Source organism: Cyprinus carpio, chromosome B23, assembly GCF_018340385.1.
Source record: "Cyprinus carpio isolate SPL01 chromosome B23, ASM1834038v1, whole genome shotgun sequence".
Lineage (NCBI taxonomy): Eukaryota > Metazoa > Chordata > Actinopteri > Cypriniformes > Cyprinidae > Cyprinus > Cyprinus carpio.
Genome location: NC_056619.1, coordinates 22,766,896 through 22,892,254, shown reverse-complemented (window position 1 = coordinate 22,892,254; position 125,359 = coordinate 22,766,896). Strand labels below are relative to the sequence as shown.

Below are 125,359 nucleotides of genomic sequence, written 5' to 3'. Positions count from 1 at the left end.
TATAAAATTATTAAAAAATTATTAATTTTTATTATACATAGGCCTACTACATTCATTGTTAATTATAAAAATGAATTACATTCACAAAATATTACCTCTGGGAGAAGTTGTAAATAAATATTGTATTTTATTATTTTTTTTAGTATTTTATAATAAAAAATTTTTTTTATATATATAAATATTTTTTTTTATATAGTAGTATTTTTTTTCTTTTTTTTTTATATTTTATATGTGTATATATATTTTTATGTGGTGTAATGTGATAAATGAAAATATATTTTTATTGTTTAGAATAGTGTATAATAAAAAATAGATATTTATTTAAACATAGACTTATATTTCAATTTTGTTTAAATATTATATATATATATATATATATATGTGTGTGTGTGTGTGTGTGTGTGTGTGTGTGTGTGTGTTTATATATATATAAACACAAAAGAGAAAGGATGTGTATAGAGGTTGTGGTTAAATAAGACCGTTTCTACTCAGAAAATGTACCATGGAAAATGTGACATGGTTTATTTATGAAGTTTTCGCCTTCTAATCCCAAATATTGGGCTACGCTTGAAATTCATTGAAGATTTCAAAGTTTATTTGACAAGCCTAACTTAGGCAGCAGTGAAAAGTTTCAATGTTTTCATGTTAAAATAAGGTTTATTTATCAATGTGTGCTTATCAGGGTTAATATCAGATAATGTGAGATCTACTTCCCTCAACCGTATCAGTGTGTTTAGAAACCAGCAACTCCGTTTCAGTCTTAAATCACAAGAGGCCTATTCCGGCTTACTGAAAGTCGAAATTCTCAAAAGTACCAGTTTACGTCAAATAAGCATGACTCGGTAAACCTAAGCAGGAAATGTTTCAAGAAAGTCTAATGTAGCACATTAACAGCTTCTCCCAGTGCCCAGATGAATAAGCTGCTGCATTCTGGGAAGACGAAGGATGCCAAAATAAACTGCACGGGGCTGTCGACTGAGCCTGCTTGGCTTAACTCTGTTGTAAAGTTTATCCCAGAAAATTCTGCGATATGATACACCGACTTGTTTAAACATTGGAATGAATGAAGTGCTGCTCTCACTGACTGTATCCCTCTGGAAAACATCTCCACACAGGCCTTCATTTGCAACTCAACGTGCATCACTTCATAATTGAATTCCATCCTTTTTATATCTATAGATCTCGCATAAACACTCCACTAGAGATTTTCACCGGTTGCATCAGTGATGTGATGTGCATAGGAAACTGTGAGCATCAGATGCTTTAAATTGACTCTTGGAGGTGTAAAGGAAGACGAATGCAGCCTGGAAGGAGTTTGCCAGAAAGCGACGTCTAGCAGATGTACATTCCTCCACTGTTACAGCACTCTTATGCAACACAAAATGTGAATGAGCAAATGAATACGGAAAAACGCATGCTTCCAGACGACAGGATCTGCAGTTCCATCTTTTGCTGACGAGACACACTTTTTCCAGGTTTCCATCACTGTGAAGCGGCGCTGTGCCGTCTGGGTTACAGCAGTGCATCCCACTTTTCCAACAGCAACAGTTGTTTTTAAGCCGTAGCTTTCATATGGAAATGGCACTTCATATCACGTCCCATGGAGAACTTTCGGCATGTTTCGGAAAAGGGAAAATCTTCAGGCCATGTGCTTGATCGCTTCCAAAACTTTCTCTGCTAAGCTGCCATTTTCCCCATTGTGCTGTGTTACCTCATACAGGGTCACCGAGAATAGCATACTATCCCTACTATTTCTGGAGTTTCTTTGAATATGCTATTCCAAATTCAGATTTATTTATCGGAATAAGGGGCACTGAATAATTTCTGCAAAATCTTTGTATATTAGTATGATTTTATGCCATTCCAAATTTAGTTGACCATTTATTTATTCATCTGTTTATTTGGAAAAGGTGCACTGATTTTGTGTTCTAATGTTTATCTGTTTCATTCTGATATTAATAATAATAAAAAGGTGCACTGATGAATCGTTCACTTTATTTTTTCTGTTTTCTGTGAATGTGTGAGACTTACGGCCGCTGTGGGGAAATAACAAAGTGCAGTAAAGAGTATAACTGTTTGCGCTACAAACCACTGTGTTCATAATTAAGATAATAATTAATAATAATATGGTAAGACACATCAGTTTGCAAAATCAAGCAGCAAAACAAGCTGTTTTGTACAACTAAAAATAGCTGGAAGCAGATACCAGACACATTTAATTTACAAATGGCCATGCCATGATAAAAAAAGATAAAAATTATGATTATGATAAAAATCTTTGCTTGTAATTGTATGTTTAGGATGAATTATTTGTGTTTTTGCATGTGTATCATAAACAATTCACAATTAATCCTGTGTAGCCTTTTCATAAAAATAAACATTCATAATTTCCGGGTTAACGTCCTTATTTGCATATTTTATGTGTCAGTGTCATTGATTGGACGAACGCAGCACGTGATCTGATTCCATAATGCAATTTGTCTTTTTTTTTTTTTTTTTTTTTTTACTTTTTGGATTAGAAATGTAAGAATTAAAAGCTTCATTCATGTTTACACCACATTTTCCATCACCACTGGAGATTTTTCCACTCAAACAAACAACCTGCAGTGTTTCCATGAAAGCAGTGACTATGACTGGCTGTCGGTTGCTAAGCAAACATGAGTAATGATGACCCCTTTAACATAGTGACTAAACAATACTATCAGATATTTCAAATGCAATATCTTATGACAAAAAAGCCAAGAAAACATTTTACTTTTAATACCGAAATAATGTTTAATATGTAGAATTTCAAAAAAAATATTTTAATATCGTAAAAAATATTGAATATAGATAAAAATAATTTTATTTACAACCACTAAAATGATATAAAAATTATATATATATATATATATATATATATATATATATATATGTCATGGGGAGATGTGTGTGTGTGTGTGTGTGTGTGTGTTTGACAAAATGAATAATATTATTTATATAAATTATTTATTAATATAAATGCAACAAATTATTTACATCCATAATAATTAAATAAATATTAAATAATATAAATATTTTTACAATAACCAGTGCCAACCAAGGCTGCATTTATTAAAAAAACATTGCAGTAAAAACATTAAAATTGTGAAATATTATTACAATTTAAAATAACTGTTATCTATTTGAATATATGGCAAAATGTAATTTATGGCTGTGATCAAAGCTGAATTTTCAGCATTATTCCTCCAGTCTTCAGTGTCACATGATCCTTCAGAAATCATTCTAATACAGTGATTTGCTGCTCAACAAACATTTCAGATTGGTATTCTTAATATCTTTCAGCATTTTTTGATAATTAGAAAGATAAAAAGAACAGCATTTATTTAAAATATTTTTGTAACAATGTACAAGTGTGGTCATCTTAGTTGATATAATAATTCTTGTTATTTGTTTGGCAAGTAGCTATAAGAGTGATAATGTACACAATGTATTCAGCACAATGAGTGTGTTTATTACTGTTGTTGCTAGAGCTGTGGTTATGATCAAAATCAGAAGTGAAATCTCTCTCAGCAGAGGTGAAGCTTTTAAAAGCCTGTGGTGTGTATAAATAGCTCTGCTGGGGTGTGAGAGCCGCTCATGCATCTCTTTAAGTGATTTATCATCGTCTAAATCCTCTTTTGATGTACACAATGGAATACAACAGAGCAAGTCTGGATCTGTGTCTCATGGGCCAAAGGTTTTCATGACAGTGCTGAGTGCTGACTACATGTTCAGTAGTCAATGCTACTGTAAAATACTGCTCTCGCACTTTTGACCCCTCAGCTACTACTAACAAACATTTTCCTTAATAGTAATAATAATAATAAATAATTCAAGATTATCGCTAATACAAAAAATAAATTAATTAAAAGAACATTAAAATAGTTGAAGACTATGGCGCAAAAAAATATATTTTATAAAAAAAAAAAAAAAAAAACAGTTTCATTAATATGGCTAATGCAGCTATATAATATATATATATATATATATAGATATATATATATATATATATATATATATATATATATAAAAATAACATTAAAATAGTTCAAGACTATGGCACAAAAAACATAAATAATAAATAAAAAATAAAATTAAAAGAAATAAATAATAGTTCAAGACTACGGCTAATGCAAAACAAACAAAAAATAGTTCAATACTATTGCAAATAAATATAATACATTTTATATATATATATATATATATATATTATATATATATATATATATATATATATATATATATATATATATATATATATATATATATATATACCCATTTTGTCTAGACATACATTTCTTTGTTAGATGCTAATAATTGCAAAAATTAAAATAAATAAAAAAATGTATTTAAATATAATACATACTAAGATATAACAACCATTTTGTACAGACATACACTTTTTTGTTAGATGTGTTACAAATTAATATCACAATAAAAAAAGGAAAGAAATACATAAAAAACATTAATTATCTTTATTGCAAAATTTTTAAAAAAGTATTAAAATATCATACTAAAGATTTAATTATAATAATAATAATAATAATAATAGATTTTGGGTTGAAATATAAATTTTACTCCCATATTTATTGTCCCATTGTATTACAGGTTTACATAAAATAACATATTCATTCACTTATATTCATAAATATTAATTTATTTTTATTTTGGGATGAAATACAACTTTGACATTTCTCCGACACATTTTCACTCTCATATTAAGGGTCCCATTTTCTGCATGTGTCCTTGCTTACATGCTCGTCTTCTTCCTCACTCTCACAGCAGCTCTTCCTCTGGGTCTGATCTGGCAGGGACACACAGGCGTCCCGTGTTGGATAATACAGACAATCTGGCTGAGCTGTGTGTCACGTGTGCACTGTAACGTCTGGCACACCGCAGAACGTGCCACATGAGAGACCAGTAATGATACGCTTCACCCAGAGACCTCATTCATCAGCACCATCAGGGAGCAACATGAAAAGCACCAAAATTACCATTCACATTTGAGCCAAAAGCACAGAGAAGGGTTCCTCGTCTTCAGCTTTTCAGTGAAAAGCTTGTAAAAAAAAAATTTAAAAAATCTGTTTGATTTATTACTGTAATGTATTTATTTATTAAATAGCTCGCAGTGATGAATGTAATTATTAAGACTCCCCCTTCTGGTGAAATGTGATAAATCTGTATAAAACACAGCGGATGTGTTCGGAATAGCATACTACTCTTTACAATTTCAGTATATTTGCTGTAAGTATATTAGTACATAAATAATGGTTGAAACATTTTATAATGTTGTGCTGTTTCACATACTATTAATAATAGTAAAAATTCTAGTATTGCAATCCGGATAGCTGTCATAAAATACAATAATGAAAATAAATAAATACATTACAAATACACATTACTGTTTAAACTTTGAGGTCAATAAAAATTAGTATTTTTATTTGTCATAAATATAATTAAAATGACAGTAAAACATTTATAATGTTATAAATATTTCCATTTCAAATGAATGTTCTTTTGAACTTTCTATTCATCAAAAATCATTTCCACAAAAATATGAAGCAGCACAAAGATTTGCATTGCATTACATTGATGACATATCAGAAATATCACGTGACACTTAAGACTGGAGTAATGATGCTGATTATTCAGCTTTGCGTCACAGGAATAAATTACACTTTAACGTGTATTCCAATAGAAATTAGTTAATTAAAATTGTAATATTATTTCACAATTTTACTGTTTTTACTGTATTTTTAATCAAATAAATGCAGCCTTGGTTAGCAGAAGATATTTCTTTCAAAAATATTTTAAAAATTTTTAAATATCTTACTTCTGAATGATAGTATATATATATATATATATATATATATATATATATATATATATATATATATATATACACACACACACACACCACACACACACACACACAACACACACACACACACACATATATATAGTTATGTATATTTTATATATATATATATATATATATATATATATAATATATATATATATATATATATATATATATATATATATATCTCCTATATATAATTATACCGTATTAAGAAACAGGCAAAGAGCTGGTTAAGAAAAGATTTTTATTTTAAACACCTCTTATCCTGAGACTCACTCGTCCCTTTTTTGTTCTGCAAGTATTAGAGTGCAAATTCCAACACAAATAAGAAAAATCAATAAATAAGAGAATTTTTTTTGTTATTATTTACAATTCTGCAGATTACATTACCAACCAAAAAAAAACAAAAAAAAAAAAACTTTCATATAAACATAAAAAACACAAGAAGGTAGTCAGGTGAAGATCAGGTCCACATCACAATCAGTACAAACTCTGATCCATGCAAGAGAAGTGTCAGTTGGACAGAATAACATGTCTGAAGGTGAAAGAGAGTATGGCACGGTTACAGAAAACACAGACACAATTTGAAGTGCACGTCACATTCAGCATCATTTACAGAGACAAACGGCGGCTTTTAAGGACACCTCGAGGAGAAGATTAGAAGGTTTGGTGCGGACTCATGGGGTTTGGCCCTGTAAACCGGTGATTGAGAGCAGTCTGAAGAAGTGTAGGTGTATGTACGGCTCGTAATGGTCAGACGGAGTTCAGAGCGTCAGAGGTCACCGCATGAGTGGACAAACACAGACGCGGGATGTGGAAATAGCTCTGGTTTTTTATGGCACTGTAGCATCCATTTATTCAAAAAACCTGCAGTGAGCAGCGGAGGTGGGTTAGTATGCGAATTAGTTAGTATGCATTGCTTCCAGTTAACTTCATAAATTCAGTGCCCAATCAATCACACACTTAAACTAGCACAAGAACAATCTGAACACCCTTTCCAACAATCACACACACACACATAATAATAATAATAATAATAATAATAATAATAATAATAATAATAATAATTCGGTAACACTTTACAATAAGCTTCCATTTGTTAACATTAGTTAAGTTCTTCAGTTAACACGAACTAATGATTAAAAATATTTCTTCTGCATTTGTTAATCTTAATGCTAATTTCAACATTTACTAATACTTATTACATTTAATTGTTATATTATTAAAATCAAATGATGTATCAAGTATAATTGGACCTGAGCTGACATGAACAAACAATGAACAGTTGTATTAAAAAAAAGTGTATTTAATATAATTTAAGCTCTATCTATCTATCTATCTATCTATCTATCTATCTATCTATCTATCTATCTATCTATCTATCTATCTATCTATCTATCTATCTAATCAAAATATGTATTTAATCTAGTTTAATCGATCAAACAATCGGTAATATATATGTTGTTTTTAATCTAGTTTGGTAGATTTTTTTGTGTGCCATCAGCGTGGGGGTGGGGGGGGTGGGTGTTTACAGTTTACTGTTTTTTACTGTTTACCTTAACTGTTTAGTTATTTTTTTGCTATTTAGTGGGTTTTTTATGCCATTAAAAAAAAAGAGAAAAACTACAGCACACTTTAATTAAAACTTCAGTACACTTCTGTATAGGGCTGGGCGATATGAGCAAAAATTCATATCTCTGTATTTTTTGGCTGATCTGCGGTATACGGTAGCCTATATATCTCGGTATTTTTGTATTTGGATTAAACAAATAAAGTGAATGTAAGCATGTAGGCATATAGCTATTATGTGCAAAAAACGGGTTAAAATCACATTACACTGTAACATTGCAATCTAAAAACACCAACAACAAAAAATTTAAGCAGAAGACTAATTGAGTAAAAAGGCTATTTGATTACCCCATTACACTTTACAGTTGCTATCATACAAATACACTTACTTATAGGTTTAAAATTCTACGTCATATTTAATGTCCAACTACAAATATTTCAGCAAATGTATATTTTAGTAAAGAGTTATTGCGCTCCTATTTCATTGAGCTCTGTCTGATTGGCGTGCATGCGCGCGCTGCGGCGCTCGTTCTAAATGAAGTCTGTGGAGATTTAGCGGAGAATCGCTAAAGCAGAAGCTTATGCACTTCTGACAGCAAAATTAGAAATATTTCCATTGGTTTTTAACATTTACAGATGCAGAATATACCTGTGAAATGCAAGTTATGCATGAAGGAAAACAGCACATCTCAAACACATTAAACAGCGCGTCTCTGTCACCCTCACACAGCCTTTCTGTCAGAGCATCTGACGTGGCGCGCGCGAACCCCTTTGTACGGAAACCATAAACTATAGGCTTCTAGGAGAGAAATAAAACTCAGGAATTATTTAAATGCAAACAAACAAAAGACGCTATGATTGGTTTAACTCTTCATCTTTTTCTGTTGCTTGTTTTGAATACTGCGCGTGGACAGAGGCGTAACTAGATTTTTGCGTAGTTTAGGGTGACAAATCGTACCAGCGTACTTTGAGGTCAAAATGCGTAGCCGCTACGCAAAATGCGTACAGGTTGGCAGGTCTGTATGTGTGTATGTGAATCTTTTATATTTATATACATTTCTTGTTTTCAGTAATATTAAAAGTATTAATAAATGTTTAAATTAACACAGTATTTATTAATCTTTGTTAATGTTACTCTTATATGTGTGTGTGTGTGTATATATATATATATATATATATATATATATATATATATATATATATATATATATATATATATATATATATATATATATAAAAAATTAAAAACAAGCTACAAAATTTAAGTATTGTTAACAAATAGTAATAATGTTGGTTATTGTCTGTTAATGCATTAACTATCATTAACTAATGGGGCCTTATTATAAAGTGTCACCAATTTTAGTATGTTTATTATCATTTTTGGTCGTAGAACAGATGCCTTCTGTTTTTAACCTGATCAAGTCACACGTATCAGCATATTCAGTAGTTTTGGAAAGAAATAAAAAGGTACCAAAAACACCATAAAATAAGTTAAACTCCAATTTCCCTTTTCCCCTTTGTGCAATTTTTTCCTTTTCACATTACAATATAAACGCACAACTAGAAATCGAGACGCGTAATAGCACTAGATTATTAAATCTCATGGAAAAACCTCCCTGTCGTCTGATGGACGATTCCCAGAGCTAAGCAGCGTGTTTAGTCTTCCTCAGGGAGAGTGATTCACAGAGAAATGACATGATTCAGAGCTCTCTGCGTCTGGACTTCACATCACACAAGCGTCCATTCTAACCAGACTGACAAACTAGCCAACTGACCAAAACAAATGCAACATCAGACGTGTTATTTTAGCATCGGGGTGAATCAAACCTGACGTTCCAGCAGTGCTAGGCTTGTTTGAGCGGATCGAGGAGGCAGTGAAGGGCTCAGGAGGTCAGTTTGGAGTAGCTGGGAGGCGAGAAGCGCCGGCGCAGGTATTTGAGGATGTAGAGCGGCAGACAGCTGACCAGAGTGATGGCCGTCACCTTCCACACAAACGACAGGGTGGCGATGAAATACACATCTGTCAGGGACACAAATCAAAATGCTGTTTAGTGTGCGGCTCCATCTGCTCATGTTGGACTTACTCACACATACTCTACACAAAACTGGCAAGAGTTTCTTGATCTGGCAAGCTCTAATCTGATTGGCTTGCTTCACACAGTTTCCGGGAATTAAGAGAGGAGATTTTGATTAGTCATGTTTAGAAGATTTGGAACAGTTTGGAGTATTTTGAAAAGTCTGAATAAGTTTGGAAGATTAGTGGCATCAAATCTTTTAAAGATATTATTATTTTAAAAACTAACTGACATTTTGTGACTGTATATCTCACAACTGTGACAATTTCTTATCCTTATCTCAACATATAATTTGTAAAATTGACATACATTTTCACCAATTTATTTATTTATTTGGAGTGAGCAAAAAAAAAAAAAAAAAAAAAGAATTATTGTGGTATCAAGTATTTCAGACCAGGGCTATCATAATGAACTTAAACTAAATCTATTTAACTTAACTAAACAAAAATTTTATTTGACTTATTTCAGCTAGTTGCTAAACCAACATTTCTTTCTTTCTTTCTTTCTTTCTTTCTTTCTTTCTTTCTTTCTTTTCTTTTTCCTTTTTCTTCCTTTTTTCTTTTCTTCTTTCATTTCTTTCTTTCTTTCTTTTCTTTTCTTTTAAACGCCATACCAGCTTCTAAGGCTATATTCATGGCGAGAATAAAGTGCAATCAATCAAAGGAAGACTAGAAAAGATGTTTAAAATTCATTTCCTCTAGAAATCTTAGGACCATGTTCGGATTCACTTGATTAAAATTTTTTCCAAAATATCAACGGAATAAAAAAGGGTTTCTCACAGGGGCAGATGTAATACAATCTAGAAGGATATGTTTAATGGACAATGAATTCTGACAAAATGAACATTTTGGAGGATTTTCTCCTAAGAGTAAAAATTTATGTGTAATTTTTGAATGTCCTATTCTGCATCGTGTATAGATGACTTGATTCCAACGATTCTCAAAACAGAGGTTAAGTTGTTTCTTCACGTCAGGATTTATTTCATGCAACTTATTATTTAGACATTGATTCCATTCTGATTGCCATTTATTTCTGATGTATTCATTTATCGTTTATTTTAAGTCTGTAAAAGGTAAGCAACATTTCTAATTTGTATGTAGTTCAAGTTGATAAAATTAATACAACTGAAACGAATAAAATAAATACAATTATATATATGTATATATATATATGTATATATATATATATATATATATATATATATATATATATATATAAAAACTATACAGACATATTAAAAATATTAATAATAATTAAAAACAAAATTACTAAGACTTAAAATATAAAATATACAATATTTCCCTTCCTACATGGAAGGGACATTTGACCATCAGAATAAAGATGTGCAAATAGCAACGCAATTTATACATTTAATTATACTTGTAGGTGTACAATTATTTTCAGTTATGTTCATCAAAGCTGCAAAGCTGCAATTATTTGATCAAAAATACAGTAAAACATAAAAGTGAAATATTATCACAATTTAAAAATGTTTTCTATGTGAATGTATTGTAAAATGTAATTTATTCCTGTGATGCGCTGCTGAATTTTCAGCATCATTACCCAAGTCTTCAGTGTCACATGATCCTTCAGAAATCATTTAAAACAAATCAAAAAACACGTATTGTTATAATCATTGACGATTTTGCCAGTGGCATTGGTGATATTGATAAAGTCTGGTCTGTTTCGTGTTTCATGTCTAAGTTGCGCACTCATATAATAGTTTCCCATCAAGGCTTTTGTTCTATTCTTGTACACGAAATGTAAAACCCTGCTGAATAAGCCTTTGGCTCTTTTTTCAACCTTTATTCCCAGAAATGTAGGGAACGACACCAAGCCAGCGCTTGTGAAACGCTCCCAGACCACAGTCAGGTCAGACTGGGATCAAGCGTGTTGTGCGATTGCTGGAAAGCCACACACACCGCTGGACGCCTCATCAACAGTACTGAAAGATCACTTGTTCTCGCGCTGTGAACGTGAGCCTGAGACGGACACAAGTCATCTCCACCATCATGGATACATCATCTTCTCTGCACCAGATCCAAGAACCAATTCTCCAAGTGACGTTGGTGGGCAAAAGGAAACCGACTGTGTTGACGGTGTTGGATGCATTACCAACGGAATTTACGCTTTTTTGATAAAAGCATCTACTAAATGACTCAATGCAGTGTCTCCACACCTTTCTTCCAATTCATTTCCATGATGCTTCTATTATTATTATTTTTTTTATTTATTTATTTGGATAAGGATTAGGCTGAATAAGGATTTTTTTTTAAGGATCTCATGTAAATATAGTAAAATATATTTAGAAAATTCTAAAATGAATACAAAAATATATTTTTAATCAAATTTTAAATTTTCATTTTATATAAAGTGCTGCCAAAAAAACATTTTTTTTCTAAAACAACTTACATTTTACAAACAAATACTACCAATAAAGCTAGAAAACTGTTAAAATATTTAAATAACCATTATTATATTATTTCGCAAAATTTTATTTTACATTTTATTTGCTATATTTTAATTTATATTTAAAAAGGTAAATTTTTATATGCATTATTTATAAAACAAAAGTGCTAAAGCAATTGATTAAATATTCAAATAAAGAGTTTATAATAAATAGTTTTCTAATAGTTTTCACATTTCTAATGTAATATTTATTATTTTATATATATATATATATTATATATATATATATATATATATATATATATATATATATATATATAAAAATTGCACTCTCAATAAACTTCTGGTACTAAATATGTGTGTAACAAAAACAAAAGTGTTTTTGAGTGTAACAAAAAACAAAAACCCCAAACAAAATTTTACTGCTGAAACAATTAAGCAGATCAATTTATATTCTATAATACAAACTAAATAAAATAAATAACCAATTATAATATTATTTTGCACACTGCTCTATTTTATTTATTTTAAAGTTATTTTAAAAAATACAATTTTATATTCACTATTTTATAAAAAGTGCTAAAAAACAATAATAGATCATTTTATGCTAAATACTACAAATTTAACTATATTAAAACAATTTAAATAACCAATTATTATAATATTATTCTGAATATCACTATTAAAACTAAGCCACAAGGTTATGTCTGCAGGGATGCATTAACTTTTTTTTTAACCAGTTCATTCAAAGGAATCATCCAAATGAACTGATTCAATTTACTGATTCATTTATTAACACCGTGCATGTTTGAGTATCACCTCAGTTTGTTCAGCTGTAAACAAATGTGACAAAAACAAGCAGCAGCTTGTTAGTAGAGAAGCTGTTCTATTATGAAAACTGCTGAAATAAAACTACACTAATGGAAATATGTGAATCCTCGATTGCTTTTCTTTGTAAGAAAGTGTGCACTATTAAAATGGAGAAGCGCTCTGATAAACACAGAGACCTTGGCCAGAGTAGCATCAGCGCAGCAGGAAATGAGAGCAGGCTTGTGGTATTTCCCTCTCAGCTGCAAACACAGCGGACGGGACAGAAGCGGCCACAGCCGCGCTGGAATGCTGACTCAGCGAGTCCCGCACGTTTTAGAGATTCACACCGATCTCTCTCTGAGGAACACAGGAATGGTTTTGTGGAATGTGGCCACATTCTTTACCTGCATGCCTGAAATTCTGACGTCAAGACCGTTCAATAACAACAGGATTTAATGACGATAATAGGATATAAAGCAGTAGCAAGAACCTTGAGCAGAAAGCATAGATGAAATGTATAATGCCACTAAAATGACAAGAAGAGGACATGAACAAGATAAAAAAAAATAATCACACCGCAAGACCATTTCAGTAATGTGTTAAAAGTGCACACAGCAGTGAACACACACACACCGTGAACACACACACACACACACACACCGTGAACACACACACAGCAGTGAACACACACACACACCATAAACACACACCTGGAGCAGTGAGCAGGTGCCCAGGGAGCAGTTGGGGGTTCGGTGTCTTGCTCAAGGACACCTCAGTCGTGGTATTGCCGGCCCGAGACTCGAACCCACAACCTTAGGGTTAGGAGTCATACTATCTAACCACTAGGCCATGACTTCTCCTAAGAAAAATCAGGGTAGAGCGCGAACGCAGTCCCCCACTTCCATAAATTATGCAGTCAAGATTCCCACATTTCGCATGGGTCAGCGCGGCCGGAGTGCAATGGACGAGCCTCGCCCTGGTGAACTGCCTTCTTGATCATGATGTCTCCCCTTCCAGGTAAGGTTATTACAAGTTTTCTGAATTATGTTTAAATGAAACATTATTTATATAATTTGCATACATGTCTAGAACAGAAATCTGAACAAAACCAGGTTATAAAAGTCCTGTTTTATTTTTTTTTTAGGTGAATGATATATGAACAAACCCTTCTGTAAAAAAAAAAAGAAAAAAAAGAAAAAGACGCTTCATAATAGAGAAAAAAAATTAACTTCTGGGATTAAATATTTGTATTTAGCATTACATTACTTTTTTTTAACATTTCTTACATTTTACAAACAATTACTACCAATAAAACTAGTAAACTGCTAAATTATTTAAATAATCATTATTATAATATTATTTTGCATATTGCTATATTTGATTTCAAATATATTTAAAAATGCACATTTTATTTTAAGACAAATCTTTTTCTAATTGTTTACATTTATCACATTTCACATTATCAAATAAAAGGGGGTGGGGGAGGGAGTTAATGAACAGCGCTCTCTTCCACCCTCAGTACCCTTGGCTGAAGTGCCCTTGAGCAAGGCACTGAACCCCCAGATGCTCCCCGGGCGCTGGATATCAGTGGTGGCTCGTTTTGAGGTGAAAATGGGAGGCGGACTATTTAATGTTCAATTTCATTTCAGTTCATATCTCAGAATGTGTATTTTTTGTTTGTAATTTCACAGTTGTAATACCATAAAATGTTAATGAAGTTGGAAAGCGCTGCATTTCTATCGCGAAAAAATTGCCAATCAGCAGCGAGTGTTCACTTTTAGCGCTGATGAAACCTCGTAGAGGAGGCAAACCTCCCTTCTGATATCAACCAATCATCATAGAGACGTAAATTACGCGATATTTGTTTGAACATCTCGCGCTGCACTGATAAGGCACTAAGTACTTATGATGAGCAGCGATATTGAATATTTGATCGCCAACAGATTTACCAAGCTGTCATTCAAACAGTTTATATACAAATTAAAAAAGGGAAAACACGTCAAAGCTGGATATAGAATACAGCAGTCGGCTTAATTAAACAGCACAACAGACAGCTCTCTATTAACAGACTTTTAAGACGGGATGGATGTTTGCTTCAGGTGATAGAACAGGTAAGTGATATTATATTATCTTGTTGTATGTGTGTCTTTTTCTTTATGTTTTCTGACTAAAAGCAACCAAAAAGCAATTTTAAAGCGGTTAAGCAAATAATAATAATAATAATAATAATCGGCAGGGATCCCAGACCAATACAATTAGTGTGCCTCCACTATTTTACAACCCACGAGCCGCCACTGCTGGATATAGCTGCCCACTGCTCCGGGTGTGTTCACGGTGTATTCACTTCTCACTGCTGTGAGGGTTAAATGCAGAACACCACTTCCGAGTATGGGTTACCATACTTGGCAAATGTCACGACTTTCACTTTTTTCACTTTCATTTTCCATTATACCATTCCTGCGGTATGCACTTTTTTCCATGTCTCCTCAAAGACTGAAAGAGTAGGAATCCCTTGGGCTGAGTGCAGTGTAGAGTAACACTGACCCCTCCTCCTCCTCACGTGTGTGAAGGATGGCCGAACTTATGGCCCGGGTACACTTCACATTCAACGTTCCTTTCCATCTCACACACAGCCGTGTCTGCACAGCTTTCAAAATTATACTCAACCTTAGATGAGCGCGGATGGATGAGCTCGACACATGCGCAGTACCACAGGGTGTGCGGCTGTCCACGAGTCCTCTTGATGATGAAAATAACGTAAAGCCGAAAGTGCGCAGACAGCCGAAATATGATTTGGGATTTATGTTATTAGTTGGCATTTATTTTTTTGCCTTATTGCAACTCTCTGTTCTGGACAAAATGTAATTTATGTGAAAATATAAAGTCTGTTAAAGAAATAAACAAATTCTACTATTTCTAATATTCTGTATCTTGATCAAAAACAAAATATATTGTGTCCAGCGGGAAAAAATGTATATATATATATATTTTTTTTTACCCAGTCATTTAAAAATAACACATTTAAGAGCTGTAACAACAATATTGTGATATTTTTGCTTAAGATTAACATACCGTCAAAATCTCATACCGGCCCATGCCTAGTCATAAGATATTTAAGAGCTGTAACCAGAAAATTTTGATATTTATGAATATGGTTTCCGTGTGTGTATAATGCAGACTCACCGATGAACTCGTGTAAGAAGACGAGGGATGCGATGTAGCAGGCCAGACTGAGGAGTTCAGCTACGATCATCAGCCAGTGCCACGTCTGCACGGTCAGCGCCACCATCAGCAGCTCCGTCAGGATCAGAGACGTGAACGAAATCGCCACGATGTGCACAAACTCTGACTCGAACAGCAGCAGAGCCCCGTACATGATGATGCTACCTGAAGAGACGTCACAACACACAGATATTAAAGATGATGAAGAGACCTGTAGCAGTGTGCTGTCATGCCATAAAACCTATTTCATTACTAGTGCTGTCAAACGATTAATCGCGATTAATCACATACAAAATACAAGTTTGTTTGAATAATATATGTGTGTTCTGTGTATATTTAATATGTATATATAAATACACACACATACAGTATATATTTAGAAAAAATATTTACATATGTTTACATGTGTTGTCTATATTTCTATTTCTATAAAAATATATTTAATATACAAAAATAATTTTTTTCTGAAATATATACATACATACATGTGTGTATTTATATCTACATAATAAATATACACAGTACACACACACATATATTATGTAATCAAAAACCTTTATTTTGGATGCGATTAATCACGATTAATTGTTTGATATCACTAACCATTACGTCAGACAATCATATTTGATAATCATAATTTTTCCCCCTCCCATTTTTTATGTATTACTTTATATATAAAAAAAGCTTTAATAAAGAAGAACTTCTGGGACTACATGTTTTTGAGATTAACATAAAAAAAAAAAAAACTAAACAAGTGGGCAGATCAATTTACACTAAACACTTAACTAAAACTAGAAATATTATTTTGTATAAAATTGTATTTTATTTTAAAAATAAAATTAATACAAAATATATTTTAATTATTTACAAATTAACATATTTTTATATTTATTCATTTATAAAAAGTACTCTCAAAAGGCATTCATGAGAGAAAACAAAAGAAACTTTGTTCTTACATTTTATTAATCCTTAGATGAAGAGCTATTACATTTGCAATAATATATGTAATATATAATAAAATATACTATAAAAATCAAAATTAGAATATATAGCTGCAAGCAGTGAGGGAGGGCCCAAGCCATCAGCGTAAACGCCACCCCGGTGGCATCAGGAGAACGGTGCAAAGCGGGCACATGCATTTACAGTAACCCTTTGGAAGGCTGGTTTTAAGGGTTACAGCAATGAAAGGGTTAATCAAAACCATTAAGACTGTGAAACACACACACAACAATATATAAAACTTTGGTAACACCTTACAATAAAGTTTCAAAGGGGTTTTAAAGGTCAAGTATCTCTTTCTCTCACCCAACCAAACACACACTCAGCAACTCAATTTTTCCAAAATTCCACATTCAAATCAAAATAGCCGACTTCCTGATGGTCATAGCTAATGACTTTAGATTAGAAAGTTGTCTGGCTCGATGAGATAAATATATGTTCTGATTATGGTCATAGCTAATGACTTTAGGTAGTTGGAAAAATGTGGGGCTATATAAGCGCTTCCTCCACTCCCCTGAGCTTTTGTCAGTTTGGTCAAAATGAATTCTAAGCATGGGCTATAATAGTAGCGATATCAATAATCCCTTCCCAGTTTTGCATCTGCCGTGTTTTGACAGTATTCTGAAATTTGAAGCAAATCAAGCAAAAACTGCTGCCAGTTGGAGGTGCTATAACTTTCATTCATAATAGTCACATCTATGTGATCGGCCTCATACAGCGAACAAACTGCTGACGTTTTTAGTAGAGCCCCTGTGGCACGTCTGGGTCTCAGCCTCTGCGGCGTCCTAATGAATGCAGATTCCAACATGTGTGCCAATTTTCAAGAGTTTTTGAGCATGTTAAGACCTCTAAAAAGTCCCGGATAGTCCAAAAAAAAAAAAAAAAAAAAAAAAAAAAATTCTTACGGGATCAATAGCGCCCTGCGCCTTAGTGGGTTGGGCCCTACTTATACATGATAAACTATATTACTAAAAATTTAAATATACATGTATCTATATCTATATGTACTGCTTAGACTACATACATAGACTAAATCCCTGGTCAACAAAAAATAAATATACATATTTGTGACCCTGGACCACAAAACCAGTCATAAGGGTAATTTTTTTTGTACTAAATACATAAGCTTTCCATTGATGTATGGTTTGTTAGTATAGGACAATATTTGACTGAGATACAACTGAGGGAGTGCCAAGAAATCAAAATATGGAGAAAATTGCCTTTAAAGTTGACCAAATTAAGTTCTTAGCAATGCATTTTACAAATCAAAAATTGAGTTTTGATATATTTACAGTAGGAAATTTGCAAAATATCTTCATGGAACATGATCTTTACTTAATATTCTAATGATTTTTGGCATAAAAGGAAAAAATAATAATTTTGACCCACACAATGTATTTTTGGCTATTGCTACAAATATACCCCAGCCACTTAAGACTGGTTTTGTGCTCCAGGGTTAAATTTACACATTTAATAAATATTAGTGCTATCAAACAATTAATCATGATTAATCACATCCAAAATAAAAGTTTTTGTTTACGTAATACATATTTGTTTACGGTGTATATTTATTATGTACATATAAATACACACATGCACGTATCAGTATACATGTATATTTAAGAGAAATATGTTGTTTATGTATTAAATATATTTATATATAATATAATATAATATAGACTGTATTTTTGTGTATTTATATATGCATCATAAATATAAAAAGCACACACACATATATTATGTAAACAAAAACTTTTACTTTGGATTCGATTAATCGTGATAAAGCATTTGACATGCATATTTAGAAGTACATATTTAGACACACAACAGGTACACTGAAATTAAAATATGCAATTTCTAAAATAATATGTACAATGGAGATGTACTATATACATCTTAGATTTATGTGTGCAGGTTATTATTGGAGTAAAGGATTGGGAAGTTGGTTCTTTCAAGTTAAATAAAGAACTTTTGTCTATTCATTTTTAGCTGCAGATATAGGACAAAGGTCAAGATGAAAGAAAACATTTGTCTCAGAATGGAGTATTCACTTCATGAGAGCACAGAAACTCCCTCAGATTGTCCTATCTGCCAGCTCAGGAAGAGGATGAACACTTCCATGGATTTAGCTGTTTTGGAGAGCTTCCTGTCCTGAAGTGTTATTGTGACCTTTGAGCTCGAAGGCAAACACCCTCGACACGTGATTGATGCATACATGAAATTCGCTCTATTTAAAGCACAAATGCAAACATGCTATAGACCTGGAACCGAACCCGAAACACAAAGAGCAGAATAAGCTGCGTTTGGGTGAAAGCAGCTCACGGACAGAGATGAGTAATGAAGGATACAGGACGTCTCTTCCGAAAAATACCCAGCGCAGTCTAATGCAAATACAATCACCTTTTAAAAGCAACGGTGCGACGTTGAGAGATTCACACACAAAGACAGCTCAAACAGCCAACGTGGAAAACCTCCTCATGTTATTGAGCTATTGTAGCCACAGACACAAATAAACTATTCAGCGCGGGCGAGCGAAAACACGTGCGTGGGTTTGTACAGTGCTGCTGTTTTCTTTACATCCTCTGAATGGACGCTACAATCACAATTTACGCTTTGTTCAGCACTAGACATAGATGCTCTCCTCAGTTTACACACTATTACTCGCTGAGTGAAGTTGGTAAAATATCCAGATCATTCGCTTACCTTGGTAGATACTGATCAAGACCCATATTAAGAAGGTTTTGAACGAGAGAGGCCGTCCCTGAAAACAATTAATTACGATTAATAACATTAAAAAAAATGTATTCATTAAATAGTTGAAGGTCATTAATTTGATAGAGTCTAAGATACCTTTAGAAGATCTTTGTAAAGTTCAGGATATAACATGGCCACCTCAGACTTGACATCTTTATCCAAAACCAGAGAGAAAACTGGGAACATGGTGTAGATAGTGGAGTATCTGTGAGGAACATCAGCAGAGAAACCATTATAATGTAATATACTATGATATGCTATTTATGCAGCATTGCTAAGGTTGCATTTATTTGATCAAAAATACAGTAAAAATACAAAAAAATGCTACAATTTAAAACAACATTAAAGTTCTGCAGTTATTTTATTAAATACAATTATAATAAAAAAAGTATAATAATGTTTTAAAATAATGTAAACATTCATTATTATCAATGTTGAAAACAGTTGTGTTGCTTCATGTTTGTGTGTATATACATACATATGTACTGTATATACATGTATATATATATATATATATGTGTGTGTGTGTGTGTATATATATATATATATATATATATGTATATTTCTATTCTTCTATGAATAGAAACTTTAAAAGAACATTATTTTAAAATATATATATATATATATATATACACACACACACACACACACATATATATATATATAAATATTATAGATGTCTAACTGTTACTTTTCATCAATTTAATGCACTCTTGCAGACACACAAAATTTTTCATGAAGAATGCATACAATTTTTTCAAAATATTTTTGCTTTCCAAACCATCAGACCAATGAGTTTGCAGAGTCTGCAGTTACGAAAATCAATTTCTAGCCAATTAAATATATTTTAAAGTAAAGGATAAAAAAAAAAATTATACCGCCTATGGAACTTTTCATGCTTTTCTGAGATTTTTCACAACTTTTCCAGCACAGGGAAACATCTTTAACTCTGACATTTATCAGTGAATAAAAGTAAAATGCACTAAATGTAGTCAAATTTTAGACATTTTGCTGGCTTGTACAAGTTACAAGCATGTATTTCCTATACAGAGCAAGTCAAAGTGACAGATCTAGATTGACATCTGCACTAGCGTGGGTGAAGTTTCATCTTGTTCCTCTCTCTGTCCTGGACAGTCTTGATGAAGAGTTTCATCATTTTCCCTGAATTAGACGAGACCTAAGCCTGTCCGCTTTAACCCCTTGTTCGTTTCAGACTTCACAAAGGCTCTTTTGATGTGCATCAGCTCTGATGCTCTTCTTCGAGCTCAGCGGCCGTGACTCCCGATGGAACAAAACCCTCAGCGATCCTCAAATGTCAGAGCTGTCTGAAACACATGGCTGAAATGCCAGAGGGATTTCAGCGAGTGCAAATGAGTCATCAGCTCTCGCACACTCACCCGATAATGAGGAAGCCTTGATAAAGTGGAACAGATGCAAAGTAGAAGACAGAGGAGAACACGGCCTGTGGAAACATCAGCACAAACATCAGACAGCAGGCAGCCAAAGCCATGCTATATTCATTCGTCCTGTCACTTCTCAGTAGTAAAATAAATACATTAGATGGCAATACTGTGGTACTTTGATATATATACCATAGTACCAAATTGTAACCATGTGCAGATGAAAGTGTATTGTACACGTTCAAAAAACTTTTTCATTACCATATTATCATGTCCAAAAACCTGTACATTTGCATCCAAAAAGTTTCACTTTATCATATTTTTTGAATGTGGTACACGATGTGATAAAATAAAACTAAAAAGTAAATAAAAATTTTTAAAATACCATGATACATGACCAAAAACATGACATTATTATGGTAAACATGTCCAAAAATACATAATATAATTATAATAATATAAATAGATATGTAATTATAAATGAATTAAAATAAAACAATAATGAAATTTCACAGCATTACCATAGTATCATGTCTTAAAATAATACTATTGTAATTGTGTACTATTGCGCGCACGCAAAAAATTGTGTTTTTTACAATGGAGTTATATATTTTTAAATTAATGTAATTATAATAATATAAATAAATGTTATATGCAATTAAAAAATACTAAATTATACATGCAATTTATAAATTAAAAATAAATTAATTAAGGTAAAATATCACAGTATTACCATAGTTTTCATGTCATGGAATTATCATTATACACACACACACAAAAAAAAAAAAAATTATGGTATTACGTTTGGGCCATATTTAAAAAAAATAAATTAAGAACTTATAATAATATAAATAAACATTAAATGTAAAATAAATAAATACATTTATTTAAATGAAATTAAAAAAATATCAGTATTGTCTAATTCAACAACATGGAATTACCATTGTACATACGCAAAAAATTATGGTAATACCATAGTTTTATGTCCAAAAATAAATAATATAATTATAATAATAAAAATAAATAAATAGTATACGCAATTTTAACCAAATAAAATAAAATATTACAGTATTACCATGGAACATGTCTAAAAAACTATGATCATACACTGGTATTGTGTACAAAAATCATGTCCATAGTTATACTATGGTATATGCTCTTAAAAAAATGTAGTATTACCATGGTAGTTTGTTTTATTTTACTAACATTAATGTGTGTTATACCAGGGTAAATATGGTAGAGTTCTGCCTAACACAAGTGTTTTTTTTTTTTTTTTTTAAAATGAATCAGTCCTCGATGCTGAGTGTTTTTTTTGTGCTGCTGTTGTTGTTGGTGTTTTTGAGGTGGATAATCTGCAGCAGACGCTACCTGCATGGTGCTGATGCAGAGACTCCGGTGGATGACAAACTGGCTGAGTGCGGCGGAGCGCTTGTAGCTGTTTCTGCCGTGGACCATGAGAAGTCTGCCCAAGTGCTTAAACTGAGTGATGGAGAAATCTGCAGCCAGAGACGCCTGCTTCCCTTCCTGCACACGCAGAGAAACAAACAAACAGCTCAGAGCGCTGACACACAGCTTCTGGACCAGGAGCAACAATGTTTTCTAGAAAAAGCTGGTCTATATTAAGCATGTTCGGATCACTGGGAAGTTCAGGAGTGAGTGAGCGAACCGAAACAACGGCCCACGTAACCACATCAAGTCAATCTAGGCTTAAGCCGTGTTAGTCATGAATGACTCAATATCAATTAACCATCCCATAACGTCTCATTTTGATGACCTGGAAATCTCGCTCGGCCCACCACAACTGGGTCAAGTTGGCTTTGTTATATTTTATGCACATTTAGACTCATAAAATGTCTGAAGTCTAAAATGTGTTTCTAAACTGGACGTCCACCTCAGGGTGGGATTCCTGCAATCAGACCATCCTGAAATAAACAATGTAGAGTCACTGAAGTTTCTTACTTATTTTGAAATCTTTGGTCAACACAGCTAGGTTTATGAAAAACTATTACATTCTTAACTGAACTATTTATAGTAAAATTACATGCTATATATATATATATATATATATATATATATATTGATTAATGAAAACAGCTCAGAATATGAAAAAAATATTAAGTATTATAAGATATAAAATAAAGCAATGAAACCAATGAAAAAAAAATATTTATAGGATGTTTGTGTATTTATTTATAACAGCTAGGTTATAAATTATAGGTGGAAATAAACTGCAGATGAATTAGTTAAACATATTAATATTTCTGATACCATTAGCTATTATCATTAAACAATCACTAAAAATAAAAATAAAACACCTAAAATATATATAAATATACATCTATATATATATAATTATTGGTTGATATAGCTAGGTTTATGAAAAAAAAAACAATACATCCCTAGCTGAACTATTTATATAAAAACAACATTAAATTAAATTATAAAATAAACATCTAAATTAATTAAAAAAATCTGTAGATAAACTAGTTGTAATTAATATAATATATCACAGTATTACAATAGTATTTTGTCTTACAAAACATGGAATTACCATTGTACACATGCAAAAAAATATGGTAATACCACAGTATTAAGAACAAAAATAAATAATAATATTATAAATAAGTATTATATGCAATTTTAAACAAATAAAATAAAATTTTATTACCATGGAACATGTCCAAAAAACTATAATAATACACTGGTATCGTGTACAAAAATCATACTAATGCTATGTTACATGTCCATTATTTAAATAATAACTAGAGTGTATTTTGACTTTATGTTGACTCGTGGGAAGCTGTAGCGTGTAAATGTTTGAAGTGATTTTACACGAGAACATCGCTGAGCTTTCAGTGTCATGTAATGTAAAATATGTGAGAATCTGTGTAACGCAAGTGTGTTTGACGCAGATGGATGGAAGCCTCCGGAAGCAGGCACCAGTGTGTTTGACAGGACTGCTGCTCTGGGAAGTGTTAGCTCTTACTTTGCCCTCTACTCCCACGCCGCAGTCTGCTTCCTGGATCATGCTGACATCATTTCCTCCATCCCCTGAGAAAGAGAAAACAGCGAGTGATGAGCCAGAGACAGCTGGTGCCGTGACCCAGATTGAGACCTTATGACAGATCAGTGTCATATTAGTATCACTGATATTTTTTATTTTCAATTAGATTTTTATTAGTTTAGTTTTTTTTTATTGTATATTGCATTATTTTTAATTTATTTGTTTTGGTTTATTTGGTTTTAATCATCTTATTACTACTTTTAACTTAATCTAAATGAAAATGAGACATGATGCCTTGGCAACTAGCTGAAATAAATGTAATTTTACTGTATTTCAGTTAACGTTCAAGTAACAAAAACTATTTTTTTTAATAGTTTTTTTTATTTTTTTTTTTAGAAGTAGTGTATTTGTTTTATTTAATGCCATGTCAACATTTTAGGCTATTTTAATGACAAAAACAATTAAAAAAAAATATATAAATAATAAAAGTATAACAAATACAATAAAAACCAGCAAACAAACAAGTTATATTACACAAATTTTTTTACAATAACATACGATAAAAATTCTAAAACCTTTTCTGACAAAATTATACTACAGTAAATAACTCTTTAAGTGAGTTCACTACATAAAGCGTTTTCTACATACATTAAAAGCGGGACAGTCTAAAAAAATATGTTTGACAGAAAGGGGAATCTTGCAGAACATGCATTGAGTAGGGTTAATTTTATGTTTAGTTAACCATAATCACCCCATGTTGATTATGTTATGTTGATGTTATGTCACATGTCAAGACTAATCATGCAATGGAAAGTTACATAACTTAAAAATACATTTTAATATATATTGATGACCATATCAGAATATCGGTATCTGAAAATATTTATGCTTTTTTTTATATATATCTGCAATAATCTGAATTGGATGATACTGAAAACTCTAAACCAGGGATCCTCAAATCTGGCTCGTGAGATCCACTTTCCTACAGATTTAGCTCTAACCCTAATCGAACACAACTGAGCAGGGCCGAGAGGAAGTTGCGTACTCACCCACGGCGCAGGTGAGTTTGCCGGTGCGTTCCTGCAGCAGTCGAACGATCTGGGCTTTCTGTGTGGGAGCGCAGCGGCAGCAGACAACAGCCGGAGACTGACATGCCAACTCCATAAACTCATACTCATAATACTTCAGACAAACCTGCAACAACAACAAACAGGACTGAGAACAGGCCATTCACTGAGACATCAGACAGACAAATCAATCAGACAGAATGACACAAAACTTCCGTAAATAAAACCCAAATCAAACTATTGATCAAACTGGTCATTTACTGAAAGTGCAAATATAATGATACACCTTAAATAAATAAATTAATTAATTAAAAAAAATAAAAAGACAACAAAAAAATCTGGATGGAGGTAATTTCACACAAATTACACACAATCAAGAAATATTATTCAAATTTTAATCCATTATAAAGCTTGAAAGAGCCAGGACATATTTTTTAATATAACTCCAATTCTATTTGTCTGAAAGAAGAAAGTCATATATACCTAGGATGGCTTCAGTGTGAGTAAATCATAGGGCAATTTTAATTTTTGGGTGAACTATCCCTTTAAATTGATCAAAAGTGACAGCACAGATGTTAAAATGTTACATAAGATTTCTATTTCAAATAAACACTGTTCTTTTAAATGTTCTATTATTCTACTAAAAACTTAGCAGTATAAGTGAATGATTTCTGACACTGAAGACTGTAGTAATCATAATGAAAATTCAGCTTTACATCACAGACATAAATTACATTTTACAATATATTCAAATATAAAAGTTTTTTTTTAATAGTAATATTTCACAATATTACTGTTTTTAATGTATTTTTGATCAAATAAAATTTTTACTGTTTTTAATGTATTTTTGATCAAATAAAAGGAGAGAGTTTTTGATATTAATGTTTCTATATGTTACTTTTTTTAGTGTATTTTTGTTAAATTATTGTCATTTGGTGCGGCTTGGGTCTGTAACAGTGTTAGGGGTTTGCTCGAATCTAATGCGTACATGCAGGCTCACATTACCTCCAGAGAGTCTCCTGATATCACCAGCGCGCAGTCGTGTTTCCTTCTGAAGGCGTTGAGCTCAAGGTGGGCTTCGCTTCGAGTGGTTACCTGCAACCCATGGAGGAGCTCAGCGTCAGGACTGTTTTTTCTAACACAAACACACTAGCAGCCACTCGGATAATAGTCTCAGAGACACCTGCGGTGAACCACAGCAAGATCCCCAGACTGAGATATTAACTTCAGCTGTCAGTTGTGTGGCAGACCGTGCCACATTCAACTAGCTATCTGCTTAACCGTCTAAACTGTGAGGTCTACTTCGCCTGCTGTCTGCTGTTTCACACAGGAAGTTCACTATAACTAACTGTTGTTTTTGTATTTACAGATGGCTTTGGGAAGATACAGCTTGCTCAAGATGTTAGATTAAAAGAAAAAAATTAGTAAAAAACCTCACTCTTATGTTGCATTCAAACCTATATGGCTTTCTTTCCACTGTGAACCACTACAAGAGATGTTAGTAAGAATGTTCACGCTGCTCTTTTCCATACGAGAAACACCATATACATTTGAAACAACAAGGTCAGTAAATGATTTTAAGGTGAACTATTTCTTCATAATTTTCCCAAAACCAATTATGGACACACATATTTCTTGAGCAGCAAATCAGCATATTAGAATGATTTCTAAAGTATCACTATACACTCAAGACAAGGGTTGGGAAACCGTAGAAATTTTCCAGTTCCAGTTCCACCTAACGGTTCCGGTTCCGATTCAGGTTCCATTAAAATCATTAAATAAATATAAAAAAATAGTGGTAAGGAGAAATGCACAATCCTCAACTTCTCAATGCTCAATAGTACTGCGGTTATTACAAATAGTCCCCTTGAAGGCTAATACAAAGGTTCATTTTGCTCCAATTAATTCAACATATATTACAGTTATACGGATAACCATGTATACACACAGTCCATAAAGGCCCTGTTTTTTAGAAATTAATAGATGCAGTCCATTTAGATGGTGTGGATTAGATGAGTGGTTTCCACTATTTTAACCTTTACTGAAATGCAGTGTTGCTGGACAGGTATTTCCATCATGTTGAGTAATGCACTCTGAAATCAGCATGTATTCAAAATAATCTAACCCCTTTTACACTATCAATAGCATTTTGCTATTCCATGTTAAGCTGGTCCAAGTTGAACCTTGTATGTAATTAATGAAATATTGGCCAAATATAATGTAATTTAACTGCGGCATACTGCCCGCTGCCGGTACATGTACAGTCATACAAAGCCCCTGCATTTTACAAAGGCGCCAGTAATTACAGTCATGAGAAACATGGTTTCAGTAGTTAAAGACGCGCACGTCTGTGGATTGTGTAATCATTGGAAAATGCCTCAGTAATTAAAGAGGCAGGGAGGCTGTTCACTTTGTTTGTGACATTCTTTACGGGGGAAACGCCTGAATCGTCAAACACCGGCGCAAGGCTGCTCACAGCACTTGGTCAATGTGTCCACAACATTTCGTTTTCGAAACCGAAAGTTGAAATTTCTTACGGTTCCGATTCTTTCAAATAACAGGACTGGTTCTGAATAAGAACCAGTTCGGCGGTTGCTGCCCCCTACTCATGACTGGGTAAAGGATACAGTGAGACAAATTCACGTTTGCATCACAACCACGTGCACAGTTATCAAAGGCGCGAAAAGATAATTAAAAAATTCATACGGGGCATGTTTTGCTCTCATTTTCTGGATTGTATTATACATATAAGTGTATTTTAAAAGGGTTTTTTTTTTACAATTAATTTTTTTTTTTGAAATAAAACCAATTTTGGACACATAAATCAATCCGAAACTCATCGCCAACGGAGAGGATGTTTTCTAATTGGTGGACGTTCACATAAGACCAATTCATCTGTCAATTTCAAACACACCAGACCTCAATCTGGATGCCATTTGTGTCCAGGAGGAAGTCAATCCAGATGCCGCTATGATCCGCAGGGAACGAGGTGCCTGTTTTCATGTTGTGCCAGCCATTGTCTTCTGTTTCCAGGAACCGCTGCAGCGAGGAAGATTCAACCTTCCTCAGAGTGGCCTATCTTTCTGTGGCAGCACGCCACATGGGAACTCCACAAGAGCTCATAGAGTCACGTTTCACAGAGAAAGGGCACAGGGAGGCTTCAGGAAGCTACTTTCCCTGTTTGGATCGATGAAGTCTACTAAACTCAATCAAGCTTTGGAACCCAATTGTGTTGGAGACATTTGGGTGTGAGACAAGATTTATTGAGCTACTACACTACTGTTCAAAAGTTGCTTTTTAGAGAAATAAATAGTTTTATTCATCAAGGACCCATTAAATGGATCAAAATCATCAGTAAAAATATTTATAATGTTTCAAAAGGTTTATTTTACAAATAAATGCTGTTCTTTGAACTTTCTATACATCAAAGAATTCTGAAAAAAACAAAACAGTGTAAGGCAGTTTCCACAACAATATTAAGCAGAACAACTGTTTTTAATATTGACAATAATGAGAAGTGATTCTTGAGCAGCAAATCAGCATATTAGAATGACTTCTGAAGGATCATGTGAGACTGAAGACTGGAGCAATGATGCTGAAAATTCAGCTTTGATCACAGAAATAAAATATATTTTAAAATGTATATAAATAGAACACATTTTAAAATGCAATATTTAAATATTTTTACTGTTTTTTCTATCAAATAAGTGCAACCTTGGTGAGCATAAACATTAAAAATCTTTTGAACAGTAGTGCATATGTCTGACAGATTGTGTCTCTATTTTGGTCAAGGAGGTATATAATTTCGGTTATTGTTTCCATTCATTTCAATGGCAACCACTTGATATCTTTGCACATAGGCTACTGTTTCCATATTGTTTTTATCTCCCGAAACAACATCCCGAAACACTTTTTGTCTAATGGCACCAAAATAACAAGCACACCCCAAACCCTTTACTAGAGGCCATCCAAAAAATACAAGTCTTTTCACATTAAGCGCCTTGAGAAAGAATATCTACTACAACACATTAATGAAAGATTTGCAACCCGAAAACAAGCATTGCTCATTTTTTCCTGCAGAGATCCTAGAGCCTGTTTCTACGGGTCAGGGAGAAAATAGGAAATATTTTCTGGTGCAAGAAACCTTATTACTTATCCTCGGGGAGAAATAAATCATTACAGAAGAATAAGATATGAAAAATAATGGTTGAAATATGTAGCCAAGAGAGGACTTACAGGCCTGAACACGTGGATGTCCTGATTGCGGGTCACTAGATGGGCGTTTTTGGCTGTGCAGGTTGCAGTCTCTAATTTGTCCCCCGTCAGCATCCAAACCTGGACAAAGAACAGGTTTAGTTAAATCAGGCTTGACATTGATGTACCTAAGCACTCGTGTTAACACGTCAACAAACAACTCATTTTAGAGGCGTACAGTGACGATATACTTCTTAGAAAAATCAGTGGTACAAAGCTAAAAAGTACATGTTTGTACCATATTTACCCCTAAATGGTACACATTAGTACCTTTAATTTACATATTATTACCTTTTGAAAGGGTAATGCAACACTAGAAATGCAACACTAGTGTCTTTTAGACATTTTAGTTTTCCAAATCAATCATGACATTATAATGCTTCAATAAATCCCATCTTTTTATTTCAATTTGAGTTTTTGTCCTAACCAGCTTCAACTGGCAAAAGCATTACATGTCAAGACATTTTGATAAACACTACTATTTTTGGCGCATTGTGCCGGGTAGCTCCGCCCACAGTGTAATCTCATTGTCTGTGCATGTTTGTGCGTGCCGACACTGACTTTGATGCCAGCGTTGCGCAGTATCTCCAGAGTGGGTCTGACATCGGCCTGTAGCTGGTCCTCGACTCCAGTAAGACACAAGAGCTCCATCTCCATCTCCAGACTCTCGATCACTGTGGCGACCTTCAGCGAACGATCGTGAACGCTCAACTTGGCCTGGACGTAGCGAGCCTGCCACACATGTGAATGATGTTAGACAGCATAAGTAATACAGCATAAGTAATAACATAATACACATTTATGTTATTTATTTTACATGACGTTTAAGGGAAGGTGACAGACTGTACATTAAAAGTTGGCAACAGTTGGCAAAGATGCAGGGATTTCTTATTTACTGTATTTGTAATTATTTCATACGAAATACAGAACAGGAATAATACTATATAAATTATGAAAATCTTCAATATTTGACATTTCTCATACATTTTGGTGATTACACTGCACACAGACCAAGTTTCCCATCAAGTAAATAAGGACTGTCGATAAATAAAAGAAATAATCAGATTTTTTATTTTTTTTTATGGAATTAATGTGATTATTTTTCAAAGTTTTTATGTGCAGAAACCTTTATATAAATATAATGGATATATTTAATATGTATTTAATGCATACAGTTTCTCTTTTAAGGAAATAAACAAATTTTGTGGGGGTCACTATTAAAATATGTTTAACGCCAAATTAGGTAAATAAGTTTGTTGCATTAAATAAATACATTAATTCTACATGTCAATAAAAATTTAATAATAATAATAATTATTGTTATTGTTTTAATAATAAGATAATAATAATAATAATTATTATCATTATTTCTATAATCATTGCTATTATTTAAAAATTATAATATATTCGTTATTAATTATAACAATAATTTTAAGTATAAAAATTATTATAATTATTATTGTTTAAATTAGTTATTAATTAATAAAATATAACGATAATTATAATAATAATAATAATAACTACTACTATTATGCATTAAAACAGTAAAGCATACTAGCACAGAATTATAATTTTAACACATTTTTGCAAACACATTTTGCATGGTAAATATATATTACATACGTGCACTATATTTAAAGATAAATCTTAGCACATAAAAAATGTGAGAATCACATTAAATATAAAAAACATTAAATTATTATTTTTTATTTATTAACAACATTTATTGGTCTACTGAATGAAACCGTAATTATTATCCCTGATTATTATTATTATTTGCAAACAAAAAAAATACCAGTACCCTACACTTATTTCCAGTTTAAACAACTTGGGGGTCAAGATTGGGGTCATAAAGCCCTGCTGATTTGGAAAATCCTCCCTGTTTTATAGTCATTTTCATTCTACATACATCTATGGATCTAACAGATGCAATGACACATCATCCATTACATTTGCTCAAGTTTTTTCCATCTGCTATATCTATGTATCACGTTGATTAGCTAAAATGCATCTAATGCTGATTTCCAAACTGCTCTGTTTTTTTTCTGAAACCAAAGGAAACCTATCAGACACGTCAAATGAGAAAGCTCAGACCGCTGATACTCCATCGGCAGTCAAATAATCACTGTCAGAATCACACACCCTTGCGTTGACCCCTCAGACCGACGTGCCAGCCTGTTGAGTGAAGCCAGAGCGCAGTTTTGAGGGCACGGCCCACAATCGCAGTGAGATAAAGAGCAAACAATGTGTGCAAGTCACACAGGAACACACTCTCCCTCGGTGACTCACACACTCGGTGAGTCACTACCGCCCACCCGCTCACACACAATTACACACTTCAGCTCAGAGAGTAGGAACATGGGCCTGGGAGAAGAAACAATTCTTTCTCTGTGTGTGTGTGTGGGCGGGGTAACTTTCGTTTTGGGGGTGTTCCCTGTGGAAAACATGTTACATTTCTATTCTGACAATTACTGTTGACGATGGATGGTTGCTAGGAAACCGCTTAATCCGGCTAAATATAGATCAGCACCTGGATATTGTTGTTATAAACATCCAAAGGTCACCGTCTATAGCAGCCGTACTCAGGACCCATGTTTCTCACACTGAACAAGCAGTACACAATATCACATTAATCTGTGTAGGAGAAAAATGCTAAATTATTCATCTGGCATAGGCTGCAAGGGAACATGGACAAATTAGCCAAATATTTGTTGTGCATAGTCATATTACCAAGCAACTGTAATATGAAATTGTACCTCAACTGGATTTATGGCCCGAGACCATCGAGAACAAAAGATATATGAAGTGTTTTCTCATTAATAACATAACACGGTTAGTTGCATGTTATTATTCAGTATTGTGTTTCATGCTGCCCATGACTTTTCCCATACTACATCAAAAGAAGAAAGAAACTCATGCAGGTTTGGAACAAACTGAGGGTGAGTAAATGATGACAGAATTTTAATTTTTGGGTAAACGATCCCATGAAGAACCACTGGTCTACGTCTTTAAAACAGACAAACAAACAAATCCACTTTTTCAAATCACTGATGCAAAAAATGAAGCCTGTCAGTTTATTGTTTTTAATTACAAAAAATGATCAAAATGATTGCAAGAGAAAGTCAACCTTGAATGTAGATCATTTGATCACATTTTTAATTGACTGACAGCTTTACAAAGGTGAATTATTCTGATGTGAGCTCGATTTATTTGTCATTTGACAGTCAAATAGCTGTCAGCCAGTTGTAACCGTCTGTGAAAGGCTTTGTGAAATGTATCACACAGTTGATGACGTGTAAATCAGATGTGTGTGTGTTTGTGTATAATATATATAAATATATAAAATTATTTTGATAATTGATTAACTGTTTATCTTTTGTAACAATATACACCACTGCTCAAAAGTTTAGGGACAGTAAATTTTTTCCTCTTTTTTGATAGAAATTAATTCTTTTATTAAGCAAGAATGTGTAAAACTGATGAGACTTACAATGCTCGAACATATTTATATTTTTAATACATTTGTTATTCATCAATGACCCTGAAAAAAGCATCAAAAGCTAAAAAAAAACAACAACTTAGCAGCACAGCAGTTTCCAACACTGATAATAAATTAGCATATTAGAATTATGGATCGTGTGACACTGAAGGCTGGAGAAATGGCTGATGAAAATTCCGATTTTAATTGCAGAAATAAATTATATTTTAAAGTATATTAAAACAGAAAACCATTATTTTAAATTGAAATAATATTTCACTATATTAAATTTTTTTCTGTATTTTGATCAAACAAATGCAGCTTTTCTTCAAAAAATATAAAAAAAATCTTACTCTTGCATGGCAGTGTGTATGTATATATATATCTATATATATATATATTTATATGTTACATCATAATTTGTATGTGTGCACAAGGTATATATTAATTATACTTTTATAATGTTACAAAAGATTTCTAATTCAAATAAATGCTATTCAACTTTCAAATTATCAAAGAAAAAAAAAATGAAAGATGGTTTCCACAAAAACATGAAGCAGAACGACTGTTTTCAACATTGATCATAATCAGAAATGTTTCTTGAGCAGCAAATCAGCATATTATTATGATTTCTGAAGATCATGTGACACTGAAGACTGGAGTAATGGTGCTGGAAATTCAACTTTGCATCACAGAAATAAATTACATTCTAAAATGTATTCAAATAGAAAACAGACATTTTGAATTGCAATAATAATTTACAATATTTCTCTTTTTTACCGCATTTTTATCCATGCAGCCATGGTGAGCATAGAGAGTTCTTTCAAAAACATCTAAAAGCCCGACCCCAAGCTTTTGAATGATAGTGTAAAATGATATAGCTGTCCACAATAACTGCTGCATGATGACTCTTCCACATCATTTTCTTTCCATGTTTTTTTGGGTCAAGTCTTTAAATTCTTCATATTAATACACCACTCTATCAGCAATTATTCACCCCAGGATTTTGTTCCACAGCAAACTTTCTAATGACTAAGCGTTGGAAACTCACCTCAAAATCTTGGTATTGTTCTTCTGTTAGGGACTTTTTGGCCACCACTAGCACCCTCAAGCCTTCCCTAGCCATATTCCCACACTGATAAAGAAAGCAGAAAACAAATTCCCTACATACAAGTCACAAAACCACTTGGCATAAGCATGACGTCGATTTAAAATCATAAAATCACCTCCTCCTCCAGCCAGTCGTTGTACTGAACGATACCGGCCATCATCACATCAGCACCCTTCATGTAAAACGTGATCTCTCCTGTGGATTCATCCTAGCAAACATGAGCAGAATATATTTTATTAGTAAACAATTTATCATTTACGCATAGACACACACGTTGTATCAGACATCAATGACACTCAGATGCATCAAGTGAAACAGGAAGAGTTTGCAGGTAAGCGGGACAGTCTGTGCTGTTTTTTCCAAGCATTCATTTTGGGTTTCCTTGATCGTCCTTGAAGGTGTTTTAAAAGGATTCTGCAGAGGAAACCTGGTTTCCTCAAACACTGATACAGGCTTCGATCCAGGCCAACAACAATAGCTGCGAGCTCGTACGGGGAGAGTTAGTCACCAAGCCCAGGGCAGGGTCACAACTTTCTCAGATAACACTCAGTCTAGTCACATCATTTTTGGACTGATCTTCCGATTATCACATTGTTTGAAAGGGTAAAGCACAAACTAGATTTTCACATTTTCTTTTTCTGGCGTAAATGCCTGTGCAAAACCCACCTTGAAGGAATAACATTCTGGGCATGATTTTCTAGTTTAAAATTTTCCAGGAATTAAAATTACGACAACAGACCACGTCTTTGGAACAAGCCACATGATTCGAGGCGTCATTGATGTCCGAAGCATAAATGATGCAAATACAAGCAAACAGAGGAAATGTGCCTGATGAAGACCTAATGGTCGAAACTCTGTACAAAGATTTCTTGGAGCAGTTACATCAGTGTGCAGTCTTTTTTTTTTTTTTTTGTATTTGTCCCATTTTTGTTCTGCACCAGAACCAAAAAATAAAAAATAAATAAAAAATAATAATAATAAAAAAATATACAGTCAAAACAAAAAATATTCAGACACCAGATAAGGAGGAGGATAGCAAAATAAAGTAAACTGAAACACATTATTCTTCATACAGTGGACTACCAGTAAAATTTATATAAATTTGGGACCAAAAATTATTCAGACACTTTGACCTGATCATGTTTTGCTTAAGTGTTTTTTCTTTCATTGCTAATGCGAACTTCTTACACAACAGTCTGAACAAAATTAAGCATCGCTTGGTAACTGGTTGAGCTAAATTGTTATTATCTAACTGTGTATTTAAATTGAACAGCTGACAGCTATTCAACATAATTCATTACATACCTTTCTATCAATGTTATCTGATATTATCAAGATGAATTTGTTCTGACACAGTTTAACTCTGAGTTCTTGTCACATTTAATTACCATTTTCTAAACTATAATGTTGAAGGAGTCTGAAATAAATTTTGGTTTGACAATGTTCATGTTTTTTTTTTTTCCTCCCTAAATTAAATTTTAACAAAATGTATGTTTGTTCAGAACTCTTCATCTAATGTAATTAAATTGAAATGTTCAGTTATGCTCACCTTTTGGGTAAAAAACAAACAAACAAACAAACAAAAAAAGTATTACATTTTAACCCAAAATTATGTTTACCCAAAATGTATGTTTGTTCATAGCACTTTAACTAATGTTTTAAAAACGTATTAGTACATGTAAAAAATGAACATGCAGCAAGATTAATGAATGCTGCAAAAGTATTTTTCACTGTTAGTTCATAATACCTGATACATAGACAAATGTAAACAAATTTACCATAAGTGACCTTTTCATTTATCCACCATTATTAATCAATAATTATTCTCTTGTGTGACAAATTATTTTTTTTTTAAGTACAAATGTGTAGTTTCTCAATTAATATGACATCAACCTGCAATTATACAAAAAAAAGTCAACTTCACTGTAAAAATGACTTTTCAATGTAAAAAAAAAAGATTATTGAAGTTTTTTACTAGAAAATACTAACTTAGTTTTTCTATTTTAAAAGTTCTGATTCAATTTGTTACTTGCCATTTCTTTGTAACTATTTGTTAAATTTACTAGCAATTTCTGTGAAAATTCAAAATAAATGCAAATCCTATACCATTTTTAGTATAGCCATTAAAAAAAAAAATCTATCATAATAAATGCAGTAGTGAAAATTCTTCTATTTTAATACACACTTTTTCATGTCATCTCAGATTTTGGTTCCCATCTACATGTCAGACAGGTAATTTTTTAAGCTAATGAAGTTTGGGACACTTGTGTTTCTGTGTCTGGATGTGACACTCACTCGCACTATGATGCCCATGCGCTTGCTCTCGTAGGTAAAGGGGAAAATCTGCAGGATGGTGAAGTTCAGTATTTGTCCACTAGGTGTCCTCAGCTGCATTGAAGACTGATCTCTACCGACCAGCGTCAGACCGACACTCTCCGTCCACTGAACCAGAGACACCTAGTGCATAAGAGAGAGACAGATCAAAGGAGCTATCACTATATATAAAACCGCTGTGCATTTGCAAACTCCTGAGTTTCATGAAACAAATGTCATAAACAAACAGGAAGCAATCAGTCTGGCTTCTTCTCAACGCTCTAAGCAAATTTATTAAACGTGTCATGCTGTTTTCTTAAACAAAAAACAAACTGCAAATCAAACACAGAACTATATCGTTTTACATCTCAAATTGTTTCCTGCAACTGTTTTTTGGATGTGTGGCGCAGAAAATGCAAGTATGCAATGGGCCACCAATTATAAGCGTGTTCTCTTCTGGGAACATGTGAAGATGAAGGAAAAGCAGATGCCATCCATTAGTGTGACGCTGAAGGGGGGTAATTTCTGGGAGGCAGAAGTTATTGCCCAATAACTTCCAGACCAAGGGTTACAGAGAGATCAAAAAACCCGATTTCATATGCCCTCCCTGACTAGCTGCTAATAACATATCTCACAGCATCCAGATGGGCGGACTGCTGCCCAAAAAACAGCCCTCGCTGTTACAAACCAACAAATGAGGCTTATCCAAACTCTGTGTAGAAAAAGTGATGCCACTTTAAAGCATTCTGAGGTTTTTTTGTGTGTCCAGACCTATTAATTTATTTTTATTTTTTTTTACTAAATTTGTATAAAATAATACTTATTTATTCATTCATTCATTTTTTAATAAATACTGAGTTAAATAATAAACCAGCAAAATATTATATATATATGTGAATACGTTTTATGTATTTTTAAATAATTTAATTAAATAACAGTACAGTACAAATTATTTTCTGTTTTACTGTTATATTATGAATGTTTTCCATTTCTGAATTAATTTTTTTATTTCTAATTAACAAAACCTAGTGTGTGTGTGTGTGTGTATATATATATATATGCATTAATTATTTAATGCCGAAAATTATTTTAACGCGCATTAATGCACTTTTGTTATTATTATTATTATTATTATTATTATTATTATTTTGAAAGTCCGTTGCTCACTGGCTCTGAATTCACATACAGATGCACCATGGGTCACAGGAGGGGTGGGATGTTGATCCATACTGGCTTGGGATGTGTATCATCACGCGTATCAACCAATGAGAGCATTTGGGATGGGTCTACAGCAGCACCTACCTCCTGTGACCCATGGTTTGTCTGTATGTGAATTCAGAGCCAGTGAGCAACGGACTTTCACAATAATAAAAAACTGTTAACGTGTGATAAAATAATTGTCGCCGTTAATTAATATGTTCACTTGCCCAGCCCTAACATATATATATATATATATATACACGCGCACACACACACACACACACACACACACACACGCACACACCACACACACACATACACTGCCCGTCCAAAAAAAAAAAAGTCACCACCTGAATTTAACTAAGCAAATATTTAAGATCCTTCCATTGGATAATTACTGCATGGATGATTATGTTATGTGCCCAAAGAATGAGGTCAGCTGACTACCTGAATATACTGAATGACCAGGTTATTCCATCAATTTATTTTTTTTTCCCTGATGGCACGGGCATATTCCAAGACAATGCCAGGATTCATCGGGCTCAAATTGTGAAAGAGTGGTTCAGTGAGCATGCAACATCATTTTCACACATGGATTGGCCACCACAGAGTCCAGAGTCAGACCTTTACCCCAATGAGAATCTTTGGGATGTGCTGGAGAAGACTTTGTGCAGCGGTCTGACTCTCCCAAGATCGCACTGGCGAAAAATTAATGCAACTCTGGACAGGAATAAATGTTGTGACATTGCAGAAGCTTATCGAAATGATGCCTCGGCGAATGCGTGCCATAATCAAAGCTAAAGGCAGTCCAATGAAGTATTAGTGTGTGTGACTTTTTTTTTTTTGGATGGGCAGTGTATACAAAAATTGCTAGCCCGACGTCCAATTGTGTTGTGTTTTCCAGTCAGGCTACCAAAATGTATCACCGCCCTGGCCGATGGGCTCTTAAAAAGTGATATAAAATTCCTAACTTGATTTGCGTTGAATTCAAGAGTTTTAAAACATTCACAAGCATTTGGAGCTAGCATGCTGGATTCTGTGCGCACAGAGAGCCGCGTTTCAGACAATGTGTGTACACAGAACTGATTCCTCTTTCATGTATCCTTGCTTCTGAATGAACACATACACAAAATGATCTCAACATAACTGTCTCTGCAAGTATTCTCGTAAACACAGTCCTTATGTCTTAAGTGAACAAAAACAGTGGAGAAAGATATCTCCTGTGCATTATTATATTGGATCCATGCATTCGGTCTTAAAGGGGCAGCAGCCTATAAATACCTGCTGCTCCATTAGTGCCACCTGCTGTCAGAGAGTGACATTTGCATTTCATTCACAAAGCTAAAATCAGATCATTCTGTTTATGCTTCAAATTTGAAATTATACAATCCAAATAACATGTATTTAGCATCTTTTTTGGATAGTAAATAAAATGCAGTGGTTGCCTCTGATTTTAAATAGAGCACAGGCAAAGCCTTTGTTTAAATGAAGAGATTTCTTTTAGTTGTATATATATATTTTTTTATTTGATTTGGGATTTGTTTTAAAATTTCAAGTTAGTTTTATTATTTAACATTTCAATTTCACAAAGGAATATGCAGCATTTTGTCTGAGAAATAATAAAAGGACATTTGATTAGCATTAACATACAAAGAAAACAATACAAATAATTTCAGAAATTAAATTCTGTGTAACAAAATGCAATGACACAGGGAAAAAGTATTGAAGAAAGGGAGGTGCAAAAAGGCATCTTGAAGCTGGCTTCAACAAAGGCTTTTGTACAAAGTATTAAATAAATTTCAGTAAGCGTGTTCAATACTTTTTCCCTGTGTCATTGCATTTTATTACACAGAACTTAATTTCTGAACTTATTTGTATTGTTTTCTTTGTATGTATGGATTACTTGGGTTGTTACCGATATCTGGAGAAAATTTCATGTCAACAGCACCTTTAGAAATATATTTACTGAGAAAAATAGTGTTCAATATTATTTTACTCACTGTATATATATACCCTTTAACATCAGTTTAAAAAGCATGGGTAGAGAAGCAACAATTCTCTGTTAAACAATACCAGATCAGTGCGTCATGTCTTTCCAACAAACGTGGAGGTTCTGCTACAGAACATGTATATGCGTGCAGTCAGCTTCTCTGTGAACACATTCAGTCAGTGCGGCGGCATGCAGTGGTTAAAACCAAACCAGTAATGATGCGATTGGTGCCTACGTAACCACAGCATGGGTCAATTGATCACTGCATGCGTCACTCGCTCCTGGCCCGACTGATCTGTGTTTGGTGCCCAGAAATGATCGAATATGAGACAGCACATCTGCAGAAGTGAATATGCCAAATGCTCGACTCATCATTCGGGAATAATCTAATACATGGCCAGGGGATGATGAAATATGTGGCTACTCACAAATGATTCATTTAAAGTGAAATTAAGGATAGCTTCAGTGACAGCACAAAAGTACAGGCCGTTCACACCCATTTCATTCAGCAATTTACTTAATGTTTTTGCAAATTTATGTCTGTTTAAGTCACTGGAATAGAATGTCACAAGACTCTTTTCAAATGATTTTTTCTTTAAATAAATTTTTCTAACCATGTTCTACTCATGAAATTTCTTTTACTCATCATTCAAATGTTCATGTATCTATCTCATTTAAATGCTTATGTTTTATGAACTTGTAAGTATTAAATTTTAAATATTTGTTCATGTATTTGTACATTTGTGTATTTGTAAATTCCCTGGTTTTATAAATGCTTTTTACTTTTTAAAAATGTACATTTGTTTTTTGTTTTTTTTTTAATAGATTTAAATATATTTATATTTGGTATCTGTATAAATCATTGGAAAAAACATGTAAATTGTCACAGAATTTTTCTCTTAAAATAAATGTCTACTTATGTTTTATAAATGTTATTTAAGGTTTTTTAATTATCCAAATATTCATCTACTTATTTAATTTAAATTCTCATGTTTTATGAGTATTAAGTATTTAAATTATCATTGTATTCATAAAAGTAATGCAATTAAAAATGTTTTATTTTTTTTTAAATCTATTTAAAATTATTTAAATTGCATTGAATTGATCAAAAGTGATAATAAAGACTTTAATAATGTTACAAATTATTTCTATTTCAAATAAATGCTGTCAATTTTTTCAGAATTTTAAAGAATGTTTTTTTTTACTTTCTGTTCTTTAAAAAATAAAAAAATACATGATTTAAATATTTTTATTTTAAAATGAATACATTGAATATATTTATTTAAATTAATATATTGGTTTAAAATATGTATTTGTTCTGAAACTAGCATTATTTATAAATAAATATATATATACATTGATTTTAGAATGAATGAGACTGTGGTACCTCATCTGGACTGGAGGCTTGGTAAACCCTGCATGTGTCTTCATAGTGCATCTCAGCCTCTGCCTGATCCGTCACACCGTTGGACTCGTACACTGGGGTCACGTTGTGCACCAGCGCGATGGCCTTCACTGCCTCGTGCACTCGACTGCTGATGGTCTTCCTCACTTTGGGAGCGCCTGGTCCACGAGAGGCCTGCAGGTCTTGAGGAGGCTGTGGAGATCAGATTCATGTATAAAAACATTTCTTCACACCTAAAAGTATTTTTGTGTAAAGACAATACATAGTGCACATATAAAAATGCATTCTCATTATTTTGACTCATAATGACCAGATCTGAAGCTAAATGAGCACTTTAGGTTGACAAAATGATCAAAATATCCATGTCTCTAATTGCTTATATCCTGAAAACGGACTCATAAACGCTCCCAGATGTGTTGTATATATATATGAACAATTACCTTCAGCACTGAGCTACTATTTATAGAGCGCACAATTCTGAGGGCTAATGACAGAGTTTGTAAGTTCATATATAAGCTATTGAGAGGCCGGAGTACTTGTAACCCTGGTTTCCTGCCTCGGTGACCTCTGGTGTCAAACGGACAAAACATATCAGTGAGAGGTGAAAGGGACTTATTTTACAAGGACTTCACTGTTTGCTGGACTAAAGCTCAACAATTGTGCTTTGTAAAGCCTTTTCTAAACAGGAAGGTTATACAGTGGTGGGTGGTATGACCAAAATCATATATCGCAGATAAATCTAATCTACGTCATTGATATGATTTATTTACGCATTTATGCCTTTTGCAGATGCTTTTATTCAAAGCAATTTACATTGCATTAAAATTACACATTTTATCAGTTCATACATTCCCTCGGAAACGAATCTATGTCCTTGGTGCTGTTAACGCCATGCACAACACAGTTATATTTAAGGTTCAAATTTTGGATTAAATTTCATTGTTTTTCATTAGACTTTCAAAAGATTTTATTTAATCTCAAACATTGAGATTATATATCAATATGACAAAAAAATAATAATAATAATAATACATAAATAATTAAAAATAAAATCTAGAAACATAAAAATAGAAATAATAATATTAATTATTTTATTATATAATATAGATAATATGTATATATGATATAGTATATATAGTACAGACCAAAAGTTTGGAAACATTACTATTTTTAATGTTTTTGAAAGAAGTCTCCTCTGCTCATCAAGCCTGCTTTATTTGATCAAAAATACAGAAAAAACAGTAATATTGTGAAATATTATTACAACTTAAATAGTTTTCTATTTGAATATACTTTAAAAAAATAATTTATTCCTGTGATGCAAAGCTGAATTTTCAGCATCATTACTCCAGCCTTCAGTGTCACATGTAACATCCAGTCTATCACATCATTCTAATATTCTGAAATCATTCTAATATTCTGATTTATTATGAGTGTTGGAAACAGTTTGCTGCTGTCTAATATATTTGATGAATAAAAGGTTAAAAAGAACTGCATTTATTCAAAATAAGAAAAAAAAAATTCTAATAATATATATTTCTAATAATATATTTTCTTTACTTTCACTTTTTATCAATTTAACACATCCTTGCTGAATAAAAGTATTGATTTTATTAAAAAAAAAAAAAAAGAAAAAAAAATTACTGACCCCAAATTACTGACCAGTAGTGTATATTGTTATTACAAAATATTTATATTTTAAAAACATAGCTTCTTTTTTTTTTCTTTTTATTCATCAAAGTATCCTAAAAAAGTATCACATGTTCTGAAAAAATATTAAGCAGCAGAACTGTTTCCAACTTTGATAATGTATCATCATATTAGAATGATTTCTAAAGGATCATGTGATAATGATCCTAAAAATTCAGCTTTGCATCACAGAAATAAATGATAATTAAAGTATAATAAATTTAAAAAACAATTATTTTAAATTGTAATAATATATCACAATATTACATTTTTTTCTGTATTTTTGATCAAATAAATGCAGGCTTGATGAGCAGAAGAAACTTCTTTCAAAAACATTAAAAATAGTAATGTTTCCAAACTTTTGGTCTGTACTATATATATATTTAAATACTACTGCAATATTTCATGTAAAGTAATAAAAATTGTACACATGAAAATAATAATAATTAAGAAAAATTACTTTATTTTACAGTACAAGTATAAAATTACAATAATATTTATGGATGCCTTATTTATTTTTAAATGTTAAACCATCATCTTCTCATTACAAATTTTAGAAAAGATGGTTGGAGCACGCTGCATCATTGTACCTTTGCATAAATTACATATGCATTGTTATACTTTGGCCAAAAACTGGGTGTACATGAATTATTTTCAAAAATTGGATGCAAGCGTGCTCAGTTTTCCATGCAGGGAATCCTGGGGAATACCTGAGTGTAAGCGCTGAACACATGACTCTGCACTTCATCCATGGAGTCCATCCCGTACGCCACGGTTCCAAGATGGAGTCGTCTGAACACCATCTCATTCTGAGTGAGAGTCCCTGTGAAAAGCATTACATTAGTGAAGGGTGAGCCATCCTGCCTAAACAAACAGATCTGCTTATATGATTATAAATACTGGTAGTTGTTTTTAGTACCATTTAGTGTTGTTTTTAACTGAATCTAAAATTATTAAACATTACTTTCAATATTTGAAAAACATAAAAACATATATATAAAAAAACTAAACAAAGATAAATTAGAAATGTATACAAAATAGGTTTGTTGAAATACTAACATTTCTAAATACCAGATAAAAAAAAGAAAGATAAAAAAAAACTAATAAAAATGACAAAAGCACAAAACAAAATTACTAAGACCTAAAATAAAATTAAAAAGAAAACTGAAAAATGTAAAAATAAAAAGTCATTTAAATTAATAAATTAAAGTATATACATAATACTAAAATAACACTGGTAACATTTAAAGGTACCTATCAAATAAAAGAAGATCAAATGTCTAGATCAAGGTCTTAAAAGCGTAATTGCAGTTAACTAAAACTAAAACCATAAAAAAAAAAAGAAAAAAAAAAAAAATTTCAGTTACTTACTGAAATAACAAACTATAAAAACAAACATCTAGTCAACATTTCTTATTTTAAACTTTCAGGAAACATTTCTTATTTTATTTTAGTTAAACTTATGTACTAAAATAACTAAAATGGACATAAAATTAAATAAAACTATTAAATTAAAAAAAAAATGCAAAAACTCCTAAAATGACAAAAACAACAAAATTAACCTTTAATTAAAATTTTAATGAAAATTAAAAATAAAAGAAAAACAGTTCAAAATATTAATATTATCTCAATTACACTAAAATAACACCGGGTTCCAATGGTTGTAGTTGGGTTCGAATGTACAATCTTTCAGTCTAGACCTTCTTACTAATACACCACAACATGTCTTGTCTGTAAAATCTAGTTACAGCAATTATCTTATCAACTATTTTTAATCAGTAGGCAGTATACAGTACATACTGTACAGTATGCAATACACTAGCATTCGAGTTCAAACATAGCCAATAAAATAGAAATATCTGTGAAAGGAACCGTCAGCCTCTAACAACCTCCCCTGATCGACATGCACTTCCTGTAGCCAAAAACCTCAAACTAAACAATATAAACACTAATGGCTTGTTAATGACAAAGAGCCTCAGGTTTGTTTCCTGACACCTCTCGTGTCGGCCGCTCTTAAACAGAGCCTCTCGGTAGTATTTCAGTCAGGCGTCGCTGGTCTGCCCCTTACATTACGATGACCTCTGACCTCCTTTATTCACTGGCTCGGTCAAGCTACATCAGCGTCCGTGTGGGAAACAGGCTGTAATTTTACAGGCGGTCGAATGCATAAATTTGAAGGGTAGCGCTGGCTGACTCTGTGCGGTAAGTGTGTGAGGATGAGAACCTTCAGCTCGTCTCTGATTTAAGACTGTAATAAGTGGCATGTCTGCACTCTCGGCACACAAGTTTAAGCCCCATGGCAAGAGCCTCAGCTACCTGTGAGCTACTGGGAGAAACTTTTAAAAACACTTCAACACTATCAACTCTCTAACGCACCGGCACAACGCTCTCATTTCTGCTTTGGTTCATTCAGAAAAGCCCTTTGCATTAAGAAGCGTAAATTTAACTGTCAAAGCAATAACTTCCAGGCTCTCATTTCTGCTTTGGTTCATTCATAAAATTAATTTGCATTTTGTATAGACGTAACTAGACTTTTTCTAAAGAAAATATATGAGTGGTGATTGGCTCTGTTGTGATGTGGTTGCTAAGATGTTTCGATGGTTGCTAGGGTGCTGCTAATAAACAATATATTAAACCAATAATTTCCACAATACAACCAAATATTTCCCACAGTATATTCTGCTTTACTCTAAAACGCACTACTGTTCAAATTTTTGGGCTCGGTAAGATTTTTGTTTTTGAAATGTTTTTATTTGATTCAATTTACTTGATGAAAAATACAGCAAAAAAAAAAAGTTCCAAAGGAACAGCATTTATTTGAAATAAGAACTTTTTTGTAACATTATAAATGTCTTTACTGTCACAATTTAATGCATCTTTGCTGAATGAAAACATAAATTAATTACAAAAAATAAACAAAAACTGAGCCCAAACTTTTGAATGGTAGCATACGTTGTAACAAGTTAAATATGTTAAAAATCCAACTAAAATCTGTCACCTTTTGTCACTTTGTTAGCAAAAACGCAGATTTTACACAAGCTTTTCATTTGAAATGAAATCATACCAGTTTTGTCTGTGAGCAGATAAGAGATCCGGCCCAGCTGTTCTGGGAAGGTACTGGCTCGGACTACGGTCCCGGGGATTTTAGAGTCTTTCTTGATCATCCAACTGAACACCATTTTTCCCATGTCCAAATTCACACGCAAACTGAAAATAAAGCATAATAAGTGCTAAACATTAAGGATGCACCAACACTAAATTTCTCTGCCAATACTGATTATTCAGAATAATCAATTATTCAGGATAACATCTGCCTATACCGATAATTTATCGGTATATTTACCGATATATATCTCTTCCTACTAATGCTTTAAGCTATATAGGGAGCCTTCTCATTTGGTACATTACAATAATATTAGAGGTTAAAATTACAACAGAGCACAAACTCTATATTTTACTGCTTTAACTGATTTATTTTCAGATATAATAATTACACTCAAATAAAACTGAATTTGTACACAACTCAACTGCACATAAGCTAGTTTTTATAATAACATAATTTGGATTGACAGCATATAATTGGCCCTAATCACTGACTGTTTTTAAACAACTGGCTGATGGCCGATAATGCAGCTGCTTTATATCAGCTGATACCAATTACTGGCCGATACACTGGAGCATCCCATTATTGGCTTTTCAGCCACTTTCAGGAGAGAGTACTAGAAATTATACAGGAATGGGATTAAAAAAATCTTGCAAGCATTTGAAACTCTTGCCCAATATGTATTACAATTTGTGCAATTTGGTAGTCATAAAAATGCCAAACGTCAGTTGATTGATCGTTTAAGCATTACTGGACATTCAGCATTAAACATATCAAAGTATGATCTTAAAATTATTGACAGCTGTAGACTTTACCGACATATAGAGGAGAATAACTTCTACCTGATGGGGACGATGTTGGAGAAGAGCAGAAGGAAGCGGAAGATCTGGAGATACCAGCGTCCAGCGAAGTGCTGCAGAGCCACCATGACCAGAGACACCACCACCAGAGCTCCAAACAGGATCTTAGTCAGACAGTTCACTTCCAGGTCAAACAGGCCGATCTGCAACAGCACATCACATGCAGTAGGAGTGTGACACAGATTTCAAAGTTTTGGACTTGGTCTAAATTTATGTTGACTGCTAATTGTACCTTGTGTCTTGGGTTGGAGGTGTTCATTACACTGCGCAGCTCTTTACCGGTGTAAATCACCACCCCAACCACTGTGCCTGGATTAGAGAACAAAACATTTATGAGGAATATCTAACAAGCTTTTCTCAGCTTAAAAAAAAAGGAATGGCTGAGAAGCACTAAGCCACTTTGTGTCTGACCAGGATTTTGCAGGACTATTTGTTTTTTATTTTTGCAGCCAAAAATGGTTGAATTTGCTTTTCTCAAAAATCACAGAAATATTTGCAGCATTTTTGGTTGTTGCTTCAGTGAAAACCAACCAATAATCATGACGTAGTTTATGTAATTAGCGTCAGTAAAGGTAATCGTAATCTCTGAAATTGTGGTTCTGGTGCCTCATGCACATGGTGATACTAGCAAAAAAATAAAAAAAATTCAATGTAATAAATGATTACTTCATGTTTTTCAATTTCAAAATTCTATCATCATTGCCTATTGCTTTTAATATCATTTTTGTTGTATTATCAGCGATTGCATTCACTCGAAATATTACAAAATTGCATGTCCAGTAAATTAATGCACTTACTGGAATCTAATCAACTGGTGAATATATTAGTATTCATTTAATCAGCTACATTCATTATTACATTTAGTAGTTTAATAGTATCATTAAACTAATCAAATAAGACTAACAATGCACAGTTCACTTGGAGTTCCATTAAAATCTCTGATTGATATATATTATTAATTATTAATATTTTTCTGTTTGTAAGACATTATTTTCCGCTGTTTACCAGAAGCAATGACAGTGCTCGCCCACAGAGTGTTCTCAATGCTCAGACTTTCATTAACTGGAGGGTCTCCATCTTCCTGTCAGATGCAAAACAAAAAGCACGGCACACAATGAGGGTTTTGTCAGTACTAAAATAACACATCTCCTCTGACGAACGATGAGATGTGCACTCACTCTAGTGAAGGTACCGATGAAGTTATGGATGTCAATGTTCGGTTCTTCAGCATAAACAAATGATCTGATCTGCAGTAGATCCTGAGGAAATGTAGAAATAACTTCTTTAAGCCATTTATGACAACATGAAATAGCATTCAAAACTAATTTAACATCCATGATTAACCTCCACAATAATACCAACAAAAAACTGTAATGATGAAAATTAAGGCTTTTAAGGATAATATTTATAGTCAACAATTCTTAAACTCATGTTCTGCAATTCCTTTTCTTAAAGGTAATGCTTTTTGTGTGTTTTCTGGATTAACTATTTCATTTTTATCCATGCAATGTGCAAAAAAATAACAATAAAGTTGATTTTGACTTTCAATAAAACAAAAAATAACATTGTTAGGTTAGTGTAACACTTGTTTGAAAATATGTCTTTGTTTGTAATTGTGAACTAGCTAAAGATCAGATCTCAATATGTGATGAATTTATGCAAAAAATCCAAGAAAATCCAATGCTCTTTTATGACTTTTAATAACAAAGGAATCATGGACTAAACTCACAGCAGCGGTAGGAAGTCTCTGTGTACAGGCCACAGGGAGGCGCAGTTTCCAATCAGTTTCTCCATCCAACTGATCAGTCCTCAGAAAACAGGAGCCTTTAGGATGTAAAACAGGAAAACAATGTCGAAATATACATCTAAATATTTTAGGATACAAAAAAGTGAGTCTGATATCCCTAATTATTGTTTCTGGAGACATTTTAAACAGAACATTTTATTGAAATGTCTTTCTGGTGAACTCCAGAGGGCAGTGTGACTCAAAAAAAAAAAGTTTCTGTTTGACTGAATAGTATCTTTACCCACCGGCCACATGCAGTGTCTAAACTGATTAAATGTGCTCTTCAGCCAAACTGAACTGCTAGTCATGCAAAGAACTCCAGTAAGCATAAAAAAGCTAGTGCTGCCATTAGAGCATGTCACCTTCCCAGCCCCCACTCATTTAAAGATATCTTACTCTGCCATTCAACCCTGGACTCTTAATAATTGCCTAATGGTGTCCATCTGCGGGGCAGATAACAATGCTTCCCTTCCCGTAACACTAACACATCAAGCACTACTGGCAACTTCCACCCCCCCAAAAAGGAAATCTCAGCCAGGCGGAATTCCAGCACTGAAAAAAAGTTCATTGGATCTATTTAGACCAATTAGTAGCTACTCATTTTTCCAAAACCTACAAACATGGAGACTAAAAAGTTGTTTATGAGAGTTTTTATCTTAGCAACAAAACTACACAATAAAGCTTGACCCGATTTGCTTATTCAGATGAATCATTGTCTTTTTTCGTTCCTGATGGCACTTTAAATTTGTTTGCAGTGTCTCATTTTTAAATTTTGAGCTACTTTGCATGCCTTGATTTTCCTTCTGGCTACCTTGAAATTTGAAAGACAAAAAGATTGTCATTCAAGATCGCATCAGTCTCTCAACACAGCATCTACTGTGAGGTGACCAGATTTCTAGTTCAAAAGTCAATTTATCAGTGTGAAAAGAATAAGAAAACGGGCAAATACACTAGTTTTGTGATTATGGCAAATGTAGTAAAGTGATGAAGTATGAAGTATGAAACATCATACTCTAAATTATATTTAGTCATGAGCACACTTGATGTCAAAATAAATTGGTAATATGTTAATCATCTAAATAATAAATGCATGAATCTAACAGAATAAATTTAATAAACTGGTAAGGAATAACTACAGAGCAGTTTTTGCTATATAAATATATGGCAATATAAAAATAAATATATACAAATAAACATAAAAATAACTACAAATATATGTTCTGTCAGTAAAGTTTGTTTGTGATTGTTTTTAATTGTCTTGTTTAATGAGTTCATCTTATTCTAGAACAAAATAAAGATAAAATTAAATCTTAGAAACTGGTAAGTAATAACTATGGGGCCTTTTTTGCTATATTGGGGCTTTGTTAAAAAAAAACATATAAAATATACAATAATATAAATATAAAGTTGGTTTGTGACTGTTTTTTTCTTTTTGTCTAAAACTAAAAATAAAGATGATAAGTAATAATTATGGGGCTTTTTTACTATATAAATATAAATCGATATATAAATCAATACTGACCAATTATATAAATATAAAAATATGTTCTGTCCGTAAAGTCTGTTTGTGATTGTTTTTAATTGTTCTGTTTCATTTTTTTAAGTTTTAATGTTTAACTTATTTTTAATTCTAAAAGTAAAAATACAGATAAATTCCATTTTAAGTAATAACTATGGGGCCTTTTTTACTATATTAATATAAAACAATAGAAAAATATATAAATAATGTATATAAATTATGTAATTATGAAAATATTATAAATAATATAATATTAAATATATATTTTATGTTATTTAAGTTTTGTTTGTTTGTGTTTTTTTTTGTTTTTTTTGTTTAGTTTGTTTTTTTTTTTTATTATAAAAAAGATAAAATTTAATTTTAGAAACTGGTAAGTAATAACTATGGGGCCTTTTTTGCTATATAATTATAAAACAACATAAAAATATACAAATAATATAAATATAAAGTTTGTTTGTGACTGTTTTTGTCTTTTTGTCTAAAACTAAAAATAAAGATGATAAGTAATGAATATGGGGCTTTTTTACTATATAAATATAAATCGATTTGTGATTTTTTAATTTATGATTATAAGTAGTTATTTTGGTGATTTTTTACTATTTATATAAATTTTTTTATTTTTTTAAATTTTAATGTTTAACTTATTTTTAATTCTAAAAGTAGAAATACAGATAAATTACATTTTAAGTGATAACTATGGGGCCTTTTTTACTATATTAATATAAAAAATAGAAAAATATATAAATAATGTATATAAATAAAATATGCAAATAATATAAACATAAATATAAATATATGTTCTGTCTGTAAAGTTTGTTTGTGATTGTTTTTAATTGTTTTGTTGTTTTGTTTTAATATTTATTTATTAATATTTTTTTTATATTTTTTATATAATGTTGAAATTATGATTTAATTATTTTTTCAAATTGTATAATGTTTTATAATGTTTTATGAACAGGACAAGTCTGGTCACACTAACCTAAAGCAGTCAGGGTTTAAAGAGAATTTCAAAAATCACATTGCATGCCATCTTTCTGGGCAATTTCAGCGCAGATCATTAAATGTCTGAGATTTAGGCTAATGCCTCCATCTACATGCAGTTGCCCTCGCGGCCATGTCATTTCCCCTGCCCTTTTGTTTGGGAAATTTGGATGAATGACCGACAGATGTTTACCATTTCTTTCAGAGGTCCTCAGGAAGATCATGTCAGCAGGAACACGCTGATTCTATAAAGGGAGAGATAGGGATTAAAGGAGAAGAAAGAGAGAAAAACAAGGTAAAAGATAAAGACTCGAGCATGTCGTCAGCAGCAGTCACCTTGGTTTAGTTGTATGAGTTCAGTTTGGCTTTAATCTACTCAATTACCAGTATTCGGCTGGTTTTAAGAGTACGGCCCGCAGCAAATCACTGGGTGGTGCCCCGTGGCAGCTCTGACCGCCCGTTCCACCCGGCCTGACCCCCGCTTCACTCCCAGCTCTGTTTGTAGTTATTAGAAGATGAATTCGCCACGCTATTAAACTCGGCAGATGTTTCAAAACATCGGACAGGACTTCGGTATCTCAGACGTGGGCTACGCTTTTAATCAATTACGCTTTTACTATATGTAACCCATAACCCATATGCAAGCTCTAAATATTAAACCCAATTGGATTTTCCACAGATTAGGGCTAGAAGATCAAACGTATTACATTAAAGGTGAAATACAACCAGAAAGCTGCTGACATAATTGATTTATCAAGTCTAAATAATAATTCAAATACTACAAAATCTGTGACAATTATTATATTATATTATATTATATTATGTTGATATACATTGATTTTTTGCAGTATGTTCATGACAATCAAGCACATTTTTCTCCTAATTTTCATTAGCATAATGAAAACATTTGATCGATTTATTTATTTTTTTAATATTTTGTGTTAATGTAATACAGTAAACAAGTAATAGAAACCTAATTTAAAATATAACAAAATAAATTCTAGATTTTATCTTAGAATTTACATATTTTTAAGTCATTTTTTGTAATATAGTAAAAATATTGTGTTAATGACAGTATAATAACACTAACCTAATTAAAATTAAATTCCAAATGCTGAGATGTGTATGCATGTGTGTGTGAGTATAATAACACTAACCTAATTAAAATTAAATTCCAAATGCTGAGATTTGTAATTAAATTCCAAATGTTGTGATGTTTATGTATTTTTGTGTGTTTGTCATATATTAGATTTTTAAAAGTTATGTCATGTAATTTTATGTATATATATATATATATAAGGTATATATATATATATATATAGGTCTATATATATATATATATATATATATATATATATATATATATATATATATATATATATAAAATACTGAAGATAATGAACTGTTGCAGTATGTTCATGACATTTAAGCACATTTTCCACCCACTTTTCATTACAATAATGCAAAAATTATAAGAGTTTAATTTGCATATTTTTTTTATATACGGTGTTAATGTAATATTGTAAACAAAATACTGTATTAAAAGCAACAGAAACCAAAACTGAAATATATAATGAGAATTTGGTGAGGAAAACAGTAAAATAATGCTCAAATGCATTATCTTTATGCAAAACATGCAAATATATATATAATTTTTTTTTTTTTAAAGTTTGGGGTGAAAAGAATGTGAGCTGGACATGCTTTCATTAGATTCACACATGAGGTTGCCTAATAATAAAGTTTTTTTTACTGTGCTTTTTTAACAAAACCAGATTGAGCGCAGCATGTGTGAGCCGTCTTTCTGTGTAAAATCAACATTTTTAAGAAAATTAGCCTGGTGGGTAATTGGAGACTGCGGACGTGTCTCAAATTTCATGTTCTCAGACTTCACAGGGGGAAACCAACAGTGCAATTCCCTTACAATAGGCTTCAGTCTACACGGCAGAAAGGCAACAGTTGAACAAAAGGCAACACTAAATACCAGAGTGGAATTAGGCAGGATTACTAATAACCAACCACTGGCCTCGGGTCACATGTTTCAGTCATTCAAAATGATTGACAGCTCTTTTCAGCATTAAAAGCTCATAGACCTTTTTGATCCACTGGTTACTTTAATAAATAACTACAATCCAAATATTCTATGTTGGAGTTTTAGATCTATAACAAAACTAAGCTCTAGTGTGTGAAAACCTTACATTTTCAGTTTGAAAATGCACATTCTAGCACAATCTTCATTTTACATATACATATAAAGCTTGTTATGTCTTACCGCCCCATTGAGGGGTCAAATTGCCCTAATCTCAGGGGAAGGTAAACAGCTAAAGCATTGAGAGGTATGAGATGCCATTTGTCAGAAGATCTCAATTCCTAACAATGAGTGAGCTGATTAGCAAACCAACCTTTTCAACAATGATAAGATCTCCAACCTGGATGCCACTACTTTTCACCTTCACAGTTCCTGCGGAGAGAGATAAAGAGAAATTCAGACTGATGCATTTCAAAAAAAGTGTGAAAATTGTAGCTGAAGCATTCAATAATTATTTTAAACATATAAAAGCAATCCGTCTGAAGAAGCAATGCCTAAAATCTGAAAATCTTCAACTGATCTAGAGTTCCCACAATTTTTAGGGCAATTTCTAGCCAGTTGCATATTTCAGAGCAAAGTAAAAAAGTACAAAAAGATTATTTACAGATAATTTTGCCAATATTCACTTGGAAAACTGAGGTATGTACACTCAGATCAACGAGGCCTACGATCAATCAGTTACAAAAATAAATACAAAACCTGTGCTAAATGAAAAGCTGACACAAAGATTGAATGATAATAATTTAGCTTAATGAGAAATTCTAGGTCAGTCATTTTTAACAAGAAACACCACAAGTGTAATAAGATTGAAAAACAAAGAATAATAAAATGAATAAAAAGTACAAAAATCTGAAAAACCAATGCCTAAAATCTAAAAATCTTCAATTTATTTAATTTTCCACAACTTTTCGGCAATTCCACACCAATTTCTAGCCAATTTCATAATTCAGATCAAATCAAAACTACAAAAGCTCATAATTTAAAAAGAAATTTCCATGACTTTCTGTTCGATCCTCATACATTGTGCACTAGAAAAGGTTTATAATCTCCCATTAAACAACAACTTGCATAATAGGAATCAATGTAATAATAAAAAAGCATCTGTCAGAGGTTTCACCCGTGGCCCTACTTCTGCATATTTCATGATAAAACCTCCAGTGAAGACTCACATATTTAAGCCTTCTTTAAGTCCCCATTCAGATTTCTCAAAAGCTCTGAGTGCATATGAGATTTCCATTTGTTTTTAGACAATACCCTCCTATGCGGCTTTACAAGAGTGCTGTGAGAACGATCTCTCGTTCCATTGAAAATACACAGCTAAAATTGTTTGGAAAAGGTCAGGGACCTTTAACCCCTGTGGAGACCTTTACCAATGCATATGTAAGACATTAGCACATATGTATATGTGCATTCTTTTTAGAATAAAAGGAGACTTTTATTGCATTTAGTGCAGTACTGTTGCAGATTTGTTTTATACAAACAAACAATTAAATCAGTGTTGGTTATATTGGGTTTTGATAAATTATTGTGTCAATTCAGCCTATATTTTATCCCTATCACCTACTCCACTGGTTTAAACCGTTCCCCTACAGGTTGGTCACTTGGTATCGTCCCCTTAAATTTCAAACTTCCAGAAACCAGGAAAAACAGTGTTCTGCTCCGGAAGGTGTGACCTGCGACCATAAATCCCACACCCACCTTTAATGGTGTGAGTCTATTAAAAAACGAGTTGAGGGCCAGTTTAAATATGATGAACTTTGATGTTTTTCATCCCTGTTGGTCTGGGCAGGGCAATCACAAGCCCTCCCATGTAGCCAGCAAATGCCACAGCTCGGCTCTATGAGCCTTATATGGAGGCCGTTACTGCCGAGCGTGCATACACAGGGTTTATGAGAGAAGAGAGCCTGCCAGATCAAAGGAAGGCATGTGATGGAAACGGCAGGCGGTTCTCTTCCTTTTTTATTGTCAGACGCTTTTCATCCCCTGGTATATGATACAATTTACATCCCTACCTCAATTTAAAGACAAACAGCAATCTGTTTTATGGCTGATGCATCTGTATACTTTAGCAAGCCTCATATGAATAAAAAGGGCAGTGTAGCATTGTTGCTGTTTTTTTTTTCTTTTTCGTATTTTATGGTTTTTTTTTTTTTTTTTTATTTTTTTTTTTTTTTTATTTTTGGTTTTTTATGTTTGTTTTTTTTATTTTGTTGAATTTTTATTTTTCTATATTACCAATTTATGTTATTGTTTTTTTTTCATTTTGTTTTCTTTCAGTTAGCAAAGGATTTGTTTTTCTTCTTAGAACAGATTGATGGAAAAAGAGTAAAAAAAAAAAAACATCATTTGTATACAATTTTGTCAATATTCACTATATATCTGAGGTGCATACGTTTAGATCAATGAGGCCTACCATCAACCAGCTCAAAAAAGAAATACAAAACCTTTGCTAAATATAAGAAAATAAGTTTACAAAATGATTGAATCCAAGATTTCATAATAATACAGCCAACAAGAAATTTATAATCAAGTATTTGTAGGCCGGTCATTTTTGACCAGGAATACCACATGTACATCAAAAAATATAAATATATATACACACACACAAATTTATGGGGAAGTTGTTATAACTTGTGTCAGCAAAGTCTGAAAATAAAATTTAAAATTTACACTACAAAAATAAAATAAATTGCTTAACAACAACAACATATCTTTAACTTATTGCAAAAATTCTGAAAGTGAGCAAATGTTTTATAATTCCATTTACAACACACACGTAATGTGTAAAATGATATCTATGGCAAACATAAAAAAATAAAATAACAAAAACACTACAGAAATAACAAATCTGTATCTTGAACTGAATGCACACTGCTAGACTTTCACAAAAACATTGATATGTATGAGAACAACATTAAAATGCATTGCATCTACAGCAAAAAAATTCATGTAAAAAAAAAAATCTATGAAAAAAATAAAACCCCACAAATCTGATTGCTCATTGCAAACATTTGCAACATGCGTTTAGTGCCTACATTACAAATCCATGTGCACTGAATCAACCTAAAAAACATTTAGGTCTACAACAAACAACAACAACAAAAAGTGATTGCTAATTACAAGGCATTTACATAACAAATCATTGCATAGAGAATCAACATTCAAATCTACGCCAAACAATAAAACGGGAACATTAAAAATATACAAAACCAGCAAATAACTCTCTCCCGCTGATTGCTCACTTCGCAACATTTACAACACACATTTACCTAACAAATCAAGGCATAAGGAATCAGCTTCATCCAATAAATCTACAAAAAAAATGCGTGGCAAACAAAATGCTTTATAGGTGGAAACAATGGCTCACCTCTTGTGGAGAGTTTACTGTAGATCTGTGAATTGACCTCTTTGTCCCGTAGGAAACATCGCATCTCCTCGACAGCTTCCCTCACGATCGTAATAATCAAAACAAACCCTTATGAAAAACAAAGCAAAAAATGTATCAATTTTGACCATGCACATTTATATTATAAGCCTGTTTATCATGACAAAACTGTGGTCGGACTCACCAGAGGAACCCAGTACGTATACAGAGCTCCTAATCTGAGCTCATTCACAAACTGTGAGCAGGCCAGCAGCAGAAAGTACAGGTTGAAGAAGTATTTGAACTGGTTAAACAACACCTGTAAACACAAACACACGATATGACTCATAGTTTGAACAAAACTTGGTAAAAATAATTGTACTATGATATACCATGGTACTGAATATTCATACACTACCATTCAAAGGTTTTGGTGTTGGTTAGATTTTATAATGTTTTTGATTTTATGCTCACCAAGGTTCCATTTATTTGATCAAAAATACAGTAAAAACAGTAATATTGCAAAATATTATTACAATTCAAAATAACCGTTTTGTTCTAATATATTGTAAGATATCATTTATTCCTGTGATGCAAAGCTGAATTTTTTTTAGCAACATTACTCCAGTCTTCAGTGTGACACAATCCTTCAGAAATCATTCTAATATGTGACCCTGGACGACAAAACCAATCTTAAGTGTCAATTTTTTGAAATTGAGATTTATATATCATCTGAAAACTGAATAAATAAGCTTTCCAATGATGTATGGTTTGTTAGGATATGACTATATTTGGCAGAGATACAAATATTTGAATATCTGGAATCTGAGGGTGCAAAAAAATCGAAATACTGAGAAAATCGCCTTTAAAGTTGTCCAAATGAATTCTTAGCAATGCATATTACTAATAAAAAATTACATTTTGATATATTTACGGTAGGAAAAATATCTTCATGGAACATGATCTTTACTTAATATCCTAATGATTTTGGCATAAAAAAATAATCTAGAATTTTGACCCATACAATGTTTTTTTTTGGCTATGCTAAAAATATACCCCAGCGACTTAAGATTTTTGAGGTCCAGGTTCACATATGCTCAATATTTCCTTTTATTATCAATATTGAAAAGAGCTGTTGATGCTTAATTTTATATAAAAACCGTAATACATTTTTTTATGTGTTGTTTTGTGATTTCATTTTTTTTTGGTGTTTTTTGATTATTATATATCTTTTTTATTTTTTGAATAAAAAGATAAATATTATATTTTATTGTCTAAAACAATATTATAAATGCCTTTACTGTCACTTTTGATCAAGTCAACGTGTTCTTTTATTTCTAAATATATATATATATATATATATATATAATATATATATAAAATAATAATTCTTACAGACCCCAAACTTAATTTGAACCATATTATATATATTTATATATCATGCTATTACCATAATACATGTCCAAAAAAGCACTTTTTTGTTAGTGATATTAAATGTCTTCTTGAAACGTTTTCAAATCCATTTCAACGTATTTCCATCCACTATGAAACACATTTTGGCTCACGTAGCAACCACTGTTCATCTAGAATTGCATTTGTTTTGACGATGCCAAACAGAGCTTTAAGTGTTTACACTAAACCACCTCGCTGTTTGTTTTTCGCTATATGCCAGAGTTCTGGGAACTCATTTGCAAAACATTCAGAATTGAACGCCGATTATCATTTGTCCTTCAAATCATTCAAAATAACCAGAAGGCATTTGCAATGCAAAAATAATTTTTTCCATACAGCAATCTGGCCAAGGTTGCTTTTAAAGTGGCGCTCTGCATGGCATGAGGAAATGAGATTTGCACATTTTCTGCAGTGAAAAGCAAATGCCACTTGTGCAAAATTTGACGCCAAGTTGCCAGGGTGTTCTGGGTGGTTGCCAAGGCATTGCTACACTGATGTGAAGGTGTTCTCTGGTTGCTAGGGAGTTCTGGGTGGTTGCTATACAATATCAGCCTAAACGTTTCAAACAGCCCATGTGCATCTGTTAACCACCAAAGCAATTAAAGAACACGTTAAGCAACACACACCATTGCTTGAATTCTTGAATTACTTTGATGGTTCTCTCTGCACGTTTGTAGTCACTCACCCCTGGCAGGAAGGTGAAGAAATTGTATTTCTGGTTGTTAATGACATTTCTTGGGTATCTCTGCTCTCTCTTTTCCGGATGGCCCAACCACACGGTCCGAGGACGGAAGTCTCCCCCTCCGCAGCATCTGGACCACGGGCAGCAGCTGAATATACAACATCATCATCAACATTACACGTGGGCTTGATTCACAAAGCGCTTTAATTAATACAGAAATGTAAAGCAAGCACTTGACGACCCTTTACCAGAAAGAAAATTTACATCCAGATACTGGAATTTCACTGTAGCCACAGAAATATTTTCAAGCAAGCGACAAAACAGGGTCAGTAAATATTAGCTTTTTTTTTTTACCAACACCTTCATCAAACAAACTCTTATCAAGAACGATATACTTCCGTATATGTGAAGCATAACTGAATGACAACAGCTTATAGAAATTAAAACTAAACTGAATTTGTGCATTTAAGACATTAGGTGATTTTTTTTTTTTTTTTTTTTTTAGTACATGAGCTATATCTGTCTTGAAAATAATTTCGAAACAAAATTAAGATTACAGTTTTGCATTAAACAGACACTTTTGTGTTAATTTTTTAATAATGTAAAACAAACCCACAGCAGCAACAATCCCTGTATTGAAGTACAAGGTATTATTTTTCCTTAAAAAATGTAACACAAGGGATTACTTTTAGTTGTCTTGTAATTTTCTCATGTAATTGCATTCAATTCTGTGCAGACTACAGAACAATTCTATAAAAATAGTGGACACAGCATCAAAATGTTACATCTAATGTTAAAATGTATTAATGTAACCTCCCTTTAAATACTTTGATCAGTTCAAGATTCAAAATGCAATTTTATTATTTATTTGAAAGAATGTTAAGTGCAGTTTCATGTCTATCCTAGGCTTTTAAGAGAATACTACATCTCCAAAAATCATGTTAGTACTATGGTATTTTTTTTGCTTGGTGAAGGCATCCACAATTATGGCATCATCAGCTGTAGCAAGTATGACGTTATTACAGAAACTGTGGTTTCCGTGGTGATTTTATTTTTAAGTGCGTATAAACAGCTGGGCATTATATTGCTATCAGAGCTGTATCAGGGTCTTTATTGAAGTGTCGCCCATCCTCACAAAAGGCCTTAAATGCATCCAACCGAAAATATTTGATCAAAATGAGCATAACTGAACACACAGGGAGAAACATTTATGTGACGCATCCTTGACAACAATTCACCTGTGTCCCGGAACAAGGATGTGCACTTGTCTCTCCTATATACAACAATATCTAGACTCTAATATCGCTCAGACGACACCTTCATAGCGAATATTCAACGGTGTATTAAAAATAAAGAGCTGTGCAGTGTCATGCCGCAATATAATGTCGTTATCAGCATTATTTCGCGGGTTGAGTGTAGCTGGGCTGTTAGCCACTATGCTATCCTCCATAAATCGTCTATAAACAAGCTTCCATTTTCCAGGCGACGCGTTTTTGTTGTCTTTTAACGTCGTTTCGTGCTCTTACCCGTCTCTTCGTTTACTGTCATGTCGTTTTTTGTGTCGGACAGGCTGCAGCTGAATGTTGTCCGTCATTGTTGTCCGCAGTAGAGCAGCAGACAGCGCGCGGGGCGGAGGCTGATGGGTAACGTAGGGCTGCGCCGCGCGCTCCACGGGATGGGACACCACCACAGCAGCACGCAGGCCTGTGTCTTAGTATTATTAGTATATTATATTAGTGTGTATATATATATATATATATATATATATATATATATATATATATATATATATATATATATATATATATATATATATATATATATATTAGTGTATATTATTATTATTATTTAGAATTACTCTCACAAACGGAAATGGATATGCTTAATGACGTAGTAAATATGTGACCCTGTACTACAAAACCAGTCATAAGGGTCAATTTTAAAAAAAATAAAATAAAAATTGAGATTTATACATAAATACATCAAGCTAAATAAATAATTTTTCTCTTGACGTATGGTTTGTTGGGATAGGACAATATTTGGCTGAGATACAACTGTTTGAAAAAAAAAAAAATCTAACTATTGAGAAAATCACCTTTAAAGTTGTCCAAATAAAGTACTTAGCGATGCATATTACTAAGCAAAAATTATTTTTTTTTAGATTTACGGTTGGAAATTTATAAAATGTCTTCATGGAACATGATCTTTACTTAATTATCTTTATGATTTTTGGCATAAAAGAAAAATCTATAATTTTGACCCATACAATGCTTTGTTGGCTATTGCTACAAATATACCAGTGCTACTTATGACTGGTTTTGTGCTCCAGGGTTGTTTATAATTTTGAAGTGTTACTTATGACTGCATATACTAGTTGTATGGTAGTATAACATATCCTGTTTTCAAATAAATAAAAAAAAAGAAAAAAAAAAAGAAAGAAAATTAGACAGCAGACCACATATCCATAAACCATGGAAATATTATGGTATTCTTGTAAATAACTCAATATCCAAAAGTACCACCATTTTTAATTTTTTTTTACATTTACCATAGTAATTCCAATGTATTTCTGAAAGTACATTGGAGTATCATCTAAATCCCATGGTACATGATTTTCCATACCTTTGTGTAAACGTCACAACATTTTTTGTAAGGAAAATAGCATGGTAATCATTCAGTACCATGGTATACAAAGTTCATGTAGTTTTAATACGAGTATTTAATACCATAATATTAAGTACCATGGAGTGGTGTAAACACCATCACAGCACTAGTACTTTAAGGCATCCGCTAGAAGGTTTAGACTAACTTTAAATAAAATCAGATACCTTTAATAGCATCCATTCAGTTCAGTTCGCTGCAAACTAATGATTTACTAAACCTAAACTTGTTTTCTGCTTGGAGAACATGATAAAATGAATTTTCCTGCATCGTAATCAGTTTAGACAAGTATCTCTCACTCTCTATTATTCACCTCAGTGTCCTCAAGTCTCTTCTGTAACAGTAATGACATGTTGATTTAGACAACAAAGTTTTGGAAAAGTCATCCTTGGTTTTATTCTCAAAATATCGGAACGGAAGGGGAACAAACAAAAAGCAAACATTTACAAAAAGTCTACACTGTAAACAAGCCTAAAACAGACTCAACATTTGAACAATCATACAGACATGACCCCATTTAACCAAGATCTGACACCACCTTTTTTCCCCCTTTTCCATCTAGAAAAAAAAGGCACAACTTGGTAAATGCATATTAGCATATTAGAAAGAGAATGTACAGGAGGAGTCTGCCTATTTTGAACAAGTGTTGTGCAAAGTGTCTGGCGATACATTCATTATATTACAGAAATCAGCAGGTTACGGGGCACAATGCATCCATAACTCCAAACACAATGCAAAAAAAATAAAAAAAAATAAAAAAATAAAAAAAAAAAAAGGAAAAAAAATAAAATTCTAAATGAGGTAGAAATTTGACCAGCGTAAAGTCTTTACGGTTTAGATACTCTGCGTGCATACACGCGTTCATTCCTTTAACTCAAGAATGCATGGCTACGATCTCAAAAACATTTCCCCACAACAATACACAACTGGGTAGCAAACCATGACTTTTTCCCAGAATAAGAATGACTGCTGATGTTTTGGGACTAGATATGCATGCCTGCTTAGCTCACAAGTATAAAATGCATGGTAAATGGCAAATTTACAGAATTCTAAAACTCTCTGGGTCCTAAAACGGCAGCAAGCAAGCAAATGCTCTCTAAATGACGAGTCCAAGAAACAAACGTTCATAGAATAAATGGCATAAGCCTGGTTTATATCAGATCTTAGCAGAATGAGGAAAAATAAAGTGCAAGGAATGATTAGGCATTTCAGTATTACACCGGCCTTTTGACCTCCGATTAAAAGGTCTCAAATGAAAGCGACTCAATCTAATATTTGATAAAGATCACTGAAAGCAAGAAAACGACTACAAATTAAATCATTTTCAAAAAAAGAACAATTAATGACTTCTTGAAAAAGCTATAGCTAAATGGAGGAAAAAAAAAAAAAAAAAAAAAAAACCCACATTGTGGTCTAAAAGAAAGGCCTTTATTACAATCCTGTGGTGTCTTTTGTGAGGGCGAGGGGGGAGGAAAATACAGAGGAGTGAGAAAAGCACTCCAAGACAGGCACTTAGCAAAATCATTTTTGGTATTAAGCGCAAAATAGAAACTATATCAAGTCCAAAAAAAAAATAATAATTAATAACTTAGTGAAATCCAGTTTCAAAACAAACCTATACTACAACTACTCATTAAAGTCCATCAATTAAACTGTAATCTTCAGTAGATTGTGTGGAATGGTCAATTTATCTAGGCACATATTCCACAAACACCTTTGTTGTATGACATCTATGCCATGGATATTATTTTTGACTAATAAAGTTTATTCAAACAACTAACAACAGGACCAGGAGTAGTCAAGCAGAGATGAACAAGATGTTAACGGTTAAAACATTGAGATCTCTGGTCACCTGTGGCTAAGATCATCCTGAGGGTCAAAGAGCTGAGCCCAATGTAACGATCACTAATGAGACTGCTCTGGAATAAAGCTATTTCAAGTAAGACTTACATTCAACTTCTAGAAATAAAACTTGACAAAATACCCGCATATGTTAGAGAGAGAAAGGAGGGGAGAAAAACAAAACACTACAGTAGTTAGATCAGATTCAACTAGAAGAAATCGATAGCATGTAAGGGTCCAATATGGAAGGCATGGCCCATTCTAGGGTATAGGCTCATTTAAGAAGGGTATGTAAATTTGCAACTTCTTAAAAGCAATGTTACATGTAGGAATTGATTGTACCAACTAATAAATAGCCCAGTTCCTAACATTTCAGCAGGCTCATTAGCACAATGCAGACCGTTGATTGGGAACATCTGTAGTCCTTTTACTGTCTAATTCACTCTACCCTCCTCCATAAAATGTGGAAACTTTGCTATGCTGTCAGAGCCATTCTTTTCCATTTCTGCAACTGTGCCAGGGATGCCCATCTGAGAGGTCTCCATCTTGGTTATTCCCCCAGTAGAACCCAATAAAGGACCTCCAGCGAGACTTCCTGGGAGAGGGATGCCGCCATTTTGGATGACCGAAATCTCATTGGTCTTCATGGTCAGCCCGTTTGTGAAGGCAGCGGCGTACTGGTTCCACATCGATGGGTCGAAATTAATCGGTGGGGGAATCAAATCCTTTGGGGGCGGCAGCATGTCTGGTTTCATCTTGGACTCTGCGCCCATGGCCATCAAAGCCATTGGGTTATCCAACGAGAGCCGTTGACCTCGCCTTGCTGTGTTATTCCACATGTGGGTCCCAACATGCACCTGTAAAATAGGAAACAAGAGTCGGTAAGACTTATTGCAGTATACACAAGATATTTGACTTCAATCAATTCACTAACAAAATCCAAAGTCGAAAAGACATCTTCACCTTAAGGTTTCCCTTTGTTGTGAAAGCCCTGCCACAAATTGTACAGACGAATGGCTTCTCGCCCGTGTGTGTACGTTCATGGATTTGCAGGGCGCTGGCAGATGAAAAGTTCTTCCCACAGGAGTTGCAGAGATGTTGCTTGGTGGAGCGACGAGGAGCACTAGAAGTAGCAGGAGGAGTGGCAGCTCCTTGGGGCAGCTGGGAGCTGTACAGGCCGTGAGCACCCATGGGAGTCTCAGGAGGAATCTGCATCTCCAGTTTGACCAGACTTGGAGGCACCCTCATGAATGGTAACTGACTAGAACCTAAGAAAGAAGAACAAAACTTTTAGGCAAAACATCAAGAGGAAATGTCACAAATGTGATTTTTATGATGTTGAAATTAAACGTACCATATTCGCCATTGGAGAAGGACAGGCCTGGCTCCTCTTTGATTGGTTTTGGAGTAAAACTTGACGTCAAGTCCAGTGCTCCACTGTTTTCGCCAAAATCTTGAGGTGCATCAGAGTCTGGTCTGGATTGGAGTCCATCATCTGGGTTTGTGGATTCTGGTGATTTTGACTGTCCGTTACTCAGGGGACCATCTATAGGGGACGAAGAGTGAAAGGACACGGAATCGGACACAGCCGGACTGCGGCCATTCTTGTAGTCCATTTCTCCAGACCCTGAAGGAGAATCTTTCAGCCCACTATCGCTCTCAGAAGCTGTGCTGCTTTGCCGTTGCAGGTTCAGTGCGGAGGTGAGGCTCTTCATGTGGTTCTCCAGAGCGGCGATGCCTGTAAACATAGAAGGTGGACCTTGGAAAGTCTGATCTTCTTTGGCACCAGGCTGGGGCTCTGTAGAGTTGTTCAGCTTCTCTTGATTGTCCAAATCCAAGTCTTGCTCTTCCATACTCTCTTCATGGCCAGTGGAGTCAATGCTCTTATCCTCAGTCATGCTGGCATCCAGTGCTTCGGGACTCTCAAACTGATTCTCTGGCAGAGGGGTGTTGGGAATCTGGCCGCCCATGTGCATACGAATATGCTGCTGGAGGACGACGGCATTGGTGAACTTCTTATGACAAATCGGGCACGAGTGTTGCATCTTAAGGGGAGTGTTGGCCCTGTGAACACCATAATGAGCTTTAAGATTGCCCTTGGTGGAGAAAGCCCTGCCACAAATTTTGCATTTGTACGGTCGTTCACCAGTGTGTGTGCGGTAATGCATTTTGAGGGAACTTTGGCAGCTCAGCACTCTATGGCAAATAACACATTCATTAGGGTCATTTGTCTTCGTCTCCAAGCCATCCACCATCTGCTGAAGTTTTGCAGTATCAGAGCCATTTTCACCATGTAGACCATTAACGTTTATGTGGTGCAATCCAGCCAGCGCATCCGAGGAATCTTTGCTTTGATCTAGTCCCACCATCTCCTGACTGAACATGCCAGAAGAAATTGATGCACCGTCGCTGCCAGATGAAGAAGGCCTCTGGGAGTAGAGGTCCCCACCTACTGGAACATCATATGAGGGCTTGAATCCTTGGAGCACTGGTGGATGGAGACCTGTCGAGGGAAGCCCCAGCACTGGGTTGGTGTCAGCAAAATTGCTCTCATCTATGGGCACAGACATGCCATAAGGGATGCCATTGTTTGTCGGCATGTTGTCCAGGTGTTCTGGTACAGGATGTGGATTCATCTTAATGTGTGGGTATTTTTCTTTGTGCCTCTGGAAATGCACTTTGAGGTTTCCTTTGGTTGTGAAACGGTTTCCGCAGATGTTACATTTAAAGGGCCTTTCACCAGTGTGTGAGCGCAAGTGGATTTGGAGAGCGCTGTCATTTCCAAATGTCTTCCCACAGAACTTGCATTTGTGCTTGAACATATGTTCACCAGAGCCATTTTTGGACTCCGACGCGGCAGGGATCTTATTTTTTGCCTTTTTAGAGGAATCCATGCTTGCTGCAAGGGTATTAAAGGGACTCTGCAATCCCATGACCCCTGGAGATTGAGGAAGGAGCACTGGAAGTCGACTAGCTAAATCGGGGAGTCCTTTCAAGTCTGCTTTTAAGGGCACCGAGCCCAAACCTCCAGCGAGGGATGTGGGGATGGTGGCTGATTGAGGTAGCTTTGCTTGTTTTAAGGCTTCCAAGGACAAGTTCTGGGAGCCCGTCCGTTTGCCAATGAGGGCAGCTGCGGCCGAAAGCTGCTGTGATAGATGCGCACCCAGTGCTTTCAGTGGATCCACAGCGGCACCCAGTGCGGAGTGGAAGCTCTGAGGTGTCATCATGGCCACTTGGAGGCGTATCTGCTCAGTTAGCTGAATCTGCTGCAGTTGCTGCTGCTGGAGACTGACCAGCTGTTCCAGGATCATGGGGATTGCAAGAAGGGCATCTTGGTGTGGTTGTGGGGGTGGAGACTTCTGATTGGACGAGCTGGATGAGTGTTGTGTTACAGCAACTTTAGTAGCAGCCATGGACTCAAGAGTCACATTAGAGTCTTGCAATTTGGAAGATGCCATGTACCCCACGTCTGAACTGCCAGACACAACTCTATCTTGATTTGAAGGGTCATCCTGGTTCAGCATGAGTTCTCCTTCCATCTCCTCAGAATCTGCACTGTGCTTTGAATGGGAATTACTGGTTGACTGATCCCCATTATCACCCAGGAAATCACCTGGAGAATGCTGGGAGAACTCGGAGGGCACTTCATTCCCATCGCCATTTTTCATGATCACGACCTGCTGACTCTTAGTGCAATTTCTCTCATGTTCGAGAAACTCTGCCTCATCGAAGAACTCGGCGCAACATTTGTCACAAACCCTTGTCTCCTCCGATCGTCGTCTCTTAGCCTCATTGCCATCCTCCTCACCTTGACCGTTGTGCAAGATCCCTGCAACAAAGAGACAAAAGATCAAAAGATAACTTTATTATTCAAGACCAAAGGATAATGTGCTGTAAATACTGAACAAATTCTAGATAAACATAAATGTTACCAGAACTCACAGTTGAAAAGCAAGGCAAAGGGTTTTTTTTCTTTTCTTTAAAAGCCAATTAAAATTTACAGAGGTAGTTTAATTTTACTTGGGACTTATGTTCTGAAATCATGCATTAAGTGGTATATTTGGGTTTTAATTTGCATAGTCTAGATGTTATATAAACTCAAGCTTTGCTTTTGTAAGAAGCCACATTTACAGCTCTTCAGCTAGTCCCACCAGATGAGGGCAGCATTTGCAGCATGTTCAAAACTAAAATTGTACTAGAAATAATTTACCAATACAAAAAGACATTTTATATCCAATATAAACTTCCTCCATCCGTTCCTAAGTTCCTCTACAATAAAATAAAATGCATATGGCTCATAAAACACAGCATATGCTAAACTGGTTCTCGTTGTTAGGCAGTCCTAATAATGAATAATAATAAAAAAAAAATGCTGATAAGAGTGCAAAGCAGCCAGTTGGTCTTTCTAATTGCAGAAAGTGCAAAGCAAATCAAATTAAGCTGCGGCACCATTAGGAAGGCCCTTTTAACAGGGCCATTGTTAAATGCAAATTTCATCATCTCTTATGAATGGGAAAGACCACCTGTTAACATTCTGACAGTGAAACTGGACGTGTTAATTGTTCACTAGACAACTTGAATAGTAAAGAAAACAAGTTGCATTGTTCTCAGAGCTAGTAGACAACCAAACAACACCTCTATGTTAGACAAAACAAACAAGTAAAAGTTTTTTTTAAATAAAATAAAACTAAATTTGCTTTCAAAAACTGGTAGTGGTACAACTGATTGCATGTTAAATTTTTAAAAAGGCAGTGGAGCTACCAAAAAAAAAAAAAAAAAGCTAAAAGGATTTGATTAAAACAAACAAAATGTGCCAGAAATTAATCATGTGTTTAGGGTTAGTACCCCTGCGCGCTATTCAGCTCACCACAAGGCGGCGTTTGATCAATGTACAAGGGATACGATGTATCTTTACTGATACCTTCACAGTGTTACACACTGATTGTACCTTAACTGAAAGGGAATTCCACATGAAACATTTAAGAACACAGCTGACTGAAATTAAAACCAACTTTAAGGAAACAAGACAAACAAACCCCAACCCCCAGTACATATAACCAAACACATCCATACCATTTTCACGAATAACCACATTTCAGTATGTCGTGGATAAGAGAGTCATGTAGTTTACATTTACACCCCCATTACACACAACTTCATTTCCATCCCCCATTCACATCTCCATATGCGACCAAAAGAAACTGTGGGGGATTTATTGCTTTGTGGTCAAGCTTGTTCGCGACTCACATTTCATGCCGACCTGTTGAGCACCTTTGTTTAACAGTGGTCAGTGATACCAGTACGCCACATCAAATATTAACACACGAGCATAGTCTGGAATATAAAAGTGTACATTTATCAGCCAGCGACCCAACTGATGGACGCAAAAACACATTTAACGAAATTAAAGTAATAATTGAAATTCAATGGGTACATCTTTCCCCTCTCACCTTAGAAATAACTTTATTATAGTTTTGAATTAACGTAAAAACGTGAGGAAACAAGCAGTCGCTGACTCGACAAACGTAAATAAAATAAATAATAAAAAAAAATCCGTTAAACATCATACTCCTTAAATCGTAAAAATGTAAACAAATTAGCTTAACACTTAACCAACAACAACAAAATAAATTAATAAATAAAATAAAGCAACTCAGTTTGTGAAATTGTCGCGATAAACAATCACCGAAGTTTCAGCGCATTTGTAACGAATTTGACGCATAAATCAACTTTTTGGTTGATTTGGAGATTTTATAAACCCACATTACCTCGACATCAAGAGTCGTGAACCCACTGACGCCGAATTTCATCATTCAGGTATGAAAATAAAACATATAACCTACAGTACACGAGCACAAAATTACAAATAAAGTTTCTGTCGCCTCAAACTTACCGTTTTCTGTCGAAGCGGGCTCGTCTGAATTGATATGCTGCGGTTTGGATTGCTTGCGCCGCGACATGGTACTACAACCATCAGGGGCGAATAGTAAGACTATTTAGTCCCTCTCCTTTAGAAATTCTCCAGGTTGGGGGAAATTAGCCCCTTGAGTAGAAATGCGCATGTCAAAGTAATTATTATTATCAATAATGCATTGCGATTTATCATGCTCTTCTGACAGCTGATTGGCTCCGGTCCAAAGTACTCGCGCATTATTCAAATGAGGCTTCATTGATGAGAAATGCAGAGTCGAGAGAAAGGGGGAGGAGATGTGAAAGAGAGAGAGAGAGAGGGAGGGAAGAGTGATGCTGGACAGACAGAAAGAGAGAGAGAGAGGGAGGGAGGGGAGAAACAAAAACTGTAATTTTTTTGTAAAACATAGCCTATCACAATTTGTTTCCTAGACAACTGTTTTATGGATCTTGATATCGAAATTATAATATTGTATTGTATTATTATTTTACATATTTTATATTATTATATACCGTATTATATATTTAAATGTATTATTAAATCATGAAATGTCTAATTGTATTTCCAGTTTGTGTATCTTATAGTTTGAATAACATGAAGAGCTTGTCCTTTTATACTTGGCAATGCACGAAGATGTTCTTCATTCTGAATGATGCAAACATAAAAAGTATTTTTCGGTGAGCATAAAGTCAAATCTGTGCGTGCTTCTTCACTCTGTGATTTAAATATGGAAATTGCAACTGACATTAACCCATCACATTAAACACAAAGAGCTGCCTGTCACACTGTACTCATATGTGTAATGTATGAATGAAGAGCAGACAAGTAAATATATGCAAATGTTGAAGGAGAAATGAGGGGAAAACTGCAGTTGTTTAGTTCATTCAAATGCAATATGTAAAGCAAGTGTCTTACCTTATTTCAAAACACATGGATATATGGCTGTATTAGTTAAGAAAGAATATTTTGCATTTGTATGTGTGTGTGTGTGTGTGTGTGTGTTGTGTGTGTGTGTGTGTGTGTATATATATATATATATATATATATATATATATATATATATATATATATATATATAATTTGATTTGGATAAAAGTGTCTGCTAAATGACTTAATGTAAATGTATATATATGTAAATAATATAATATATATCTAGTCTATATATCTAGAAGTTTTTAATGGAAACATATATAATATACATGTACAGACTTTAGACTTTTAGACTTAAAAACATACATACATACTATATATATATATATATATATATATATATATATTATATATATATATATATATATATATATATATATATATATATATGTATATTTATTTATTTATTTATCTGGTTTGTTAAGTTTTTAATGGAAATACTCAACATGTGTTGTGTTATGTTTGTTATTTTGTGTTTATTTTTTAATGATTTGAATGGTTTCTATGACCAAAATGACCAAAATATCTTACTGCAAGACACAAAGTATCAAAAGCTTTAATACTTTTTTTTTTAATAATGTCACTTACTGGACATAAAAACAAGCGCTGGACAGTGGTCTTTTGTTTAGGTCTGATGGTTTTAGTCAGGATGTATCATAGATGATTTTTGGATAAGGTGGTGCATGAGTCATTTGCTCTGTTTGCAGACACTGAACAGTGGAATCAGATAAATTTGCTTATAAATTCTTCACTTTGCTTTTCATGCAAATGGCCGGGCTTCCATCTTATTTAATGCACACAACCAGCCTTTTACAGCTAACAATGTGCATTATGCGCTGCTTTTCACTGGATAATCTCAGTACATCAGATGTGTCAGTAACTGCTGTTAAGGCACGCACCAGTTGGCACATCCTGTTCTGCGATGGACAGCTATGGTTTTGTAAATTTCCCAGCTCAGAATGGACAGAGATTTTTTTAACCCTTGCTTCCCCCCGCCCCCTTTTTTCATAAGGCAATGTGAGAACGGCAAGTGCTTTAAGGGTGCGAAAGAATTTATAGCTTTTCTCAAAAGAAGATAGGCCATCACCCCCCACCCGTCTTACACCGGAGGAGATTGATGCCCCTAAACTTAATGGAGGGCCTCTGTGACTTAAGAGAACAGGAAGAAAGAATATTTTCAGTCCATTTCCCCAATCCAGACATGTAAGTGTTGTATCCATTAAAACTGACTGAGGGCTGAGGTTAAAGCAGGAGCTGTGACTCACCCATCTTACAGGAATCTGGACGCTTGGTGTTTGGGAAAATACTTAGCAGTGTTGGAACACCTTAATGCAGACATTCACTTGTAAAAATAGCCTTTCAGTGAACAGTTATTAAAAAAAATAAAACAACTGTTTTCTAAGTGCAAAGAACATTTTTATAATCTGACACATCCTTTTCCACTAAACATTTCTCAAGTTCCATAGAAGAATATGAATTTCCTTCAATGCCAGGAGAACCCCATAGCCAAAGAAGAACCTTTTAAAACTATTTTTATGACACTATTTGTGAACCCTTTAAGTTCATATGATGCAATAAATAAAGAGTTTTCACAGCGATGTCACAGATGAATCATTTTGGGTTCCCAAAGAACCTTTCAGTGAACAGTTAAAAGAAACATTTAAACAGTCTTTTCCATGGACGTTAAAGATTCTTCATGGAACCATAACAATAAAAAACCTTCATTTTGTAAGAGTGCTATCTTAAATTGTAAAAAAATAAAAAATTAAGACAGCAATGCCAGAAAATAATCTTTTACATTTTTTTTTTTTGGTTCCCTAAAGAACCTTTCAGTAAAGAGTTCTCAAAAAAAAAAAAAATAATATATAATATATAATATACTTATAAAGAACCTTCGTTATACGTTCTCACTATATATTTTTTTTTTTATTTTTCTATAAAAAAAAAAAGAAACCTGAAAGGTTTGAATTCTTTATTTTTTAAGAGTCCATTAAGAACTTTTTATGGTATGGAAAAATTCCAGGAATGTTGTTAAAAATTCTTCATGGAACCATGGACGCCAGTGAAGAACTTTTATTTTAAAGAGTGTATTCTTAAAAATAAATGTTTAAATTTATTTATTTATTTTTTTTTTTTCAGTGATGCCATAGAAGAACCATTTTTTGGTCGTTAAAGAGCCTTTCACTGAACATTTCTTAAAAGAACCATTTAGTGTTAAGAACATTTTAATCATATCTATAAAGAACACTCGTCCATTGGAAAGGTTCCTTGGATGTTAAACCACCAATGCTAATAAAGCACCTTTATTTTTAAGAGTGTTAGAGTGGTACCAAACACAATATGTCTGCAAAGATCATTATTTTTGTCCAGCTAATCACAACCAGCCATGCCATTCCACCAACAGCACTGTTTTTAGCTAAAGACAAGCCTTTCAAATGGACCGTCTGTCCATCAGGACACAAAGAGGACTCTATATATTTTGTAAAAACAAACGTCTATCACGCACGGACTGAAGGTGCAGAAAGGAGGGGTGTGCAGTCTAGACGCTTTATGACGGCAGTAAGAAACTTCGCTTGGCTTCAGTGTTCCTGTTGTGTTCAAACTAAACAATTCTCACTTTGTAAGAGCTGAGCCATAAATCCAGGACGATGGGAATGAGCAAGGTCTCATCTTATATTTCTCCCCCTCTTAGGATGGACAGATGGGTTTTTTGTTTCATTTTGTGTCTGACATCCAGTTTTGAAGATAAAAATGGTGTTTTCATGCATTAATGTAGGCTTAGCTATAATTCAAGCAGTTATATGAGACAACATTCAGAAACCCTTTTCCCATTTCCAGGCTTGGAAAAGTTATGGAAAGTAATAAAAGTCATGCGTGTTTCTTTAGTGAATATATATATTTTTCTAGTTATTCTTGGAAATTGCTGTTTTGTGAATGCAAACTATAAAACATAATGTCATAAATGCAACAAAAATATAAAAAATTCACAAAAATGATCGGAAAACTCATGAAAAAAGATATGGGAACACTGTGTCATGGGAAACAAACTTCTTATATTCTTTCTCTAATGTTACTGAAAACCTATTTCATTTCAAAGTTGTTTGTGCATTGCAAAATGAAAAGTAATTTTAGTTAGTTCAGAATAGATGTTTTCCAAATGAATAGTGTGAAGTTCTTTTCTACTGCATGCTATAGACTACTGTTGCATGTTTGTGGACAATAGCGCTGGTCTTCCCCTCTCTCTGTCCTTTGGTTTGAGAGAGGATGAGATATTTGTTTGTAGATGTACACTGATGTTTATTCTGAAAAGATGTAACCTCTGACAGTGGACATCTGAGCAATAGCTGCATTTAAAAAAGCTGACATAAAGCTAATGTATGGAACAAGGAAAGCTCAATCAGTTTGTGTGAATGAAATCCTGTTCATCAGTGTTCAAAACGATCATTTCAGCTGTGTTGTCTGAAGATTCACACAGATGCGCTGAATTGATTAATGATACGTGGACTGATGGTTATGATTCTGGGATAAATCTGGCAGAAACGCAACGTCGATAATGTGACAGGACTGATTAATGTCTCTGAGTGACGAATATAAAAAATGTCATCCTATATTGACAAAAGCACTATATATAGTGATATTTTAAGTACAAGATACATATGATACAATTCTTCCCCAAAATTTGAGCATCAACATTTGAATAATAATGTTTTGTGTGTTTCATACATCAAAAAAATAAAATTAAATAAATAAATAAATAAATAAATAAATAAATAAATAAATTCATGATGAAAAAAGACAAGAAAAGAAAATACTTTTATGACGTTGTTTTATTTTGTATATAATATAATATAATATAATATAATATAATATAAATATAATATAATAGAATATAATATAATATAATATAATATAATCATAATATAATATAATATAATATATATAATAATGTGTATTCTTTATTATTTATTATACTGTATATTTATTCATGTATTCAGTTATTAAATACATTATATTATATATTACTATACAAAATCACACTTTAAAATGTGTTTATATATATATATATATACACATATATATATATATATATTTAAATTATATAAAATATATATATATGTATGCATGTATGTATAACACTTTTAAAAATGTATATTAAAAAGTAAATAAAAATGATATTAAAAGTAAATGTGTATTGATATTGAAAGTATAAAATGAGATAAATGTATATATAATACAATAGGCCCCAAATCTGTGCATTAACATTTTTACCATCATATGTTCCCCAACATATAAAATATTAATTAAAAAAAACAAAAAAAAAAAAAAAAAAAAAATATAATATATATATATAAATATATATATTTAATAAATATATATAATATATATAATATTTTAAAAAATTAAAAAAAAAAAAAATAATGATAATATTTTTATATATTTGTAAATCATAATGACATCATGTTTTCAAAAAGTGAACTTTTAAAACACACAAAATGTTTTAATCCATTTTTTTAAATGTTTTCTTTGATTTGTTAAACGGGAATTGTCTTAAAATGTCAACCTTTTAGTAAACAATTGATAATTAATTTTTTTTTATTTTTATTTTTTTGTAGATTGTTATCAGCATTGCATTAGCTTTCTAGCATGCAGTAGTTTTATGACCATGGGCATGAAGTTTGTATTATCAAATTAAACTGAAAGCTGTCAATATGTTTTCATTCAGCGCAAGAAACCTTTTTAAAATGCAAAAGGCACCTTCTTCATATTTCTAATCACAGTATCTTGTGTTTTTTTCAGATGGCCTCTATAAAAAGCTCTTCTGATGGTATCAGGTCTAATAGCTACTGGACAGCAGCAGGGTGACGCTTCAAGTGCACTTGTAAATTGAACACATGTTCCCTGCGTTTACGTCAAACACGAAAGACAAAGACCAATCAGACGCTGCTGTAATTTCTCACGTCAGCGTGTCACATTGGTTCCTAAACGTTTGCTTGTCACTGTTGCACACTGTGAACAAAGCCAAAAAGCAAATGAGAAAGTTCAATTTGGAAGTTTTTCACAAAGAGAAAAAAATGCTGTTTTATGAAAGAAAGTGTAGTTTTGCACAGCTGGCAGATGTTGGCATGGCTGTTTCTGGTTGGCGTGCCAGATGGTGATCAACATCAAACCAGCAGGAACATCTCATCACTCAAAACGCTCTGCAATATCGCCTCGCTAGATTAAAATAAATCATAAGGCACAAAATCACCAAATCAAACATGCGCTTTAAGCAACTCTTAATGTGTAGAGCAGCGCTCAAGTTTCTACACACACTGGAACGATTCGACTCTAAAAATAATTTGTTTAGCTCAGCGTCTGCTCTCCTCAAAGGATTAAACATACAAATAAAGAAATGGAAAATAGATTGATTTAAATAAATGGCTGGCCTGGTGCGATCATTTGTTGCTCTCTCAGGAGAACGTGGTTTTGGTTTCTGTAAACTATTTCATCAAGGGGTGAACCTTGTTTCTTTATGTTGTGACTTCAGACTTGGTTCTGCATTCATCTTCATCTGTTTTGTAATTAAATTCTCTTTGTGTGAGAGATTATGAAAGGAAGGACTCAAACCTCATATTTATATGTTTAGATAATTGCAGACATAACATAATGGATGAAAGCATAAGATGTGGAGCGAGAGATGAATATGTTTATAAAATAGCTTTTTAGGTTTTAGCAGTTCTCATACAGTACACATCTACTTGATTATTATTGATTGATATATTGCCCATCCCATGAAAGAAAAAAAAAAAAAAAAAAAATGAAATTACCTTGAGAATATCAATAAAGTTCCCTAATGCCCAGAACACTTACAACGAAAGTTGCAAATTAAAAAATATATATATATTGAGAAACAATGTTGCTTCCCATATATATATATATATATATATATATATATATATATATATATATATATTTATATTTATTTATTTGCTTTATTTATTTATTTATTTTTTAATTTGCAATTTTCGCCTTAAAGATAATACAAGTGTAACAAGATAGATAGATAGATAGAATAGACATATATAAAAACCAACATAAAAAACAAACAAACAAAAGCTTTTTAGCATGCAAACCACTCTATTTTTATTTGCAATTTTTACTTCACAGATATTACTTTATCACAGATTTTTTTTTTTTTTTTTTGAATTTTCTTTTATATAAATGAATAAATAAAGCAACTAAGCAACCAAGCATAAACATACACACACACAAATTAAACCTTCAAAAACATACTTGACATTGAATTATCAGGTTGATAACTTGATACCTCAAGACTTTTCCTGACCTTATAATAACTGATATTGAGAAGAGAACTCGTATTTCAGTTGAATAACTTTCATCAAACATCTTCCATGAAAAATGTTATATTACATATATTTGGGGTCACAGAGTCCTGCCAATGGCCAGTAGGATTTGTTTTTATTGTATCTTTCTACAATATATTTTTTGCTGGGGCCAAATTGACCTCTGATACAAACAACATGCTATACTGGGAGACAGTGACATTTCGGAAAGGTGCATGTCGACTTTAAACCTTCAGTCATATCTGCCTGCTGGGTTTTGATTAGGACAAGAATATGAAAGAAAATATTTGATTTGGAAAAGAATATGAAAGAAAAATATATGTTTTGTGTAAAAAACAAGAGCAACATGTAAAAAAATAATAATAATAAAAAAAAAGATTTATCTGCCTGCTGGGTTTTGATTAGGACAAGAATATGAAAGAAAAATAAACATTTAGTTTATATTTTTACATGCACTTGAAAAAAGTACTGATTAATTCCAAACATGTCATCACTTTTCAAGCCATTGTTTTCTTATTTTATTGACAAGTGAATTCCCCCAGAGTGATGAAATGCTGAGTATATGACTGGCAATAAGAGCAAGACAATGCTGTGATGCTCACATGAATGTCTCACAGGAAGTCCTCAGAGAGATGTGACCCTTTTAAGATAACAAGTAAACTGCTGATTGGTCTGAGAGCATCACTGGGGAGGTGGGGGTGGAACGGGGCAAATCAAACCCAGCAGCAGGTCAAAGCTGAAAACGTACATGTGAGTGCAGTTAATGGCTTAAAAAACTCAGGTGATTCTAAATATAATATATATTATATCAATTCTCAAAATCGCAGGGAGATTAAATGGAGTGCAATGGAGATTTTTCTCCTAAGAAAAATTCTAAAGTTGCAGAAGAGATCTCAGTAATGTCTCAAACTGTGCTCAGATTGGCCAAGATACCAAAGTGCGATGAAACCTTAACTTTTTTTTTTTTTTTTTTTTGATGATGATGATCTGAGTTGACATTTACATTTATAGCCCTAAATGCTAATATTGCATCATATCATCTGTGTTTCTACTCCTAAAGATTTTTTTCAATGAACATCTGAGATTTAAATGGATACATTATTGTTTGTGTTTCTTCTTATAATGTGTGTTTCTACTCCTAAAAAAAATGCTGTGAGACTGAATTAATAAGGAAGTATTATTGCACACCATATTTACATTTATTTATAGAACTATGATGTTTTTACTTGAAAGAAAGAAGTAATGATGTTAATGATGTAATGTTATTATTTTTGTATTATTGAGGTAAAATTATAGTTTTTATTAATATTTTGAATTAGCTTTTATTTTTTTGTTTTCTGCTTTTATTTTGAATAATGTTTTAGTAATTTTGTTTTTGTCATTTTTATAATTTTTAAAAATATGTCTATAGTTTTTATTATTTTTTATTTTAGTACTTTATTATTATTATTATTATTTACATTATTAAGTATACAGTTTTATTCTAGTAATTTTTGTACATTAAGTTAAGAAATTAGAAATGATGCCTTGGCAACTAAATTAAATAAGCTTAAGTTTTTTAAATATTTTATTTCAGTTCAAGTAATTTTTTAATTTCAACAAAATAATTTTTTTGGTCTTATTTTTGGTTAACAATAATAACCCTGGAAAGAAAGAAAGAAAGAAAGAAAGAAAGAAAGAAAGAAAGAAAGAAAGAAAGAAATATTATTTCAGAATCATTGAGGTACTATGTCATTAAGGTACTATATACTATTATTAACATTTTGAAAAAGTATTAATTTTAATTTTAGTTTTAGTTATTTTAGTACATCAAGATAAACTAAATGAAAGTGAGAAATGTTGCTGAAATAAATCTATAGTTTATACATTTTATTTCAGTTTTACGATTGTTTTACGATTTTAAGAAAGAAAGAAAGACAAAATGAGCTATTGAATTTCACACCAACTTTTAAATGTTTGTTTGTGTGTGTGTGTGTGTGTGTGTGCTTGTGTGTTTGTATGTGTAGGTGTGTGTGTGTGTGTGTGTGTGTGTGTGTGTGTGTGTGAGTGAGTGTGTGTGTGTATGTGTGTGTTTGTGTGTGTGTGTGTGTGTGTGCTTGTGTGTGTGCATGTGTGTGTGTAAGGGGTGGAGGGGGAGCCGCATCTGGATTCCACACATGGCTGTAATTTAATGGTGAATTGCCCATTGGTTCCTGTGCAGAGGTAAACAGAGTGATGGCTCTGCTTTTGTTATTGCCAGAGTATGACAACTGCTTCCATCAACAAACAATAAAAGTGTGAGGGGGAGAACGGGCCACACAGTGGACGGAGACCCCTGCTGAGGACACTTCTCACCATAAACTCCCCCATCAGCTTTATGCCTGTCTGTCACACCATCTTAATGAAGGAAAACAATCGCACTGTAAGAAGAGAACAGATTTCCAGCCAATAAAGAACATCAATGGCTGCGTTTTATAAAATAAAACCATATCATGTACATTTTGATTCAAAATGGAACAAAACAGTGTTTATCATTTTAAAAGAATGCTCACTAAGGCTGCATTTATTTAATGAAACAACTGTAATGAAATAGCTGTTGTCCAACTGAATATATTTGAAAGTGTGTATATATATATATATATATACAAAATATATAAACAGCAGCAGTATTCTGGTGTCTGGAGTTATTAGATGGATATGGGAGGGGTGCAAAGGAAAAGGGAAAAGTGATTGAGATACACGAGGGTCCTGCCGTCACCATCATGCTGTGAAACAATAGGAGGTCAATTCTTCAAATCTCAGTTGCAATCTCAGGAACAGAGCTATAAACATTGACCAGGTGGGAGGATCTGTGTGTGTGTCTAAACTTATATGCTAATGACCAAACACACCTTCACTAAATACTGCATACAGACACAGATATAAAAAAAGCATTATTAGATACTATACAGGCCATTCAAACATGCATTTCATATAAACATTGACATATCATACATAAATACTGTCAAATTTCCCACCTCATAGTCAACCATATGAAAAATTATGTGTGAGTGTGTGTGTGTGTGTGTGTGTGTGTGTGTATATATATATATATTAATAAATGTCCTTATATATATATGTGTGTGTGTGTGTGTGTGTGTGTGTGTGTTACAAAAGTATTTACATTTAAAAAACGTTTTTGGAACTTTCTTTTAAAGAATCCTGAAAAAAGTATCACAGATCTTACAAAAATATAACATAACATAACAATGACAGTAATAATAAATGTTTCTTGAAAATTCAGCTTTGCAATAAAGGAAGAAATTACATTTTTGTATTTACAATATTATTACCATTTTTTACTGTATTTTTTATATAATATTTCACAATATTACCATTTTTACTGTATTTTTTTTACTGTATTTTTCTTTCAAAAACATTAATATTATCTTAACAAAACCTTAATTATGAATGATATTATGAGATCCATTCAAATCCACATATAATAGTATATAAACATGTAAAAGTATGATATTTTAATTTTATTCAATATTTAATATCAAATTTATTTGTAATTTCAATAAACAGAGCATTTAGGCATTTAGGAAAAAATATATATTACCTGTATAGAAATATATCATGTAACTTTGATATTCAAAAAAATAAAATAAAATAAATAATAATCTGTTAAATACGTAAGGACACAAATAACCCTGTTTCCTGAGACTGACCTGACATCTGTTTCCGGTACATGATGCTGTCAAAGTCAGTTACAAGAATCAGTTTTTTAACAATTAATTAAGCAGATTGTTAAAGACATATGTTCAATAGTAAGACTAACTCAATATGAACAGAAAACAGAAACTGCAAAAGCCAGTGCTGCTCGATTTTCCCTGGGAATCGAACCCATTACCTTAGAGTTGCCAGCTCCTTGTTTTATTGCATGACCTAAATGAACACAAAACCTTTGAAGTTAAACATGCAAATTTGAGCGTGAAATTTGAAATGTATCTCCAACATGTGATTTGATTGCTATCAGAAATGTTTAGTCTTATGTTAACAAACAGATGCAGACAAACGTTTATGTGTGTGTTTTTAGCATGGCTGTGTTATTATGATCACTGCTAACTTGATTTGACAATACAAGTAGCAACATTGTGCCTCAGTTCAAACAACACCGTGATGCTCTAGTTCTTTGCTTGTATTTTATAAAAATTAAACAAATGAGTCTGACACTGTTCAGATTCTCAACATCAAAGTATCAAAAGCTGCTTCTTTGATGCGTCGTTAAACAAAAGGAGAAATTAGAAAACAAAGCACCATGAAAGCATTTTATTACTATCAGCTGCATGCATGCATACTGGAATCCTTTGAAGTTAATATATATACTGTAAAATCAATTACAAACAAGACTGATTGTCAACAAGACGTGCAGTCTTTTGATCAAAACAATTTACACTCGCAAACACTTTTTGATGAATCCGATTTGATTAAAACACACAAATTATCAACACATTTGTCCCCGGGCTCTCCTGACTCAAACCTCTCATTAAGCTCTGCTTGAGAATGGATATATCATTACAGCTTTTGTTTGAACTCACAAACTCGAGTGCATTGAGAATGACAGCTACCCTGTAAATGCAGTCAACTCCCCTCAGGCAAAACAGCAAGAGTGTATTTGACTTTTTGGCCAGTGTTACAGTGCAACGCCAGTGGCAAAAGGGTGTAAAATATGGTCATAGTTTAAAGAGAGCTCAACCTGTAATTGTTGTTGCTGATATTGCAAGTTGCTCGGCCTTTAGCCGATGTGTTTCACCAGTACACTGCAGTGCAATAATTGTAGGAACAGTCTGTCTGAAGTGACTTGAGCATTATGTATTTTGCCCAAAGGCACGGTGAGATCTTACCTCAGTAGCTTCTCCGTTGCAGCTTCAGTCCTTCTAGAGACTAAGACTTCTACTTAAAAGCATAGTTCACCCAGAAATGACAATTCTGTCATCGTTTACTCACCCTCAAACCTGTATGAGTTTCTTTCATCTGCTAAACACATAAGAAGATATTTTGAAGAATGTGGATAACCAAACAATTGCTGGTAGCGTTTGTATTATGTGGTTTTTTTTTTTTTTTTTTGTTTGTGTTTTTTAATAGGGAACAAGTATACTGAGTCAGAATTGTCAATTTATGGTGTACTGTCCCTTTAAGTGTTTGAATGACTCTAGGTTCTTTAACATTAGAAAGTTTAATTCAAAAGGTCAACGGAATTACTTCATTTCCTCAAACACTTCTAGAAATTAAAACATATACACTATTGTTTACAAGTTTACTGTCAGTAAGATTTTGTTTTTTAAGAAATTGATACTTTTATTCAGCAAGGATTCATTAAATTGATAAAAAAAAAAAATAGTGGTAAAGACTTTCACATGATTTCTATTTTAAGTAAATGCTGTTCTTTGAACTTTTTATTCAGCAAAGAATTCTGAACAAAAAGTATGGGTTTCCACAAAAGTATTAAGCTGTTTTCAGTGCTGATAATAATCAGAAATGTCTCTTGAGTGGCAAGTCAGCATATTAGAATGATTTCTGAAGGATCATGTGACACTGAAGACTGGAGTAATGATGCTGAAAATTCAGCTTTACATCATAGGAATAAATTACATTTTAAAATAAATTCAAACAGACCACAGTTCTTTTAAATTGTAATAAAATTTCAGAATTTTACTATTTTTTTTTCAGATTTTTGGTGCCTTGGCGAGCATAAGAGACTCAGAAAGACTTTCAAAAACATCTTAAAAGCATACTGACCAAATCAGATAGAGACATGTAATCTAGAAAAAGAAATACTGAAGTGCATCTTAGGAGCAGAAAGATGAAATTTTAGTTTTACTTGTAGTTTATTGTTATATAACAACAGCACATCATGCAACACATTATTGCTATTATGCCACCATTATACATCATATTTTAACATGTTTTGTCATTTTAAGTATTACTTGAAATATTTAATAAATATTCAATAAAATATACATTATATTTTAACATATTGTATAATTGATATAACATAAATTGTAAAATATAATGAATTAATTTAATGAATATTGAATATTTAACAAGTTATTATTATTATTTTTTTTTTATTCTCTTTATTTACACACCATTTGCAGGTGTGGCAAAAAAGGTCATTTTACTCTGCCTTTTAAAATTTATTCATTTTGATGATTTTTTTTGATTTATTTTTATTTTATTTTATTTTATTTTATTTAATTTAATTTAATTTAATTTAATTTAATTTAATAATTTCATTATTTAATTTTTTTTATAGTGTTTGGACACCTCAAGCACCAAACCCACTTTTCTTACAAGTCTTATGTAGGACTGATTTTATTTTAGAAGTGAATGAATGTGATTGGGAGAGAGACTAGAGAGACACACGGGGCACTTGACCATGAGTCCCACTATTGTCCAGCAGCTCAAAGACAGATCGACACCTGGCCGGACACTTTGACTTTTCGTCACATAAAAAGACAATCTGTGTCCACTACAAGACACATGCAGCTTGATGGACAACCACGGTCATTCTGCCATTTTACCAACTCGATTCCAATAACAAGTGTCCCCGTTGAGACATTTCTGAAGCTGTAAACAACTTAGAACATCGTTTTCTCCTGAACGAGAACATCATAACATATTCCATTCGCTTTATGCTCATAATGATAATCAAACAAACTGCACGCTGCTAAATAAAACTCTGTTTTGCACCTTGTACATGAAAGCTCGGAGCCCTGTTGGCTTTCATCCACGTCGTTCTGTTTGTTGTTCTGCTTCTATCATCTTTGTCAATAAGAGCTATGATCTCGCATTAGCATGCGTCCAGCGAAGGGAAATGGATAAAAGTGGCGTAGCGTTGCCATGGCGACCACATAAATGGCTCTGAGGCCGAACAATGGCCAGCTCTACAGGCCCGAGTCCTGAGAGCCTCTTTCTTCACCATCAACATCTGTTGCCTCACATTCAGAATTATGGGATGTTCTGCCGATTATGTTTTTTTTTGTGTGTGTGTGCCGCCACCCTCTTTGAAAAGCGGCAGACGGCAGAACACATGAGCACGCTGTGGACATCAGCCAACTTCTGTTTCACAAAAAACATCCGTGCCTCATATATTTTGGGCTGTTTAGTAAATATATCATCAGAATTGTTCAGGTCAGTGAGGACGGTGAAAGAGAGAGGACTGTTGAAGCCGATCAACAGAAAACTTCTAGAATGTTATCATTGAATTAAAAAATACAACGTGTTTATCATAGAAATGTGTATTCAAATCAGTTACATTTCTAATGTATTTAACACATTTGGATAAAAAAGTTACTCACAGAATACATTTTCATAAAAACACAATAGTCTCTTTAATATCTCATTTGCTCTTCTGAATAAAAAGTAAACTGAGACTTTTTCAGTTAGTTATTTTACGCTTTATTGTCTAAAAGTGTCTAAATTAGTGACAAATTTGTATGATTTTGACTGATATCATTCATATGTTTAATGACAGCTCATGCCAGTTGTACAGATTCATGCTTTTTTTTTCATTAAAAATCTTATGTTTTCCTATGAGTCATGTTGTACAATATTGCAACTTGATATATTACTTACATTTTCTACTCAGATCGGGTTGATCTAGAGTATTCTCTACAGAAGAAAGACGCTCATGCAGGTTTGAAGCAGTTTTTAACACATCATAAGTGTGACCTCTATGTTTCCTAACCTCAAGTCTCAGCAGTTTCTCTGGGATGTTCTGCCTAATGCAGCATCTCCATCAGCCCTTACTGAAGTTATAAATGGTAGCAGCACTAGGCAACCATGGGGGTTGCGAACAGGGTAAAATTACAATATGCAAACAGTGTGGCTGTGGTCTGTGGCCGTGTGTCTAACCTCAGTTTACCTGCTAGAGTATCACTGGGATGTTTATGTACCACAGGAAATCATACCCACTTCAGCGGTCAGCGGGGTTTAGGAAATCACACTGACCGCAGCATCACATCGAAAGGCTTTTAGCCCTCTAACATTATAGCTGTTGGGACGCGAGCCAGTCGACGGGCAGATGTCGAAGTGATGCATGGAATGGATTAGGTATCTGCTGCTTTTCATGTGTAAATGAAACGTGAATGTGACTTTTCTAGCAACAGGTTTTTGATGTGACCATATGAGATGAGAAACACTGCAACAATGACCTGTAGCCATGGTCAATTCAACAGCAGTGACTGAAGCTTTTGTCCTTGTGCTGTCCAGCTGGAGCACAGCTTATATAAGAGAGAGACACTGACAAAAAGGGAGATACAAAAAGTCTGAGAGAAAGAGATACTGAGAGATTGAATGGGAGGGAAATCAGATGTAGGTTTTGTCAGATGTGAATGTTCTACTCCTGTGAAGCATTTACCACCTGCTTCCGCTTCTGTCACAACTACACAGATTCAGAATCTGCTATAGTTAAACCAAAGGTGCAACAAAGTTCAGCATGCAGGTTTAGGCTGGACCTCAGAAATACAAGCTTCACATGGCTCCTTTGATTTAAAAACGTTTACATTATAGAACAATATATTTTATTTTACAGTATAACAGTAAAACCACAACAATTATTATTTTTTTTTTTTTAAATTTAGTGTTAATAATGATCATGAATACATTGAAAATATAGTAATTTTCTGGCAGGGCATTATCCATTAATTTTACTGACATTTCCGTTAATGTTAAAACACAATGCAATGCAAAATTCAAAATACAGGTAAAACACCTGTAAAAAAGAAATACAGGAAATTCCTTCTTATTAATAAAGTACACTGTGCCCTATTTTCTATATTTTTTTAAAGTGTACATTTTACTATATATTATTATTATTATTATTATTATTATTATTATTATTATTATTATTATAATATAATTGGACTTAATAATAATATTAAGTCCAAATTATGAAAAGACAAATTACAAAAATTGCAATGCAAAATTCTAAATACAGGTAAACTGGGTCTGTGGGGAGATGTGTAATGGAGGAAAAAAAAAAATTCTTTATATCATAAAGTACATTTTGCCCCTATTTTCTGTATTTTATATATTTTTTTATTATTATTTATTGTCAAATTATGAAATCACAAAATTTACAATGTAACATTACTATTGTACTGTCAAATAAAATAAAAATATGATCCAATAATAATAATAATAATAATAACAATAATAATAATAATAAATAAAATAATGCATATTAATAATACTTACTTATTAATATGTAGCTATTGTACTGTAAAATAAAATATTATAAATAAAATATAATATGTAAATAATAATAGTAGTACATACTATTATTATTATTATTATTATTATTATTATTATATTTATTAATTGTTTGTGATTATTTTTTTTTTTTATTTTTTTTTTTTTTTTTCCCTAATTAAAGACTAATAATAACAATAATAATAATAATAATAATAATAATAATAATAATAATAATAATAATAATAATAAATATATTATTACATTGATTATACTTATAAATACATATATGTGACCATTATTATTATTATTATTATTATTATTATTATTATTATTATTATTATTATTATTATTATTATTTTGTTATTGTTAGGTTTATAAATACATATATGTGACCACGTGGGTGGGGGGGGGTAGTTGTTTTTGGACAAAAGAGAATGCACAAAAAATTAATTTGGAGACCAAAACAAACAAACAAACATTTAACCCAGAATTTTCCTTTAAAAACCAGCCTAAGCTACAGTTTTTAATTTTTGTTTTCCTCGTCATGCTTCCAAAGGGTCACAAACCCACTTAGCAAGTGCAAGTCACCTCGAACACAATCGCTCTGTCCCAAGCCTATCACAACTAATTACATTTCTTCCTCAGGTTTTGGCCGGCTTAACGCATTCAGTCACGGTCAACGTGTCATCACCTCCGATCTCCAGATGTCTTTACCGCCGCAGCACTTCAAACAGATCTGCTTCAGCTCGGCCGCGAGGAACCAAGCGGTGCTTCCACACAGAAAGAGGAGCCTCACCTCCGGCATCCATATTGGTCCAACAAATTTGCCACAAATCATTTTACAAATGACTAGCAGGGGGCTATAGAAGCGAGTGGAAATGCTCCCATTCAGACCCGCCATGCTCCTGTGGAGACCGAGCCCCGGTGCCTGGCTTGTTGGAGTGCGCTGACAGCCTCTGATCCCCCGACCATCTGTGGGGTGGGCTGGCCCGCGTTCAGCAGCCCTTTGTGTGCTCTGAAGCTCAGTGGATTCAACAGTAACTAAAAATTAGAAAGCAGAAAGACCGGCAAAGAAAGGAGCTGACAGACACCTGCAGTTCAATCACGGGCCATTCAGAAGATTAGCATAAACATCGTGTACAAATGCTTTCGTAACTTCTGTGAAATATACATTTTGGTCAGCGAATCAGACCCTTAGCGAATGGATGAAGTGGTTATCGCAAACCAGCTGTATGGTTCAGAGTCAAGAGACTCATCGGAAGTTGTTTGGGATGCATGTGCTTTGAGTGAGGGATGCTGGGATTGGACAGGTGTGGTTTCGGCGCGTGGAGCCGCAGGCAGCTGGAGACACTCGTGGGCCACAGATGTGCGCTGAGGGTCACTGTCATGACTGGCCCGGCTGGTGGCCGTTGATATTTGGAAAGAGATGGAAAATAGTCCGCTCGGTTTCAGATGGCTTCGATTAATCATTAATCTTAATTGTTTCCAGTGCACAGCCGCTCATGGTTACCGGTGGGCTGGAGGGACGACATGCGGTCTGCTTTACTGAGGGACAAGAAGAGTGACTAATCAAACTCGATTCATACATTTAAACAAGAAAATTAATGAAAGTGATATTTGCCCCCGCAGAACTTACCACCATGATGCTAAGGTGTTGTTGGTGGTTGCCAGGGTGTTGCTATGTGGTTGCTAAGGTGTTATAAGTGTATTTAAGCACATTGTTAGAGTGTTCTGGGTGGTTTTTAGCATGTTGCTATGGTGTTGGGTGGTTTTTAGTATGTTGCTATGGTGTTGCTAAGGTGTTCTAACTTCTAAGGGTATTTCAACATGTTGCTAAGGTGTTGCTAAGATGTTCTAAGTGTGTTTTTGCATGTTGCTGTGTGGTTACTAAGGTTTTCTGGCTGGATTGTAGTATGTTGCTATGATGCTGGGTGGTTTTTAGTATGTTATTAAGGTGTTGCTAAGGCATTCCAACTTCTAAGTGTATTTAAACATGTTGCTATGCGGTTAATAAGGTGTTCTGGGTGGGTTTTAGTATGTTGTTATGCAGTTTTGTCGTTTTTAGTATGTTGCTATGGTGTTGCTAAAGCGTTCTACCTTTCAAGTGCATTTTAGCAAGTTGTATGTGTATTGTTACTAAGGTGTTCTGGGTGTTTTTAGTATGTTACAATGGTGTTGCTAAGGCTTTCTAACTTCGAAATGTATTTTATATTTTAGCATGTTGCTATGCGATTAATAAGGTGTTCTGGGTCATTTTTAATATGTTGCTATGGGGTTTGATAGTTTTTATTATGTTGCTTAGGAATTCTAACTTCCAGGTGTATTTTAGAATGTTACTATGCAGTTACTAAGGTGTTCTGGGAGATTTTAAGTATGTTGCTATGGTGTTGCTTAGGCATTCTAACTTCTAAGTGTATTTTAGCATGTTGCTATGCTGTTTGGTGTTTTTTTGTATGTTGCTATGGTGTTGCTAAGACATTCTAAGTATATTTTAACGTTGCTATGTGGTTACTAAGGTGTTCTGGTTGTTTTTAGTATGTTGCTATGGTGTTGGGTGGTTTTTAGTATGTTGATATGGTGTTTTTTTATGTTGCTATGGTGTTGCTAAGGCTCTAACTTTGAAGTGTATTTTATGCTTGTTTATGTTCTGTTTGTTATGTGTTGTTATATATTTTTAGTTTGTTTTTATGATGTTTTGCTTAGGCATTCTAACGTCTAAGTGTATTTTAGCATGTTGCTATGCTGTTTGGTGTTTTTTTGTATGTTGCTAGGGTGTTGCTAAGACATTCTAAGTATATTTTAACCTTGCTATGTGGTTACTAAGGTGTTCTGGTTGTTTTTAGTATGTTGCTATGGTGTTGGGTGGTTTTTAGTATGTTGATATGGTGTTTTTTTATGTTGCTATGGTGTTGCTAAGGCTCTAACTTTGAAGTGTATTTTAGCATGTTGCTATGCAGTTACTAAGGTGTTCTGGGAGATTTTAAGTATGTTGCTATGGTGTTGCTAAGGCATTCTAACTTCTAAGTGTATTTTAGCATGTTGCTATGCTGTTGGGTGTTTTTTTTGTATGTTGCTAGGGTGTTGCTAAGACATTCTAAGTATATTTTAACCTTGCTATGTGGTTACTAAGGTATTCTGGTTGTTTTTAGTATGTTGCTATGGTGTTGGGTGGTTTTTAGTATGTTGATATGGTTTTTTTTATGTTGCTATGGTGTTGCTAAGGCTCTAACTTTGAAGTGTATTTTTAAAACATGTTGCTATGCAGTTACTAAGGTGTTCTGGGAGGTTTAAGTATGTTGCTATGGTGTTGCTTAGGCATTCTAACGTCTAAGTGTATTTTAGCATGTGCTATGCTGTTTGGTGTTTTTTGTATGTTGCTAGGGTGTTGCTAAGACATTCAAAGTATATTTTAACGTTGCTATGTGGTTACTAAGGTGTTCTGGTTGTTTTTAGTATGTTGCTATGGTGTTGGGTGGTTTTTAGTATGTTGATATGGTTTTTTTTATGTTGCTATGGTGTTGCTAAGGCTCTAACTTTGAAGTGTATTTTAACATGTTGCTATGCAGTTACTAAGGTGTTCTGGGAGGTTTAAGTATGTTGCTATGGTGTTGCTTAGGCATTCTAACGTCTAAGTGTATTTTAGCATGTTGCTATGCTGTTTGGTGTTTTTTGTATGTTGCTAGGGTGTTGCTAAGACATTCAAAGTATATTTTAACGTTGCTATGTGGTTACTAAGGTGTTCTGGTTGTTTTTAGTATGTTGCTATGCTGTTGGGTGGTTTTTAGTGTTCTATATGGTTCTATATTTTAACGTTGCTATGTGGTTACTAAGGTGTTCTAGGTGTTTTTAGTATGTTGCTACGGTGTTGCTAAGGCTTTCTAACTTTGAAGTGTATTTTAACATGTTGCTTTGTGGTTACTAAGGTGTTCTGGGTGGTTTTTAATAAGTTCCTTTGCTGTAGCTATGGTGTTCTAAGTGCATTTTAGCTTGTTGCTATGCAGTTGCTAGGATGAAAGAGTGAAAATCAAGACTGGTTGCTTAGAATAGCTTGGAAAAGTGAGGTTTTGTACCAGTGTTTAAAATTTAAAGATTAAAGTTGTTTGTTCAAAGCAAGAGCAAACACCACTAATAAATCTCCACTGCTTTGTAACAAACAAAATCCTATTATAGTAAGTCAAGAATTTAAACAAAAAAGAAACAGTAATTCATACAGGAATATCACATTAATATGTTACAAATTTAACAGTATTAATTAATTGGACATTCATGCAGGTCTAGTGTATGGTGACTAATGCATGTTTACATGTGCTTTATGGGAACTAAATGAACAGGAAATGACCACCAGATGTGTAAAATTATAATTTATAGGGAAGATAGTGCAATTTGCAGAACAGTTGCAACTCAAATAAATCCCCCCTCTCCCCCTCTGTCCTGTAATGAAGTTATGTGAAAGTATGTGTATATTTGTATGAATGTACTAGTGAAGGAAAGGTAAAGTGTCAGTGAGGAAAGGTAAACAGGAAGTGTGCATTCGCTCCCACAACACACACACAATCAAATGCACCCGATATTTGATTTATATTTACAAGTGCATGTTTACTCACCATTACACGAAAAGTAGCTGCGTCATCTAAAAAAAATGAAAGGAAAAAGAGCTTCGTTTATCTGGTTTTGTGTATTTGTATTCATATATCAGCAATAACTTGCATCAAATGTTTGCTGTAAATCAGTTTACACAAATATTTGCATAAGTTTTAAACAAACAGGTCAGCGAGACACAACAACAGCGGGTTTGCTGAGCTCGGCTCACAGTATGTCAGGGGCCCACATCTCATAACCTCCAACATGTGGTCAGCTCCTATTATTTTAAGTGCTTCCAGTGACTTTAGATCCCGGTGACCTCCAAGTGCAATCAAGAACAGAAATGGACACATTAAAACGCTAAGCACAGGACAGCTTAGGTTACCACCCTGTGAAGAACAAAGACAAAACAACATTTTGGGAGAGCATTTACTGCAATTCCACTCCTGACGTTAGTAAATAAAACAAAGTCAACAAAATATTTAAACAAAATCAGGTTGATTAATTAATTGCGGTTATGTTTGATTAAATGTTTTGACTAGTAATTTGGTGTAATGTCCAATCTTATTGAAATAATAAAAAAGGGATGGGAAAATGTCAACAAAATCTTTTATCTGTAATTTTTTAATAAAATTTAAAACTTGAATTTCAAATGGTTTTGAATTTACAAAAAAACCAAAAATAAGCAAAAAACTGTAATGAGACTTCCTAGTACAAAAGTCCTCAGGAAAGATATGACAATCACAGAAAAATTATGACAAATTCATTCATTCATTCATTCATTCATAATTTTGCATGTTTTAATGCAATTTTATCTTCACCTTTATTGTTATTTTTTACTAACTATTCCTTACTTTGCATGAAAAAAGTACATAAAATTAAATTGTAAATGAGAAGGTAGTGTAAAATTAAAATACTTTTTCCATTTGAACCCGCCCCCCCCCCAAAAAAAAAACATAATGAGGCTGTATTGAAGCATAAAAAATTAGTCAAAATTTAATTCATTCAAAGTTAATTCATTAATTCACTTTTTATGTTTTTTTAATTTTATTTTATCTTACCTTCATTGTTTTATTAACAACTTACTTTCACTTTGCATAAAAATTTATAGAAAATTAAATTATAAATGATAAATTATATAACTGATAAACCAAATTATATACCAAAATCACAGAAACAATATGAAACAGATCATAATTTTTTAATACTTTGAAGTAATTTATTTCATCTTCACTTTTTTTCTACTTTGACAAATTCTTGTTACCTTCACTTGTCATTAAAAATGTATAGAAAATTGAATGATAAAGTATAAATAATTAATTAGTATAACATTAAAATATATTTTCAATTTGAAAACAAACAAACAAAAATAGTGGGTCAGTATCAATATCAGCAACATATCAAATGGGAGTCTGCAAGGCTCTGGATGTGCTCTCTGCTTCCACGTGTGTTGTTTTTGTTCCTGAAGATCTAACATGGAAAAAGTGAAGTGTACTCAGGGGAAGGAGGAGACAAGGGGTGGTGAGGGTGATGCCCAACTGCTAATGTTTACAGCAGCTGTCATTAACAGTCTGCTACTTCCTGAAGAGAGAGAGAGAGAGAGAGAGAGAGAGAGAGAGAGAGAGAGAGAGAGAGAGAGAGATTCTCCAATCTACTGAAGTCAGGAGCCTCCAGGGTTATTAATGAAATCCAGAGGCTACTGACAATTCACAAATTTCCAATTTTTTTTCTGCACAGAGCAACCTAGCAAATATCTAGTAATGTCTTAGAAACCACCCACAACCACCTTAACAAAACCCTGGCAACTTTATAGAACACTTAGACATGCTCTAGGAACTACATAGAATGCCCTGGCAAACACCTAGAACAGTAACCTACTAGAACACCAGCAATTTTCCCAGCGACACCCCAGCAACATCACAGAGCACCTTAAAATGATGTAGCAACAAACTATATCATCCAGAACACCTTAACAACACCCTAACAACTTCATAGGACACCTTAAAATGCTGTTGCAACCAACAGTAATGTCCAGAACATCCTAACAACACCCCAACAACCTAATAGAACACCTTAAAATGCTGTAGCAACAAAACTATAAAGTCCAGAACACAATAGCAACACCCCCACAAAACATCATAGAACACCTTCAAATGCTCTAGCAAGAAACTATAATGTCCAGAACACCCTAACAACACCCCAACAACCTCATAGAACATCTTAAAATGCTCTAGCAAGAAACTATAAGGTCCGGAACACCTTAACAACATTATAGAACACCTTAAAATGCTGTAGCAACAAAACTTTAAAGTCCAAAACACCATAGCAACACCCTAACAACCTCATAGTACATCTTAAAATGCTCTAGCAACAAACTATAATGTCCGGAACACCCTAGCAACATCATAGAACACCCTAAAATACTGTAGCTACAGACTATAATGTCAAGGAGAACTCTAGAAACATCTAACAACCTCATAGAATACCTTAAAATGCTGTAGCAACAAACTATAATGTCCGGAACACCCTAGCAACATCATAGAACACCTTAAAATACTGTAGCTACAGACTATAATGTCAAGAACACCCTCACAACACCCTAACATCCTCATAGAACACCTTAAAATGCTGTAGCAACAAACTATAATGTCTGGAACACCCTAGCAACATCATAGAACACCTTAAAATACTGTAGCTACAGACTATAATGTCCAGAACACCCTCACAACACCCTAACATCCTCATAGAACACCTTAAAATGCTGTAGCAACAAACTATAATGTCCGGAACACCCTAGCAACATCATAGAACACCCTAAAATACTGTAGCTACAGACTATAATGTCAAGAACACCTCACAACACCCTAACAACCTCATAGAATACCTTAAAATGCTGTAGCAACAAACTATAATGTCCGGAACACCCTAGCAACATCATAGAACACCTTAAAATACTGTAGCTACAGACTATAATGTCCAGAACACCCTCACAACACCCTAACAACCTCATAGAACACCTTAAAATGCTGTAGCAACAAACTATAATGTCTGGAACACCCTAGCAACATCATAGAACACCTTAAAATGCCCTAGCAACTGATAAATAGAACCCCTCAGATATGCCCTAGCAACTATATAGAATGCCCTGTCAAACACAAAGAACAGCAGTGGCAATGCCAGAGCTACAACCTAGAACACTCAAGCAATTCTCCAGAACACCCTAGCAACTGCACAGTGACACCCTGGCAACCACCAAGAGCATTCTAGCACTGTGATGATTCTAACACTCATATTTTCTTTAGAAATGTAAAAACCTGGTTGTTTTATTGCACTGGAGTCTGGACTGTTGAACTGCCATACTGAAGCATAAATCCATAAAGCTGAAATGTGAGCCCTCTTTTGGAACATGATGATATTTCTTGAAGTCAGGCTGTTTGCTGACGGTCAAGGGAGTTTGTATGAGACTAGCGGTTCCTCAGAAACCCAATCCATCCACACAGTCGCTCTCTCATAAAGGAGAGGAGCCTCATGACTGATGTGGAGCAGTGGAAGTTATAGCGACCCAGGGACACACAACTCTTTCCCCTTCCTCAAACACCAGTCATCCTCTCGCGGTGGATTTCTGAGGACCATCATGGATGTTCCCACACATGTTCATATCATTTAATGTCATCCTCTAAAAAATACATCACTACACAGGTGTAAGAGTGAAGACACAACTTTTCCAGAAAATACATAATGTATGGTTTTTAAAATGCTGCAGCAAAACTAACTCTGCACCTGTATTAGTTTAAGATTAAAATATGAGAAATAATTTGAGGATACTTTTTCAGATATTTGACTCTTTTAAAATATAAGACTTTCTAAGGATAAAATTCTATACACAATGAGAGAAATATATTACTAATAATACTGAAACAATCAAATATTTTTTATATATCACATATCAAAATATTTGTATTTTTTTAATGAAAAACAAGTTTCTAAAGAGAACATGTTATGCAATGAGAGAAAGTGACTACTAATATCATAAAATACAATGTTTTTATGTCACAAATGCAAAGAAACTAATATATACAATTTTTAAAGTTCATATATATATATATATATAATCAGTAAATATAAATTTATATATATCATCAATGTTACTTTTTTTAATAAATTGATAGTTCTTTACAACTGAACAAGGTGTAAAGAAGCATAGCTAGCTAACATTTTGCACAAATGTTCAAGTTTTAATTTCAAATGTTCCAAGAAAAATACATTACCAAAATAAAATGTTTTTTTAATATATCACATATGATAAAAATATTGAAAAACATGTTTCTTAATGTTTCTAAAGAAAAGTAATATAAATAAATAATTTATTTTTATTACAAACACACACGCATATATAATTTATCATAAATAATTGTAAATGATATTAAAAATCCAAATAATTTAAAAGTAAAATGTAAAATAAAATGTATAATTATTATATAATTATATGTATATAAATTATAAAATGTATATAATTATTTTTTGTGAAATATACAGAAGATAGTATACATTTTTACGCAATGAGAGAGATATTAACGACTTTTATTTTATATTACTATATAAGAAATATATTAAGTTTATGTATGTATGTATGTATGTGTGTATACATGTATATGTATATATATATATATATATATATATATATATATATATATATATATATATGTATGTATATATAAAATTTTTTTATTTATATATATATGTTTGTATGTTTATATAATTTCCGCTGAAATTTTCAGTGGGCATCTGAAAGGCAGCGCTGCACAATGAGAGAAATATACTCCACTCCTGCCTGCAGATTTTTCTCATAAAAAAAGCCTTTGATAGTTTAGCCATCTGGTCAAAGCCTTGAAAAAAATCCTCATAAAAGAGGCCCAAATAAGGTCAGAGGTCACCCCCGGGTCAGGAGGCCCTTGAAGGTTGTTATAGTGGACTTTGCTGAAGTTGTCAACCACAATCCACATAAAAAATTAATGTGTGTCCTCCTTTTTAAATATGTATTTCATTACAGTTAACAAAAGCCGCGGCTCGAATCTGAAACAGCAGATCGGCCACAGAATTGATCTGTGGCTGTGGGGAAAATGAGATTAGGACAAATATATCACATGTAATCAGGGAAAACATTAATTTGATGTGTCCAGAAGCTTGTGCTTCTTAAGAATAAGACATTAGACTGAATGTTGACAATATATTCTCTTGCAACAGAATGTCCATTTGAGGTAATAGATCATGATTTGAGGTATTTGTTTAGGTATACGCTGTCATTTATCAACCAGTGCAATGACTCTACACATTCCAGACATAGCTGCAGTTAAAGACTGGTTAATCTGGGAGATCTGGTAAGAGACATGGATCAGCAAATATAATGTCCTCAGATAACCAGACTCTACTGGTAGGACTGAAGGGAATGCATATTTAAAGGGACAGCTCGCTCCAAAATGAAAAACCTGTCATCATTTACTCATCATCATGTCATTCAAAACCTGTTTGACTTTCAAAAAACTATGACTCACAAGCTTCACATTTCTGCTTGTACAGCCACATAATACTATTGCAAGTGCCTAGATGAGTCAAAATTCATTTCTGAGCTAATGAACATTATGCCACAACTGCTGTCTTGTATTAAGCCCAGAACATTCCTCTAAAGGTCTGAATGATTTCATGCTTGTGCCATCTCTATACGATTAGAGTTTTGGTCTCTCGAGGTAGCAGTTAAATCTGACCAGCTTCGTGAATATGGGCCGGTTTAGAAACTCGTAAACGTAGGGTTGTGTTCTTATCATCTACAGAACACATAACAGTGCAACGACAAGCCTGTGGTTAACCCTGACCTATCCAGGGCTTGTTATTACAAAATGACTGCAGATGAAAGGCAGACACTGGAAACAATCTGTTAAGACTTTATTGAAGCTACCACAGCATTTGGGAGTTAATGGAAAACAGCGCTTTTTAATATTTTTACATGGGATTCAGGACGCTTTCGATCTTATATCACTAAAGAAACGCTCTTAAGAAAATCAAAAACAAAGCAAAAGTAGCTACAGTATGAACTGTAAATAACATGCTTCCAGTGTATGTCCATCAGATATCTAATATAAAATCAGTGTAATACCAAAGTACTATTTTTTGTGAGAGAAAATATAGTAATACAACAAAATAAAATGTCACATTTATTTCACATATCATAAAATAAAATATTAAATATAATAAATATAATTTCTACTATAGTTATAAAATCCAGGTTTCTAATGATAATATCATTTTCCCTAAGTAATATTCTTATGAAAAATAACAGTAAATATAATATAATATATATATATACACGCACAAAAATGTAAATTAAATTTTTTTTAATACATGACTGCACTTATATATTTTTTAGTAAAAGTGTTAAGCATAATAAGAATTCTGTATTGATCACTTTTTTATAAAAAAATAAATACAAATTTAATTTAAATAAATTAAATTAAAATGTACAAACCTTATATCTGAAATTAAAAAAAAAGTTTTCAAAAAATCCCTCTAATGCCAAAGTACCTTTTCTCATAAGAAAACTGATTTTAAGTGTTCAGTATTCCGTAGTGCTCATGTTTAATAAAATAAAATAATACAAATATAACAATATAAAACAATAATATAGCCTCTACAGTACTCTACTCTAAAGTAATTTTTTTTCAGTGTTCAGTATAAGAATTCTGTATTTCCCTAGCTGTCCCACGATTCCTGTTCCCAAACAACCAAGAAAAACAAGTTTGTTATGAGAAGATGCATTATAAACATTTCCCTGAGATCCCGCTATCAGTCAAGTTCCTGTTCCTCATGTCACAAAAATACAAACACGTGTTTAGCGCTGGTCTCGTCATCACAGAGAAATATGAACCAGATGCATCCATTAGGATGAGCCCTGATCTGCAGCTTGAGCCAAACACAGTCTCTTCAGCTCATCAGATATTTTTACCTCTGCGGTGTATTGATACTGGCTTCAGAACGGCAGCGATTGACTCTACGCCTCACTTCAAACCAATAGAGGCAACAGCAAATGATACTGGCAGGGGTGTCCGGTTTCTAAGGGAACAGTGAGGCTTCTGGGATACGATGTGCTCCATTTAACACCACGGATAGACATGACTGACCAAAACTATACACATTCATACAAGAGAGCACTCACAGCACAACATCAAGCGTGAACTATGATGCTCTTGGGTTACCTGTGAGAACACACGCTGTGGGAGGCACATGTTCCATAGATTTATGGGGAACTAAAACATCTTAGGCAAGTTTGAAGATTGTGCATAGACCCTTTAAATACTGTTACACTGATATGTTGCTCAAATAACATATACTCGGATAAAATAAAATAAAATAAATAAATAATTAAAGTAATAATAGAATAATAATAAAAAATAATTATGAAAAGAAAAACGACCAAGAACTAAATGCAAAATTAAAAAATAATGTAAATTAAAATAATTATGAAGATGAAAAACAACCCAACACAACTTAACACAAAATAAATGAATGAATAAATTAATAATAATAATAATAATAATAATAATAATAATAATAATAATAATTTGTTAAATAAATTAATAATAATAATTAAATAATATGAATGAATGAATATGAATATGAAGAAATAAGAAAATAAAAAATAATAATAAGTGAATAAAATAAAATAAATAAATTGAATGAATAAAACAAAAATAAAATAAAATAAAATTGAATGAATGAATGAATGAATGAATAAAATAAATATTTAATTAATAATAAAATAAATAAAATTTGATTGATTGATTGATTGATTGATGAATTTATGAAAGAAAATTAGAAGAGAATTTTCACAGTAAAATAAGCAATCAAATAATGAAGTTAAATAATAAATAATTATTAATAAAATTAAATAAAATAATTAATAAAATAACCCAGAAAGGCAATCAATCAATCAATCAATCAATCAATCAATCAATCAATCAATCAATCAATCAATCAATCAATCAATCAATAAATAATGAGGACAAAAACAACACAAACTTAACATAATAAAATGAAATAAAAACAACAGACTGAGGAGGTTATAAAACCAACTTTCTCACTGAAATTATGAGAACAGAAATTTCTACTGGCATTAAAATAAATTTTAGACAGAAAGACAGACAACAGAAAAAACAGAAGAGAAACACAACACAGACTAAAATCAAATCAAATAAAAATAAATAAATCGCCAAAACAAACAAACAAACAAACAAATAAATAAAAAATAAAATTCTGAAGAGAAAAATAACACAGACTCTTATGAAACCAGCGCTCTCACTGAAATTATGAGAACTTTATTTCTATTAAAGCATTTAAACAAACGCCCAAGTATTTAGCATTCCTGAGGTACAAATAAAGCAATATGAGCGGCCTGATTAAAAAAATTCCATGTGACAGTTACAACTAAAGAAGCATTTTCTCATAATCAACATGATCGGAGAGAGGGAAAACAAACAAACAGTATTTCTCACAGAGCTCTGCCTGAGGGGGCCGGCGGCCGGGACGGGGGTCTTCATTACACCATGTGCTTATTAATCTTCTCTAATTGCAGGTTTCTGTTTCTCCAACTGCGGCAGCTGGATTTTTATCATTTGTCATGAGTTTCGAGTCCAGCTGGCCATCTACAGCTCTAGTGATAACACGGCTGTGAAGTAATGACCCAAAAAATTACAAAAATGAATTATTTCATTATTTACTCGCCCTCATGTTGTTTCAGACCTTCACACAGATCCTTCCCACACAATGTAAGCCAGTGATCACGGCTCTCAAAGAACACAACAAAAACTTGTGTGCTACAGCTTTGAAACTATTTTCTCTTAGAAATTATTTACACAGAAACAACATGTAACACATTGAATTAAATGTGAACAACTGAAGTAGAAAGAGCATTTTCTCTCAAAACATACTCCAAGGATATTTGTTTCATTTTTTTATTATTTATAATTTTTTTTTGCAGTGTTCTTAACTGAATACTGAGTATATATATAATTTTTGCACATCATATTGCACTAAATAAAATTAGATTTTGACAATGTAGTAACTGTAGCTGAAATACAAGTTTGTTTTTATTTCAAGTAACAATGTTTTTTTTTGCAAACAAATACATTTTTGCACTTTTTTGCAGTAGTAGTGATACTTGTATAGTTTTTGTTAATATTTTGATTATTTTATATTTTATATTATAATTGTATTTTTAATTAAAGATGTAGTCTTTTTTAACTGTGTTATTATTAAACTTTGTATAAACATAAAAATATACATATAGCATTTACTTAAAATATGAATACACAAATAATAAATAAATAAATACCCATACAAAGTAGAAGAAAAAGGAAAAAAAAATAAAAAAATAAAATAAAATAAAAATAAGAAGGAACTGTTAACAACAATATAAATACAGATAAAGATTTAGTCATTTTTGTGTTAATTTTTATGGGTTTTTTTTGTCAGTGTTTATTATTTTATTAGTTTTTTTTTTTTACATGTCTATATAGTTTTTATTTGGTTTTAGTATATTTATTTATTTTAGTGCTTTAACTTAATTTTTTTATTTTATTTAAAGTTTTTATTTTATTTAATATTATTTTATTTACTTTATTACTGTATTTTATTTTATTTCAACTAACACATTTTTAATGGATTTAGTAAATGATAAAAACCCTGTTCAATAAGTCTGTGTGACAAATAAATTACATTATTCATAAAAATTCAACATTGGAACCCAGTGATTTCCCTTCTTTTTTTTCTTTTCTTTTGTCTTCCACAGATGAAAAATAGTCAGACAGGTTTATGAGGAAGAGTAAATGATGACCAAACACCAATTTTTGGGTGAACTACCCCTTTAAGACTATCAAAAACAAACCCCTGTTTGATTCAAGCACAAAGTCAGACACTTTCAAACTCATTTGAATGCACAAATCAAATCATTTGACTATTACACGAGCGTTTCTATCTGCATTTCAACTCATTCAAACTGAGGTCATGGAAACATGCGATCAGCTTCAGATGCATTGGGAGCTGCATTCCACGTGTTGCACAAAGCAGGAATGCTCTTTTGGGAAGGAATGCATCATGCAGGAATAATTGCCCTCATCCCTCTCTGGGCACTCAGTTAAAAGAGATTCAGATGGTTTGTAATCTCTCCTCACCACCCCTCCTCCTATGAAGGAAAGCGCGAGGGGGGCAGGGTGTGTTTGACTTGGGACAGTGGAGGGTGGGTCATCTACACACCCACAAACACACTAACCTCCTGCTTCTCAATCACACTCATGTGATCAAAATATGGCTAAAAATGTCTGAAATGTAGCTGCTGATCAAAGATCTAACTCTACTGTCTGTTTGTGCTCCCAAAGGATTACGGGGAAACTCTGCAGAGCTGTTCATTGGCTGTTCACACTTTTCACTTCACATGATCAGACGTTATTACTGCGGCCGATCAGACTGTTTAGACTCATATCAAGTCTTTTAATTTGATAAGATTTTAGTGTCCAGTTGTATAGTGTTCAACCCAGTCTTCCTCTCCTCAACTGGGGATATTTCAGTTGTGGCTCTGAATAAATCAGAAATAAATATCAAAAATCACTTTTAATACTCTTGGATGTAGATTGTTTTTGTCTTGAAGAAATTTCTTACTAGGGTTGCTATAGTTTTTCATTTTTAAATATGATATGTATATAACACATTTCTAATCATCATTGGTTATCTAAAATATTATTATAAAATAATTATATGATTTTTTATTATATTTATTTATTATATTTTATATTACATAAATTTGTATTACATTTATTTTATTATATTTAACATTGTAACAATTTCATAATATTATTTCATGGAGATTGTATGTGTTAAAGATCTTTCTTACTATGGATATTTTTATTATATTTTATATTATATACATCTGATTACTTTTCTATTTTTATATTTAACATTGTAACAATTTCATAATATTATTTTGACATGTAGATTGTAGGTGTTAAAGATATTTTTTTTACTAAGGATAATATAGTTTAGAATTTTTAAACATGACAATTATCATGAAGTTATAAAAATATTATTATAAAATTATTTATTTTATTATATGTTTTAGATGATTTCCTTTTTTCTATTTGAGAAAAATGTAGTTATAATTTAACAGTTTTTCAACAATGTAAAATTTTCAAAATCTTATGTTATGGAGATTGTGTGTCTTAAAAATATTTCTACTATATATGGTTATTATAGTTTGGGATTTTTAAATATGATATAATTGACACTGGTTATATAATTTTATTGCACATTGTTTTTATTTTAACATTTAAAAAAAAAATATTTGAAATAACGTATTTTGCTCTTATTTTCTAAATATATAATAAATAAAATAAAAATGTAACAATTTTCCAATAATTTTATTTCAGTTGTAGTATTTTAAGGCTGCCAAAGTTAAATTAATAGTTCACTCAAAAATGTAAATTCAGTCATCATTTATTATTATTTTAATGACATCGTTGCAAACTTGTAAGACTTTCTTTCTTCTGGGAAACACCTAGAAAGGATATTTTCATAAATATTGTATAGAAAACCCCCCAGACCTATTTGCCTTTGTTTGACAGAAAATATATTTACATACAGTATATTTACATACAGGTTTGAGTAAATAACAGAGTTTTCATTTTTGGGTGACCTAGTCCTTTAACAAGTTTTTCTAGTTTCCGTACCTATTCCAAGCTATGAAATGATCTAGTTATCTTCACTTCAGATATTTGAGTGAAGTACAGGATAATGTCTTGAGCGGTGATATTTAGCCCTTCGTCTCGTTGTTTACCAGTTGTTTATATCTGGACTGTGTCCACTTGTAGCTGCGTGCCTCTATATTTGGCCTCCTGATGCTTTGATAAGGCAGCATTTCTGGCATCTCGTCACCTCCCTCACTCACACACACACAGACACACGCACACACACAGGATTGGTGTGGATGGTGGGAGGTCTGGCGACCCGCCCCGGTGAACGCTGGAAGAGGAGGACACTCTCTTTTTGAGGACAGACCCCCAGCGTCTGACTCTAGAGAACATACAATCATAACTCACACTGTCATCAGTTACTCCACACCTGCATGACTTGCTCTCTTCTGTGAAGCACAAAACATGATGTTTGCTGGATCTCATTTTTGCATGCTTAATATATGATGCTTTGAGTAAATGTGGACTGATACTGTCCTTACCTGTAATAAAATATTGATTTGATCTGTTCTTTTTAATATTTTGAATGATATAGTTACTGAAAGGACTAAAATTTTGGTAGATAGTAGTTTATATTATGACGATAACGGCAAAATGGTGTTGACATTGCTGTATTTTGAAAGTAAATATGTAATGTTTCTCAGTGGGATTGTGGTATATATGCCTGAGGTGTAGCATGTGCTCTTCTAGAGATGTGTCAGTGCTGAAGATTCAAACTTCTCTTGCTTTGTCACAGCACTACTAGTGGTTGCTTGCTGTAACTGCAGGCTGTGAGTAACTTCAATTTCTGAGTGTACAACAATATAACACAATTACTCCTATGTAGTGGTTACTTTATAGAAAATTGGCTCATGTTTGATCCATGACCTCGTAGGCAGAAACTCTGACAAATGGCACAACTGCTGTCCCACTGCTTTCTCATTCACTGTCAAGTAAAATGAAATGAAATGAAATGAAATAAAATAAAATAAAAATGAAAAATTAAATTAAATTAAATTAAAATAAAATAAAATAAAATAAAATAAAATAAAATAAAATAAAATAAAATAAAATCTCTGGTAAGTTATTAAATATTTCTGGTAAGTGATTAAATATTTTTTAACATTTTATATAAAACCATGCATGACAGTAGACTAAAAAGTCATTGTAAATATATCTTCAAGTAATTAAACAATTATTAAAAAGATACATTTATACTTTTAAGTATAAATATACTTCATATTTAAGATACTTTAAGGATTTTACACCTACATTCTTTTATTGAAAGATTTTCACAGTGGTCATTTTAAAAAAGACATTACAAAAATAACTTTAAGCAAAATATACAAATATATTTATATATTTTATTAAATTGTATCTAAAAGATTTTCTCATTTATTTATTTAGCTACCAATCCCATACAGTGTACTACAAACACCATAGCAACCACATAGCAACACCATTACAACCATTCAGACAAAACATTCCAAATATCATTTAAAGAAATTCAAATTTTTGAATGATGTCAGGAATTCCACTAGCAATGCTTTGGAATTTATTTGAAAATCACAGCCAGGCAAAGCTCTTATTTGCAACTTTGGCAAATGATTATACGTTATAATATTTGACCTCCAACGTATAATGCGTGAAATTTGAATTTTTAGCCACCCAAACCAAAACGTCCCTTACTTCCTGATTGGCACTAATGCTCTTTGACTGAGCAGTGAATGGTGTCAAGCATGATTCTGATGCCTCTGTATGACTGAACTCACACCCCCGCTGAGGAGATAATTAAACAATTTCAAGGACAATAGATGAGCTCTGCCTCCCCCGACCTCCTAACATCCTGGGCAGTTGTTCTGGATTAAAACCCCTCCAAAAACCGCTGAAAGATCAAGACCAACACATCGCCCCACTGTTGTGATTTCGGTCTTCCGAAAGTCTGACTTCTTAAAATACAGGTAGACGGTTAGTTTAATATAAATGAAAACCGATGATTTGGGACCGTAATTAGGAAATGAGCTTGTTGACCTTTTCTTTTGGAGTGTCCTGGGAGGTGAGCTTCATGGCTGAGCACACTGTAATGTAGCACTTGAATTCAGCCGTCATTCAAGCGTTGGGAAACAGTGCTTCTCTTGATATAGCTGACTGCACATACGAGCCGTGTATAATTACTGCCCGCTCCTGTGTGAACTTGTGCACAAAATGTGTCCCACCACAGAGAAAGCGAGATGGAAATAACTAATGCTTCCCTTCACAAACTGTGCAATTAACACCTTGTTAAAGGTGCGTAAGGCCTTACATATGGAAACTATTATATAGGCTGAAGTTTCAGCTAGGCTCTCTAAAAATCAGTAACTTTTCTAATCCAGGGGAAATAATGTCCATTTTAGCACTTTTGGACTATATAATTGTCCTTTGTCTTCAAGGTAAAAGCCTTTAAATATACACTGACTTTTATTTAATTGTAATAATAATATTTATAATTATAATAATATTTTAATAATAATAATAATTTTTGGACTATATAATTGTCCTTTGTCTTCTTTTAAATAATAAATAAGATAATAATAATATATATATTATATATTGGATGTGATTAATCTCGATTAATCATTTGATAGCACTAATATATACATACATCTATTTATAATTCTATTTATAATTATATATAATATGTAAAGATGTAAATGTAATATTTAATACATTAATATTTCATATATTTATGTGTTAAATTATATTTAATCGATTTTTAATAATATTGTATATCAATGGGGTAAATGTCTGCTGTAATGTCCCCAATGTTTTGTGTTCATCTGCACTTTTTACTCTGACTATCACTCTATATAGACTAATACAATCAGATACAACTATAATTTCTCCAATTTAACTGATAAATTTAACATTCACTTCAATGGTATGAGATGAGTGAACTGATTTCCTATTGAACTGTCAGCAACTGAACTGCAGCAGTGGTCAAACTATTTAAAATATAGTGTATTCAGCTACAATCTCGATCATAACTTACAATGTTTCCATATAAAGTGTCGTTTTTTTGGTGGTTTTTTTAGTATAGTATAGAGATATAAATATCCCTTGAGAATTTTAAATTTTTTTTTTTCATTTTTTTTTTTATTTTTTTTTTTTTAAATGTGTTGTAAATATTTTTTTGGGGTTTATGGGGTTTTTAACATACACACACACACACACACACACACACGCGCACGCAGGCACGCACGCACACACAAAATTATCTAATCCAGAAAATCAAAAATTTAATCAAACATCATAAATGAAATATTTATGTAATATATTTTATATTATATATAAGTGTAACATATGTTTAATACACACACACATGCACTCTCTCTCTCTCTCTCTCTCTCTCTCTCTCTAAAAATGCTTGTATGCTTGTGTGTGTGTAGGCTATTACATTTTATATAAAATAAAATATATAATATAGAATAATACTTTAAGATGACTGAAGTCGTCTGTGGTCATCTGTAATTTAACACTCCTCTAAAAAGAGGCCCACTTTGAAAAGATAAACTATGATGACAAATCTTCCGTCAACTTCCGCCTTTGCCCTTTTAACTTAAGCTGTGCTTCACAATGCCTAGAGGTTTCATATCCTGACTCACAGCAACTCAGGCATAAAATTGATGTTACCTATTCAGATGGTGACCCTTTGACTGGGTTTATAGTGCTCATTACGTCCTGAATAACAGTCCAGGCATGAGAGAGACTGTGGAAAGAACAGAAGCTGTGAAGTCTGAATGTTAAACGGTGACATTAGAACAAACCTGTAGGCCATGATTACAAACTGCACTCGCTTATTCCCCAAGTGGGAGGCTCGAATCCCAGACTCGCTAATTAGCTTTACTCACAGAGGAAGCATGTTCGGATGTGTCAGCTGAAGTCCCTGAGTGAGATTGACAGAGTGAAAGACAGATAAAAGTACACAAGGATTGCAGTGGATTTATCTTTAGATGGAGATATTGAAACTGGAACATTCCTTGTGTTGACCCAGCAAAATCTGTGATGCAATACAAAAAGATATGACTTTTTTTTTTGATACAAATAAAGATGCAACACTGTAAAAAGGCCAATTTTGCATAAATTACCTTTTAAAATAATTTTAGAGATTTAGTGCTATTCCTCCATTCTTCGGTGTCACATGATTATTCAGGAACCATTATAATACATTGATATGCTGCTCCATAAATATTAATATTTTTGTGGATATTGTGGTTGATTTCAAAAAGTTTGCAGCTTTGAAATGGAAAATTTTGTGACCTTATAAATGTCTTTACTGTCAAAAAATATGTGGATTTTTATTGATTACTTTTTATATATATATATACAACAAATAAAACATGTTTCTTGAGCACTAAATTTAGCACATTAGAATGATTTTTGAAAGATCATGTGATATCGAAGACTGGAGGAATAGCACTAAATCTCTAAAAATATTTTTAAAAAGTCATTAATGCAAAACTGGCCTTTTTACAGTATTACATCTTTATTTGTATCAAAAAATATACTTTTTTATTGCCATCACATAATTTGTTAGGTCAACACAAGGAATGTTCTAGTAAAATTTTACTTTGCATTACAAAAATAAATTAAATATTTTTTGTTAATAAATTGTTAATACATTTTAAAATACACACACACACACCAAACAGAAACAATACATTACAAAAAAAAAAACATTACTTTTTAAGATTTGATAAGAATTGTAAAGGCTTTCCATGAGTGTGCAAACCTATTTTGGTCACAAAACAAAACAAAAAACAACACAGAAAAGGCAACAACTACTGATCATTGTCCAGTTTGCCCCCAATATTTTTCACTAAACCAGTATCTCATATCTCATTAGATATCAGGCTAGTTTCATTATGCCTGAGCAATAAAATGGTCAAACATAAATTTGAGAAATTTCTATGCAAAATATTCCCAGACAGCAGCTTCCAGACGATTACCACCTACATAGACCCTGAACCCAGAAGATTAATCTGTGCAGGAATCCTGTTGGTGAGGCGTTGACACCCAGTGTCTCATTTGAGCTTTTAGGGCAGTGCTGTTATCTCTCCGGCCAGGGTGCACTTATCACACAAAAGGGAACTGTATGTAACCAAACACAATAGGAGTGATTGAATGCATTCCTACATTGGTGTTGGGTTACACCGGGGCGTTTTTAATAGATGATATCTGACCCAGGGCTTATGTGTCTTGTGTGTCTTGCATATGCATCTTATCCATTACTAAGAATTGGTGTGGTATTTATATAAGAGCATTTGAGGGATTCTTTTCACACCGGGGAAAGAAGGAAGCCTATGAATGTTTTAGACAGGTGGAAACAGTCAAGAGAAGCTCAAATGACTTTCGACAGGTTGTGTTTTCTCAAAGCAACTGCATAATTAACAAACACCAAAAAAAGAGTGATGAGGAATAGGTGTCAAAACATGTCCATTCTCCCAACCAACTGCATTGAAAAAGTCAAAAAAAAGAGTGATGAGGAATAGGTGTCAAAACATCTAAAAAGGAGATCAACATTATGCAATTAATCTGTATTTTAGATCACATGCTAGACACTGGAAAATAAAATAAAAAAAATAAAATAAATAAAATAAAATTTAACAGGTATTGAAGGAGATAATATTAAATTATTTATTTTGTGTTACATGTATGCTGGAAAATAAAATAAAATAAAATAAATACCTAAAAAAAAGTATTGAAGGAGATAAAATTAAATTAACTTAAACAAACAAAACAAAACAAAACAAAACAAAACAAAACAAAACAAAACAAAACAAAACAAAACAAAAAAAGTTTGCATGCTAGCCTGTCAGGTCAAAAAAAAAAAAAAAAAATACAAAAACAAAGCAAAACAAAACATTTAGAGAAACAACAGAAAAAAACAACAGCATGAGGTCCTATTTACACTGTATTGAAGAAGTTTGCATTCTAGACACTGTTAGGTCAAAATGAAATGAAATGAAATGACATAATAAAAATATGCATACATAGAGAAACAACAACAAAATAACAACTGCATAAGGTGCTACTTACACTCTATTGAAGAAGTTTAGTAACAATTAATTTATATTTATATATATTTATTTTATATAGCAGACACTCATGAGCTACATGACGTGTGTCCAAACTTGTGATCCGTGGTGTGTTTACCAAAGCATATCTCCATAAATTTGAAAGAAACTGAGTGAAAGCAGAAGGCACTGTGATACAGCTTTACAATGCCCACATCATTAAAACGTTTGCAGACTCTTTCACCCATGAAGAGATCATCAGACCACCAACACATTGATAGTGCGGGTGGGTGGGATCTAATATGCTAATCTGGCAGATGTCCACAGATCTGGATGCATTCCAGGCCCACTATAAAAACAAAGCATCATTCTTCCATCTGGAAGAGCCACCAAGTGTCCACTCGCACCGGCACGCCTTCAGCATGAATATCAATGAAAAGAGATGTGCATGTCTGGAAAACTGTCTGGGAATATCAAACCAGTTCAGAGGAAAATTCATTTGATGAATAGTTTCTTGGCACATCAATTTAGTCTCAGATGTTTCTCCTAAAATTCCTTAGGTTACGAAAAATCCAAAACAAATTAAAAATTAGACTAGATTTTTCTGAAGAAAACATGAGTGGTGCATTGCTATGCAGTTCCTGGTGTTTTGGCCCATACATTACACATTTTTAAGCCTCTGTCATATGTTTTATCTTAGATTTTGCTCATTTAAAGAGCTGTTTCATTTTATTATCTGCTGGGAGAATATCATAAGTCTGATCACTTGGAAAACTAATAGTCCAACTCATCACATGGTCATTTCCCTCCATGTATCCCATGCAGTAATCTGATCCTCAGACCAGGGTGTTTTCACTCCTCAGTGGAAGTTTTCCCATCTCTGCTCCTGATGGCCATTGTCTGTCCATTCATGCACTCAGAATTCATCTGCTCATGGTTTCTTTCCTATGTGCCACAGTGATTATGGGTTTGAATGCTAATGTTTTCATAGCATGAGTTCAGCGGGTTCACAGCCATGCTCTGACCAGTGAGACAATGTGAATCAATGAAAATTGTAAGGAAGACAACAGTTCCGGTTCCAGTTTAAGATTACAGTTTTATCATATATATGGTATACAGTATAACACTGCTTACATTAAACAGTGAATATATATATATATATAAAATATCATTTTATATATATATATATATATATATATATATATATATATATATATATATATATATGAGCACCACTTAATTGTTTGGTGATGCTAAAATAAAATACAAAATATATATAAAATAAAATAAATACTTAAAGTAATAAAAAATTAAATTAACAATTAAATAAAACTGATACATAAAAATAGTTGGAAAAACAATAAAAAACAACCACATGAGGTTCTAACTAACCCTAAGTATATAATAAATAAATACATCAATCATACACAAACAATTCATATTTACACAAATATTTTTAATGCATACGCTGAAGCTTGTAGACCAAAAAGTTATAATTGGTATACAGATTGTTGATTCGTTGTGTACCTTCATAAATTAATAATAATTGTTAATACATTTTCAACTAATATACATATATTGCAATCCAGGGAGTTTTTTGTTGGCTGAAATATTTCCTACATCAAGAATAGCAGAGATAATGGACTAACTGAGTGACGCATGCGAGAAAAAAAAGAGAAAAAACAGTGGGAGGCCATTGTGAATCCTGTTGACCAACATGCTTCCAAAGAAAAGACACTGATTCGAGAGAGGACGAGGCAATTTTCTACTTGCTAATGGTAGCACTTAATTGCAAAGCCTGTTTTTTGGTAATCAAACAAGATCTATTAATAAACCTTGGTGTCATTTCGGCCTTTTCAGTTGGCACAGTTCATTTTATCTGTTTCCTTTCAGAGATAATGGCTAATGCTACAATTCCATCCTGAAATATCAGCCGTGGCATTTGCTGTCAGCTCCACTGAGGATGCAAGCTTGAATGGGCAGGTAAAGCAAACGAGGCCTTTGAAACACACACAGCCAGGAGTCAGCAAGCAACACAGTTGGACAATGGGATAAGATGCGTGCAGATCAGATTTCCTTCATGTTTGTTTTCTTAGGATAAGGTATGCCCGAGCAAAGAAAATATTGGCCTTCCCTGTGGCCATCTGTCGAATGTTGTGAAATCTCGAAAAAAGCCTAATGCTAATTTGATTTATTATGCACATGGCTTGTAAAGAGCAAATGCCCTCATGACTGTTTCATTAAACCGCCCTGCCCCCAAATCAGACCTATCTGACCATATTTATACTATTCAAAACATGGTTTGGGGTTGCTGAATTTGGATATGCATGCTTTTTGAGCGAGCCACTGATTTGCATTCATCCAAGGTGGTTTATTCAATCACCTCTATGACTAAGAGTGGTTTTATTGAGCATTTTTTTACAGTATGCAAGAAAAATGAGCAAAATCTGATACTGTTTTACTAATGCTAAATCAAATGATTTGTATGGAATACTGTTTTCCCTCAAAAAATAACAGGGAATCATAAGACAAAGTTTAAAGAATTGAAATAGTCACACTGTGAAATATAATATCACATAAAATGTCACAATTGTAAGAAACAAAGTTGCAATTGTGAGGTATAAAGTCACAATTACAGGACATAAAGTTGTAATTGTGAGGTATAAAGTTACAATTTCAAAAAAAAAAAAAAATTTCATTGTGCACCATAAAGTGAAAATTGTAAGAAAGTTGCATTGTGAGGTATAAAGTTACAATGACTAGAAAAACATTGCAAATGTGAGGTAAAAGTCACAGTTACAGGAAATAAGGTTTCAAGTGTAAAAAAGTTGCATTGTGAGGAATAAAGTCACAATTACAAGGAAAAATGCAAATGTGAGGGATAAACTCACAATAACAAGAAATAAAGTTACAGTTGTGATGTATAAAGTCATAATTACAAGAAATAAAGTTACAGTTGTGAGAAAGTCACGCTGATGTATAATGTCATAATTACAAAAACAAAATTGCAATTGTGAGGTATAAAGTCACAATTACAAGGCCACATTGTGAGTTATAAATTCACAACTGGAAGAAATACACGTACAAGTGTGAGGTATAATGTCACAGTTGTCAGAAATAAAGTTGCAATTGTGAGGTATAAAGTCACAATTACAAGAAATAACTTTCCATTGTGCACCATAAAGTGAAAATTGTAAGAAAGTTGCATTGTGAGGTATAAAGTTGCAATGACAAGAAAACATTGCAAATGTGAGGTATAAAGTCACAATTACAGGAAATAAGGTTTCAATTGTAAGAAAGTTGCATTGTGAGGTATAAAATCACAATTACAAGAAATAAAGTTGCAGTTGTGAGGAATAAAGTCACAATTACAAGAAATAAAGTTACAGTTGTGATGTATTAAGTCATAATTATAAGAAGTAAAGTTACAATTGTGAGAAAGTCACACTGATGTATAATGTCATAATTACAAAAAACAAAATTGCAATTGTGAGGTATAAAGTCACAATTACAAGAAACTAACTTGCATTTGTGAGAAGGCAACATTGTGAGTTATAAATTCACAACTACAAGAAATACACGTACAAGTGTGAGGTATAATGTCACAATTACAAGAAATAAAGTTGCAATTGTGAGAATGTCATATTGTGAGGTTATAAAGTCATAATTAAATGAAATAAAGTCACATTGTGAGATATAAAGTCATAATTACACTTTACACAATTACAAGAAATAAAGCTGTAATTGTGAGAAAGTCATATTGTGAGGTTATAAAGTCATAATTAAATGAAATAAAGTCACATTGTGAGATATAAAGTCATAATTACACTTTACAGGATTACAGTTTTAAAACAGATGCGATAATTCAGAACATTTGGTCTTGGATGAATTTGTTGAGAAATATTTGAGTTCACACTGAGATCCCTGATAACTGATTGCAGACTTTGGCATCTTAAGAAATCTGAGATCACTTTGAGATGTTGTTGAGATCTCTTTTAAACCCTGTGAGATTAACATTTACATTTACTCATTTAGCAGACTCTTTTATCCAAAGCGACTTACAAATGACAGATTACTGTGGTAATTTTCTCTGGAGACACAAGCCTCCTTTTGCTCTTCATTTAATCTCATTATTGTCTAAACGATCGAGATATAAAGAGATCTCACATGTGTTTTTCTTTCCTGTGGGAGGAGTCATCAACCATTTTTCCCAAACGGTAGTGAAAACAAAGGTTGTCTCTTTATGGAGCGTGAGCTATGAGCTTTTGACTTTGCCAACACAACAAAATCTGCTGACTGGAGTAAAATAAGTCACGTCTAAGGCTAAAACTCAATGACAAAGCACATTGTATTTACAACAGAAGCAAACGCACATGCCCATGCAACCAAACATACATGTTCATATGCAATTCAAATTTTAAACTCTGATATATGCAAAGCAACGCAAATCATTTTAATGTGTACAACGTTTGGACTGTCTGACTAAAATGATCACAAAAAAACAATAAACCCTGAAGAGTATAAGCCAGTAAACAAATGAAACTAATAATTCCCATGTTCCCTCTCCATGCAATTATTTGCATCACACTTTCAAGAAAAAACAAAAAACAAAAACCTGGAGAACAATGGCTGTGATGTTTTACATAAAGTCATTGCATAACAATGGGAGGCTTGTGCTCTTAGGTAGCACTGTATCTCTCTGAATGGCCCTTTCCAAACAAAAAGTGGAGCACCCAGGTCATTAAATGACATTTCTGGCCAGAGGAGTGGGAATGAATTCCTTTGTCCATTAAAGGACTTTTATGGGGGGTTAGCAAGCACATTCAGATGCTCTCCATTGGCTAAAAATTATACTTATTTTTCTACCCCCCGCTGAACTGTTTTAAAACACTGCCCTCCATCTCAGAAGAACAACAAAAGAGCTGTCACATTGTAATGCTTCCTGACAGCCCAGGATAGAAGCATAAGAGACAAAAACAACACAACTGTGAATACAGCACAGCCACAAAAGAGATTTGACAAATCAAGACCTGTGAATGGCCTCCTACTAAATGCAAAAAAGACAATTCTGTTCTAGAAATAGAGACTTTTGCATTGCATATGCAAACAACAGCACCACATGAATACTATTACAAAAAAGTGCATATATCCTCTGATAAAAGATAAGATCACCTTGCAACAAAAAGGGAATAAATTAATGAATAAATAAAATACATACACAAATACATAATTATTAATATGATATTACAAAAATATTCTTTTTTTATTTTATTTTATAAAATAAGAAAAATAACACATATGCCCAATCAGAATTATTTACTTTTAACATTACTGATACGCTCAAGAGATTCAATAGTATAAAAAAAAATCCAATTAAAATTATTTCAAATTTGTGTGTTAAATAAATAAATAAATAAATAAATAAATAATAATAATAAATAAATAAAAACCCTGAAAGTTTTATCTATCCTTTAGTAAATATTGTTTTATATTTTAAAAAAATAAGAAAAATAACATTCATGCACATTATTTTACTCATTATTAAGAAGTTCAAGAAATTTTAATTAAAATGACTTTAATAGAAAGTTTTATACATTATTAAAATACAGTCTTTCATTTTGTAAATCAAGAAAAATAACATCTATGGATAATCAGAATTACTTATTTTTAGCTTTAATAGAGTCTACAATTTCAAATAAAATGACTTCAAAATTGGCTATTAAATAAAAACACAAAAATTTATTGCACAGAATCTGTGAAATAAATAATACAAATTATAATATATTATAAATAAATAAGTATAAAAATAAAATATCTAAATAAATAAAAATGACAAAATAAATACATTTGTAAACACACAAACAAACACACACACACACACACACACACACACACACACACACACACACACACACACACACACACACACACACACACACACACACATATATCAAACTATAATACATAACTATAACTATGTAAGTGCCTATAAGGTTCACCCAAGCATTAATCTAAAAGTTTTGTATATCCTTTTATAAAATCCTGTCTTACATTACAACATAAGCTAATTAATTTCAAAAGGTCCAGAGCTCAATCGAGCCTCATCATGACATAAAAGCTCTTCCCTAGTTCTTTAATTTCTCATTTGCATATTAAAATGAAAAAAGAATTCCCTGCCTCAGTTTAAGACATTAACATAAATTTTACAAGAGCGTAGTCACGGCTTTATATCAAACCACAAAATATTCCAGACATGTCTTTTGTTATAAGCGCAAGACACTGGCCTTTCAATGATCAAACTCTTTGCAAATAAACCATATTCATTTATATGGAATTTCATAATCCTTTTTTAATGAAAGGCTGTGTTTGAAGAGGCATAAACACACGCGGTCTGCTGATTACGTGAAGCCTTTTTGCGCTCGGCACTCTGTCCTTCTTCTTAAATTTGTTTACCTGAGGAAAACGAACAAGGGGACATATAAAAGAAGCCACTTTGCTGAACACTCCAACCTCTTGGAACATATCAATACTTTGATTTTTCTTCAAGGCTGAAAGATGCTCATATAGGGGGGAGAAATCCATATCAACATTGACTAGACCGCTTAATTACATTAGAGGCCATCTTGAGCCTGTTGGTGATGGGCCATCAAATCGCATGCAAACAAAACAAAAAAAAGGTCAAAAGCATATTGTTATCAAACTGTGAAAGAGCAGGACAGAGCTGTTGCGTCAACATCTGATAAAAAGAACTGCTGAGAAGAAGAAAAAGCACACAGAAAATGGGCTATAAGATCACACAAAAAACACTTAAGTATTGTTTTTCTTTCTGCTTTATCTCTCTAAAGTGAGTGTTGTAGGCACTTTCTATTTTTAAAGTATTACAAGTATATTTAGCATTTTATCATCAGAACTTTTAGATGTGTTAAACTTGCATCCAGAATGAAATTAACCAAGAATAAAACATCAAGTGTTTATATCACTCTGGCCATTAAAGTCAAATAATTAACTATATATATTTAATTAAAAAAAAATCCACATGCCGTGTGAGCTTCAACAGTATGAGAAATTTCAATTATAATTGCTTCAAATTTTGATTTTAAATGAAAATTCAATTCAATGTAAAATAGTCATTACAATGTTGTTAATGAAATCATTTTCATTTTTTCAATCACACATGAATTTTGCCTATTTTTTTTTCATATTTTAATGAAACATTTTTTACTAGAAAACCAGACAATCGCAAAAAAAAAAAGAAAAAAAAAAAAGGTTTTAAAGGCCCATTCTGGTATAATTTGTTTGTATTTATTTTTAATTGTATAAATATTGCCTAATTTTGATGTTAATTTTAATTGCAAACAACAGAGTACACAAATCAGACATCTGTTATTGTAGTATCATTGAGATAATTTTACAGTTTTTGTTAATATTTTGAAATAGATTTTAGTTCATTTTAAAATGAAAGTTTTAGTAATTTTGTTGTGTATTTTTGAGATTTTTTTGTATACATCAACCTAAACTAAATGAAAATGAGAAATGTTGCATTGGAAACTAGCTGAAATAAAATAAGTTAAAGTGTTATTCCAGTTCAAATTAATTTCATGGTTTTAACTACTGTTTTTGTTGCTGTCTTTCCTAATTGCAAAAAAAAAAAAGAAAAGAAAAAAAGTGGAGAAATGATAATATGTAGTTTTGATCTTCTGTGATCAACGTTCAACCTTTTTCTGAAGGTTAACTTTTTTTCACTGTCCATTTGTTGCACAAGATTCAACTGATTTTCTGCCTCCTTCACGGAAAGTGCCTGCAGTGTTTCCTGATTCAAGGACACCTTTTCTAGCGGTGTTTACTTCAGGATGGAATGCATCGCAATATATGCTTTCTTTAAGCAGCTGTGAAGGTACTTCTGCATTCTGGGGGCTCTTTACGACCTTATTCAAAGGCTGACATCTCAAACACAGGAAGGAAGGAACCCAGAAGGGCTTTACAGTATCAAGAGGTCCGTTTGAGCTTCCTTTCTCTTTTTTAAACCAGCCTGAACACCCCAAACTTCACACAGCTTCAGTGGGTGCTACTATTGCATCCTGTGGGATTTGTTCTTTAAGTTGAATTTGTATTAATACTCCCTTGTTCACTGCAAAACAATGAACTGAAATGAACTCATATGAGATAAAAGAACATCTCTAACTAGTACCAGTTGTTTTGGTGATCGAAAAAGACCAAGAAAATTAGGGTGGAAAGAGAAGGAAAGCTAGAGAAGGAGGGGTGTCGGATTAGATCCTGGAAGTCTGCAAGATAAAACATCAAAGAGAAGCAGGAGAGAGCCATGCAGTTCCCACATAGAAATCATCTTTACGCATAATGGCATTTTACAAGGGCCCTGCATTAAGGGCCTCGCAAAAAAAACAAAAAAAAAAACGAAAAGAGGGGGCTGGGCCACTTCCCTCATGTAATAAAACACAGGCTGTGCCAAAACTTTCATAAGCATTGAAATAGTCTTCATGTGCATTATAAAAGCCTACAAATCATGCTTTTGAATATGAAATGCATGCAGCTGACACGTCAGATGCTGAGTTTTATACTCGTTCTCCAGACTTAGAGTCGAAGATTTACATTCATGCAAAGGATGAAGGAAAATTGTGATGACAGAAATGAAATGTGGAGGGGAAAAAACAAACAAATAAATGAATGTTCAAAAACAAAACATACTGTTTTTTGTTTTTTAGGAGTACCTTCTTATCTCGGTTGTTCTCACTCAGGGCTATCAGTATGTTTTCATGGATACTAGTGACTCACATAGGCAGATGAGGGAATTACAACAAAATCATGGAAATTAAGTTTAAATTTACAAGCAAAAGGGGTTTTATATGCCATAGGAGAACCTTCAAGTTTATTCTGATAAAAACAACAACAACACATCTGTCTACTGGTGGTTGAACAAAACCAGAAGTTTTATTTTTTTAAAGGGTGATATGTAGGTGAATTACACAAAACCTGTCACAAAAATGTCCAGGTCATATTTCAAAATAAAAAAAGAAATACGAAATTATATTTTACTTAGTTACATTAACATTTTTGACACTGTTTTCATGACACTCAAAAAAAATCCCCTCTCAATTGTCATTACCATAATGTAAAAAAAAATAAAAAATTATGAAGATGATGAAAAAATATGAAATATAATATAAAAAAAATATATGAAAAATAATGTATATTTATATACTTTTAAATCCACATTTATGCAGTGTGAGAATAATGAGAATTAATTCAATTAAATCTTAATAAATCAAAATGGTTAAAAAAAGAAAAGAAAAAAGTAAAATCAAACACATGCATCGTGGTCATGAGAATATATGAATATACATATGCCAAAAAAAAAAAACAACAACAAAAAAAAAACAACAACAACATATTAATAAATGCCTAAACAAACACACAAATCATCTTAATTGTTTTATATATATATATATATATATATATATATATATAATATATATATTATAATATATATATATATATATATACACATACACACACACACACACACTGTATTTAAGAAAAAAAATATGTTAAATAAAAAAAGATTATTGGAGTACATAAAATAAATATTTTAGTCTTTCTACTTCAAAACTTCACATTTAATCCAGCGTGTTGATTCTACCAGCAATTTCTGATAGAAAAATTATTTCTACACCATTTTGTTCCAGGTAGAAAGAACCCTATACTGTGAAAAATGGTTCATAAGAAAAAAATGGATCTTTGCTGAATCTATAAAAACAAAAACCATCAATGATATTCAATGAGAAAAGATGTAAAGTCAGATTAGATTATATACGCAAGGTATTGATTCATACCAGAATGTAGTCATGTGGTAGAAGGCGAGGGGTTCAAAAAATATGGACATGGTGACATCAACTGAAAATAAAGCATTTTCAGAGAGAGACAAAGTTATTAAATTACATTTAGATGAAAGATTATGAACACAAATATTACTGTACATAAACTAATTACTTGTGCCCAACAAGACCAGAAATGTAGCTTTATTAAAAAATGAAAAAGGTCAATTTTGATTGCATGTCGACTTCATAAAAAAAACTTGCATTAGTGGCAGTTAACCACATAAACCCCCCCACAGCAAAGCTCCCTGCGGTGTTCTCTCATGCATTTCATGGACTGCACTGCCTCAGAGACACAGTGTCCTGATGTGTTTCTCCAGATATCTGTTCAAACTGTACACATGGCTTCACGCAGTGCTGGATAATCACAACACGGCACGTCTGACAGCGCTTTCCTTGGCTTCTGTTTGAACATCATTCATACCGAGTCACAGAGTGTTTTCTACTGAGCAGAGAGAGAGCGGTCAGTACTGAGCTGCTAAATCTATTAGCACTGACGGAAAAATCTATGCGCTCTTGTCCCTGTGAGACTCCCACTCAGATGTAGCCTTCACTTCCAAGCAAACACAGGGCTGTCTGAAGAATGCAGCGGGGGACAGTGACAATGAGGTCGCCAAATATTGACTTCTGTCCAGTGGAGAGCTCATGCTTTTAGAAATATGAGGAAAGTGACGTCAGATCAGAGGGGCTGCTTCTGGAACATCAATTACTGTGACAGGGATCACCACTGACAAATAACCAATCATCAAAGTTAGTTACTTATTGATAGTAATTAAAAAAAGAATCAAATCCTCTTTGACACACACCCAGTATATATCTAGCTGTGATAAAATCAATGTGACTATAAAGTAAATAATCAGAGTTATCAATAAAGGTAATGATAAAAAACAAATAAATCAAGAATTGAACTGAATAAAAGAAATAATCAATGATCATCTCAAAGATTCAAACTGAGAACAAAGAATCAAATCTTTTTGCATCTAGTAACACAAAGATGGGTGCTTATTTTTCTGCCTTTCATGCTTTGTCTATTTTTAAAGAACAAACAAATGTATTCATTTATTTACTGTAAGAATTGATTCAAAGATTCAATTCTGAAAAATCTAATGCTTATTTACACACCGCCAGGGCTGGTGGAATTTATTTCAATTTATAATTTGAAGTGATGAAGTCACTGTCTGATTCTAAAGTAAATTAATATACTTTGTAATAATAATTATTATTAAAAAAAAAAAAAAATTAACTCAGTTGAGTCAAGAGTCAACTATAAAGTTAACAGTCATATTTTAAGGTAAACACTGAATCTCCAAGACTCAATTCAATAAAAAAAAAAAATAAATAAAAAAAAAGGAATCAAAGACCCTATTCTGAAAAATCAGCAGAATTCACTTTTTTTAACAGAATTTACACAATTTTTTTGCATCAGTGCTGAAATCACTGTATGTTTATACAGTAATTACGCCTATTTGCAATATTAATTGTGGGAAACAAATGCAAAAATTTAACTGTTTTAAAACAATTAAAATAATCAAATGCATATTTGATTAATTCTGTATCTAACTGTAAAAAATCAAATCATATTTATCAACACACCACTAGAGCTGGATTATTTCACGTTAAATGTAGCAGTGATGCAATAACTGCACATTAAATAATTACACTAATTAGTAAATAAAAATTAAATATTAAAAATGTAACTGAATTAAAACAAACGGTGAAATTAATTTTATTTTATTTTTTATCCATACACAGTCAGGGCTGGTGGAAATTGTCAGAGTCTAAAGTCTAGCTGTGATGAAATCAGTGTACCATTATAAAGTTGTTGTACTCACTTACTGTAAACACGAGTCTTAAAAGAGTCGAATATAAACAAAGAGTCAAAACTTGTTTTATCTATATAAACAAAAAGGCTGGTTATTATGGCGCCTTTTATGTCCCTTTCAAATATATATCTAATATCTATAATCTGATTATGACGGCATTTATTGTATTTATTAACTGCAAAAGTTGAATCAAAGATTCGAAGTCAAAGAATCAAATCGATCCAATGATTCGAATCTTTATCTATCGATGGCTGGTAGTGCAAGGAATTTAATGGTCAAGAAACCACTATAAAGTTATACAGTTAATAATTCTACACATTAACTGTAGCCTATATATTAAAAAGAGTATCAAATAACAAATTCATTAAGATTAACGGAATCAAATCTATCGATGCACAACCAGCCAGCACTGAAAAAGCATTTTTTGCTACATTCAAGCGGTTCTGGCATTGCGAGATGACATCAAGCATAAGTAAAATATGAAATGCATGTTGTTGGTTGAAAACCGGCGCAAACAGGTGCTCTCCAGCTCACCTATCCTCTGAGAGGAAGAGGCCACAGGCTTTATCTGTTTGGATTAGTTGAGCTCGCGCTGATAGTTTGTGGCGGGGAAATGGCCTGATATGAGACTGGTGGTCATACATATGCACGCACAGGCAAAATGCAGCACTCATATTTCATGTGTCCCCATCTGCATCTCTACAACTGCCTAAAGATCTTATCTCGTAACTGTCAGTGCAGGAAACGCGATAGATCTCATGCATAGGACTATGTAGGCAGACTGGAGCGAAATCAAAGCGCATATGTGTGTAATATCTACTGGGTTAACTTTTATTTCCTACATTACACCGAAAACACAAGATTAGAGATGACTGATGTCTTTCAGAGATTAAATAAATGGGTTGTCTTGCTAAACGGCATCTTGAAGTTTGCACTGCCATCTACAGGCAAGAAAAGCATTTGTTTAAAACAATTAAACCTTAAAACAAATGTGCTAAAAAAAAAAGAAAAAAACCCTATTTCTTTCCCATTGAGGAATTTATCTGGTTCCTTACCCAAAAGGGAAGAAAATATTACAACAACGCCCCTTAATACATTGGTTTCGATATGAGTAATAAACAGAATAGGAGATATGAAGGGATTTTTGTGACAAAGATCTGTAGAGATTAGATACACGCTACTTGAAAACACATTACAGCAAGGTTTCATTTGTTGTTAAAAGCATTAGTTAATATAAACTAACAATGAACAATCCTTTTGCAAAATGTATTCATTTCTCAATTTATAAATGCATAAAAATCAAAAGATGTATCTGTTAACCTTAGAACTAACATTAACAAACATGTTTAAATGCTGTAAAAATATTGCTCCGTGTTAGTTCATGCATTATTTAATGTTTACAAATGAAATGATTTTAAAGTGTTGCCCAAAAATAAAGTTATTTAACTACTTTTTATATACTATTTATTCCTATTATTTTCAGCATCATTACTCCAGTCTTCAGTGTCACATGATCCTTCAGAAATCATTAAGATATGCTGATTTGCTGCTCAAGAAACATTATTATTATTGATGTTAATAGAAATTTTTTTTGTAATGTTATAAATGTCTTTACTGTCACTTTTGATCAATTTAATGCATCCTTGCACTACTTTCTTAAAAAAAAAAAAAAAAAAAAACCTTATTGACCCGAAACTTTTGAAAGGTAGTATACTTGTGTAGTCTAAAGTATGTTACTAGAAGGGTTACGTCTTGGTTAACCAGCGCAGAGCGTTAACCACTACACCACCTGGAAACCGAAAACACACAAAAACAATTTAAAAAGGTAAAACAAGTCAAAAAGAAGAATGTTTATTTCACTGTAGAATAGAAGGAAAAAACAATTCATCCACTTTTGATCAAATGCAAAACTTCAATATGAAACGACTCCCTGATCCAACATGGCAAGCTCTGCGTGTTATGCTGCATTCAGGTCACGTCAGAATTAATTGCTATAATTACACATTTTCCACCTGTATGATCCATTCATGTCTTTTTCAAACTCTTAATTTTAATGAAAGCTCTGATTTCTATCATCAATGTGCATGATTAAACCAAAATAGCAGCAATTTGAACAGTTAAAGTAAACTAGGTTTTAATCTCAACACCATATTCACTGGTGTTACCTTGTGTGTTTTTGTTGTCATTTCTAACAAACTTTCCACATGGATCCATTTTGGATGAGCACTGAAATGGAAAACTAAAACATTTCTGAGTTTTATAATTCTTAAAGTTATAGTAATTCTAGTAAATATAAGGAAATGAACCAAAGTTAATTTGAACTTGATGATAGATCTCATTCAAGGTAGCGCCATATATCATTTTAAAAGGAAAGAAAACGGCGCTGCGAGGAACAGAAATACAGCATGTTCAATGGATTGTTTAACAACATACTGACTGTCCAGCTGACAAAATGTCTTACCGAAGAAAATTGTCAGTAGAAAAAAATAGTGCTGTCAAACGATTAATCGCGATTAATCGCATCCAAAATAATATACATAAATAATGTTATATAAACATAACATTTTTTCTGAAATATATACATGAATGTGTGTGTATTATATATATATATATATATATATATATATATATATATATATATATATATATATATATATATATATATATATATAATAAATATACAAAGTACACAAACATATATTATGTAAACAAAAACCTTTATTATGGATGTGATTAATCGTTTGACAGCACTAGAAAAAAACTCAAAACAGCTGTAAAGCTGTGAAAATTACACAATCGAGGACCTTTATTCAGTGCGTGCTAGTGTAAAACTAAGTCCATTCCTCACATCCTCGTTTCCATACATGTTAAATTCAATACGGCGTTTAAAGTCTGTATCACAGTGAAACTTCACGTAACTATGAATCACTGATGTCCTCCATACTGGAGTCTGAAAATAAATGGTGTGGAGACAGATGGTACTTGTTAGCCTGTTGGTCCCATGTTGAAATTGACAGAGGGAGACTTTGAACAAGAATGGTTTTCGGGTGGACCCATATCTAAACTATCTTCAGTGTCCTCTGTGTGCTTAGACACATCCTGAGATGAGGAACCATCAATGTTCATGGGTTCTTTTGTGTTGGCAATCGTCAGATTCGCCTCTGTTACCACCACAACCTCAGTCCTGCCTTCCTGGATGAGACCATCATTGTTTATGGTTTGTATTGTGTTGTTGTGTACCGGTTTGAGAGTTTGTTTCTATGGTGTCTGTTTTGGTGTGTTACTTGAGTTGTCTAGTGCTCGAGGCCCGACTCTGGTGCTAGCATGCAATAAAGTTTTGAGTACCGGTTTGAGCGATTTGCTTTGATTGTCAATTCTTCCACGTGCTCGAGCACATACATATATCTGAGTGAAATTGCGTTACTCTCAGACCTTGGTGTATACAGATAACACTAACAGTAGAGCCTAAAAATCCAGATAGATACAGATTAAGCTATAAATGGCTAAATACAACTTAGACTTGGACCTTTCCAGCAGAAGCTTGAACAAAAGTAGCCTCTGGTCCTTTAGAGGGCACCATGATGATCTTAAGATGCGTGGCGCTGTATGAAGACGGCGTGTTGGTTGTGACGGAGGTTAAAGTTTGACTTTGTTGTTGCATGTTACTGTTATGCTGCCTCTTGTGGCTGCGAAGAGAATCCTCCCTGACGAACAAAGCCTTGCATATGTCGCAGTGAAACGCTCGTGCTGCTTCCAGTCTTGCTCGATAGCGCGAGCCAAGAGGTTTTTCTACGTGACAGTTCCTCCTGTGAATTAAAAAATTACTCCGCTGCTTACTAGCAAATGAACAGTGCTTGCATTTAAAGGGACATTCGTCCGAGTGCACATGCTCGTGGATCTTGAGAGCCCCCTTGCTGGAGCAGGAGTAACTGCACTGGGCCTGGGCCGGCTGGTGCTGGTGGGAATGGTGTCACAGAACAGCTTTTGTGGAGTACTGGAAGTGGCATTTTGAGCAGCACTGTGTTTCAGCTGCAAGTGGAATTTTAAATTGGCCTTCATGGCACAGCGGTACTCACGGAGTTCACACTTATAAGGCTTCTCACTGGAGTGAACCTGTCTGTGGCGCTTCAGGTCAGAGTTGAAGTCATGTGAAGTCAATATATCACAGTTTCCATGACTCGATCACAAAAAGGAACACTGTTCTAATGATACTGTTCAACAATTTATGATTTGTTAGAAACATACTTATCAAGTGAATACACTGATGCACAATTATATTTTGACACTTTTTAATTTCAGCATTTTCTGGGCAAAGCGCATGTACTTGTATAACTGATTGTGTGTGTTCTCAATTATCATAACATGGTAAAAAAATGGGCTGTTTGGCTTTGATAACTAAAAACAGGAAAACCAGTTTTATCTTATTAATCTTCTGGCAGTTTCACAAGCATTAGTGTAATTTCTCAAAAATGATTGGTGCCAGGAAATTCTTTGTGGCTGAAAACAACAACAACAACAAAAAAAATAACAACTAGAAAAGCATTTGATTTTTGTGCTTTTTAAGAAAGATTTTAGTTGGTATCTATTGTTTGTTATTAGAACTGTTATAATTAATCAGAGTTTTATATATACAAAGGAAGAAATAAATAAAAATAATGCATGATAGCATAATATACATTTATATATACACACACACACACACACACACACACACACACACACACACACACACACACACTGTTATACACTCTTATGCTATTTCTAAAAGTTTCTATTTAAATATACATATTGTAATATGTAATACGAAAAGTTTGGGTTGGTATAACTTCTCTTATTCATTCATGTGATCATGTGATTACTCCAATCATTTTGTTTTGTTTTGTTTCTTAGAAAACACTACTATTATTATTAATGTGGAAAACAGTTGTGTTGCTTGATGTTTTTGTGGAAACCGTGGTACTTTTTTCAGGATTCTTTGATGAATAGAAGAAGTTAAAATGAACAGCACTGATTTGAAATATAAATATTTTGAAACATTTTAAATGTCTTTATGTTGTCAATATTTCCATTGCTCTCTTGCAAAACCGTTGGGTCTTTTGAGTTTCTTGTGGAAATGCAATACTTTTTCAGGCGTTTCAGTTTTCTGGTGAAAGCTATAATTTCGCAAGAGAATGCAAAGTTTTTTGGTGGAACGCAACATGCATAAGAGAGAGAATAAGTAAGATTTTTTTTTTTTTTTTTATTTTTTTTATTAAGACTGTCCCTCTTTTGATCAGTTATATATATATATATATATATATATATATATATATAATATATAGATATATATATATATATATACATATACATATATATTTATGGGGGAAAAAGTGTTCAATAAATAAATTTCATAAAAATATCTATCTGCATATAAATGAAATACATAAATTATATGTAAATGTGAAAAAAAAAATCTTTAAGCTCCATAAAGTGTGGATATTTCACTTTTTACACCAAGTAATAAATGTGTATGTATATTATATATTATTACAACTTTGAATGCTGTGTATTATTATTATTATTATTATTATTATTTACAGGTGCATCTATAAAAAAAATTAATATCCTGAAAAAAGTTTTTTTTTTTTTTGTAACTTATTTCAAAAAGTTAAACTTTCATATATATTCTAGATGTATTACATGTAAAGTAAAACATTTCAGAAAGTTTTTTTTTGTTTTAATTTTGATGATTAGAGCTTACAGCTCATGAAATTAAAAAATCCAGTATCTCAAAATATTATAATATTTACATTTGAGTTTACAGTATAAACTCTGGGAATCTCTTGTTCTTTGAAACCACAATAATGGGGAAGACTGCTTACTTGGCAATGA

The 125,359-nt window shown here is 32.9% G+C and overlaps 2 protein-coding genes and 1 pseudogene across 3 annotated transcripts; all 3 read right to left on the bottom strand.

Annotated features, from left to right (window-relative positions):
- Positions 1 to 6,111: 6,111 nt before the first annotated feature.
- On the bottom strand, positions 6,112 to 60,168 carry LOC109113006 (probable phospholipid-transporting ATPase IIA). Of its 2 annotated transcripts, XR_006158299.1 has the most exons (29): positions 59,993 to 60,168; positions 58,470 to 58,614; positions 56,538 to 56,651; positions 56,336 to 56,444; positions 53,282 to 53,340; positions 51,076 to 51,127; positions 48,326 to 48,420; positions 47,775 to 47,855; positions 47,602 to 47,677; positions 46,829 to 46,905; positions 46,579 to 46,739; positions 45,698 to 45,840; positions 43,344 to 43,456; positions 40,927 to 41,136; positions 36,332 to 36,493; positions 34,152 to 34,244; positions 33,977 to 34,060; positions 30,009 to 30,179; positions 29,430 to 29,528; positions 26,199 to 26,288; positions 25,176 to 25,320; positions 24,109 to 24,173; positions 22,491 to 22,646; positions 21,120 to 21,184; positions 19,819 to 19,927; positions 19,672 to 19,729; positions 15,931 to 16,134; positions 9,281 to 9,473; positions 6,112 to 6,751 (listed from the first exon to the last, which is right to left on the bottom strand). XR_006158299.1 is itself a non-coding variant. In XM_042751517.1 (28 exons), exons 1-28 carry the CDS (start codon positions 60,058 to 60,060, stop codon positions 9,337 to 9,339), a joined length of 3,141 nt encoding a protein of 1,046 aa, XP_042607451.1. In that variant the 5' UTR covers positions 60,061 to 60,168; the 3' UTR covers positions 8,694 to 9,336. The 2 variants fall into 2 exon arrangements, 1 of the variants encoding a protein (XP_042607451.1); XM_042751517.1 differs by lacking the exon at positions 6,112 to 6,751 and having other exon boundaries at positions 8,694 to 9,473.
- LOC122142052 lies at positions 13,618 to 13,772 on the bottom strand (annotated as a pseudogene).
- A 1,330-nt stretch (positions 60,169 to 61,498) lies between the features above and the next one.
- On the bottom strand, positions 61,499 to 69,064 carry sall4 (spalt-like transcription factor 4). Its single transcript, XM_019125622.2, has 4 exons — positions 68,863 to 69,064; positions 64,324 to 66,798; positions 63,933 to 64,237; positions 61,499 to 63,826 (listed from the first exon to the last, which is right to left on the bottom strand). Exons 1-4 carry the CDS (start codon positions 68,927 to 68,929, stop codon positions 63,404 to 63,406), a joined length of 3,270 nt encoding a protein of 1,089 aa, XP_018981167.1. The 5' UTR covers positions 68,930 to 69,064; the 3' UTR covers positions 61,499 to 63,403.
- Positions 69,065 to 125,359: the final 56,295 nt, after the last annotated feature.

Excerpts from the sequence above, each read along its gene's own strand:
- sall4 (XM_019125622.2), bottom strand. The coding sequence starts at position 68,929 with ATGTCGCGGCGCAAGCAATCCAAACCGCAGCATATCAATTCAGACGAG. Across the intron at positions 66,799-68,862 it reads GCCCGCTTCGACAGAAAACG|GGATCTTGCACAACGGTCAA; the intron begins GTAAGTTTGAGG and ends TCTTTGTTGCAG. Across the intron at positions 63,827-63,932 it reads CAACAAAGGGAAACCTTAAG|GTGCATGTTGGGACCCACAT; the intron begins GTGAAGATGTCT and ends CCTATTTTACAG.
- LOC109113006 (XM_042751517.1), bottom strand. The coding sequence starts at position 60,060 with ATGACGGACAACATTCAGCTGCAGCCTGTCCGACACAAAAAACGACAT. Across the intron at positions 25,321-26,198 it reads TATCAGGAGACTCTCTGGAG|GTTTGTCTGAAGTATTATGA; the intron begins GTAATGTGAGCC and ends TTGTTGTTGCAG. Across the intron at positions 9,474-15,930 it reads CTTCTTACACGAGTTCATCG|ATGTGTATTTCATCGCCACC; the intron begins GTGAGTCTGCAT and ends TGTCCCTGACAG.